Source organism: Populus alba, chromosome 6 (genome assembly GCF_005239225.2).
Source record: "Populus alba chromosome 6, ASM523922v2, whole genome shotgun sequence".
In the NCBI taxonomy this organism is placed as follows: Eukaryota; Viridiplantae; Streptophyta; class Magnoliopsida; order Malpighiales; family Salicaceae; genus Populus; species Populus alba.
In genome coordinates, this window is record NC_133289.1 from 11,399,503 (window position 1) to 11,511,888 (window position 112,386).

Below are 112,386 nucleotides of genomic sequence, written 5' to 3' on the forward strand. Positions count from 1 at the left end.
TTTTCTTTTTCATAAAAAATAACTTTGAATTATGTTAGAAGACGACGACGACGACCCCACCCCTCCTCTTTTCTCTTTCCATGACATGACTTTCTAGATACAAACAAAGAGAGAGAGGTTTTCATTCTATTCTCGAAACAAACCACACGAAGACGGAAAAAAATAATATAATTTTGACTAAAAAAAAGGTTAATATATTTTTAAAAAATATCAAGATAATAATATATTAAATTAATTTTTTAAATTCATAATTTAGGTTTTACGCTAAATAAGATAAATCAAGATAAATTATAAAATTTAATTTTTTAATAAATCTAGGCAGAATTTTGGAATAAATTAAGATTTTGAATAAAATGAAATTTATTTTATTTTGATTTTTGATTTTTTTTATTTGACTAGAGCGAAATGTGCCAGCCAGAGTTGAAGCCGTCAGCAGCCTGCTTATTACTGAAATGAAATAAAAGTAAGTAAATACATCCTCCTTTTTTACTTCCATACCCCTGCATCACACGCTTGCACAAACCTCTCATCTAAACCGTCCATTTTTATTGACTGATTGACCTGACAAAGGAATATTCGATACTCGTGGGACCCGTGATCAGTAGACCGTGATATCCCCTTGAAAACGCTACCGTTTCGTAAGAACATGGCCCAAACAATACCGTTTCCTCCAATCACCAAATATGAAAAAGAGAAGAGCACGGACAGAGGGCGCGCTTGTTGGGCTTCTTCAACTTCTCTCTCCATATCATCAACGTCCATGGCCACTGTGTATCAATCAGTAAAGTCGCTTGAATTATCTTTAGCTAGTGCTTAAACTGTGTAGATAGAGAGTGATAGGTTTGAGAGAGAGAGAGCAATGGAATGGATACCATGTTCTGGTATATCAAAACGGGCTACAAAGAACAAGAAAAACAACAACAACAACAACAACAACAACAATAGGGTGATCGTGAACCAGAAACCACTTGATCAGACCAAAACCTCTCCAGGTTTGTCTTTTAAATCTTATACTTCAGGTTTTTCTTATGATTTTCTGAATATAATAGGATTTGGTTATTTATTTTTTATTGATTATGAATGTTTTTTGCCTTTTCTTATCTGGGTGTCTTCTTAATTGATCAGAGATTTTGTCTCCTTTTCTGAGCAAAGGTAAAGAACGTTCGGTGATTGACTATTCACTCGTTTGTTCGATAATGTTACTTTGTTTTTCATTCTAAAGATTTTACTTTGGTTTTATAGTTGCAAGTATTTCTAGCCAACAAACTAAAACTGAATGATAACTTTCAGACAGCTCGTAATAGCTTAACTTGTTTTAGCAATCACTAATTCATTATCCTTCTTTGTGTTTTCCCATACCTACGAAGTACTATGGTTTCATGGATCCTCGCGTTTTTTTATTCTAAATGGACTTGATTTTATTTTAGATCACAAATTACGAGTTCCATTGTGAGGATGAGTGGGTGCTAAGATTGTTTGCTGTTGCCTTGTGAACAGGGACAGTATTGTTTATAAATTTTTGTTTTCTTTGGATCATTACAAGAATTCATTTGCTTGTTGGTGTTTGCTTCTCTTAATACGTGTTTGCTTTTGAGCTGTTGATGGTTGTGGTTTGGTTTCCTCTATTGGTGGAAACCCTACTTTGACACTTTCCAAATCATTTATTGTCTTCATCCTTTTCTCCCCCGTTTGTGTTTGCAGAGAGATTGAGGAATGATTACCCTTTGCGTGTTAAGGGGGATTCTAAAAATGGAGGGTCTGATAGCACTACAGCACAGACTTTTACATTCCGTGAATTGGCATTTGCAACTAAAAACTTTAGAGCGGAATGTCTTTTAGGTGAGGGAGGTTTTGGAAGAGTGTATAAAGGATATCTGGAAAGCACTAATCAGGTTGGTCAACTTCTTACTTTATGTAGAGAACGAGTCAGATTTCCAAGCAGCGTGTAAGTCTTGCATATTCTAATTCGTGCTGCTAATCTCATGGTTCTCATTATTTCTTCTGAATGCTATTTTTTGGATCACACATGCACAATTCTTATAGAAGCTTAGCGTGTGAGATTTGATCATTAACTTGTTAAAAAAAATGGGGCTTCTATCATGAATATGATGTGTATGGTGAAAGGTGAATCTCTCTTTTATCTTTGGTGCAGGTTGTGGCCATCAAGCAACTTAATCGTAATGGTTTGCAAGGGAACAGGGAGTTCCTAGTTGAAGTGTTGATGTTAAGTCTACTTCACCACCCTAACCTTGTTAATCTGATTGGTTATTGCGCTGATGGAGATCAAAGGCTTTTGGTTTATGAATACATGCCTCTAGGATCTTTAGAGGACCACCTACATGGTATATACATTATGTTCTTTTTTATTAGCATCTACTTTTTAATCTGGCTGTTGGGCTGAATCGAATCTTTTGCAGAAGTTTCACCTGGTAAGAACTGGCTTGATTGGAACACAAGAATGAAAATAGCTGCTGGGGCAGCGAAAGGATTGGAGCACTTGCATGATAAAGCTAGCCCCCCAGTTATATACCGAGATTTAAAATGTTCCAACATTTTGCTTGGTGAAGGTTATCATCCCAAGCTATCAGATTTTGGCTTGGCTAAACTGGGTCCTGTTGGGGATAACACCCATGTATCTACTAGAGTTATGGGCACCTATGGATACTGTGCACCAGAATATGCAATGACTGGGCAACTAACTCTGAAATCAGATGTTTATAGCTTTGGGGTTGTTCTACTGGAAATCATTACAGGGCGGAAGGCAATTGACAATTCAAAAGCTACAGGGGAGCAGAATCTGGTTGCATGGGTACGGGATCCTTAACTTTATCATTTTATTGTTGTTGAAAAATAAGTTTTGAGACCCTGCTTGGTCCTGTTGAGATCTATGATCCCTTATTTTTTCCTGCCATTATCATTTCATCAGTCTGCACAACCAGTCACTGGTTCTGGGAGGTTGGTATAAGGTTTTATAGACAATATTATTCTTTTAAGAGGGTGTTCTATCACTGATTGTGCTGTCAAAAATATGCTGTCAAATGAACTTTGACTTTAGCGTGTCATCGCATGTATAATCTTACACTCTTTTTTCTATGATTTCAATCCGATGTTGATTTGTTTTTCATTGAATTTGTGGTGGATGGCTGGTGAATACAGTGCTTTAAATGTTTTGATACTATTGATGACCCTGATAGAGGCTGAAGGCAATATTAAAATTGCAGTTATCTTGTGCCAGTAATTACCTAGAGGCACTTTGAAAGAAAAATAAACCCGACTCTACCTGCAGTAAACAAATGTTCACTGAAACTACCAACAATTTTAACCACGAAATCCAAAAATTTGATCACATCCTTGGTAATCCATTTACTCCCCCCCTGATAATCTTGTGCACTTATCATTGATGAGAATTGTGTAAAGGTGGTGATTTGCAGCTTGATTATGCATATTTGATCTCTTCTATTACAGGCAAGACCTTTGTTCAAAGACAGAAAAAAATTCTCAGACATAGCTGATCCAATGCTTCAAGGTCAGTATCCTCCAAGGGGCTTGTACCAAGCTCTTGCTGTTGCAGCGATGTGTGTTCAAGAGCAGCCTAATATGCGCCCCGTCATAGCTGATGTTGTCACAGCTTTGACTTACCTTGCTTGTCAAAAACATGATCCTGATGCAGAGACAGGCCAGAGATCCCGCTACCCCCCTGCCTCGCCTCCTCCTAGAGCAAAGAGGGGCGGTAAAATTCTATGGTAGTGGATCTGAGAGAAATCAAACAAGGAAATTAACATTGCTTTATCCTTGTGTGCAAGTAACTGAGATTTAGAGTTCCAAGCAGACTCCTTGCCCGACTTACTGCCAAGAAAAGTCTTGATGGATGCCTAATGGATTGTATTATGAGTTAGTAGTTTCCTTTCGAATCCATGTGGATCACAACCTCACAAAGCTCCAGAGTTCCATTGTCAGCTCATTTCTCATTTTTTCCTTGCTATCAAATTTTGTATCATTCTAGATCAGCATGTTTCCCCACTCCAGTTATTATCAGGAGATACTGGAACCTGGGTTGTTGTGATCCTATAAATACATCTGGCTGTATAGCTCCGCCATGTATTCGACCCGTGCCGAAGACAACAGTTTGAAGCACGATGATATTGCAATAATGGATTGATGTTCTCATGGAAAGTTTTTTTTTTTTTTTAAACACTTGCTTTAATGTCATGGTAAACAGATGATTCTCAAAACATGTCATGCTCATCAATCTTCTTGTAGTTGTAAAAAAATGGAACAATCTGAGATGGCCAAGGGCAACATGGAACCCAGCAACTATTAGCGTTTGTTTCACCTGAAACGTGGTGACATGGTAGCATCACAAACAATAAAACATGTTAATGATCTTAATACATCCGTACAGCATCCTTGCGCCAAAATCTCGGCATTTTTTTTTTCCAGCCCCAAGACCGACCATCACATGTGGCATCTGTCGCGACTGTGGATCTTTTGTCTCGATAAGGTTTAAAAACATGTCAGAGAGCAAAACGGATCCACCAGGACCAGCCAACTCTTGCACATATAAATTCATCATGTAAGGGCAAAGAATTGTCTAATTATTTTGATTTGGCATCGATGCAGATACAAGGCTCCTTTACTCCGACCTATCTGTCCATGCATAATTACAGGCACAAATCAGTGAGTTCTTGAGCAACAGGTGCCATGTTGCCGAGAATGAATGGTGTAAAAGTCGTCCCCTAATTCCATCCTACCCCTCTTCTTGGTTGTTTCTACCTTTCTACAAAGTGCTCGAGTTTTTCCCCTCATTGCTAGATTAACTGGTGCCAGTATCATCATTAGTCGGTTTGTCTTTGTCCTGCCATACAAATTTTATAAATGTTAAGCTGTCAGATTGAAAACAATCACAATGCATTGTAGCTCAAACTCGATGAAGATTGTGTTTCTTTCTTTCTTTCAAAAATCACTCTTGAAAATTGTTTTTTTTTTTAATGATTTTAGATTGTTTTGATAGGCTAATATCAAAAATAAATTTTAAAAAATAAAAAATAAATTATTTTGATACATTTTCAAACAATTTTAAAATACAATCGTTGCACCAATCCCAAACACTAACTAAGTGCTTTATCCATTGGAAAATCTTAGACTGAAAAAGATTAAAAAAAAAAAACCCAGGGGGACAATGAGATTGGCTAGTTACACTCCGCAGTTAATGGTCCAAAATTGCGGAGGATTCTCGTCTTTTGCATATTTCAACATAGAAATTCTAGTAGTGAATGCTTACAAGTAGATTTAACCTCCCTCTCTCTCTCTCCACATGATTAGAGGTTGTTTTTTGAGCATTTACAGTTATGAGAAATCAGGTGTGTACTGTTTATGTGCAAAAACTTACCTTGTTCCGGTCACGCCAGCCGAGGCCAAATAGGCCTATCCTTCTTCTGGGACTTCCCACAGAGGAGCTCACTGACCTATAAATGAGTTAGAAATAAAAAAATTGCAGCTCATGATAAGAACACAAACGAAGGAGCACACGTAATACGCCCCCCCCCCCCCACCCCTGTGTGCCCAAATTGAGCTAGTGGAGGAAGGATTTACTTGCAAGTGAAGAAATCTAGGAGCTAAAAGTACGACTTGATGAATCAATGGATTTCATGGCAATAGGAACGTGCTTATAAAATGCGCTGGAAAATCACAGCATGCAAAACATGACTAGATGCATTACCGCTGCGGTCCACACATGAAAATATTAAGCTTGCCAGAAAACCCGACCCCTGATTCATAGGACCTTTCGAGAATTTTTAGGATGTTTCATTTTTATGCTGTGATTGACAGTTGGCTACATTTGTTAAAAGGACTATCATGAAAACTTATTAGATCTTATCCATGAGGAAGTAAATATTCATAAGAAACACAGATTTCTCGTCTACCTTGGTGAAGATAGTGCCTTAGCTTTGCCAGACTGGTACTGTACGGTAGCCTCTAACATTGATTCAGCCATGACCACTCTCTGTTCCATCTGAGCAAGTGAAGCCACAGCCTTCTCATATTTTTCCTGCGCACATAACTTATTGTGAATCAATATAGCTGTGTAGTTCAAAGACAGAAAGTGACGTATTATGCTGAGTTCTTGGATCTACAACGATGTTGGCAAGGAGAGAAAAATGGAACAATCTCCTGGATAAAAGTTCCAGCCTACCTCATCATATAGTTCTTTTTTTTTCCCCACAGCAATGGGTGACAGTTTAAAAAAACTGGATGAAGGACCAGATAAATATTATGCTAAGTTCTCTGGAGAATGAAATTAATTTCAAGCTTTGATCTATGCTCAAGACTTCCTGATATGAATTTAATCCTTAATTACCAAAATTGTGTTCGGCACAGTAGTTCTATCTTTTTAATCAAACTGAGTTATATCACACAAAGAACATTATCATAGAATAAAACCATGACCCTGACTAAGATCAAGATCCAGGGTGAACAAAAACTGCTTGATGGAAAAAAATGCCTCCCAGGGTCATTAGCTTCTCGATAAGATCTATTTCATTTTGATAGGATAGGAGAAGGCATGCCCCTGTATTCTAGAAATTTAACTTCGAAAATAAAATAGGTACTTTCTCAAAACCCAACAAACAATTCAGTACTCTTTATTTCCATAAATGTAAATCTATGGTCTATTGTAATCTTGTATAACAAGAACCTGAAACACATTTACTGCATATCTTTGTGCAGCTGCATCTTGCTCAGCCCCTATTCGAGCTTCTTCAGTTATCTTCTGTTCTTGCTCTACCCGAATCAGGACCTACAGATAATGCGAATAATATGCATATTATACATAATAATATACATATTATAAATGAGTTCCTAATATTATATAGAATAGGAATCCTTTTTCCATAAACACATGATAGAGTATGTATTTTTACTCACTAAAAAAATTAGAAATCATGGAAAAATATTAGGAAATATTAACCTTAAGCATTGCGGCTTCTTGTTCTTTCTTATTGGCAAGGGCTTGCCTTAGATCAGCTACCTCTTGCTCCAACTGCTCAACCTGCAGAACAAATTTTAGTTTCGCAGCAAGTAGAGTGGCTTGAGGCTAAAAAATGGATAGACTTTGTGACTAGCTCCTGGATTGTGGACATTTATAACGAACTTTTATATCAGGATTCTCATTTATCAGCTTTGCATCAATCAACCAGTCAAGTAAACATGGTGGGAGACTAGAATGGGGTGATAGTAATTATAATTTGAATATACAACAAATTTAAGTCTTATGCATTGGAGCTGCATGAATACAAAAAGTCAATCGACTACAGAGAGGAAAAAATATGACACCAAATTGAGGGTACCAAACCACACCAAGTTGAGAAAATCTATGTAAATGGTTCAATAAAAATTCCAAAAACAACACAAAACACTTACGAGCAGAGGGAGGAAAGTGCTTTGCATGTATACCAGAACATGTATCTATTTTGTCATGTATTCAGAAGCAATAATGGTTGTTTGAATCAACTTTGAATATACCTTTGCACTCAATTGTCGTCGATTATCTTGTTGGACCATCTCCATTAGTGCTGTCTCAAGCTCCTCGGCTCTGGAAAAGAAAAAAAACTCAAGCAGAATATTAGAGGAAGTAAACCATGAATTTTTGACAGAAGATAGGCTCCTACATTGTGCATCTCATTTTTGTAGTGCTTTCTTCATCAAATATGATCCAGAGAAAAAGTAAAAATGCATGCCAAAAGATTGCAGAAATTAGAAGGCACTAACCTGAGTATGGCAGATCTTTTCTCCTCCATCAATCTGCACAACTCAACCTTTAGCCAAACCACCTGCACAAAAGCTGTTAATTGCTGAAATTTAAATGAGAGGGAAGTGAATTGCATGAATTTCCCACACAATCACAAGTAACATTATTAAGCCTCAAATAACTTTTGCAAATATAATTGGAAATTTTAACCAGGAAAATGTTAAATTAGGGAAAGCACAAAAATTGTCAGCTATCACAGGAATAGAAATTCATCAAAATAAAGCAGCACCAAAGGATGGTATTTGTGAATCTTCAAACATGGATCTAGCATCAGGTGGATGACTTTCATAACTCAGGAAAGCAGCACTACAGTGCAAAGAAGGAAGGAAGAGAAAAATTACCTGTTCTTGAAGATCTGGTAAAGAATCTACTTCTGGGTCAACACTTAAGCCACTGAGCAAATCATCCAGATTAGAGGAGTGAGATTCCAATAAGGACTTGTCTCCCTCGCTTACTTTTTTTTCTTCTACTAGAGATCCAGGATCATGCTTAAAACTGTACAACTTAGATGCAAGCCCTTTTGAACCCTTCCAAACTCTTCCCCCTTTTGATCTTTCCTCAACTACTACAAGCACAGCTGGTCTATGCTTTTCTCTCAACTGTAGTAATCTAGCTTCGGTTACTGCCAAATAACCTATGCAAGCAGTCAAAACAAGCTGGCTGCTATCAAATGTTGACCCTGCAAGTGATTGCAATAAAGTGATCGCGTCCCCAGCATCTTTAGTTGTAACTAATGCTGGACCTACAAGAAATTACATGGCTTGGAATCAAGTCATCTTAAATACTCAAAAAAATCACTGATTCACAATTTAAATAAAACATGTCCTCATAGTGTGTCTGTGTGCATTCAACTACCATATAACTCCATTAAAGCAAGAGCTGTTTGAAACAGCATTACACGATTTCCTTCAAAAAGAAGAACATCCCAAACTCGGAGAACTGAAAAAAAAGGAATAGCAAAGATTCAAGTCAATCTGAAACAAGAGAATAAAGAAAAACTAGAGCATGAAACAAAACTCAGTTTAAAATATGCAATGCCATATGAAACCACCCAAGCTCACCACTTTCCCAGGGAAGCATATTGATGAAAATGGAGAGGAACCAGGGTCCAGAGATCCATGCCACCTGCACTCCCAAGTAATCCAGATGATTAACTGCACCAGAAGCATAAAGGAATAAAAGAACCATACATGCTGCTTAATGTAAGAACAGAACCACAATACTTATCAACATAACAGCTTCTGTAGATGGACAAACCCAATTTAGGAAATTTTTCACGTATCAACTCCTCAAAAACAAGTTGGTCCACCTAATGAAACAAAGAATTTTTTTAATCAACATTCAACTACTGAAAAGAACCCCCATTTGAAAAGTGGATCTATCAGAATCGAATGAACATCAAAATATATGCCAAGGCAAAAACAACAACTGTCACTAAGAAAATCTTGATGAATATCACCTGAGATTCTATCATTTCTTCTGTATAGTAGCCATCAAAATAGTCATCAAGAATGCCCACCAAAGTCCTGAGAAGTTCCACCAAAACAAACCAGTTCATAAAACTAACTTGGCTACAGTTAGCTTGTTGTCAATTTGCTTCATGGATGCATGTGCAGATTAATGGAGGAAACATATAAAGTAAAAACAAATGCAAAAACTTTTCAAGTCCATTCCTAATGAAAAAGGGGGGAAATGAAATTTGGGTCCCAAATATAAAGCCAACAATTTCAATTCCATTCCATACTCACAATGCCCCATTCAGATGTTTTATTAAATAATTATCCCTGGTTACTTTAGAGAGCATGTACCTTGTTTAAAGCAATAGATGAAAGAAATGAGCTACTCAAACCTACCAAAAGGCATTTTCTTCAGGCATCAGAAGGAGCAATAAGCCAGCAAAGAAATTCATTGCCTGCAAATGTTTTCATACTAATTAAGGTAAGTAATAAAAGAGATCACACCAGTCTGCATTATATTAAAAGAAGCCTATCACATGAGTTGCATTTAACGGAACAAACTGCAGAAATACAAAGGTAACAGACAACCAAAGTAGCAGATTTTTATGTCATAGTTCTTGCAGGAATGTTTTAATAATATATCAGTTAACAATCCAAATCAAGAAATCAGTTTCCCCCCTTGTTTCTTTGGCTTAAGAAGTGCCCTCAAAAATAGAAACAGCCAAGGTCACCATTAGACAATAATCAATACATAAAGATAGTTCAAGGATTAGGGATATGGTAAAAGGATGGCCAGTTGAAGCAAGTCGAGCCTGTTATGACTGGTGTACAGCCTATTACCTAACCTGATCACTTAAAAAACTCAGGTTTGCCAATAAAGTTAGTTTGGAGCAAATCAGACCCTGATATGTTCAAAAACCTTCAAATTCATCTCTTTTCAGGAAAACAATGACTTCTTCCTTTCATACAACAAGGATAAGCTTTGCATAAAAATCTTTTTTTTTTCAATTATGAGGTCTTGAGCGTCAATTACTTTAAATTATGACACTAGTGTTTAATTACCAGAAACCAAGAAAGTAAAACATAATGAACAGTGAACTGGTTATAAGAAAATGAAACTGCAGAGGAAATGGCGAATGAAAAGAACGAGATTGAGGGCTGGAGAGAGAGAAAGGAGAAACAAAAAGAAATTTAGAAGGGCAATCTAACAAATATCACTAGCATAGCTGTCTCAAAAGTTGGTTAGTGTGATGGAGCTTAGGCTTTGACTTCATTCTGTAGTTATTAGTCAAAAGAAAAATGTCTACACAATTTTGGGCCCAAAAAGAAAAGATTGAGCTAAAAAAAATCAAGGAATTATTTGGATCGTTAGAATTAACAAAGAAGGCTTGGTCAGATCCTAATTACCTGACAATACCCCACTGAAGGGTTATGTCGAGCATATGCAACAAGTACACGCCTCAAGGAATCCCTACCACGCTCATCCAAGGCAGGATGACCTGGGAAAGTTCGTGGTATGTCCTGTAAAGTAAACACAAAAATCATTCTAGGGAGAAAACTTGATTGCAACCCAAAGAAAAAGAATTGGAACCTACAAATTTAAAAGACTGAACCATAAAATCCAAGGTACATGCATCTAATGACCTTCTCAATCTGCTTTTTCCATTTTCTGGGTGCAGCATTTGAGTTATTGTGTTCCTTGCTTTCATCTGTATTAGTTTCTTCAGCAAGAAGCCCCTCATAATATCTCTCCACTCGACGTGTCTTCACACCGACAAAGGCTTGCCACACCTATAATGTCAGAATCATACATGGAAGATGTACTTTTGCACATATAAGGAGTTAAAAAGTCCATTGATAAACTCAACAGTGTCAGATTTACCTCTCCCCTGAGATCCTTTGGAACTCCCCCACGGACGAGGAACTCGAGCTCTTTCCAAGGAAAGAATGATTCAGGGGACTCCTTACTATCCATGTTGGTTTCTTCTGTGGATTTGTCAACATTGTCATCAGAAGTCTCTTTAATGCATAATTCCTTGTCAATTTCCGCCACAGAGGCTCCTCCTGAAGATCCTGTCTTTTTTATAGATGGAAGATGGTCTCCGTTTATGGTATTATGCCTGTATTTCATATCCTTTATGTTCTTAACTCGTGAACTCATCATATTCTCAATAACATGAAGAGATGGTCTCGTCCAAGACCACGATTGAACCTTGTTGGCCTTTGTTTCTTTTAAAAGCTGCCCCTCCTTGTCAGATTCTTTTGAAAGCAGTGTCTCCCTTTCTTGTATTTGTGAAGCTTGCACCTCCTTCTGAGGTTCCTCTGAAAGTTGTACCTCCTTCTCTGGTTCCTCTGAAAGATCGTCCTCCTTCTCAGGTTGCTCCGAATGTTTCACCTCCTTCTCAGGTTGCTCTGAATGTTGCTGGTTCCTCTGAAAGTTCATGATCGTTGCACCTCCTTCTCAGGTTGCTCTGATCGTTGCACCTCCTTCTCTGGTTCCTCTGAAAGTTGCACCTCCTTCTCAGGTTGCTCTGAAAGTTTGACCTCTTTCCCAGGATAACTTTTGGTTGAACCATCAGAATCTGAATTCTTGTCACTTGAATCATCCTCCTCCCGGCCCCTTTCAAAAACAGTCTCTTCTCTCAACTCATCAGCCTCAGCCTGCAATTTCTCTCTACATTCCTCCTCGGAAGAGCTAGAATGATTAGATTTTGCTTGCTGTTCAATGAAGTTGTTCCATTTATATGACCTTTCCTCTTCCTCCTCCTGATACCATAAAAGTACTACTGTATTGGAGTGAAAACACCTTTTAACTCTTTAATTTTACAATTGCTTTCACTGTCCTATACTCAACACTTCACAATACTCGGTGACACAAATTCAGCGAAATAAGAACTGAAGAAACATTTGAACAAGAAACAAGAGGATAACATATATATATTATATCCTCAATTTAGTGATGAGAAACTAATGTTTCTTTACACCAGAAGTTAGAAAGAAATTGCAACTGTCTAATACCATTTGCTTTCCAATCATATCATTTTATCAATTCTCGATACAAGGTCAATGATTCTAAAAATGATCCACGCCAATCACTTACGCTAAACATCTTGATTTGAGAAAATTTCTTAATATGTGTCTGCCATACCTTATAGATATTTGCGTAATCTCTATATCTTTGTATGTGTTGAGGTCTTAAAGCAAATCCATAGCCGTCCCTGTTGACATCATCAGCAACAATTTCTTCATTCTCAAATACCCCCAAATCAGTCATCGAAAATCCCCATTTCGGAGAAAATGAAAGCACTCAATGCAAACAAATTCATTCATTAAAAAAGAAAAGGGACAACATATTGCCAAAAACAAGATCTTTAAACACGAATGTAAGAAACCTTGAATGTAATGGAATTGAACTTGCCTGGATTCAACCTCCAACGCACGCCTACTCAACAAGGACAACAACATCCTTCACACGTATAATTCCAATCCTACTTCCCATAGCTCTCTCTTTTCATTTAAACGTGCCAATATCACAATTTTACACCTCTCATGATAATCTATACATATCACCCTCACAATTTCTTGAAAAACCAACTAGGCATTTCATTCACTATCATTAAAGCATCCGAAATTTTTTTTTTTTTTTATAAAGGGCTCAATCTAGACTGTTATAGGCATGCAACACCGTCAGCTATGAGATTCACGAGAGAGCAAAAAAAATAAAACCAGAACATTTCAAAGAATTTTGAGAGAGATGAGCATCAAATGACACGTGGAAATAAGAGAAGTGTTCGTTGTTGTAATACCTTCTGTGTTGGATGATGTGGAGGAGGTTGAAGCTCTTCTCCATCATCTTCGGGTTTGTTATGATTTGTCGAGATCTAAGGATGTTTCCTTGATTTACTTAGAATCTTGCCTCGTCCTCTCCTGCTGCTATACATGACTTGTTATATCGTGAGCTGCTTGTTTTGAAGCCGCTGTTGGCTCTGTTCCGGCCTGGCCTGGCCGTTACAGAATCGATTGTCACGTGCTGTGTTTGCGTAGGCGGGTAAAAGGACGTGGCCTTTAATCAATAATAAAGATAAACACCATCAACTCAGCTGGGTTGACTTTGACCCCCCTCTGTTTGCACATTCCACGACGTGTCGTTTAGGGCTGTGGGGAGCCCATCACTATCGTCTTCATTTCTGATTCACCTTCCATAAGTGTCCAGGCTCTATTTATGTCTCTCATTTACAGACCTGCTGGGAGGACAGCAACCTTTTCTCTTAATATCGTTGACAGAATACAAAGCTCAATGCTCAAACGACTAGAATTTTGTTGGTGAAATGGATGTTTACTTGGCAAACATTGTGGATATTTCTTTTCAATATTTTGGAGCCAAAATCATGAATCTTGAGTGGAGGAGGCTTATAGCATAGGAGTTTGATTGGTTCAATGTTTTTTTTATCCTTGTAGATTTTAGTCTTTTTTTTTTACAAGTATTTTTATTAATAGTTTTTCAATAAATTTATTTTTAAAATTAAATTGAATGATATTTAAATTTTTTAATTAAATTCAGGTTTATATTTTAATAAATTATAATTTTTTTTAAATTAGACTAGATTTAAGAGGTTCATCTAAACTTGCTTGATTTTTTTTTTAAATTGATATTTTTTCTATTTTTTTATAATTAAATTAATATTAAGTTGTTTGATAATCCGAATAGGTTCAGGTATAGTTTTTTTCATTGTTTTTTATTATTATTTTATTTATTGTTGTTGCTACTCCTTATAGTATTATTTAAATTTGCAATTTAATAACTTGGGACTTGATTTTTTTAATCTATCACTTTTTTTATATTAACAAAAAAATTATTAATGACACTTGAGAGACTAATCTGGTAATAAACAAAAGTGGCATGGGACGTCAATTATATTTCCTTTGTTAGAGATAGGAAAGCATATCATTGCCAATACCCCCACCCATTGCATTGCGTTTTTTTTTTTACTGAATTGTTTTGGAAATGATTAAACTGTATTTTTAAAAAAAAATTATATTATTTTTTAATATTTTAAAATCGTATTAATGTGATAGTATAAAAAATAAAATAAAAATATTATTTTTAATATATTTTCAAATAAAAATACTTTAAAAATTAACTTTTTATGACACTACTAAATACCCCACTTGTAAGTTGTTGCATGCCATTGACAATCTAATTTTTATTTGGTCCAAGAGCACGGCCACAGATTCACCTAGCTAGATATATTTTGCCACCCACCCTTCTAATTTTTCATCCCGTTATGTTTTCCTTTTCTTTTTTCTTTTTGTACTTTAATTTTTTCCAAAACATAAAATTATTATTTATTATTGATTGACATTATTACATGGATATGGCCCAGCAGGGCGGAAGGAGGGGGGCAAGCAGGGGACCCGGGCCCCCCTAAAATATTCTGCCCCTATAATATATATAGAGAGGTAATTAAGTGTGGATGAGAATTTTTTATTCCTATACAAAAATAAGTTTTTCTTATTGTAATAATAAGTGCAATTTTTCAATTTGAATTTTTTAAAATTAATTTACGTACCCTAATATAAATTTGTAAATATAAATTTCATTACTTTTGCACAATAAATTTTGCAGCCGGTCAAAAAACAAAAATATAAATATGAATTAATAAGTAAAAATTTTCAACGAAAAAAATTGAAATAGAGCCATGCAATTAATTTATTTTTCAATTAAACAAAATAAGGTAACTTAAATTTAAAATCTATTTTTATTTTATTTTGAGATGTTTGTTTAATAATTTGATGAGGTTTTTTTTATATATTAAGGTACCATTTTTGCTTTTATTTTTTTCTTAGATCTGCTAATTTTACCAATTCCTTTTGAATTCTTGTTATAGTGTTTTTTTTTAATTTAATTAGATATATTTCATTGGTTTGTTTTGATTATACTTTGATTTTTTTTAAAATGTTTTGTTTTTAGCAGAATCACCAAAATTATAAATTTTTTCTCACGATATATGTGTTTGATTTTAGGTTGAAGCCATGACAAAATAAAAAGAATTGTTTTTTTTTTTTCAAAAAAAAATATTGATAACTCGCGCTTAGTGAACAACTCCAATGTGCATGTTAAAGTTATGATTGAGCAACTCCAATGCGGCCTCAGTTTTTTACAAAGAACCCCGTTGATCAGTGAGAATAGTTCTTTATTATTTTTTGCTTTATTTCAAAGTTTATCAAATATAAATAATGCTTCGTTTTAGCTAATGTTTCTTATAATACTTTATATGTTTATATTGAATAGATTAAAGACGCAACATTAAAGTGATGAATATATTATGAAGATGAAATTAACTTCATTGCTTTGACTCAAATTTGATATTTCTTCAAACTTTTACCTCATACAAAGATCATTATATGTTTATAGTAAAGTTATTTGAATAAAACTAAATTATACAAGGTTTTTTCCAGCTCATGTCAATCAAGTAAAATAAATATTATATTTTATTAATATTAATTAATGGCCCCCGCCTAACAAATAATTCTAGCTCCCCCTTGGATAGCAACGGTTGCTAAGTAGTTCTTGTTTGGAAGCGTAGTTGGTTGTTTTTTTAAGTTTTTTTTTTATTAAAAATAATTAAAATATATATTTTTTAATTTTTTTTAAATCAACGCATCAAAATAATCTAAAAATTAATAAAAATATATTAATTTAAATCAAGAAAAAAAACATTCAAATTTTTTCAAAACTATTTTTTAAAATGTAAAAACAAAAGTTTTATCCATTTTAACAATGCTTTTTTTTTTTTTAATTAGAATTTTTTTTTGTATCATATTAGAAATGGAATTAGCAGTTAGGCATCACAAAAATAACATTTACTATTACTAATTGTTATTAGGCAGTAGAGTATAACAGATTTGAGTCACACTAACTGTAATTTATTTTTTAATTCTTTAATCATCATAGTTTTGAAATTCGGTCCAACTCGAAGCTAGAACAGCTAGATTAAAGAAAAAAATAAAAAAAAAATAAAAAATCGTGTAACCGGGCAAATCTCAGAAAAACTGCGATTGTACTTGTTAATTTTTTTTTTTCACTAAAATAATGTTTTTTTTTGTTTTTTTTTTTAAAAAATTAATCTAGGCTAACTTTAATGACCCGATCAAAACCTGAAATCCAAATCTTAAAACCAGACCAGATCTAAAAACAACGACTATCATGTAATGGGGAAGAGAGTGTGGCTAAATAATAAAGTGGCGTTTAGTAGTTATTGGTGCCCTATGATATAAATAAGTGAATAAAAATATTTTTGGTTTTAAGAGATGAAAATAAAAATAAAAATATAAAAAAATAAATTTTTGTTTTATAAAATAATTTTAAAATGAATTTTAATTTATATATTTTTAAAATAGTAGATATAATGTAACATATCTCTAGAGAATAATATTTATTATCTAACTAAAAAATAAATATCAATTTTTTTTCTACATATATAAGTTTGAATAAACTTTTTCATATTTTATTTTATGTTATCAATCTTAACGCTAACAAATATATAAACACAATTATTTTTATTTTATATCTCACTATCAAACAACAAAATTCTAATCTATTTTATTTTATTTTCTAGTCTGTCTCGGAAGGAAACAAATTGGTACATAATATCTTGAATGAATAAGTTTGGACCAGTAAATAGATAAAATATACCATAAAGATGCAAAATCTTTATACAGGACAGGATAAGGGTAAGAAACGGAGATCATTGTCAGTGCCTGTACGACATCTGCCACTGGCATTGCATTTATTTGGTCCAACTGTTATATTATCAGGCACCATCAGTATAAACGTGCTTGGCATTGTATCTGCGGGGCAAAAGGTCTTCATAATAAATATAATATATATATATATATATATATATATATAATATATATATATATATATATATATAGAGAGAGAGGAGAGAGAGAGAGAAGAGAGGCAACATAAATTGCTATAAACAGAACAATCTTAAAGTATAGCGAGCAACTAGTACCGGCTATGGCCCATTGAAACTCACAAAGCAACAGAAACTTAACAAAATCCATTGAGCCCCAGGCCCCCCATATACTCTATCTAATGTGAACCAAATTAAGCATAAAAATCTGTCTGCTGGAAAAGTCCAGAGAGCTTCAACCATTATTTATCTAGAGCTATCTAGTCTAGTAGACCGTCACATGGAGACCGACCATGAGATGCGCAACCAAAAGTACACAGCATCCTCCTCTCGGAGTGTAGATAAAAGACAACCAATCTTATTCACTATGAAACACCAAGGCCTTATTCATCAACAGTGGCATTTTAAAAATCTAAGCCTGCAGAGCATGATAAAGAGGAGATTTGTTTACTTAACAATCAACTACCATCGAATTTGGAGGGAAAAAAATATTAGATGCTATAAGCATATCAAGATGACTTTGGTGGCTTTAACCAAAGCGCTTCTTGTAAATTCAACCGCTCTTTCGATCAGTTTTTTGTCTGCTTGTAAAGCCTGCAATCTTGTTCACTCCTGCATATGGAATACTGGTTCCAGGACAGGGTGTACTAGAAAATTTAGGCTCCAATGTCAGTTGCTCGACAGAACATGATTGCCTCCATCATAACACTTCGAGAAGTAGACACTATAGAGGATGCCAAAATCAATATAACTATACATGAATCCCAAGTCATGCAAAGATTGAAGATCCAGCAAACTACTAGAAGCAGAGGGTATCTTGAGACCAAAAGAAGAAAGAAGAAGAAAACGGAGGGTTAAGGCAAGGTACAGAACCAGGTACTCCCGGGAGGAACAAAGTCCAAGAACATTAGACATGGATCGAATTAAAAAAAGAAGAAGAAGCAAACACTTGAAGCAAAAGATTCCCAGAGTGGAGTTAAACATATAATATCAAATGGATGGATAAAATAAACTATCTCGGCAAAGAATAACTAAATTTAATGAGTTGGATGGCTGGTAGAAATATATTCAAACATTACCTCAATCCAAGATGCCAGTTTTTTGTCTGCCGGCAGTAATATCGTACTTAAAAACTTACTGGCAAGATGAATATTGAAATCTTTCAACAAATGGGATAATAGGCTATGGTGCCACCTGACAACACATGATTTTTTAAACAAATAAATGACAAATGAACACGCCCGAATAAATGTGGTTAAGGCATGATCAACCATCCCACATCATTTCTGAATTAAAACAAATAAGTTGCAACTGTGATTGTGCTATACATGAACGTTCAATCAAAATAGAATAGGTTTAGGCTCTAGTATTATTAAAATAAAACATACCAAACTGAATTCTTTACCAAGGAAGAATGGCCCATCATCAAATTTATGCAGAGCATTTTCTAAGTGATGCAAAAGCAGGACTGATGCGTTACTAATTAAAGTTAATCCGTTTGGCATACAACCATAGGCTAGAAAGGAGAGGAAATATCTGGATTTTACCAGCTTCCTTCGCCAGGTCCCCTTGAATGCAGTATCACTGTACCGTTGAATGTTATCAGTGTAGGAGAACAACTCTTCAGCAACTCTTTCTTAGCAGGATCCTGCAGAACTTTTCTTTGTCTCTTCACTCTGTCGCTAAGTAGCTTGTCTGCAGGAGAGTTTCATTAAGAGTGCAACAGAATTATCTGCATCTTACTTGGGTCTTCAAAGTTTGCTCTCAGAATATTAATCACAATCAGATTCTACGCGCTAATCTTTATTTGTCCTTAATACAATTCAAGACTTTTCCCGTAATCTTTGCCATGTTCTACACCATCTATGCGCAAGTATGATATAACAGTGGCATAGATAAACAAACTGACCATTATGCACTTGATGTAACTAGGTATCATATTAGTAACTAACACCAGTTATCCATAAATCTCACGTATCCAAAAATGGACAACAAAGTTGCAGGAGTTCCTATCTTCTCCGGTAGGAAATTTTTTTTCATATGCAAGATCACGAAAGAGATTACAATAGGCTAAGTCTCGAATCTAGATATCAGGCCCCCCCTATGCTCTCTCAAGCTTAGAAAAAAAACCGCCCGGTTAATCTCTCCGCAGCCCCCTTTTGGGTTTGTCCCACCAAAACCATTTTAAGTTCCTGACCTAGTGAGTGATAGTATCGGATTAGTATCGTATACGCCCATTTTACAGCAACTTACGAGAAAGCCATATGGTACATGACCCGCCACCAGACTCGCGACAATGACTAAAACAAAGCTATTACAACTCATAACACATGATCACTCTACTATGGTGGTTTTGAAAAAAAAGATGCATGCTAGATTGATACAAAATAAAAAGAAGAGTAAACAATTGTGTATTAATTCTTGTCAATCAATAGGGTACTGAGTGACAGGTGACTGATAAAAAAGAGAGGCACTAATGGAGCAGTAGAATAATTATTAGAATGACTGACCTATATTGGGGTACTAACTCCTCTTGATACTGATAGCAAAGCAGGCTCCTATTGATAGGATAGAGAGGAACTAGCTTAATCTCATTGTTGTTAATCCTGAATCCATCGAAAAATTAAAGTTACAAAAAAATTAAAAAAAAATAAGCATCCTTGATATAACTGAAGATGATGATGATGATGATGATGAAATGCAAAAGAAACCTTGAAGTTCCTGGTGATCCACTCGCCTGGGCAAATGGACAGTAGCATGGATGTATAAACAATCTTAAACACGGCACAACAGCTAATTTAAAGAAAACAAGATCTTAAGATGTACTATCAAATCAAAACAACTCGAAAGGGAAAGAAAGAAATAGAGAAAACAAACTTGGTAGTTCCATCAAAGGTGGAGTTGCTCTGCAAGTAGCATCAATGGTGGGCCAATTTTCTGGTACGCTCTATCAACTTCCCATTTGGAAAACAAAAGAGAAAATTAGAGAACGTCACTGAAACAGTCAAGCAGCAAGTTGAAGAATATAGAGAAGCAGGAGGAGATCTCTACGCAAAGCAGTCGCCAGGAATGGATAGTGCATGTTGTTTCAGGCTCGTTTTTTGGTTGTATAATATGCGTGATCTGGAGGGTAATGATTTGAGGCTTTGCGAGTTGCGCAGGCCTTTATATAGTCGAAAGGAGCAGCATTTGGGACTGAATTGACGTCCAAATTGCGACGATCATATGCTTGCAGTACAAAAAGTTTCGATTTTTAAATACTCAGGAATGTGTTCTATTTTGGGTAGAGTTTGTGGTTTTGATCGAAATAAAAATAAGTTTTATAAAGTCAGTAAGTGTGGGTAGTTAGTAGTTAGTTATAGTTTTGATAAAATTATAATTAAAATTATTGCTATAGTAAAAAATATAACTTATAAATATTGGTATTTTTATGAAATTAGTTTAAAAAACGTGTAATAATTACGTACCAAAAATTACTCAATTAAAACTCATTTTATTAACACGCCGCTGAAAGCATAACATATATTTTAATTTATGTATCAAATCTTATTAATTTTATTTCACCGAATATAAAAGTTAGTGGGAATAATAGTAGTGCTGAAAACCTGCTAGAAAAAATATTTATTTTGTAATTTAAATTTTTTTTAATATATAATAAAAAATTAAAAAATTATTTTAACTATACTATACTTTAAAAAAACAAACAGCAGCTACATTAAAGTGACCTTTGCAAATGACGTAATTACATTTTAACTCTTACAGAATCTTTGTTGGGTGCAGTTTTCGGAGCCCAGGTAGGACGAAGTTTACCTGAATTAATTTTTTCTTCTCAACACATTATTTAGGTTTTGAGATTATTTAAAAAGTAATTCCGTTTTATTTAACGAAGTAAACTAATCCACGGATATAGTCAATGCTGAATATTTTCAATAGGATCGAAGTAATTGTAGATTATTTTTTCTTTTAAAGGTAAGTATCTTTTATAAATAAGAGGAAAAAATAAACCAAACAGATTGGAAAGAATGATTCGCTCATTTCACTAGACAACACTCAAGAAAATTAATTAAATCTCCTTAATTACACTTAGCACAATTTAATATAGTTGGAAGATGAAGATTTAATTTCATATTGGATGATAATAAAAGAACTAATTTAGCAATAAAATAATAGCAAAATAAAATGAAAAAGGCACGTTAACAAATTACCATAAAAATACAATTAACTATCATACTATAAAAGCTTAAAAACTTACTATTCAACTATAAGCTAAATACCTTTTCTTTTAGTACTCGAAATATTTTTGGAATTTTTTTAATTTTTATTTTTTTTTTCAATTTCATCTTCAAGTCATTAATGGGTTAATTGGTATGAAGTGTTATAATTATTGAATTTTTTTTATAGAATTCTCCCTAACTTATGACCAGGGTTCAAGCTTTCAGGCTTAGCCCATGTGCTCGAGTAATTTATCTATTTTTAATTTTTTTTTAATTTTTCATTCCACTTGGGTTGATTAAAAGTCCAACTTTATTATTTTTCTTTTTTCTTTCATTAAAATAGAACAATGCATGAGGAAATCTAGAGTTTGGTAATTTTTCGGATAAATAAAAGTCCACATTGAAGCAACTAATCCATGCATATTGTTTGTACATATTTAGTCCACAATTGCATATTATCATAATAAACTATTATGGTATTACCCTAGATTAAGGAGAATAATTATAATATTATAATCTTACACTTCACATAATAGCTAAGCTATTGTTGAGTATTTTTACATAATATCAGGCCTTAATAAACGAGCAAGAGCACAATATCAAATTCTGACCATCCTCGTTTATTTGATAAAATTATCTTACAAGGTTATGGACCATGGGAAGTTTCAAGTCTCCCAAATGACCTTTCACTTGAAATGGGTGTTAAATAATAATATAAAGTCATATCTTAGAACTTCACCTGACAGCTTAAGTTATTGGTTGAGATGATCTTTACCATACTCATCAGCTAAGAGAGGTTTATAAACAATATACAAGTCTTTGGTTTCACTTCTCTACAAAGATATCCCATAAGATTGATGAGTTGATTTAAGATCTCTTTATCAATATCTTGGACCTAGAAAGATAATCTTTCTCAATAAAGTCAGTTGATTATGATCAAATTTTATATCCGTAGAAATTGTACATGCATCTTTTGATGCATATGGTTCATCAAAAATCATTAAAAAAAAAATCAATATGTAGAACACCTCTAACAAATAACTAGGGGTTTTTCCTCTATTTTTCATGAAAGATGGTTTTTTTACCCGTTTACCAATAAATTAAAAAAACTTTAAACTTATCAAACTAACTCCTATTTATGTATTCCTTCATCATGATTCCAATTCAAATCATGATAACATTCTTCCTTATTCCTAAATATGATTTTTTTAAATTACTTTACTCTACTTCGAGTAAAGATCTGCGCTAATTTGTTTTGTACATACAAGGAAAATGCTTATACCGTGTTCTTTTTGTTATAACTTCCCTTTTTTTTTTTCCAGTTCATTTCACGCCTTCCGTAAAATATTTGATGTATTCATCAAATTAATTTGATTGATTATAATTTAGTAGTTTGAAATTACTCCCTATTTCTAATTTATAAAATAGAAATATAATACAATTTATAATCATGGGTATATATAATTAATTGGGTTTATCTAAGCGAAGTCTGGATACTTCATTTTTTTGTTCCAAACAAGTTAACCATAAATTATCCTAGTGATAATATTAATATGAATACTCCGAAACATATATTTAATTGCACTTATGCCTACTTTCACGCCTAATTTTAAATGATCTACTCATAGTGAAACATGCTTCGAGATATCTTAATCGGGGTAGAGATAGGGAAATCTCATAATAACCCAATATCTTTGACAAGTTGTACTTATATGGTCAATCCAATTTGAATTATCCTCCTTCAAGATTTTGAAAACTAAACTTTTAGAACACCAATAGGCATTAAATGAAATAAAAAATAACAGCACTCTATTTCACTTTGGTGTGAAAGCATAACAAATAAATTATTGTCTTAATAATATTATATTGGATAATGCTTTTGTTTTGTTATTTTCATGTTTTGTTTATTTTCTATTTGTACATATTCAATAAGTTCATAACATAAATAAATAAAAAAACAAAATGAATAAAGGTAATATTCTTATGAATAGGTTTCTCTTGAATGATGAATCTTTCAAAGAACAAGTGCTTTTTGACATAGCCAATTCATTTAGGACTCTATACGATGATTATTTACTCAAAATTTTCCAATTCAAAGATCAACTCCTTGTTTCTATGTTTTCATATCAAGAATTCTTCGCAGAGGAGAGATGTTAAAAAGGCTTCTTACTTTCCAAACAAATCATCCTACATCTATATATAAACTTGGTTTATCAAAGATATACAAGAAAAGCACTTCATATTATTGATTCATCACCAGAGATGGTTTAGACCAAGAGTTCATCATCTAATGGATTTTCTGTTCTAAATACTCTAACCAAGAGTATCAGTATTTATCAATTTTGTTCATATCTAACAGAAGGCTATTGGATAAATGAGAAAGACATTGTTTAAGAAAAGATGACTTTTCTATATGAAATGAAAATTGGATTCATGTGACTAGAGAAAAGGTTGTCATTCCTTACCCTAAAAGATATGTGGCTATGAATTAGGGATTAAGTGGAACATAATTGACTGGGTGGTACATTAGACATCCAATTTCTTCGATTTGAGTTATCTAGAAGAATTCTTATTATACTTTATCAAGAAAATGACAATCAAACATATTTCTTAATTCAATAAAGCCAACATATGTAAATATAATAGGTAAATAAGGTCTCAAATAAGGAGATATATATATATTATATATATATATATATATATATATATAATATATATATATATATATTTACAAAAAAGATCTAATTACGCCTATTCATAATCTTAAATGAAATGTAGTGACGGTGGAATCCATACGTAAATATAGTCTTTATTCAAATACACTTAAATGACTTTTCTTATAATAAGAATGTATATAAGGCCTAGTTTATGGTCCGGTCCGGTATGAAATGAACTTATAATCATGGAATTAACTTAATTATAGATTATAGGTAATATGTTCATAACCCTAGCCTATTCTTATTTTGACTAGAACAAATCTACTAATTCTTTTATTCCAATTAGTAAGAAAAAGATCTTGAACTAAGAAATAGATTCTAGAAACTAAAGAAAAAGTATTTAACCAATCTCAATAACCAAGCTCATTGATATTATTGGTGTAGTAAAGCCTTATAACACATATAATCATACTTCAATTTGATAAAATTGTTTGATCTTAAAGGAATTCGTCTATAGTAGATAGGAAAAAAAAAATGCCCGTAAAGAGTTCTATTGAAACAAGAAATTAGGCGTACTTGTAATCCACACCAGAATAAATGGAGTTTTTTGAAAAGAAAAAAAAAAACCTACTGTGGAGGAAACACCTTCTATGGATAAAAGGATACAGGGGTATAAAAAAAAAAGCAAAAATAGGATATTTCATGTATAATCCTATATAATCTTGAATGTTATTGTTCTGGTGCAATAGACCAAAATAATACAATGCAAGAAAAGTTCTTTAAATTCATGAAGATATAGAAGAACATATAAGTTATCATCCTTGCATATCCACCATTTGAGTCTCTAATAATTACATATCCAAATTACATATGGATAAATATGCAAAGTCATATGTTTATGCTTGTTTGAGTAAATCAATGAGAATGTCCACTATCTTATGCTCAAAAAGCTAGGATTTCGAGAAATAATGCTATTTTTTTTTTTACAAGATATAAAAAGGAATATCAGAATTCAAGTGGATAGAGTTGGAGCAACTATTTTTCTAAGTAACAAAAACAAAAGCAATGACTAGAATGAGAGAGTTTGAAGTCTTTTATAGGGGAATGGCTTATACTGTAAGCATTTCATTAGTTATGCATCAACTTTCTAATAAAATACTTGTGTGCATAAAAAAAACTCAGGTTATAGTGAGGAAAATGCATTAAAAACGACAAGTTTGGTGAACGGTGCCATTGCAATTGATGGTGAACTCGTCTGGGAAATAAACATATTAGTAGCTTATATGTCATGAAAGGCTACAATCTTAAAAGATGCAATACTCATTAGAAAATGTTTGGTATATGAAGATGTTTATACTTTTTTCACATAAAAATATATGAAATCCAAACTCATGTGACAAGTTAAAGCCCGAAAAGGGTTTTCTTAACGAATACTGCATCTAGAAGCCTATTTAATTGCAAAACGTTTAGACAAAATAGAATCGTGTTTAGGATCTTGGGTAGAGACATGCAATATTTTTAATAGGAAAATTAACATCCCTTAATTAGAAAAGAATCATCATATACCCCTGAATATAGATTATTACAAGCCATACTTTGGCAGTAAAAAGTTATTCTACTTTAAAGGAAACTTGTTTAAAACTACCTATAGGAGGTAGGGTCAAGTTTATTGATGTGAGATGGATTCAGAAAGAAAAAAAAAAGGTTGCAGTTATAATCTAGAAACAGTTTGCATATATATTTTATGAAAAACATAGAAATACAAAGTAAGGGACAAAAATCATTGGAAGACATGGAAATAAAGACATCATTTTCAAATTTTACCTAGACACGATGTGTTATTTGTAAGTTAAAGGACTTTTTGATATGGTCTCTCAACCCATAGGAGTACCTTCATGAATTAATGTAATCGACCTGATCTTAAGCCTTGACTCACCTTTAATGGATGAACCTTGCAAATGAACCCTTAGGTTTTCAAGACATTAGAATCTCATCGATATTTGTAATACTCAAGCTGATATTCTTATTTCCTTTTCATCAACCCTTGCTTGTGCAAAAGCTTCCTTTTAAGAGGAATTCTCCCCTATCCATGTATTTTTACATCTCATAACTTCAATAGATCATTTAGCCTTGTTCATGTTTAGCATAAAAGCACTCCGATCAGTAAGTTATTACGTACTTTTTCAAAGGTTGGTACTGCTTCTAGGAAATCCTCCTTACTATCTATGCTTCCTTCCTCTATTTTTTTTTTTTTTTATCATTGAGTCGGTACATTTATGGGCCTTAGTTAGTGATCTGGGTTGTTTCTCTCTTGAAAATGAAGCTTAGCCCTCGTTATCTCATTAGCCGACCTTGGCCCCTGTTATTTTGCAAATTAACACGAGATGACTCGGGTTATTTTTTTATATTTGATTTTTTTTCAATTTAATCCTTTAAAATTGGATTGATTAGGAATTGGGATTGATAGTTTTTTTTTATTTGCTTTTCTATAGATATCACAATCTTATGACTCGGGTCATAAGTTAGCTAGTAACTTCTTTCTTTTTTTTCTCTTTTTTTTTAGTTGAATTTCTTTTAAATGTCATCTTTCAATATTAGTGATTAGGAATTAAATTTCATAATTTATTTTGTTGCATTCTATGAGGTTATCTTGCGGAATCTCATGACTGAGTCATAGGTTTGGTCGGTTAACTCAAGTGGTTTTTGTGTTTTTTTTTTCACCCTTAAGCATTGGGCCTGATTAAGATTAAGTTTCATAATTTAATTTCAATTGTGTTTTCTATTATACAGTATATTCGTGATCTTTACGATTCTGTTTGACAGGTTAACCTGAGTTAACTCAATTTATTTTTTAGTTGAATCTTTGTTTGCAGCTTTATTATTCAACATTAAGTTGTCTGTTTGAGATTTGAGTTTGATTAAAAAAAAAAAATTCTTAATTTTTTTTATAGCGTTTTTATAGTCTCATAACCTTGGTTAGTGGATTTGATATGTTAACTTGAATTGATTTGAATTGATCTAATATGTTGTTCATTTTCAATATTTTTAAAAAAGTTGTTTTATAATTTTTTTTTCATCAAAACAATATTTTTATTGATTGTTTGAGTTGTCTTTATAATCTATCAAAATCGACCAGGTTAGGTCACATTCTTATATAATTATAATTTGTTTTTTGTTAAAAAACACATTAACATAGTTATTTTTACATTAAAAAAAATTCTAGTGTTCACTATGCTCGAATTACGCTTTTAAATGGTGACATGATTTTATAGGAAAGAAATTGGGCAGCAAGTTGAAAAGTATAATGAAGTAAATTGCACGAAAAGAATTAATTATAATATATTTTTTTATTACATATTTGGATGAGTTTGATTAGCGTTCGCAAATGAAAGCATATATTCGGATGTTGACTAAAAAATCGACTCATAAAAGAATTTGAGTTAATATGCTAGTCACTGTTTTAAATTTGATCTGAAAATAAACGTAAAGAAAAATCATAAACAGAATTAATAGAAACCAATTAAATTAGAGAGAGAAAAGCACTTAATTAACGGCACCAATTCCATATAAATAGAAAGGGGAATTGAGGTTTTTAAAAAAAAAAACCTAAAAGAAGTGGTTGGTTTCACTCATTACCTATTTTATAAAACAATTGTAGATTTTAATAGTGTTTTGTGATTTTTTTGGATGCTTTAAGTTTTTTTTTTTATTATCAATATTTTTTTAATTTCATCCTTTATTATTACATTTGATTAGAGATTGAACCTAATAATTTATTTGTATTATTTTTTTATGGGTGGTTATCATAATCTCAAAAAAATTCTCGACATTTAGATGATTTCTTGGTTTTACCAAATTAAACAATAGTTTTTTTATTAAAAATTAGAGGACCAAATTTATGGCAGGGCAACAAACTGCAAGCTTTTTTTTTTTTTACATTGTTCATTTCAACATCTTTTTAAGAAAATATTTTTCTTTTGGAGTTTTGTCAACTTGTTTTTTGGTCCTCTTTAGTTTGACAATTATCATGTTTGGTTTAATATTTTATTTTGTTCACAATTTTTAGTTTCTAGGTTTAAAAGGAGAAAAAGCTAATATAGAAAACAACAAAGAAAAAAGTGGTTGATTGGCTTGATTTTGTGGACAAAATGGCTAAATTTGGATGTCAATGTTTCCTTTAATGAAAAGAAATGCTAATTGAGGTATTTTTAATTCAGCTCCTATATTTCCATAAAAATAGATAAGGATTGAGAATGGTTTTTTTTTTCCTAGCTAATTTTGTGTTTTTGAACTAATTTAATGGTGTTTTAAATTGAAAAAAATAGTCTATTAAGGTTCTAGATGTTGCTTATTAAGTGTTTTTAAGTTAAAATATGGTCAAAAATAGTATTATTGGATCTCCAAAAAAACTCCAGCCTAATTTTCAGCCACTTATCCTACTCAAATTTTGAAGTTTTGTCATAAACATACAATGTGTTGTCTAATTTTTTATAAACATAAATAACAATGGTAGATGCATGTCGTTCACTTTGCATAAAAAAATAATTATATTTAGGCCATGTTCATAAGCCTAGCCTTTCGCTGGCATACTCAACAAATCTTTATGGCCTAGCCACTTTGCTCATTTTCTATGGTTTTTTTTCAATTATATTTTAATTGAAAAATGTTACTATATATATATATATATATATATATATATAAAACGCTTGATGTGTTGTTGCTGTTGTTTGTTATTTCAATTTTTCAATTGTTCTTAAAATAAATATTATATGTTTTTATGGGAATTTTTAATGATTTTTTTTCAATTATTATTTACCTGATATTAAAAAGTAAAAGATTTCTCATGAATATTTAATGAAAATAAAAATTTTAGTTCTTCAAAATTTTTTGATAGATTCTTATATGATTTTATAACATTTATTATTTTTTTCCATTTGAATCTTATGTAATTGAAACATTATTTTATATGTTTTTCTTACTTGCTTTTTGAGATTATAATATGCATTTATTTTAAAACAAATGCATACAATAAAAAAAATCTTTTATTAAAAAATAAATAAATTAGAAGTGTTGACAAGGAAAACCAAATAAATACATTTAACATTGATTAATTATATTGTGTTGGTTTTTTGTGCAAATGCTTCTTTTTATAATCTTTCAATTAAATAAAAAATAAATTATAAAAAGTAATGTTATTAGACTTGGTAATAGCTATGACCTAGGTTTACAAGTTAAGTGGGTTTAACCTAGTTTGACCCGCAAAACATCATTATTCTAATATTTTTTACTTAAAAAAAAATATAAATTTGATATTGCATTTAATATGTTTAAAAGACAAATTAAGTTTTTTTCCGAGTTAACCAAGTTGCAAGTGCACCTAGTAGGTTGGCCAAGCCACACAACTCAACTCCCACTTGATTAATTTTGAAACCGCTCGATCTAGAGGGCAAGGTTGTTTGGTCACCATGTTAACCTGTATGAGTTTTGGTTAATAACATTATCGAAGAGTAAACAATGATGTCTTTAGCTTTTTAGTCAAACCAAGTCTGATGGAGTTGATTGAGTCACATTAAATCAACTTATACATAATTTAATTTTGAAAACCCGAGTCAAGTAAGGAGTTAGGTTTGGAGGGCCCCTGAAGGTTAACCTACCAAGACAAAAACAATTAACTACTGTCAAAGAGTTCCCAAGGCTACGCGTGTATAAATGTATTATTCTTACGTTTTTTAAAACATTTTTTGAAAATTTATTATTTTTTAGTTAAAACTTTATTTATATGATTATGATTATATATTGTTTTTTGAAAAAATAAATATTTTTTAAAAAATGCAAAATAAGAATTTATCGCGTTTAATATAGAATAAAGAAGTTTTAATTAGACAAATACCTTTTTATTTTAAAATTATCTAAAAATATTTTTTATATTTGTTTTGATTACATTTATTTTATAAAACAAATGCAAGGGCAAACCCTATATATATACTATATATACACACACACACTGCCAACCATCTCCCCAACTTACCACCTTTTCAGCTGTTACTGAAAATATCCAAAACAAGTTGAATGTTTTTGACTTTCAAAAAGACATTCGTTTTTCTTGACAAAACTCTCTTCAAAAAAGATTTTTATTCTAACTATAACCTTAAAAACGGACTTGTTTTTCCAAAACTTTCTTCAACAAAGAAGTGAGAATACAAACTCAATTTTTATAATTTATTAAGTTACATAAAATACAGATCCTATATATTTGATTTGTTCGAATTATATTAGCATGGCATCTGAACATCACATTGCATATCATTTTGCGTCCATTAAACATGCATGCTCAATCACATCAAGAAAAAAAAAAAAAAAAAAACCCTGTATGGAACCTCACTAGTGGACTACAGTTGAGTCTGGAACATCCACCTTTGAGAAATATCCATAAATAACCCACAATAACCAGACCTGTAGAGGGCAGTCCCTTTTATAAATTATCCACTGATGACACCCTTTCCAATACCAAAACACATCATTAACCAAAAACAACTTTACAAAAACCAACCTTAATACCTTGGGAAATGACAGCTTACACGATTAGAAAAACAAATACAAAGAACCACTACACTTCGGTCGACATTAAAACCTCAACTGACTTAAAACTAAAAAACTCAGTCTTCAACCTTACAACTTATAAAAACAAGCCAAACACAAATTCAAGAAAAACCAAAACAGAATTTTTCTAAAGCTATCAAAAACACATTTACAACACCTTGACAGTTCATCTTTTAATTGTCTTAGGCACAACACAAACAACAATCCCTTCCACCTCCACAAACTAAGTCAGTACTTTACAAAAGAGCCCTGAGGAGTCTTCTGATTAAGGAACTTCTCCAAGCCAATCTCTACCTAAACAAACTTACCTGGCAAAACTCCCAAAACATCTATTGCCCCAGACATTTTTATAACCACTGAAACCAACTATCCTTACTCAACACAAATATATAATGCCTGCTTCCCTCTATGAGTGGAATATAGATGGAATGTCCGAATACAATATCCTCAAACACCCTCCAACAAAGGAACTATGGCAGCCAAGTGACTATACAAAACCCAAACAGGAACCCTAGACAAAAGCTATTGTTGAACTGCTTATTGCTGGTTTCTCTTAGTCAATTAAAACGGATGGGTGGGAATTACCATCTCACTAAAACTGATCACCTACATATCATAAACTCTTTTTCAAAATATGAAAGACCAAACACCCATCCTTGACCCATCTGGAACACTATCCAAGACGTTGTATCGACCTGTTATTCCTTACAATCTTCCTTACATTTTTGTTGGAGACCCATTCCCATTTGAAAGACAAAAATGCTGAACTTCTTTCCAATCTTAGGTGTAAGAAGCTAAGTGACTTTCAATGGTACAAAAACACTTTCCTTACCCGTGTTATGCTTAGGGAAGATTCAAACCAACTTTTTTGGAAAGAGAAATTCGTTACAGGCTTGCCTATTCTCTTAGGAGAGAATATTAGAAACAAAATCAAAGATACCTTTACAACGGAAAACTTATACCATATGACCAGCTCATATATGGTGAAACTTGTAAGCTTCACCCAAAAAGAAGGTCTTAAAATTTGTCAAGATCTTAAACTTCAAAAGCACCTAAAGTGGGAAATGAAACGTACCAGACAAGAAACTTTGGTAGTTTTGTCACCAGTTTCGACCTTTCCACCAAAAAAACCCTCCTGTAGTGGAAACTGTGCACAACCCAAAAAATATTCGATCTACAAAACTCCTTATAGATGATCAGCCTATAAAAACCGACAACAGTTTTATTCCAAACCAGAACAACCTTACTACAAAAGGCCCTATAAATTTACCAAGCCTCAAAGACCTTTCCAGTCAAAACCCAAAACAAAATTTGACCCCAAAAACATTACATGTTACAAATGTAACTAGAAAGGACATATATCTCGTTTCTGCAAAGTCAATACCAAACTTCATGAGCTACAAATAGATGAAGATACCATTAACCAAATACAAACTCTCTACATTGAAGCTACAGACACTGACCACTCTCCTTCGGACACTTCTGAAGAAAAATTTCAAATTGATGAAATAGCAACTACCATTTCTACTTCAGATACCTCTACAAATTCCAAACAAATCAATGTCTTGACCTAAGACCAAGAATTCATTCTTGAGGCTATCAAAAGACTTTATGATCCTCACCTTCAAAAAATCTATTTGGAAAAATTGTTGAAGGACTTTAACCAACCAGAGCACCTCCATCATCTAACCCTTCAACCGCTATATATTACCCTCTACCGGCCACCAATACTATGACCTTATAAAGATCCTTAACAAAAAGAAATTCAAAACCACAGTTACCATTCCAGAATTACATTATGAGATAAAAACCCTCAAATCTGAATTAACAATCCTCAAACAGCTCAACAAAGAGACTATGCCACACTACAACATCTTCTGTCAAAAATTGAAAGCCAGTCTGATATTGAGTCTAATATAGAAGATCAAACCATTGAATCTCATGCATTACCACATACATTTACAAATATTGAGCATATTCTAGATGATTTCCTAAATGTATTAACACAAATATCTTCCAAAAAGTATTTAATTAGAATTACTCTTATTTTCTTAGAAGATTTAAAACTTGACACCGCTGTCTTATTTGACACAGGTGCAGATTTGAATTGCATCAAATAAGGAGTGGTTCCAAAATGATTTTTACAAAATACCTCTGAAAAACTCTCTGCTGCTAATAATTCAAAATTACATATTACGGAAAAAACTCAAGCCTCTGTTTTCAACTAAGGCATTTCTCTCAAAACATTTTTTGTTGTCACAAAAGATATCAATCATACCATCATTCTTGGCAGTCCATTCATTGACATGATCACACCATATCAAGCACATCATAATTGTATTACTTCCAAAATCAATAGCATCAAACTTGTTTTCCCATTCTTAGAGAAGTCCAAGACTATAAATTTGAATTTAATTAAAGCATGCTCCATACATACTTATCATATCAATACAATTTCATCTACATGATTTACAAAAATAATGTTTCTTTTTGTCGTATAAACAAACAAACTACAAAAACCCTGATTTTACAAAATAAAATAGTTGATTTAAAAAATAAAATTGAACAACAGATTGTTCAGAATTACCTAATGCTTTCTGGAAAAAAAAACAGCACATTGTTGATCTTCCCTATGAAGATACTTTTTCAGAAAAGCTAATACCTACAAAAACAAGACCTATATAAATGAATGTTGATTTAGAATAGCATTGTAGACTTGAAATCCACCATCTCGAGTCTAAAGGTCTTATCCAAAAGTCTCGATCACCATGGTCGTGTGCAGTCTTTTATGTGAATAAAAACTCTGAAATTGAAAGAGGCACACCAAGACTTGTGATCAACTACAAACCTCTAAATTCTGCTCTTATAAATAGATCAGAATATCCAATCCCCAACAAAAAAAGATTGTTACAAAAATTGCACTCTGCATTCATATTTTCTAAGTTTGATATGAAATCGGGATTTTGGCAAATCCAGATTGATCCCAAAGATAGATACAAAATTGCTTTTACAGTTCCTTTTTGGCCACTACGAATGGGAATGTCATGCCCTTTCGGACTAAAAAAATGCTCCATCTGAATTTCAACGCATCATGAATGGCATTTTCAATGCACATTCAAAATTCTGCATTGTTTACATTGACGATGTGCTTATTTTTTCACATTCCATAGATCAACATTTCAAACATCTAAATACTTTCTTTCATACTGCAAAACAAAATGTTTAGTTATTTCTAAAAACAAAAATTTTTCTCCTTCCAAAACTCGTGTCCGTTTTCCTAGGCCCATTATATTTGCCAAGGCACTGTAACACCAATAGAAAGGTCTCTTACCTTACAAACAAATTTCCTGATAAAATCACCGAATAAAAACCCAATTGCAAAGGTTTTTAAGCAGTCTTAATTATGTTCTAGACTACTACCCCAATATTAACCGTCTAGCCAAACCTTTACATGACAGGTTAAAAACAAACCCCATTTCTTGGTCCGACCTCCATACCAACCTAGTCAAACAGATTAAGAAGCAAGTCCAAACCATTCCCCTCCTTCATCTAGCTAACCTGTTAGCTCTTAAGATAGTCAAGATCGATGCCTCTGACCTAGGTTATGGCAGAATTCTCAAACAAATTCAAGATGACAAAGAGCAGATACTCCAATACACATCCGCCCACTAGAATGATTGCCATAAAAATTACTCTATTATAAAAAAGGAGATTCTTTCAATCATTCTTTGTATTACAAAATTTCAAAGTAATTTACTAAATCAAAAATTTCTTTTACGTGTTGACTGAAAATCCGCAAAAGAAGTTCTACAAAAAGATGTCCAAAATCTTGCTTCAAAACAGATTTTTGCTAGATGACAAGCTATTTTAAGCATTTTTTATTTCGATATTGTGTACATTAAAGGAGATTCAAATTCCATTCCTGATTTTCTAACCCGAGAATTCCTTCAAAACAGGTCTTAATGCCTCCGAAAACCAAGGCCAAAGACAAGGGGAAAGCCCCTCAAACCCAGCCTACAAAACTAGAGAGCCCCAAGCTTCTAACAAAAACTCATGTCTTCAGCTATCTTAGCTGTCAAACCAATCAAATCTCTGGTAATGAGGCAGTTATTGAATAAGAAGAAACTACAAAACCCCACAGGTACAAACAGATGCAGTTCAACATTGGGTTGACACTAATATCCAAAATCACTAGAATTACTTTCTGGCATTACAAAAAGTGTTTCAACAGACCTCCGGTGACTCTAATATCTCAAACAGGTAGTATTTTTCAAAACCACTTTCAAAACCTCAAGGAAGCATTTCTACTTCAAAACCCCTTCTTTCTTTACAACAAACCAGTTTTCCAAAAACCAAATCCAAATATATTTTCAAAACTACTTTCCAAAATATTTTAACTATGAAAGAAGGATTTTATCATGAAAACCCTTTCATAGCTGCGTCCAAAATTTTCCCTTCAAATTAGTATTACAAACCTTGGAATTTAGCCAAACCACAATCCTATTATGCCGCAATCCTTGAAATTACTAATTCTATCAAGCTCAAACATTTCAAACTACATTCTGATCACACTGAACCGGCATATTCTATATGTATCATTCACAAAGTCATTCACCCTAAAGACTGGGAACAACCCTTACATCAACCTATTTCCTTCCCTCATGCACTTTCGTACAAACCCCTAGAGCTTCAATACTTCTTATACATACTTGGATTACCAACAGGCATGGTTCAATGCCTTCCTCCTACAAAATCCAAACCATAGCCATTCTTGGTTTTTCTACTTCCATAATGACATAAATACTACAAACCTCCCCCTCTGGTTCCTCCAATGGTGAGACTACTATGGTTGTCATGTTGACTACCTCAAAGACCATCCTCTGTTTGAAAACGGCTACCTTCATTTCAAAAATAATTTTCAACCAGCTCCTTCTGAAAGGAAGTTCCCTTCCCTGCTCATTTTCTGTACAAAAGTTTTTATGTCGTGGGTATGTTCATGGTTCTATGATTATAATCTATAAAACGAACATCCAGTTCTTGTTCGTAAATTCAAAATCAAATGGTGGGATTCTTTTGCAGCTGAATCCAAAAGTTCCAAATTAGCTGTTACGGAATGGTTACAAAAATATTAAATAGCTCCCATTATTGACCATCATCCTTAATCAAAGTTTCTAGTCAGAAAGGCTCAAACGGCAGCTCTTCTTGCCTCTGCTAGAACTGAAAAAGAATACCTATAAATAGTCTAAAGCATTATACAAAGCCAAGACCCGAAAACGGTATTGTCCCAATCCAGCTCATCTGGATCAATATCTCCTGCCATTTCCCTTGGAGATGATAATGAAGATGATTGTTTTGGTATCCTACCACCTATTAAGCGACAGTAAAAAAAAAAAAAAAAAAAGAGTATTTTCCAAGCTTTCTTAGGCTCATATGTTTAGAGCCATATCTTTTTGACTCACCTGTTTTGAGTCCTTTTTTATTTTAAGCCTATTTTTTTTAGGCTTTTTTTTACAAATATTACATGCTACTATAAACAAACAAATCCAGTGTCGGTGCCAAGAAGACAACAGATGAAAGTCTCACAAAAAACATGGGTATTTTCCATTTTGTCATCACCTAATCATAGTAGGCAATACCACATGGGTTCATAGCAATACCACATGGGTTCTGACAGAATCTCTAAGCTTTCCCAACAAGACATTTTGGCCTCTTCCATGTCAACTTGTCTATAAAAGGGGACTCATATATCTTCAGAAGGTAGGCTATCATTTTCCTTGAGAAAATTATATTCTCCTTTGTAACTTATACTTGTAACCTATATCTATTCTCCTCTATACCCAATATCTCTTGTATTAATCTACATTACAAATTTAAGTAAGATTATATTTTCATTATTTACATTTTTGTTATATTTTATGTACGTTAAGTATGCTCTGTGTTTGATCAAGGATTCTGACATTGTTGGTCTTGCCTTGTTCATTCGCATCAGAAATCTGTTTATATTATATATCTCTTTGATCTTTTCATAAAATCAGTATATAGACTGGAAATCTGTGACCCAATCTTTTAAATCATTCTCAGGTATAACAACGTCACGTACTGAATTGTTTATTTTTATAATCTGATTGTTTATTGGTATCAATAGAACAATCATATATATATAATAAACAATCATATTATAAAAATAAATAATTCAGTACGTGGCGTGTATATATAACAAATACAAATAAGAAAAGGAGGAGTTTTTTTTTTTTTGTTAATTTTGATTGAAATGCAGTATAAGAAAATGTTTAGCATGATATTTCAATTGTTATAGGTTTTTATAAAAATGTTAATAATTTGTTTTCAATTATTATATATCTAATATGAAAAAAAAAAATCCCATGAATATTCAATTAAAATAATTTTTTATCTTTAAAATTTCTTTAATGGATTCTTAACATGATTTCATTACATTTATTATTTTTTTTCTTTAATCACATAAAAAATATTAAGACTTGGACAATTTTTTCTGTAAAAGAAATTATATGAATCATGAAAAACAATTTCAAGAAATTAAAGGTCTTGTAATTTTATGTATTGTCATTTCTGTAAAGGTCTAGTTTTATAACTATTTAATAAATAAAAAAGGATTTTAAAAAGCAAGGTCATATAACCCGACCAAGGACATGACCTAAATCATAGAGTATATGGGTTAACTTGATTTCACCTTAGTTAATCTAAAAACAATGTTCTTTTATTATTTATATAAAAAAAAGGCTAAACTGGCATTTTTTTTTCCTTAAAAGTTAAACCTATGTTTTTTCTTATGTTGTTTGATTTGCGATGCACCCACTACCTTAACGATATAATATTGAATCAATTCCCATCCGATCTACTTTAACAGGTCATCATGTAACCCACCATGTCACATTGAGCAACTGACTGGTGACTTCAAGTTCTACTCTATTTAAAACCAATTTTGGTATTGCTTAGTTCTTGTCTCCCATTTAATTTGATATGAAAAAAAAAAAAAAAAAAAAACAATACTGTAAATTTACCATGTTGCCTTTAGCGATGAAACCCAAGAAGAAAATCTCCTCCGTTCCTTTTGCAACACTTCCCCTCCCTTTCCATGACTTTCATCTGTGATAGATCACCTCTCTTAAATTCTGGATTTCAAGCTAGTGGCTTGATGCATGGTGGTGGTTTCATGCAAGTAATGTGGTTTCAAGTCTGTGTAAAAAGTCGAAAGTTGTAATAATTGATGGGTTTTGAAACGGGAAGAAAACGAAATGGCAGCTCCGGAAGCAGAAATCGGTTCTGTTGATGGCGAAAAAGCTGTACCGAAAAATGAGTGGCCCCATGTTATGGACCGGAGAAAAAATGGCAGCCAAGGAGGTCAACAGATTGCCTCAATTGCTTCTGGAGGGAAAAGCAAGGCGATTTGAAATCAATCCACCCATCACCATATCTGGCACACTGGGATTGTATCGAGTTCTTTGATCGTTCTTCCTAAAATATACAGGTCAAGGAATGGTTTCGGTTGCATTTTATGTAAAAGTTGTCTGGAAAATTCTGTAGGTGATAGGGCATTAGGCTACGATGGTTGCTAGGATGCTCGCCCAAGAAACAGGTGGAAATTGAGTTCTGCTCCTGAAAATTTGTATACACGCAGGCTAAGCAGAATAACAAAGCAAATAGAATTTGTTACTTACATGTCGTGTCAGTTCTCTCGACTTCTTTATGCTTGCCTAGGCATTTTCTGGACCATCATGATTAATGTTGTCATTATGTTCTCTCTATTTCTTGGCCCAGTCTCAGCAAAACCAGCTAATCAGTATTTCCAAGAGCAAAATGATGCATGTTGCGGCTAAGGCAAGTCCATGAACGGAGTAGCTAAGAAAACGCTTACTGACAAACAATTCATTTTATTGCAGGTCTTCTTTGCCTCAGGCGAATATGACTCTCTACACTTCCAGTTAAAGTGAGTCAAAGATGGTCATGCAAGGGGCGAGCTCTGAACTCTATGAGAGAGCCTTGAATGAAGCCTGTACTAATGCTTTATAACCTAAAATAGGAGCACTACAAGAAACCTACAAGTTTATGCCGGAGCACGGTAGTAAAAGAATTCGAAGAAAGCCAGTTTTTTTTTTTTAAAAAAAAAAAAAACTTCACCAATTCCACCACCAAGTCAAATGCAAGTCCAAGTCCATAGACCAGCCATCTCCCTCTCTCGTGCGCCGACAAACACATGGACAGGACGGCGAGGGAAAGAACTATCCTTGAAAACAGCTAAAAGAGGCATCAAATCCATTGGCCTATCTACCAAGAGGTCCAAGACTCGTAAATTAGAAAGTAATCAAAGCAAAGCACCTTCAAAATTTTTAGTCTGGCAACATCCATCTGCGCCCTTTGCTGAAGGTTCATCAGTCCGCAACATTCACCTTCTCCGCAGCTAGATTTGGTAAAATCGCCACAGCCTCTCCATCAATAACGAGAAGCTTATCGTTCTTGAAGCACTTTGTCGAGAATTTTACTCTGGTCATTTAACAACCAGAAACCGAGTCAAGCGCTGCTATCATTACATCAGGACAAAAACAGAAAGCGTAATGTCGCTTACATGTATCTACTCTTGTTTTCTCTTATATTAGTAGCTTGTACCTCTCCAACAACTGCATCTCCAATATATACAGGGCTTTTATAATGTAGGCTTTGAGAAACATATACGGCTCCAGGCTACAAAAGTTTGGCAATCTCAACATCAACTGTCAATTGAAGAATGAAAAGCCAATAACTTGAATCTTAAAAAAGAGGGCAGGAGTCATGTCTTACAAAGTGGAATGCAATAATCCGAGGAAATAGAGCAGCAACCAGCATTCCATGGACAAGCCGATCCTCAAATCCAGCATTCCGCGCAAATTCAGAATCGAAATGCAATGGATTGGAATCATAACTCGCCTTTGAATATTCAGTAACGTCCTCGTTTGTGAATATCCTCGTTTGTCTTAAAGTATCTCCGGTTTTCAGAACCTGCCGTGGAGGCGGGGCTGTCCCTGAAAAGTTTCTCGTACAAGGGACTGAACTCGAAACCAAACTTCTGATAAGCATCCTGTTTCTACTGAGCATTTTAGCAAACACTTGGAGTACGTAACAGCAATTGCTTTATTATTAGTAAAAAGGGAAACGGGTTCGATGAAAAGAACTTGCTAATCAGCAACAAGCATTTTAACAAACATTTGAAGTGCATTCAATCAAGCATAAGAGTAATTCTAAGGTTGGGTGAATTTCAATTTGTGGTGGTTCTTCAACACGTTTTGTTGACGGGTTCTAGTAGCCCTGTATGGCTTGTGGTTCCAATGCAAGTGCCATTTTATTCAGCTGTTGTGGAGTTGAGTCGGAAAGACATACCTCATAGTTAAAAACTAGTCACGTGCCGGCGCTCCACGCAAAAAAAAAAATGCAATCATCGGCAACTTGTTTTCATCTATGAAAAAAAATCTTATTGCGTGACAAAAAAAATACTGCTTTAACGCTAACCACAATATCGATATAATGATACATATGTTCTGTGGGAGGAGCTTTTAAATTTTTTTTATCTGATAATATAACAATAAAATTGATTTTTTATAAAGAAAATAATAATTTCAACTCTATTTAAAAATATAATTTTCTTACATAATTTCTGCCTTTTTTATCCATATATTATTTAAAAAAAACATTTTTAAAATAAAGTATTTTTATCCATAGTTTCTTTTTTCAAAACCTTCTTTATGACTCATGTTATATTTTCTTTAGTTTATTAAAATAAAGTAAAAAAATCAAAGAAAAATATTTGTGATAACTATAATGACTCGAGCTTCATTTTCATAGAATATCCCCACCATAAATTAAAAAAAAAATCTGCATTTCAAAGATATTTGTGATAACTATAATGATTTCTTTTTCTATGATTTTTTTTCTTCTCTCTCAAAACCCAGAGACTATAAAACATGGTGACAATAAGTTTAAGGGAAAAAACAAATGAATCTAAAACTAAGGGTATCAAATCTAAAAAAGTGAAGAAATGGATTTGAACCTAGTAGTTCTATCAAAGAGAGGAGATGGGTTTGAAGTAGAATCAGGGATGGTAGAAGAACCTCTTCAGCATTTTTGTAGAGAGAACTTTATTGTTCGAACGAAATAAGATTTATAACCCCGAGAATAATTTGAGAAGTTTTTGAATTAAGCTTACTCGGTTGCCTGAGCTTAACTCGAAAGACGGAGAGTTCCGAAGCTTGCTTCTTCTGAGGAAAGGAAATACAGAAGGGAGTATGGTTGCTGCATATATGTAAGCATGGCTAAATCCTTTCTCCATGCACTAATCAACCTCGAGTTCTGGTATTTTGTGTCTTGTTTCCCGAGAGAGAGAATCTTGGACGATGCCTGGGAACACGTGGAGAAGGGTTTTTTTCTCACCAAAACTCCTCTTTTTTTTCTTTTTTTTTTTCTTATTTGGAGGTCTATCATGCTATAGCGACGCGGTGGTCAGTGGTTCATTTTTCAGTATCACCATTATTGATTTTTTTTTATTTTTTTTTTCAATCAATCCAACAGCCACCCCGCCGTAGACAACATTTTCTCAGAAGCCCATATCAAAGCTAACAATATTCTCAAACAGATCCCTCCCTAAGTCTAGCCTGGCATTCACGCCATCTTTGATGAGTTAATCTCAGGGAAATTCGAACTTCGTTTAATCTGGAGAGCTTGCGTGTGCCTGGACCCAAGAGCATGTATAAACAAGGCATTCATATCTAAACAACGGGAACAACTTCTAGTGCATATCTAAGCCAGCAGCCTGCACGGTTCATAAACCTGTAGCTAGTGTCAAGGCACAAGCACAACGAATATTTTGATCAATCATTTCCTCTCCAAAGAACCCTGTATTTTGATTAGTTCGCCTTTGTTACTTGTCTGAAAGTGTCCCTGATTTTAAAAGCAGCATCATTAATTGCACAGGTAAGCGGGAAGAAACGAGAGTGGGGTGTCCATGTCAATGATACCCTAATGGAAGCAGGCAACTTGCTCCTTTATACCTTGTAACTGTTGTTGTTATGACCTTTTAGTGTGCATTTAGTAATACAATGCAGGTGTTTTTCACTTCTAAATATATCAAATTGATGCTTTTTAGGTGTTTTTTTGTTTTGTTTTGACATCTTCATATCAAAACCATCTAAAATCACTTTAAAAACCATCATTTTGATGCTTTTACTGTCTAGACACTCTTTCAAAAGCAATAAAGCCGTATTACTAAACAGGACCTTAAATGCACTTAAAATCATGTTATATGGCAGGCATTCCCAAAAGCAAGAGAATACAGTTACTTCCAGTGGCGTGAGATCTTGATCAATGTCAAAGGGCATAACCTACGCATGCAGGTAATATGAAGAGGGGTGGTAAAAGCATTCTCAACCAGGGTTTTCATACTTAACCGAGGTCCGCTATCTCTTTATAGCCAAGGGAGCTCGTGTATTAAAAGTTCAAGAAACAAATTTTCAAGAGAGAGAAAACTGGATCAGGAGCATATGAGTATTACACATGATAAAAGGTATGATCCAGTTAATAGGTGTGCTTGATAATAGTGTTTATACAAGGTTTGAAGATCATGATTTCTTACTCGGTTGTTTATTCATTTGCTTTTCCTTCAATGATCCTCCATTGTGCCACATTATATGTTGCCTGCAAATATACAGGAATAGCATCATAAATTTGGACTTGTAAGTATTAAGATGTTATTCTGTCTAGGATATTCAGCTAACTAACATTCTTGAAATTGTAGAAAAGCCACATAATGCAGAAAGAGCCAACAAATTCAAGTCATTAGATAGGAAAAAACTTAGTTATAAAATGTTGAAAGAGTAAAACAACTTCTATATTAGGCAAGGAGAATTGCCCTTCATACAAGAGTTGCACATATAATCTAAGAGATTTTAAAAATAATCCATTAGGACATATGATGAGACTTCCCCGTAACAAACTCCCATTTGGAGCAGTTTCTTACTGAGGCTCATACATCTTGTATTAATCTTACTGTTTTTAAAGTGAACAAGACAGGAAAAAAGAAATGAAACAATTTTACCACTTCTGTTGTAGCAAAGAATATTTGGATCCATATCTTCAATTGCTTCTTTAACTAGTCAGACTTCTTCATTAGACTCAATAGGACGCCTGCACCAAGACTTGTTGCCACAAATCCAAGGGACGCCTCGGTTGATATGTGAAAACCTGCATTAAAAAAATGAAATCTTGAGCTTGTGTGAAATGAAAATTTATTAGAAAGTAGAACCAGTAAAGGGCTAGAAGATCCCACCCATAAAATCCAGAATCATTTTGCATCCAATGAAACCTAGAACAATAGCTATCGATGGCTGAGGAACACAAACGCAAGACAAAAAAAAAAGATCCTGTAAGTATAGAATATAGATTCATACTTGTCAACATAGAGTGACTGCAATAACTGGACAAAGTGACAGCAAGTTAGTTTATGAACTGCACAACGGAGGTATACTCCTCTCATTCCTTGGATGTTTCACAGATTAACCTTGCCTAAACCAGAACATGAATTTTATCCAAGGCTTGATGTGTCTGCATGTAAGAAATCCTTATGGGTATTGAGTGGATAGATGATGCAATTGTATAGAGAATTGCAAGTGACTTGCGGTTGATAGAATTCAATTACAGAGAAGGTCCTCTCATGTGCTTTCCTATCTTACCCTGATCTCTCATTTGAGCAAATACATTTTGCCATCTAGGAAATTTTGATATTTAAGGTTGTTTCTCCTTGACAGAACATCAAAACATAGAAGTTCATTGTATTTATTCCGAACTACACCATCCCTAGCATGAACAGCTTTCATCTAATAGAAATATTTAATGTGGCAACCTAGATTGTCTATTAATGGTTCTAGCATGGAACAAACCACAAACTATAAAATGAAGGAAATGAGCTAAAACAAACACAACTAAGAACCCATGAAAACTGGTGCATCATGACTGTCTTGCACAAAATTAAAGTGTAGTACATGGCAGAAGCCAATGATTCATGTAAACAATAAAAACAATTTACCTGTAAATACTCCAAATCTGCCATACCCTCAGAAATTAGTGTGTAAAGAGACCTCAGACCTACATTAGACAGGAATGTGGCCAATCAGCCTCTAATGGAGTCATCTCTTATTTGACTTCAGAAGTATTCCATAATCAGTACAGATACATCTGTGGTTCAATTATAAGGTAACTCAATTGTAGAAGAACAAAGATACAAGGCAATAGCAGTTTAAAAATTGAAGATGCAAAACCAAACCATATGTTGAAATATATTGTATCAGAGGCAAACAGGATGTGCAGTACTGGTAGCCTAAAAACCTAGGATTTTTTTTGGTTTTGCCAAGTACTAAGTGGAGTGGCAATGGACACACATAGAGAGAGATTTTCTTCTTTCTTTCATCCCTTTCTCTTTTCTTTTCTTTTCTGTTGTTCTTTTCTTGTGTGTGTGTGTGTGTGTGTTTGGACCAAGAAAAGGAAAAATAGAGAAACACATCCAACTTCTAAATGCTATGATTTTATCCATTTATCAAACACAGTGGATTTCAGATATGGAATTAACAATTGTAAGCCTAACTTAAAACAAAATAGAATTACCTAAAATGGCAAAGAGATTAGAAGAAAAAACTATGAAAGGATCCCGTGTAACACCAAAAACAGCTGGTATGGAGTCAACCTAAAGAACATGAACAATGTGTGAACATTCTATAGACAACATCAATCAGCAAATCCATTCATATTTATATACATGGTAAATATGTGTGGATATATACAGTTATTTTCCTGTGTGTGTGCAGGTGTCACAGAGATGAAGAAAAAGAGAACCTACAGCAAATGCTATATCACTGAGCTCAATAACTGCTACTGTCAGAAGTAAGGGTGTAGCCTGCCCAAAATGGTTGATGCCTGTTAGAAATAAAGTACTTAGTATAATTTAGGATGTATAAAAGCCTCTATGCTAAGTTTATGATGTGATATTATTTTTCATGCACTAGCGTAACTAGTTGGACCATTTCCATGTCATGAATGACTTACTTTCCACAAACCATCCTCACGTGTTATGAATTTGTTCCCATCATAATTAGCTGCAACATTAAGGACAAAAAAAATATCAAAAATATTGTAACTATAAATCAGTTCAAAGTTTGTGACTCAATACATTTTGACCCTTAAGTTTTTGTTTGTTTGTTTATGGAAGGCTAACACAATATGTCAACATAACGAAATTACATAAGCAATATACTTTTATGAAGTAGAGAGAAAGCAAGAGAGGTTTTTTTCTTTTTTCTTTTTTCTTTTTTGGAGGGGGGGGTCCCTAATTATTTTGACCCTTCGACTTTTAATGAAGTTAAAGTTTGTTGAGTCTTGGTTCTTTTGATTCCAATCAAAAAAAAAAAACCAATTCAAAATGATACTGAATGACATTTGTCATTCTTGTATCTTATTATCAAGGACCTCTAGCCACTTTCATCCACATTAGACTAATTGGTCTATTTCGAGCCACAGTGGGGCTTCCTGGAAATCTGAAGTTCTGGATCTAGGTTTCCTCATATTTTGAGGTTTAATTTGCTTAATGGAAGTCTCTAATAATTTCAAGGATCAAAAACAAACTTTAAAGAAAGTAAATGCCGCACAAAAGGACATTACAAGTGACAGGGATAAATCTCTGGCACGTCTTCACTATAAAGTTGTCTGATAGGTCGCTGTCATCCTCTTCAGTGGCAAATAGCTACAGTTACACAAGGAAAGCAATAAGTCTACATTAATTTAAGCAATGGGAATGAACACAAAAGGCCACATGCTGTAGGTGAAATAAACAGTCACAAAATGACAGATTCAACAACCAAAAATTGAAATATGCAATAATGGAGGTGGTTTCCAGGCTCAAGAAGAGACCTGATATCTGGCCCACAGTGAAATCCCAACAAAACCAGCTAAAGAGCTAGTATATTTCTTGTCTTTATAGCCCATTTTGAAAAGTAATTAAGGAAATGGAAGGCATAGATCACCAACAGTTTCTATGTCCTCGTAGAAAAGATATGTCACCTTGAAAGATGAGTAAAGGAGTATTGTAGCCAGGAATAGGTTGACTGCCTCAAACCTCTAAAATATCAAAACAGAAAAATCAGAAAAAAGAGCTCATAGACGGAGAAAATGCAAAAACTTGCCTCTCAACTAGGGATTTACCTGGAGAGTAGCTGTTCCAAGAAGTATCAATGACAAACGGAAGATGATTGCGCCAGCAATTCCATATGAAAGCACCCGATTCTATATTTCCAACACATCAAATTTCCATTATCACAGTTGGCATGGAATGTATTGAGGTGTATGGATAAAAATATTCATGAATGATAGATTGGGAGTCCAAGACTGCATTCTGTATGATCATAATGTTCATGTTGTAAATAGAAAGCCATTGCATTACCTGATACATAAGTGGCACTTTAAAATACTTGAAAATCAGAACAAAGACAAATAGATTGTCCACCGACAAGCTTTGCTCCAAAATATACCTGAAATGATCCATGATATTCATTATGGTGGATATCACTCAAGCTTAATGGTACAGACTGGCAAATGCAAGACAAGATATCAGACAAAGAAGTCAAAGAAAATAGCTATTTTGGACAACACTTAGCAGAAACAATTGTAGAAATTAAAGTTTAAAATGCAAAATATATGCAGTGAAAAAATGCTTATTAAAGAAACGGCCCTGAACTAGCTAGTTTCACCAACCGCATCTTTCCAGGAGCTTCATACTATATTCCTATCAATTCTCCATTGCCATAGATACAGATTAATAATGAGGGTTCCATGAAAGCCAAAATACAGACCAAGGCTAAGGCTAAGCAACTGAGCATAATATTTTTCACTACACAATACCTACTACATACATAGATCCTTTCCAGGACAATAATAGCACCTGTTTCGTACTCTCACAATCTCATTTTCCTTCATTCTTACATTTTAGCACTTTTTTAATTCTTGTAGGTCCTAAATCTTAACATGATGAATAATATAAAAAGAAAATCCAAAATAAACAAATGACGTGTCGAATCAACAGGGAAAAGGGGGGGTTCACAGGGTAAAATTATGGTACCCGGCAAAAAACTCAGACGCCTTGCCAACACCATCTTTCAAACCAATACCAAAGCCAAATGCCACAGCAGTGCACACCTGCAAGAACCATTGAATACATTTATTCGAAGCTAGACAATGACGGAACCAACAGATTCAGGATGCACAAAATCACTTACACATAAAGCAACAGTTTTAATCGATGTCTTATAATTTCCTTTAACTTTCTCCTCTGCTTTATCCACAGAAGGGGGAGCACTAGAGGTAATAAATTTGTCAACATCATCACGTGTCTGAGAACTCGTCTTCACAGCTTCTGCAGATTTAAAGAGGAAAAAAAAGAAAGTAAATGATACGCACAATTTCTATGAACAAAGCTGTAATCCCTTAAAAAAGTGTTACAAAAACCTGAAGGGGATAGATCATCCTCCTGTTCGGTGCCTCTTGCACATGAAATTAGAGAATTCTGGCCACGGCGTTTGCTAATAACTGCAATTCAACATTTGAACAACGATTAAGAACTGATTTCATGCAAATGTAAAGAGAGGGAGGGAGGGAGGGGACCTGAATTGAAAGAAGGGAAATGAGGATGAGAGAATTGGACACTAGAAATGTAATTAGCTGGCGAAACCTTGAGGGAGAGTGGAATGATGCTATTATTGTGGATTACTGAAGTTAATCTCATTGTGTTTTTCTTTTAGGGATTTGTAGTTTAGATGAAGAATTTGGAGTTGAAATTGCAAAAAAGAAAAAAGGGAATGGAGCGATGAGAATGAGAGAGAGAGAGAGATGGTTTGGTTTATTTATCAGTCTCTTGTGCGATCCAGCAGCACTACAAGTTCCAGCTCCTGTGTTCTAGGTCTGCGTAACAGGCAGATAGATAGAATAGAAGTTACCTGGCCAGCGATTTACCGTGAGTTAGTTTAAAAAAAAAATACACAAATAAAATACTATCAAAGCGTTTTAAAACAGGAAGAAAAATTCTGATTATAAATTTAAAATGTGAAAAGGGAGGCTTTTATGCACAATAAATCTTAATGTTATTAGGATTTTTTTTTAATTAAATATCTAGTCAAGAATACAAGAGATAGACACAAAAAAAGAGTCATTAGATTTATATATATATATATATATATATATATATATATATAAACAATAATTAAAATAAACTAAAATAATTTGACCCCTCTTTCTCTTGTTAATATATATTATCTATAAAAAGAAAAAAACATTGTGCTACCCTATATCATTCATTTATTAAAAAAATCACCACAAACATAAAAAGAAAATTTAACATTTTAAAATAAGAATAAAAAGGATATATCTAATTAATTTTATTTTTATCTCATTAAATCATACTGGTCGAACTAAATGTTCTTAACTTGGCTTCATGACTAGCATTGTTTTTAAATTATGTAGGAATTGAGCTAGTGTGACTTGTTTAATTTGATAGGCCCAACCATGACCTGATCAACCTCGTTAAAACCAGGTTCAATTAAAACAAATTATAAATGTTATTATTTTAATTTTTTGAATAAGAGTTAACATTGTGATACTTTGGGTGGACTTGAATCTTAAGATTTGACTCAATTGATTCGGTTAAAGTTCGCATGAAAACATCTTAGAAATACTCTATAGACCTTTAAAAAATTAATTTGTGCTCTTAAACTTGGAAAACATCAGTCGCAAAACACAAATCAACCTAATTCTAAAAAATATTTTAGGACTGGATCTCCCATTTAAACAAGATTAAGGTAAAAAAAAAAATACCAATGAAACTTTTATTATCAAAAGAAACATGTTGACACTAAGAATAATCTTTTTCATGATTAAGATATTGGCCAACTAATAACTTTTTTTTCTTTTTCACTATTTTTTAATGATTTTTCTATCTCAAATCATGAACTAAGATAAAAATAAAATAGAGTTTTGGATCAAAATGTTTGATCCCAAACTAAATGGATCAAAAAGGATTTTTGATAAAAACCACTAAGTATATATATATATATATATATATATATATATATATATATATATATATATATATATATATAAACTAGAGAGAAAGGTATTTTATAACAGGGTTGCCTTTTTTTTTATCCATTTTTATTTTTAATTTTCTAACTTTTAATCTCATGCAAATAATAAAAGTAAATAGATTTTTGCAAAATTAAAAATCAATGTCTTGTCAAGACTATAGTCGCATAGAGAATGGGGAGGAACACTAATCCTTTTTCTATCCATTTTTAATTTTAATTTTTTTAACTTTCACTCTCATGCAAACAATAAAAGTAAATAGATTTTTGCAAAATTAAAAATCAATGTCTTGTCGAGACTACTATAGTAACGTGGAGGGTGGGGAGGAACAATTTTTGAACGTCGATTCTCAATAAAAATAATGTTAAATGATTAATTAAAATAAAATTAAAGGAAAAACAAAATATTACAGTGAATAGTTCATTATAGGGATAACTACATGGAATTCAACCATTTTTTTTTGTTCATTGTAATTAAAATAAAATTGATGTTTGTTTTTGGGTTTTAAAAATATTTTTGATAAAATTTTAAATTTTTAAATTTTTTTCTTTGTTTTAAATTAATATATATATATATTTTTTTATTATTTTAGATCATTTTGATGCGCTGATATAAAAATTAATTTTTAAAAAATAAAAAATATTATTTTGATGCATTTTCAAATGAAAAACACTTTGAAAAATAACCGCAACCACATTCCCAATCAACCAAGCAGATAAATTTCATTTCTACTAACATTCATCCATATCCCACCCTATCCCTATTTTTTAATTGTTTTTAATAATACCCTTTTAGTTATTGAAATCCTCCAACTTTCCCACCAAATATAGCTATTTTTAAAATTTGTTTTGGGTAAATTTCACTTTTTCTCTTTTAGTTTCATAAATGAATTTTGTTCTTTAGGCTTTCTTTAAGTTTATAAGTTTTTTTCTTTGATTTCACAAAATGTATAACCATTTAACATTTGATTTTTTTCTTAGTTTCATAAATGTTAATGTAACATATGTTTGACAATTTTTTTCTTTTAATTTTATATTGGATAAAATTTTAACTGAAAGAGTTGTAAGAATATAAACTTTAATTTTTTGTAATCTTTACTTTTTAAATTAAATGAATAAAGCTGGTAAAAAATTATGTTTTTCGTCACCTCATGATCATGTGCTCTGGGGATTGAGTCGCGTGTAGGTATGTGATTTGAAAGAGGAGAGTTGGATGGAGTTGGATGGGTCTAGGACAGAAGTCACTCACTTATTTGTTAATATGTTGACTGTTGAATTTTGGGTCCTATTTTCATATGGCTAAGAATTTCTTTTAAAGAAAACGGAATATGGCTATGAAAAGGCTAAATTACATCCACTCGTTATCTTCTTCATATTTATATTTAAATACATTCATTGCTTATAATATCACGAGTCATCACTATTATTAATTATTAAAAGAAACTGAAAAGAATAGTGAAATTACTATAGCAAAAAAACTTTGTAGCCCAAAATTCATACGTATTGATTTGGGATTGAACCTTATGATTTGTCTTTATTATCTTCGCATTGGATTCTCAAGATGTCCGGAAAAGAAATCCAGCACTTTGCTGATGCTCAATTTAAGAAAAACAAAATCTATTTCATTGACTTGAGAAATTTAAAACTTTATGGATGAATTCGAAACTTGATAATTCAAAGACTAATTTGAACCAAAAAAAATAAAATTGTTTGCAAGGAATTTAAGTTTAGTAATTTGTTTTATTTGCCTTGTATGCGGTAATCTTGGTTTTAAGACATGGATATTAGGATGGTTCCCTTGGGTTGAGTTGGATTTATCTTTTTGTCAATCTTATTCTTTAACATTAAATTAATTGCAAATTAAAATTCATCTTTTCATTTTATTTTCTTTTAATATGATTATCCTAATATTATGACCTGGTTAGAGGGCTTGAAGAGTTAAGTTAAGTTGTCTCATAATTTCTTTCAACATGATTTATGTGGGGTTATTTTATTCTCATGACCTTTATCGCAGCTCATGCGGTTTATTCAAGTTAACTCAAGATATTTTTTCATCCTTTTGTTAGATTAAATTTTTTTCAATTTCATCTTCCAATATTAGGTTGAGAAATTGAGTTTCTGATTTTTTTTATTATTATTTTCTATAAGATTATCACAATCTAATGACCTTGATCAAGGATCGTGCTAGTTAACCAAAGTTGGTATGGTCAATCAAGTTTATTATCGTCTCAATATGTTTTTTTTTAAAAGATATCGTCTAGTATGTACAGTCTCAATATTTAAAACATGAATTGTCTAATATATATCAGATTTAGAATTCATAAATATTTTTGTTTGCTCAAAAACACGTTAGCAATGCATTTACTCTTTTTTATGTTTAGAGAAAAGAATAATTCTATTAGTGGTGTATCGCAAACCACGAATCTAGTTATGAACAAAAACCAAAAAGATTAGTGAAAATCACTATGCATAAAAAAATAATTCATTAAGAATTGGAATAATGATTTTATTTTTATTTTTATTGTTTTTATCCTTTAACAATTTTTTATTTGACCATTGAGACTTCTTTTTTGCCTTTTTCATTACGTTGTCATGGCATTGGGCTTGACAATTTATTTTGATCTGATTTCTACAAGGTTATCATGGTGCATAAAAAAAAGTCAGGACTTTGGGTTAGTGTTTGATTTTACATGAAAAAAAAATACAATTCTATTACCTATAAAAAAAATAAAAATTTGGGATCAAAATTGACACCGAGGTAAAATAACAAAGGCTTTTCCCTTTTTTTTTCATTGTTCATCCATTGCCTTTTAAAAGAAATTTGAACGTGGGATTTTTTTTTATTTCATTTTTGGTTCGTTTAGTTTGGAAATTGTACATGTTAGTCCAAAACTTTATTCTATCCACATTTCAATCTCCAAGTTTGAAAGAGAAGAGAGAAAGAGAGAGTCATTAATAAAAGGTAAATGGGAGAGAAAGAGATTGGTTGTCTAGATTTCATGAGAATAAAAAAAAAGTTAAATTTTGATGTCAATATATCTCTTATAATGAGAAAAGTGTTGTTGAGATATTTTTGAATTTTTATATTCTTAAAAATAGTATATCAAAGCTGAAAAGGTTTTTTTTGGTTTATTTTTTTGTTTTTTAATCGACTTGGAAACGTGTTCAGGTGAGAAGTTGGTTTATTGAGGTTTTAAGGGTGGTTATTAAATAAAAATAGGCTTGAATTTTTTTTTAATGTTTAAAAAACTCTAGCCTGATTTTCTACTACCTCATGGATACCTAGGCTAGAATCTAGGCTAACAAATGGTGATTTGTTTGCTTTATTTTTAAAAAATAATAAAGGGTGAATAATATGCTTCACCCTTGAAAAAAAAAATAATTTAAGGCTACACACGCGAGATTTAAGATTTATGTGTTTAGATTGCTAACTTGCATGCTCTTACATATACAAAATATCGAGGAATAATCAAATTTTGAATTAAAAATCAATTATATGAAATTGAATTTTAAACTATAGTTAAAAAAAACTAAAAAAAAAAATAAAGATCAAAATAACAACAACAAAAAAAGCCTAGTGTTCAAATAGAGCAAAAAACTTCAATTTGGTTCCTAAACTTTTAATTTAAATATTAATTTCCTCTCTTAAGTTTTAGGATTTTATGTTTTAATTTTTGTTTTTTACATTTTAATCCTTAAATAACAAGAAAGATGAGAGAAAGTTGTTGAAAAACAAGACAAGAAAAAAAGAGGTGGGTCAGATACATTTTTTTATAAAATTAGTGTAAATGAATTCGACTTATTTAGAGAAGTTTCATGATAAATAACTATTTTTGTTTTATAGAAAAATAATTTTTTTAAAAAAATAAAGAAAAAATAAAAAATAATTTATTTTTCAAGAAAATAATTTACAAGAAAATAAATATTTTATAGATAAATAAATTTTGCAAAACAAAAACGCCTCTAGTAAATATAAATAAAATGATTTAATTTTAATAAATTTCAGTATGTATGGTCCATTTTTTTAATTATTTTTAATCAATGTTGGTATTGAAGATTTTTTTTATTGTTATCTTATTTTTTTTATAGATAATATATTTTCATTTATTTTCTCTTACTGTATTTACATATTTTTTCATAAAAAAAATATTTTGACCTTTATATATATATATATATATATAATAATTCGACACTTTAGTTATTCGTGAATATCAAATCAGGCGTATACTTTTCAATAAATTAGATGCCATGTGTCAAACGATGAATAGCAAGAGCATTTAAACGAAGGAAGGATGGCTTTGAAGAATTTGTCCAAAGAAATATAAGTTGGATCCCCGCACTCGTTCTTCTGCACACCTGCTTGCTTTTCCCTCGGATTACACACTACATCGAGCCAAGCAACAAACACCTCCAAATCCACCCAGAGTCTCTTGCTCCAGCTTTCAACGCGTTATCTCCCACCTCTAACTCTCTCAATGGCAACCGAAACAGAGAATCCTTCAACAGCCGCCGTCGCCGCCATCACCGTTGAAGATAACCCTAGCAAAACCCTAGACACGGCAGTCCCTGCTTCTACCAAGCCAGATCGAGTCGAAGATTCTACCAACACTGCATCATCTACCGTTGACTCAGCTACAGAAGGGCCTATGCAGGGCGCCGATAATTCAAAGAGCGCTGCCCTGGCCACCGACACTGACAAGAAGATCCGCCGTGCTGAGCGGTTTGGAATTACTGTTCAGCTTTCCGAGAAAGAGAAGCGCAATTCTCGTGCTGAAAGGTATAAACATATATTTCTTTTCATGTTTTAGATTCTTTCTTTTTTATTTGCTATTTTAAACTTCGCAATTAGGGTTTTGAGTTTCTCTCTTTCTTTATTTTGGGAGGGGGGGTTAAATTAGGAAAAGAAACGCTTATTTTGCCTGGGATTAAAGGACCTTGATTCAAATTTATCTAATAAGAATGTACATAATGCTTGATTATTTTGGCCCAAAGATTAGGCTTTTACCTGGGCCATTCTAGGATGTTCAGAATTTGGTGTTCGTGATGCTGCTTCTTATGTGTTGGTTTTTTTAGGAGATGCCTGAGTCTTTTGTAGAAGGTTTATATTTTTTTTTCTGTGCAAACTTATGCCTTTTTTCTCATCAAGGAATATGTCTCTGGCATATGGAGATTTTTGTGGGGAAGTGGGGGTTGTCGCTAGTGTTCTTTTGGGAGCTTAACTATTTATAATTGAAACTGGATAATAGAAAGTTAATAAAGCTAGGTATGGAGGACTTCATTTCTAGATTTGCATGCATGTGCTGCTGTGCAGGCACTTGTATAAAGCTTGAATCTGTGAACAAGCTTTGATTAGGCGTGTGTGCTTGTGCTTATGCATGCATGCAAGTGGGTCTGTGCATGGGAGGGTGTTGTGTTGATGACTGCAGGTGTCCGTCCATGTGGTTGTGTTTTTTGTGAGTTCTATGTTCCAATGGTGTTTTGCAAGTGGAAACGTCTGTGCAGAACTTGATTTCCCTTTTCAATTGACTGAAATTGTCATATGTGAACCTTTCTCTGGCATGTGGAGATGCTTTATCGGGGATGGGGTTTGTCTCCAGTGTGCTTTTGGTAGCTCAACTGGTGATTTTGTGAAGTAGAGTGTAACAATTTTTTTATGTATTGATGTTTGGGAAGCTTAAACTGTAATTCTGCTTCTATAGTGGTTGCAAAATTGATCTTTAGTCATGCATTTGGTTTGATCTATTATTCTATTTATAATACAAAGTGAATAGCTGGAGTCCTTAAAGCAGGCATGGGGAAGTCATTTGCATGCATTTGACACTGTGCTGGCCCTGGTGTCTAGCTTTAGTCTGTGAAGGAACTTTCACTTTGGTGTGCTGTGCTTATCTGCAAGTGAAAATGGGTCTATGTGTGGGAAAGTGCTGTCTGGATCGATTGAGTTTGTATGTGCCAATGGCATTTTGTCCATGGAGATGTCTGCAAAGAACTTGATTCCCCTTTTCTATTCACTAACTGAAATTGTCGCATGTGAACCTATCATGTTGTAGGTTTGGCACTGGATCGCAGGGGCCAGAGTCAGAGTCAGACTCAGTGAAGAAATCAGAGGAGCTGAAGAGGAAGGCTAGAGCAGAGAGGTCTTATTCCATGTCCCACCCTGGGCTTAAATAGCTTTAGTTTAATTGATCCAGCCTTGTTTTTCAGTTTACTGTTCTTGCAGTTTTGTTCTAAAACTTTTTATTTGTTTCTCCAGGTTTGGGATTCCTGTGCCACCCACAACTACTGCTGAGGAGACGAAGAAGAAAGCTCGTCATGAAAGAGTTGCACCGGCTCCAAAAATAGATGCACTTGAAGAAAACAAAAGGAAGGCAAGGGCTCTCAGGTCTGTTTAACTGGAAACTTCTCCGAGTTGTTAAGAATTTACAATGCTTGTGATTCATTAGAATCATGACTAACATGCTACTCTATGCTTCCAGGTTTTCACAAAGTTCATCTGGTTCCCTACCAATGAATGGCAAGGGGGATCTTGAGCCAGTAAGACCTTTCATGGATAACTTTTCCATTTCATTGATTGTCATTTATATTTATGTTAGTTCTCCTTACTGAACTTTCTTTTGTTTCTTCCTCAATTAGAAGGCAGCTATTGCAGGCAAGGCTGGTGGAGGGTCTTGAAAAGAGATTTCCTTTGATAATTTTTAGGTATGATTTGAGATTTCATTTTCTAATTTTCAGGTATTAATTTTTTTGAGGGAATAATTGTTTAGTATTTATTGAAATATGCTTTACATAGGAAGCTCCCTTATTTGACATATTGACTTGATTTGGCATTTAATCTATTGATCAGTTTTTCAGTGTTGTTTATATAAGTTTCAATCGAGCTACTTCATTCAATCTTGGTTTTTGTTTTGTTGTTTTGTCAGGTTTAGTGTTATAACATGAGAGATTCTCTTAGTGGCTTCTATTCTCATTTTAATTTTCCAACAAAAGAACTCCCAGATGCAGCACTCTTCATTCTTGGATAATTATCTACAGGGCATTTTACAGGATTTTGGCACCTCTCATTTCAGACTACCTATTGATGTCATTTACCCGGGGCGTAGAGGAATCAACAGGGACTTTGAGTGTTCACTTTTCTCAAAATCTTCTAAAAATATCAGAAGTTCTGAATTTTGAATCTAGGAAAATTTTTAATATTTTAAGCCTATTTAAAGAAAGTATCAAGTGATCTTTTTTCTGCTGGACTACATTACCGTGATAAGGATGAGTTGCTAGTGTCTTGTATATTCATGAAGCTGCTTATGCATGATCTAGTATTACATGAGTATTGGAGTAGATACTGTGTGTTGCATCATATCATTCATGACATTGAGATTTCAAACATGTTTCTTACTTCACTGTGTGTTGCATCGTATCATTCATGACATCGAGATTTCAAACATGTTTCTTTCTTCACCAAGAATTGGGGATGATTCTTATGACTTAATAAGTGATCCAGAGAATGGGCAATTATGAATAAAATTATGGAGTCTTATTTTGGTTGATGCAAGCATTTATCCATGGACCATGGTCATTCATCTGTCTTTTGCTATTTAGAGGTCACTCGTCAGTCTTTTGCTATTTAGTGGTCACTGAAGCCTATAACCTAAGCAAACAAGCTTTTAGGTAAGTCGCTTTTTTGAATTAGAACATTGGGGAAAGACTGCATTCTTTTTGTTTTGTATGCATGTAAAGCACGCATATGTTTTCAATCCTTTAGAGAGTTCAGTGAACTAGAATCAGTTTTTATCCTTTCCTTTTTTTAAAAAAAATTTGTTTTGTTTTCGTTTGTGTTTCATGCCATGACTGTGCATTAGAACATGTTTCCATAAACCATGGATGGATTGGCTAAGTTCATCCCAAATTCCTGTGTTCACACAATACTATCAGGTTACTGATGTGTAAGATCTGGATATAGATGCATGTGCTACTTAATGCAACGGAGTTTCATGAGGTGTAAGGCTACCAAAGGAAATGTTGTCTAGTTAGTTATTCAGAATTTCTGATATTCTTTCTGGTATTTTGAGATCAGTGAACACACTTTGAAGGTGTTATTGATTTTTTTTTTTTTGGCCTCATACTGAATTGCTCTGCAAGGTAGACAACTGGGAATGGAAGATATCTTGATAATTGGGCTGCTGATTTAGGTGTCTCCATTACAAATTGCGAAAAAACAGCATCTGAAGTTCTTGTAATTGATATTTAGGGATGGAAAGACCAGGATGATTGGGAGAATTTGTAGAATTTCTTTTAATTCTTTTGTTTCCTTTTCCAAATTCGCAACTTTATGTATGTGTTTGGTTTTGATTTCCTTTTCTGGTGTTGGTGTGAATTTTATTTTCAGAGTCTAGTAGTTCGCCGTGACATCTCTTGCCCAAGTGATGTGGGCACCTAGTTTGATGTGTTGTGACTTTTGTTGATTTTTCAAAGTTTATTGATCGACAGAGGTGGGAAAATGTAGGTTTATATGGGGAAATTATAGCATGAGTCATTTTTCTAGCTTGTATCCAGCGTCCAGCAAATTTGCTGGAGAGTTCTTTTGAAGCAAGGCCACGGATTTCTTCCCTTTTCCTAAGCCTTGGTTCAAACGTCTCAGGAAGAAGATAATAGTCACCAGAAACGGATTGTGACAAATGTAGAAGTAGAGTACTGCTTGAATTTTTTCAAATGGAATTTAAATCTTAAAAAATAAACAAAAGAAAATTAAAAGGTGTTTTTTCTCGATTTCTTACAGTAATTCTAAATAAAAAAAAATACCCTTCTAGCTTTGGTTCTGTATCATGATACAAAGGTATATATAGTGATACGAACTATTTTTGGATTTTATTGAGTGGAGTAGAAAGAATTTTTATATTAACAAAGAGAAATATATTTTTATAACAAAAAGAAATGATTTCTGAATTAAGAAATAAAATAGTTAAGGTTGTTATTTCAATTCAATTCCACAATAATTTTAAATAATATAATTGAATTTAATTATATGATTTAATATTTTATTTCAAATATAATAACAACAATAAATTGAGATCAAATTACACGTAATTTCACATATGATTTGACTCGGAATCATCATGATATAATTATGCATGATTCTCCTTTCACGTGAGATGGTGGCAGTGTGTAGAAGTAGAGCAAGGGTTTCGCTTGTTTCCCTGTGAATCCGACTATGCTCAAACGATGTTCGATGCTGCAGGCCATCATGGAGCCTGAATTAACAACAGGCCATCAGTATGTAGAAGTAGAGCAAGGGTTTGGCTTGTGGAAAGGTTCAGGCAGTCTAAGCTTTGACTGTAGAGGCTCTTGGTTGAGCTCTGACATTCTAAGATGGGCATCTCCTATGGACCTTGAAACCTGCAAAGGTAAATGTCAATATTTCGAAAATGGTTGCCTTAACCATTTCAGTTTGTTAAGTTCTGATGAACCGAAGTAACATAACACCTCAATGTTCATGGAAAAAAAGTCGTTTTCCTAATGAGTGCAGCGCTATGGAAAGTAGAGCAAATTATGAAAATTTCTTTCCACTTCAACAGGTGTTTTCCAGAATACACTGAAACCTCATGCCTTGAGCAGTACTTGAAGTACATTCTAGCACAAAGCTCAATTGACTGTTAAGATGATTTTGCTCATACAGTTTTCCTTGTGTGTGAGAGCATTACAGCAAAGTTGCCGGAGCATAATCTCTAACATAAATTAACAGCTAGGTTTATGGGGATGAAAATGCAAGAAAATCACCTGTATGATGCCCTTCACGCGCCAAACTTTGTAATTGTGCATGACAATCTGTGAACCAGTGGGGTGCAAAGGCCGGAGTTTATCTCTCACAGATTCTATGTCCTCCGTAGTGAAGCAGCTTCCCTGGTTCCTCTATCTGCTCCTCCTAAAACCGCTCGGGAGTCTCCAGCATTTGCAATATATAACAGTCCATTGCATATGACTCCCACCAAACAACATGATCCCACAGATGCATATGGGGCTTACTGAGCCACTGCTTTTTCACAAGTGAAAGAAAATCCTCTTCTGTAGCTGCCACAGCCTTCTTGATAACAGTTTCCGATACATCTTGTTGCTCGGAGACAATTTCTGCGTCACAAATAAGCGGAAAATTATTAAAACTAAGGATCTGCCTGTCCATTTGAAAGATAGCTAGATCGCGCAGGAACCAAGGCATCTATTACTAATCATTACTTTGGGCCAACTGGGAAGTTAAATATAGATCCACTAGAGAATCAGTCGATTTGAACTTGACCAACTTGCAATCTATCTTCATTGAGACACAATCCTACTTGGTGACACTACTTATATACGTATGGGATTTTTACTGTATATTTGTCATTGTGTCAATTTTTTTCCAGTTTGATTCTCAAACTTTATTTTTAGGCAATCAAGTCCCTATTTAAGGAGCAATTAATTTTAAATTTTTATGAAAAGATGGGATTAGAAGATGAAGAATTGAAATGAAAAACACAACAAATATAAGTGACGTAGCAAAAGTTTCAAAAACATTTATTTTGATCCTCTAACTTAAACAATCACGCAAATTATACAATTATGGTCACTCAAAATTGTTCTAATTTCATTTTGGTACAAATATTTATTTTTGTTATTCTTTGATCCCTGATTGAGAGAGGAGAGAGAGGGGTCGTTGGATTTCGACAATAGAGAGAGAATATTGTCGTTGACATCGATTTAGGCCACCAAAATAAAAGAGTTTTGTGTCAAATTGTTCCATTTGATGCGGGGAGTTCATATTAGATGTTTTTATATCTTAAAAGTTCGTGAAAAAATATATCTGAGTTCGGGTTGATTTTTGGTTTCAGGTCAAGTTCAGTTTTTGAGGTGGTTTTTAGGGTTTTTTGAGGCTATGAATAGATTTGTTATGGTTTCTAAGGAATTTTATAGGTTTTTAGGGTAAAAAAATAGGTTGCAAAATAGGATTTTAGGTCAAAAGAACATGGACCTTGATTTTCCAGCTACCACAGTGTTCAAAATCTGTGCAAAATAGGCGACACATTGTCTATTATGGCATGGTTGCCAAACCAAAGGCGCTTGAGTTTGACGTGATTGCCTAACCCACTACTTTGGGTCTGGCGTGGTTGCCATGAAAATATAACTTTAAAAAATGCAATTGAAAAGAAATAAAGTGACGTCGGTTAAAAAATTAAAAACAAAAAAAATAAACAAACCTAATCTCTTTTATTTTGTTTGGAGGGTTTCTTTTAAATAATATTGATTTTTTTTGTTATGCATTTAAATTTAAAAAGGTTTTTCTTGTTCATCTATTGTTTTGTTTTTATCTTTTATATAGATAAACTATGTTTTTTAAAATAAAAAATATTTATTTTCAGATGATATTTTTAATATGTATAATCTTACATGTTATTTCATTTTTTCTCTTTATTTTATTCAATCAATTTAATGTTTTATTTTTCAAGATTAAATATGTTGATCTACATTTGTTTCTCGGTTTTTCAAGTTTTGTTTTTAGGTGCCATTAATGATTTTGTATTTATTTATTAGTGCATATAACTCTTAGTTTATTTAATTACATGTGTGCATAAACTTTTTTGATTTGTTATATTTTTGAACTACAAAAATGCATTGAAAAAACCTGCATATATAATTTTTTATGAAAAGTAAAAATATTTGACTTGTAGCAGAGCGCGGTCACCTAGTTATTCACTAAATTTTGAGTTATGAACTTTATTTTTACATAATTTTCACGGTGTTGTATAGTCTTAAAATCAATGTTGATCAAATATGTTGCCATGTTGTTATCTGAATTTTGTTTTTTGGAAAAAATAGATGATGCTGAAATTTGTTTTAAGCATTTTATTTATTTTAAATTGATCTTCATTCATGATATATTTTATTTTGGTTTATTTTGGATTAATTGATTTGAACTTGCTTTTTATATGGTTTTTTATTATCTTGATTTTTTTTAAAACCAAAGTCATATTATTATTGGTTGTCGAGTTTGTCGGGTTATATGATAATGCAAAAAACATTCCTTCAATCTTTATATTTTTTTGTGTTTTAAAAAGATTGGTCCGACCCACGATATAATACAGGTCAAATGACTAGTATAATTTAAAAAGTGTGGTAGAATTGTTGTTTACAATGTTCACACATAGACATATCAATATAGATTGCTATAGTGAATTTTTTATTTGTTTTTTTGTCCCTTAACTTTTTTTTTTCAATTATACTCTTATAGGCCCAAGTTTATTTCTAATTAATGCAATTTATAGAGGAAGGGCAAGAATCAAAGTAAAAAATGTTGCAAAGAAAGGTGGCCTTTTTCAAACTTAGGATGAAAAGTTCACATTGGTCCTTAAACTTTTAAATTATAAACTTGCAGTCCCTCCCAACTTGAAAAAATCAATTTTGACCTCAAACTTTATTTTCCCTTAATTTTTGATCTCTAATTTGAGAGAGGAGAAAGAAAGTTGCTGTATTTTGATAATAGAGAAAAAGTCTCAATTCATGTCAATTCCAACCATTAAATTTTGCTTTGCAATATACATCTAAATTTATATTTTTATAAAGCACAAATTCTAGTTGATTTCACAAATAAATCAAATTCAATGGAAGAATTTATGGGTGAGTAAAAAAATTGAAAAACCAATTAAATTGAGAAAAATAAAAAAAAATAACCAAAAAAACCAAATTGTGAAAAAAAAACCGATTAAAATTTTAAAAAAACCGAATCGGTTTTATAAGCTTGATACCGAAAAAACCGAACCAAACCCAAATGAAAAAAACCGAGGCAAACCAAAAAAACCATTTTTTATTCTAAAATAACCGAACTGAACCAAAACCAGTTGGTTTGAACCGGTTTCGATTTTTTTTGAAAAAAAAACAGTTTAATCAATTTTTGATAAAAACCGAACCAAACTGAAAATGATCATCCTCAAAAGAATCAGATTATTTTTTAATATTTTGTAGAAATATTTTAAATAGAAATCGTACTAAACCATGTATTTTAATAAAATCATAGGTAGAGATTTGTATGTACACTCTTTCTCCACGATTACAAAAAGTTTCTTCTCTGAAAACTTGAATAGCAACAGTAACATTACATTCATTTTTGCGTAACCTTGCCTGCAGAGTGGTGGGCTAGGTGAGGAGACTCCCTGTGCTAAGAAATAAAAAACAAGTAAATAACATTTCCCTCGCCTTCTTTTCTTCAAGTTGCTGTATTAGGCTTACTTGTAATTTTTTCTTGTTCTATTGTTTTAAAATCGTAGATTAGTTGCGGATACAGGCTTTTAGCTTCTCTTAAATTAGCTTTATATATATATATATATATATAGCTAACCAGGTGCAGGGACTTGGGTCAAATAAAGACTTCTTTTCACGGCTAAATTTGAGGTTTTCCTTCAATTATATTATGTTACAACATAAATTGGGAGTGAATGATAGGATTCAAGAAGCGCACACACATCAATAGATACTACCCAATTCTCATTCTATACTTCTTTTTTAGCACAGGGAGTGTGTAACAGGATTCAAGAAGCGCACACATATCAAGAAAAACATCAGTTACAACATCTTTTTATCTCTTCTAAATTCATTAGGATCTATACGAAAAAAATCACTGAGTTGTACAACATCATAAGCATCTCCATGTCTGGTTGGTTTTGGAAACTTGTAATGAGACATCATTTTTCTGTGATCCATAATCTACTAGTTTTGCAATCTCAACAATTACACTAATTTTTATTGAAATAAACCATCCAGTTTCATAACATCATAGGCATATCATGATCGGTTTAACCTTTCAATTATAAGTCAACATCTGTACAGGGAAATGGAACCAGAGATGTACCGAAGTAACCGAACAGTCTCGGTCACTCAACCTTCTCCATCACCTTGATGCCATACGCTTGTAAGATGTCCAGTGCTGCAAGACCACCAAACATATCATCATATTCAAAAACATATTTCAATGTCTTATCTTCTCAGCAGCACCATATCTGGAGAGGAGTGGATTTTCATTTACCTGGTACATATACTTCAGGTTCAAAAGGTCTTAAGACACCTCTTGTATTGATCTTGTTCTCTAGCAAGAGCTGTGGAAATTGAAATCAACATCTTGGTTAGAGCATTTCCTGAAAACTGATGAAAATAAAAATAACAGTACGGGAGAATGGAAGCAAACAAATACCAGAGCTCCAATGGCCACTGGAATACCAACAGTGAGAGCCATGGCAGTGGTTGTTTTCCCATTCACGGTCCTTCCAAATTCTAGTAGTGTGCCCTTATGGTTCTCTGTAGCTTGGTTGTCAGGGAATTCTACCTCCATTTCATGATGCAAAAGCACCATATCCTGACCATAAATTTGACAAGTGGGAATCATTAGTTTCTGCCAAGAACAAGGAATCATTGTAAAAAAAAAAAAAAAAAAAACTGAATGATATGACACTAAATATATTATTTTACTGCAAGGTGCATACCTGTTCTGTGCTGGAATAGGCCAACCTTTCTTCCATGCGGTAACAGGTAACATCAAATGCAGTTTGGCAGGAGACAGGAATTTCTGTCTGCTCATGAAGTCCTAAATATCTAGTCCACATGGTAGAACAATCTTAGCTACTTGATATGAGCATGTCACAGCATGCAAAGCAGTTGATAATAAAGAAAAGCAGAATGTGATAGCTTACATAATGGTTTTGGCCGTCCTTACTGCAGTTCCTTGCTCTTTGCAATGCCCAAGTGCAACAATTCTCTCACTAATGTGCTTCTCTCCTAGCAGAACTCCATCCGGAATTTCACTAACAATGTTTAGCAGTTCACAAAGGAATCTTTTGAATGAGGGTCTCTGTCCATGTCTTAAAACTGGATGAGATTCAGTATTAAATAGACCAATACTTGCAAGTGTCCCCATTATTTCGCCAAACCCTACACAAATAATCAGAAAATAAGTTCTAGACGGACATAAAAAGTTCCTTGCCCCCCTTTTTTTGAGGAAACAAAGCATTTCAGAGAACAGGAAGCCAGGACAGTGAGCTGAACTAGGAGAAGAAAACCACATCCATTTTCAGCTATGACAAAAAAAGTATGTTGGATTTAGTTCCTCGGTTATAAAGTCCTAGTGCTCAATCTACTGAAAAATAATTTTTGCAATTGTATTTTCTTAGAGATCAGCTTAAATAATACATATTTGAAGCATCCAAAGACATGTTATACCTTCATAGCGGAGCGTTCCACGAAAGATGGTGGATGCTTCATCTTCTATGCCATACAGTTTTCCATAAACTAAAGAATTGCGATTTGGAAGACATTCTAATGCAAAAGCTGGAAAATTCGGTATCCTAAATCTGAATGCTGAATCATAAAGTTTCTCACCTGCAAGTACATACAATAAAGTGAAAAACAAATCAGAAAAGAAAAAACCTTGAGAGATTAAACATTGATTCTTTTGTGTGATCATATAGCCTTCTAAAATTGTTAGTAGCCAGCCATAACATTTATGTATGAAATAAAATAAAATTATGAATATGTGATTGTCATGTAAATAAATTACATGCATTTTGGTGATATAGATCAAGTATGATTTTTTCTTGCAGACATGAGAAATATTCCATTTCTGGTCTATAATAAGAAACAAAAAAGATACATATCCTACTACTTGGATTTATAAATTTTCCTTATTCCAAACCACTTACCATCAACATGCACAATTTCACCATGATATTTATATATGGCCGGATTGCGCCCAGATCGGATGGCTCCTGCAGGACTCCAGCTGAACAACTAAAAAGGTCAGTAACTGCCATAACCCATTTTAAGTTAGAATTACTGCAAAAGAAATCCAGGGAAATGTCAAACAACCTTCAAAATTATTTTCGATAAGAGAACATTTAATGAATCTTCCTTCTTAATTTGCAGTCAGAAACTTTTACAATAAGCACAATTTATGCAGTGTGATAATGAACCAACAGTGCAGAGAAATAAGGAAATCAAATATACAAGAGATGAGGAGATAAAGGTGGCTTAACGGATAAGAATACCAGTAGTTCCCCCAGAGTCACTGGAGAACATTTGTCAAAGTAAAGGGAAGAACAGCTGAACAAATTCTGGATCGTCTCTAGGGTATAAAATGATCAGGAATACAACTGGTCATTCATATTTAGAGGCACTTATTCAGTGAGCAATCCAATACTTAGCTGTAACAGAAAACAATGTTACTAGAGTGGGAAAGGAAACAAGAAAGAAGATGGTAATTTAAGAGTTGCTGAAATTGCCTTCTCAAAGATATCTGGTTAAAAGAACCTTCAGGCCACATAACGAGCTTTACCTATTTCTCTCATTCTCCCCTGCCTTCTGTTAATATATTAGACTTAGTTGCTTATTATTAAGCACTTAACATGAGTATCTACTTGTTTACAGGCCAAATCACAAGAAAATAGAGAATCCTGGTTCTCTAAGCCAATGCAGTAGTGATCCAGCAAAGTCATGAAGGTACCGAAGAATATCCAAACAAATTGGAATATCAACAAAAACTTATAAAATCGCACTTAAGACATTCTAACCCTATAGTTTAACAAGTAAATCATTGTCTATTATCTAACGAAAGGGCAAGCATACTTCAAAGGGAATCAATACAACAGCATTACAGCTCTTATTTAAAAAGAACAGGTCGTTTTAGTCCAACAGTACCCATGAGATTGTAAAACTCATTGATCAGTGTTGATTTGTAATAGAGCAGTTAATTTTCCTGATCTCCCTGATTAATTCACAATGATATGGAAACTCAATCATACTGTCCAATTGCATGGTGATGTGCCAGTCCACTTAATTTCCAATTCCCAGCAAAAACATGAGAAGGAAAAGCACCAGAAACGGTAACTTTCAAGGAAGCCGGGCCACATAGCTAGGTTTTTATAGTGTAAGCTGTTTCAGGAAATACCTGAATTTATATGCTAATGGGTTATTTGCAGCTGCTGGGGATGGGAGTCCTCCACAATAAGAAGTGAAAGACTTTATTCTCCCTTTCCGAACACGTACATTGTTGATCATCTTCATTGCCATCATATGATCTGAAAACAATGTGTAATTACAGATCAAAACAAAAGCAGGTAACAGGAAATCATGTGTACATTTTGGTTTTCAAAAATCTACAGAGTTGTTATTTTTAGATATTAATAACCATAGATAAGAACAAATGAAAGCTTAAAGGAAAAAAATGGCTTCAGTTTGATGAAAAAATAATTAAAACTTGTATGAGAAATCTGAATGCAAGACTATAAATTTTCATGGCTGAAGTTGGAAATGGTTCAAGTCATTAAGTTCCATGAAATGATAGTAAAATATGATGAAAAAATATGGACAGAATGATGCTCCAAAATTTCAGGAAGGTCCTTTTGAAGTCAGCAAATGCATCTATACTGGATACCTCCTGATTATGACTCTACATGAAATTAATAATTTTATCATGCCAAGGATATTGTAGACTGGTAATAAGTATCTTAAGCCTTTGGATCTCAAAACATAAAACTTCGATGTTTGGTCTTATAGCAAAATCTAGAATGAAAACTGACCTATGTACTTGCATATATATGACACCATGTGTTTATGTATTTTTAAAGGAAGTTGTTCCTTTGTGAATGCACTATTCTAGGTGTGGATGGCCTAGCTAAGAACTGAACAGAGGGACTTAGTCCCCCTCACCCCCCCCCCCCCAACAAAAAAAGAAAAAGAAAAAAGAAAAACACACCATGGAAGCATACATTAACAGTGTAATACATAATTTTGTTTATAATGGAAATTACCAATTCCTGGATCCAAACCCATCTCGCCAAGAATAGTAACATCAGCAGCTTTTGCCTCTTCATGTAGAAATGACATAGAATCATCAACGTAGCTTGCTGTGACAAGATGCTTTTTAAGCTGAATCAAGAGACAAGTCATGTCCTTAGAAGAAAGAAATAATGTAAAGCATATGCAATATTTCTAACATATCCAATAAGTGACATTGAACTTCAAGAACTTGTGGAGGCAACAAAAACAACTTGTATGATGAACCTCATTTTAGTATCAGGCTTAATTTTCCATCAAAATCAAAGTGAACGGACTACAATGCATAATGAATATCAATATAGAGTAAAATACCTTGATGCATGCATTAGCTATGATTATGTGGCAACTAGGGGGGAGTAAGCTGATAACAACCTCAACCTGCACAAGGGCAAGAAAAACATTGGCAGTATATAAAACCATGATCCAGCACTTATCTTATCTTATCTTGGGAAAAAAAACGTGTTATGGTGAAGTTGAAGTAGATTTTCTAGATGTCATAATGCAGTGATTTGTACCATATTACAGCCAGTTAACCACCTCTGCCTTATTCTCCAGATGGTAAAGTATTATTCATTATAGGTGCATGCTATTTTTTCTTAGGTTGTGAAGCCAACACTCCTCTAAGTGTCATTAAATTGATAATGATAGAATTTATCATCACAAAATTGTTTTTCAAGAACTAGTGCAGCCAATTTCTGATGAATATATGTATCATATTGCATAGAAAGAAGACTTTACCTGTGAAATATACTTGCAAAGACTTTCATCATCCTTCACATCAAGCTGAACTGCCGATGCATTAGGAATTCCATCTATAATCTGCACCAGACAAATTAATATTACGTCAGAACTTTCAAATGAAAAGAATAGCAAGCACACCAAGTTAAAGCTTTTAAATGCAAAAGAATAATAAGCACTCCAATTTATATCTGAATAAGTACAGCATTGATATGGATGCACAGATATAACCATCATTGTTATGGTTACTACTAATTCACATCCTTGAGATTTAAAATTTTGTCATTATAACATAAGTTGAAACCTTGATGTTCTCACCAGAAATTGATAAGGTAAAGTTTAGAGGTTTTTTTCTGAATTATACCTCTTCTGCATCCTTAAGATAAAGAGAAGCAACTTAGAGGTTTTTTTCTGAATTATACCTCTTCTGCATCCTTAAGATAAAGAGAAGCAACGACAACTTCGACTACATTCTGCCCTTCAAAATCAGTATTCAGACATGCCTTGTACCATTCATGAGATGAAGTGTTTTCAATTGATGTTAAAAGCTCAACAGCTGGTCGACAGACGCGGCCTGCACCAATAATTAGAACAGCGGCCTTCCTTTTTGTATCATTTCCCTTATTCATGTCATTCTGCTGGACTTTACCAACCTTCAAGGAAATTCTATTTCCTTCTTTATTTATAGTTCCATTACTTTCATCTGGATTGGCAAGAGAAGTTAAAGAATCAATAATTTGATTCAGAACTGCCCTATCATGTGCACCAACCTGTCCAAAGCAATAGGAAAACCTGTCATGAGGTTTAAGAAATCCCATATTGGCAATATGCAATGTTTTTGGCTTATGGTTATTAAGTTCAATAAAGTTTCCACTTCAATCTTAAATTATATGAGCATATAAAAATAATCGCTAATTTTCTGAGCATATCAACAGGCAGCATCTGTCAAAATTATTCCTGACAAATAAACACAGCTTTGGCAGAGGTATTTGCACGATCACAGCTGATTTGTTTCGTGTAAGAAATCAAATATAATTCAAAGATAACTTAGAGATAAAATAAAAAAGAACTGAAAAACAAACGCCAACAACTTAAATTTTATGAAAACATGGGAAGAAATTTCTCTTGTATAAACAGGATCAAACTGAAATAAGGTCTACTTACTTCGAGATCAGAGTATGACATAGCAGTAGCACTTTGACCCACTTGACACTTAACCAGGTGGAAGGAGCCACCAGCAGCTTCGATGATATCTAATGCCTCATTTATTAGGAATTGATCGAATAAGTGTCCACTCAGAGATACCTGTCAATTATAATCATAAGAGCAGCCAATCATGCGTGAGATGCCGTAAGGAATCCTTGGATTAAAATGAGTGGCCAATATAATTTCGTGTGGCTTTAATTGAAACGAGTCTGTCGCAATCAATAATCTTTATCTTTCCAGCTACTTCAGCTAATCTCTTTATTGAGCTGGCATATGAGGCATCACATCACCAGGAGTAAGAAAATAGAAAACCTTGCTTAAGATGGTCTCTATTGGACTTTTGAATAAGTATATTTTACAAGGATAAAAAAAAGCTATTAGAATAGAATACAAGGAAAGTCCAAGTCCAGCGTCAGTCCCATGATTTGATTACTCACTATTTTGTGCTAATCTATTTCTTGTTGCTTTTCTCTTGGGAAATAGCATTACTCAAGTTTCCCTATTTTTCCAGCACCCTTGGGAACAATGTTTAGAAGTGAGTTCTTTAGTTCCACGAGTTTTGAAAGAAAGTTGGTAAACGGGTGTGATCAGATTTTGATTACTATAATAATTGCATTTTTGTGCTTCCATCATTTAATATGATGAAAACATTTGCTCCATATTTGCTGTTGGAGCTAGGTTTTAAACGATGTAACGTTAACTTGAATCTTTGGCTTCTCTACTTTGTTTTCTCCAAGAAATTTGTACTCATTCTCATTTGCCAGCATAAATTATGAAAACAAATAGCATGATCTACAAATTATATTTAATCTGGAATACAAACGTGCAAGCAAAACTGAATAACTTACCAAAATACTGAACTTATACTTGCTAGACTTTAAATTTGTATGACTTTCTGCTATATCTCTGCACATCATGAAAAAGCGTTCATGTTATTACTAACAGAAGACAGCATATACATTCTGAATGGATGCAATAGCTTTCACAGATCTCTTGGATCATTTGAATGCATTACAAATTCCAATGACTTGACACTATAGCCAAAGGTTTGCAGAAACCTTGTTGCTGGTCAATTTTACTTCATTGCCAGGTAAAAGCAGAACTAGTCCTCTAAAACTTAATATTACCCCCACCTCCTTCCCTTCTTCAACTATATAAGTTTCAAAGGACGAAGGTGGTTTTCAAACTGTGAGGTTTGATCTGTTAATCTATGTGGTGACATCCAAAACTGGTAGGCAGTAATTCACTGCACAAATAAATAATGTCAAAGAGAAGGAAAGAAAAAAATATTATGAAATGGAATAAAAAAGCTTACTCTGAATCAGACTTTCGCATGCGTGGAATGTATTCAAACAAGGGGGTAAGTGCTCCTCCATGGGCTATGCAAGCTTTCCTTAGATGTGAAGGTAGCTTAGTAATGTCAGATGTTGAAGCCAAACTGCCAATAAACTGGGATAGTATGTCTCCGAAATGTTGGGAAGCCTTTCCATGATTTAATGGTTTGGTACATGTTACCATGAACATTGATTAGATAATGCATGAGTAACCTAGACCTATTGCTCAGAGAAAGAACAATTACAAGCTTAAAGGTTAAGGATCGGAACAACAAACCTCTTTTGCAAACTGTGTAGGAAGAATGTCAACGGATGAAAATATCATACCATCACCCTCCATGTCGTGGTGATACGAATCATTTAATGGATCATATCTGACAACCATGGTAACCAATCAGCACAGGAACAGTATGATAGCAATTGAAGGTTACTGTTGGCCAGGATGCATGTTAGAGCCTCAGCTGGTGAAGGTGTGAAGCAAACTACAAATACTAGAAAACCAAAATCCAAGCACTCTAAGTGGAATCAGCAGAGACAAGCCACACTGTTTCTCTTTAGGGAGACAGTTGAAAGAACAGTTTCATTTTGAGTTTCTGTTAATCATTTGTGACAATTTCCTTCTTAGGTTCCATCATCCTTTGGGGTTGCACATCTTCCAAGAGCAATTTTTAAGGGGTGTAAAAGTTGGTTTTTAAAGATGTTCGGTGTATTCATAAATTGAAGGGTTAAATGTTATTAGAAAGAGAGAAAATAATTAAATGAATTAATTTATGCACCATCTCATAATTTCCTCCAAATGGGATGTTAGATTGATGTTATTTAAGATCTTAGTTAAAGCTACGCAAGCAAACAACCGTAGTAAAACACCTAAACAACTCCCTGCACGATCATCACCATCTCCACTTTCAGTCAAACTAAACAAGGAAAAAATCAATGAAGCATGGGACAAGAAAATAGTTGGCATAAAATGTATTTCATGAAATACAAGAAGCTAAATACGTAATACCTCACGTATGGTGAGTCAATTGATGTGGTCTGGTTGATGAACTCTAATGAGCCCTCAATATCACATGTTATGTCAGCGATTCCAATAAGCGGACAACCTCTCCTCGTTAGATCTTGAAGCTGCTGGGTACTCAACAACCGAGGAAATCTTTTTTCCCAGTACATGCAATTGACTGCAGTACAGTAAAGTTAAACAGTTACTAATAGCACACAATGATTCTATAACTAAAAGGAGAGAGACACATTAATATACTAGAAGTTTGGCCATTTAATTAGAAACTTTTTATCTATTCATCTACCAAGAAAAAAGGATTTCTATAACTAAAAGGACAGAGAAACACATTTTGACCCGAATTTGGGTAGTTTATAAGCATAAATCAGGAGCTTGAGCTCAAAAATTATTTTTGAGATAATCTAATGAGGCTTGACAATTTGGAGGTCAACAAGGAAACTCCATCAGCAAGAGCTCGCTTGTAATAGCAGAAACTTTACTTTGTGAACTCAGTAATGACAGTATCTTACGGAAAAATAAATATTATACCAATAACAGATGCATATGGGGCTATTTTTTCATGGAAAATGGGCTTGTAGTGCTCTGGATGTGCATAGTAGTCTGTCTGCACCGAAAACAAAACATCCATGGTCAGAATAGTTCAAATTTAACACATACAATCCCAATGAATTCAAAGAAACCAAGTGTTCACTCTTAATTGAAGATCAATGACTTCCAAGGCTTTAAAGAATTACTAAGCACATTTGCATCTCAAAAGTTAGGAATCTAATAACTGATTAGCACTAGGTTATTAAGCAAACTATAAGTGAAAATTGATTGTCCTTGGTATGCTAAGAGTTAATCGAGCAGCTAAAATCTATTGAGGCTGACAGTATGGCAGTTCACACAAAGATGAGATATCAACTCTATAAACGATACACCACAAGACCTAGTAGAAATGTATCATGCACTTTGGCAAGGGAAAAGATAGTTTGATCAGGTATGACAGACAGCGAAACCAGAAACAGAAATACTGGAGAATCTTACTTTATCAAATGTTTTTGAAGAATCTAGGTGTTCAACCATGTCTTGACAAGTGACCACACAACCATATACTTGGAAAACTCTCTTTGAAGCCTTTTCAGGTGGAATGAGATCCCTGCCCTAAGCAAAAACAAGAAGTTGCCTTAGGTGAGCGCCAAAGAAATGTTGCTGAGCAAATTAGCAAAAGAGACAGTGAGAAAATTGAAATGATGAAGAACAGGAGTACATAGTATCATTTTTAAAGTATAGTGGCAATAAATTAGAGCGAAATGATAACTGAAGACCCCTATAGAACTTTCTGTGGTTTCTGGTCAGATTTTTCTATTCATCTTCACCTGTTCTTTAAAAAAGGTAATCAGGTGGTTTCTTCTGCCAAGAAGTTGCTCAAAACTTACTTGTGCAAATAGCTCTGGAAGTCTGCTTGGATCAACAAAAGTGTGTGGAAGAAGCTTAAATATCTCTTGTGCGCCATGAGAAACTATTAGGAAAAGGAAAAGACAAGAGAGACATACTGCATGAGAAATATAAGCCTTTAAAAGTTTGCAGCAGAAATCATTATGTTTGCGTGTATGTGGAGCAATTTAAATGTATAAACATGAAAATCAAATTCCACTGCAACTAGTAATTGAATTAACAGCAGCACTTAAGAAACATGTAAAATACTTCAAAACAGAATGATATATCATCAAATGATCTAAGAGTGCAGAGACTGAACTTAATACCATGATCCACATCTTTGATAGCAACAATATTGAATTTATCAGCTAAGGACATCATGGATGTTTGGAAAATAGAATATAAAGTAGCTCTTTACCATACCATTTCCATTTCCAGATCCGGTGAATATGAATACCAAAGGACAGATTCCTGATGGCAATCCAAAAGTAGCGATCTCTTCTCCAACAGAAATAACAGCAGCTTTGGCAGCAGCCAAGGATGAATACATGTAAGCTTCACCCAATGAGAGGAACGGTGTTGAATATCCAAGACTTAGATAACCTGAAGAAAAATTTTAGTAATAAAAACAAAAGGGTTACAATCATCTCCAGCTGGAATATTCCAAACATAGTAGACCAGGATCATCATTTCAGCATCACTAAATGAAATAAGGCCCTACAAACATAAACATCTCCTCGTACTGGAAGTTAAAAAGAACAACAAGTGTGCAGAAGTAATTGTGATTGTATGCAAACAACCTCTACAAAAACGAGACATAAAAGTGCATAACAACAGTCATCAAATCAACAGTGTAAGATCAGTAAAAAGGATTCCAGAAGTGGAGCATACGCTTTCCTAATCCACCCAAGAAATCAATGAACCCGGCTCTGCCAGCAAATTTCCCGAATGCAAGTAACCTTTTACCATGGTCCCCGACAATAAGTTCATAGTCATACAATGACACCCTCTGAGCTAGTACCTACACGACAAAGATAAATCAGCTAGAGCAAAATTATCACCATCAATTTATCACAGCCAACAAGGACATGAACACAGAGAAATACCTTATCCAACAAAGGCATGTTTTCTTTCTGAGCCTTGTGAGTATGAGAGAAGAAGGCATAAGCTCTATCATGAAGAATCATATCCAGCTGCGCCAAAACCAAAAAAACCCAATCAAACTTCCTAACATAGTTACCCTTCAAAACCAGAGAACATACGATCTCATCACCTTGGGCTGCTTGATTCCCACGATGAGACCACATTCGGACAAATCATCCGATATCTCACAGCCAACATCCTCATACATCGCATCATGATGAATACGCTTCGTCGACGGCTGCACAATTATCCGAGCCACCCCAGTTTTATCCTTCCCACTGTGCAAAAGTCGAGCACAATGAGAGGGGGTTAAAGGCGCCCTTCTTTCCCACTTGTTCACTGACTCCGAGAGGATTCCAACAACTCCATTACCAAGCATGGTGTACGTACCTTCTTCCCTGTTCTTCCTGAATAAAGCAATCATACAATGAGCATTATAATTTAAGATAACCTTGTTGCAAGATGACGAAACAAACTGTTCCTTAATATGCTTGATTTTGAAACTATTTATGCCATTCCAAACAAGATAACTTTCAAAATAAAATTAAAAAATATTAAAGTAGAACAAAACCAGTTTCACTTGCTAACGCAATCAAACAAATTATTTAAAAACATAGCCTCCAATTATCGTCTCGATAAAAAACAGAATCGATCAATAAATAAACATATGACGACGGCTATGCTTGAAAGTGAAAGAATGATTATCTAGATTTTTTTATTTCTTCCTAACAGTTGGAACAAATAATGCATGCATGGATTACATCAACAAATATAGATTTTGAACAATTTTCTTATATATATATATAGTAGTCATGGCACTATTCGAGGTGGATCACAGTACTTTATTGATCAAAAACCCCACAGTGATCCCCAGCAGCTTTACACTTAAACCTGAAAATATAACCAGAGAATAAATATAAAAAATTAATCGTAGTGCCGATTCATAAAAAGAAAAGAGAAGAGATGAGAGAAGGCCACCTTTTAATCACAAAAGTCTTAGTCCCTCCTCTGTCCTCTTGTTTATCTATTTTCTGTCAGAGAAAGAGAGAGAATCTCTGATTCTGATTCCGGGCGTTAAAAGTGAGTGCGGATGCAAGTGCTAGAACAGTTCATTCTATGTGATATCACATCATCGTATTACAGTTAAAATACTATTTAAAAAAAATATATATATATTTTTAATATTATTATATAAAAATATAAAAAAATAAATTTTAACCACAGTGCCTAATAAAAAGGTGTTTAAAAATATTGTAGTAATTATTTTTTTAAAAAAAAACTTTAATTTTTTTTTAATATTATTATATAAAAATTAAATTTTCAAAAATTAAATTTTAACCAACAATGCCTAATAAAAATGTTTTTTAAAAATATTATAGCGTTTATTTTTATAAAATATTTTTTGATTAAAAATATGTTAAATTAATTTTTTTTATTTTTTAAAAATTATTTTAACATTAACACAAAAAAATATTTAAAAATATAAAAAACTAATTTAAAATAAAAAAATAAAAAAAATTCAAAATATTTTAAAAATATTTTTAAATATAAAAACAAACTGCCTCTGGCAACTTTTTCTTATTGTTTTTTTTTTTTTTTGTTGCGGATTTTGAACTAGAGTACAAAAATTTGAGTAACAAACACTTTCGTACTGCAATTTCAGAGGAACATGCGTTACGGAGTTTCAGTTTATTTGTTTGTTTTTTCTTGGGAAAGGACTTGTGTGTGACTAGACGATTATTCATGTGATATGGATATGGCTGACGTAATTAGCCAGCAAGTGGAGGGTCCACGCATTTCCCACAATGTTGTGCCACGTCTGTTCCCATAATGTTGTGCCACGTTTGTTCCATTAGTGAGTTATCTAACCACACCCACCCAGACTGCTTTGTTGTTGGCAACTGGGACAAGTTAGAAGAGGAACACCGTGGCGTCACGTGTTTTCCTTGTGAGAATCCCAGACTACTTCCCTTCCTATTTTTTAAGATAAAATTAATAAAATTATATATGACATATTACCACCTTTGCTAATGTTCGATTTTTTAAAGGTAATATTTATAATTATTTTATGAAAAACTATATATAAACCTAATAAGTATATTTAAAAAAAAAAGCTTTGGCTCATGAATATTCAATGAGAATAATTTTTTATATATATTTTTTTATAATTTTTCATATTAATTGTTGTTTTATTTTCTCATATAGTCAGGATATAATTAAAATATATTTTTTTGTTTGCTGAAAATTTCTATATAGTTCATGATAAATTCTTATTTGAAAAATCACTATTCTGATAAAAAGACATGCTTTAGTCAAAATAAGAAAAATAAATGAATAATAAAAAAGAGATTTTTGACTAAAGAAACATTTTTTCTCCTACTAAATTTAAACCATTTATATTTGTAAGATTATCTATTTTAATTGCTTTAAGTTTTCATTTAAATAACCATGCTATTCATAAGAAAAAAAATTTCATTGAAATTAAAAATTACATTAACAAGAAAAAAAGAATTTTATCTAAAAGGCATATTTTTTATTTCAAAATTTTAATCATTTGAATTTTTAAAATATTTATTTTAAAAACTATAAAATTAAATGAAAGTAGATTTTCAAAGTGCACGGAAAAAAAACAAGTGGCATCCTATAAAGTTTAGAAAAACAACTAGGTTTTTCTTCCCCCGTTATGTTACAAGTCAGATATATATATAAAAAATTAATCGTAAATAAAAGTTGTTCAGCTCATAATAAATTATTTGATATTATTATTAAATATGACTCAACAAGTTAATCTTGAATTTTACCAACTAGATTCCTTATTTAATTTTAGTTTAAAATTAACTAGTGTTAAAGTTTCTATAATGTAATCCATATAATTTGATGAGTTTAAAGGTAACTTAGAAAACTAGTAAAAAGCATAATTTGTGTAATAGCCCGACCCAACCTATTATATATTGTTCATTTTGAGTTTTATTGTCCTCACGATTTTGTTCTTGATGACGAAAGCTCATTTTCTGAGCTTAATGTCCCCAAACTCGTACAACAGGTTATTAACCAATACTACTTATATAGTCTTAACCCTGAACACTTATTTTTGATGTGAGATATCATAATTTGACTTAATAATGTGATAACAAATACAAAATTTTGTAAAATTGTATACTAATTAAATATCATGATATTTGTGTTAAACTACGATAATGATATAAACGAGAACGAAGAATAATAAAGTTGGTTACATGTCAAAATCTTTAAAACCTAAAAACATTATAAGAGGAAAAAAAACTAAATGACTATAATAATCTAATATAAAGAAATAAACTAGAAAAAATATCCTCTTTAAATAGAAAAAAAAACTTTAAAAGCATCATAATAAAAAATAGATAAAATAAAAACAAGAAAATATATATTCTTCTAAAAAAATATATGCATTAAATAACAAATAATCTCATAAAATAAATTATGATAATTAATTTAAAATCAATAAAACATTAACATATAAAATTAAAAATAAAAATCTAAAAAAAACTCTATTGAGAAAAGAAAAAAATTGAAAAATAATTTTTATTTTCTTAAAAAGGCTACCTCCTTAATTGTTGATAAGCGGGGAAAATACGATAGGTAAAGGTAATACGCAAATCTCTCTTCGAGAAATGAGGTGGAAGGATTTCAAAGTTCAATTTCTAAAGTAGCCCAAAGCAAGTCCCGAGGAAGACTGAAGCCCCCTCCGTGAGTTTATATTCGGCCATGAATCGGCCCATTGAGCCCCTCCTCGGCCTCTGTTCAGTTGTGGAAAATAAATAAATTAAGCTTAAAAACATGGCAGGTTCTGGTTTTCCCCAGAAAGTACTTACTCTCTCTGGCTCTGTTATCACCTTCCCCGCCTGTCAAATGCTTCATTGATTTCCCTTCTGCCCAAATTATCAAAATGGCTGACCAGTCGCAAGCACACTCCCGAGTCCCAGACGACACTGTTTACTACGCTATCTTCCCGGACTCCTCTTCCCTCTCTAATCCCTCCGCTTCCTCTCAATCCCTCCACCTCTACCTCCAAATCCTTGACTTCATTTCTCCTTACACCTCCTCTTACATCTGGCAACACGAACCCTTCTCTCTTTCCCTCTCCTCCTCTTCTTCTCCCCCTCTCCCTCACCTCCACGGCAAGCTCCGATTTGGCGACAACATTGAAGATGAGTGGTTCACTGTTTTCCTTCTCTTCCAAATCTCTCACCACTTCCCTTCTCTCTCCATTCGAGTCTGGGACAACGACGGTGAATTTCTCCTCATTGAAGCTGCCTTTCATCTCCCTCGCTGGATTAACCCCGAAACCAGTGATAACCGTGTGTTTATTCGCCGCGGTGACATCCATATTGTTCCGAAAAGCCGGTTACCCAACCCGAAGTTGATCGATTCCTTGAAGTTCTTGATAGACTGCGAGGGTGAGTCACGTGCGGCGGAGTCTGTTCAGACTGCGGTGAAGGGTCGGATTTCTGATTATCCAGAAAGAGCGAGGCGAAATATGCATCAAGCTAGGGTTAGGGTTCCGGTATCGGTGGCACAGGTCTTAAAGCAGGAGCCGTGCTTGATTTCTTTGGCGGTGGAGGGGTTTTATGATAGGGATATTGATACAATGAAGTATGCGGCAAAAATGGAGAAATTTCTTAGTAAAGGGAACGAGGAGGAGTTGGTTTGTGCGGTGATAAAACTTTCTAGAGCTATGTATGCTCAGTTAATGCAGCAGAAGTTTCAGGCACCCAAGTGCTATCGTATGCCAAATCGAGGAGATGACCTGGGTGCGTTTCTGGAGGCGGAGTTAGGTATGAAGATTGCTTGTGGGCTCGAGATGATGTATCAACAGAGGAGGAGGGAAGGAGAGGAGGGTAAAGGGAGCACGTGGTTGAAGTACAAGGAGAGTTTGGAGAGGAGTGGGTATTTTGAAGGATTTTTGCCAGGTTCGAAGGATTACAAGAGGTTGATGGAGAATGCTGAGGGGTATTACCGAAATAGTACCTTGTTTTCGAGGACCAGGTATTTGTTTTTCTTGATAATGCAAGAGTTTCTAGTGCATGGTTTGTTTATATGATGGTGGTCAAACTCTAAATAAATTGCTGAATTGGTTATCCCCTAGCAGAGGAAATATGATTGGCCAGCAAAGCTGGAAGATTCATGAATTATTAGACATCAGGTTCCATCTTGTAGTTTTGTAGGAAAATTGATTATCTGTTGCAGTTTGTAGAAATGCCATGCATCCAGCATCACATCTCTTTTTATAATTGTTTTCAGATTTTCAAATATGAGATGTGGATGCCACAATATCAATATTTTAATGGCTGTTGGAAGCCTTTTTCCTTAGAGTTATGCAAAATAAACCCGATTACTATTTGATGTTACACAAATGCAGTGTTGTTTTCTTTGGTTTTTGTTGTTTAGTCATTTCTAATGATGAAATGCTATTGCAGTCAAATGATGAGTGCTCCAGTGAGACGGATTGATGAGATTCTTGCTTTACCACACTCAGCTGATGATTTTAGGTGCCAGGAGGTTCCACCTTCTGATGATGATTCTTGGCTGTATAGTGGAGAAGATGAGTTGAATGCTGCTCTACAAGAGAGACAAAACGAGATGGATCTCTACAATGCCAAACATAAAAAGAAACAGATGCCAAAAGAGTCACAAGATGCTGGTCCTTCATCCAGTAGTAATTTTGATGATTTTGATCTTGGTGAAATGGCAAAAGCCATGCAAGCATTCGTGGATAAAGCTTCAAGTTACAAGGGAGCGGAGGTTCCAGAAAACAGGTTTGTACATAAACCCTAGGGTTTCAGAATTGCAGAAATCTTGTGCCTAAATTCTAGTTTAATTGTATAATTCTAAAAGATCAATGCTCAAATGTATCTCCCTCATGAAAATTGTGTTTTTTGGTTGACATTTTTATTAACTTTGATTTTTAAAATTGTATTGGCTAGACAGTGTTGTACCTTGGTGACTTTAGTATTAGGAATTCCTGAACTCCAATCTGCCCTAGCTTGGGCTGAACTTAACTTCCTGATTTCAATTCATTTTGTATAAACATAGTTTGTCAGGTCTTAACTTGCTTTCCCCTTTTCAGTTTTTTTAATCTTTCATTTCTTCTTCCTTCTTCTTTTTTGGAAGGGTGGTGGGGTTAGATAGAACTTATTTTTAACCATTAACTCCAGGATAATGCACCATAACTTGTATGTTGAGGTAGTATACCTGATAGAAAATTTATTCTTGGCTGCCCCTGGTTTTTATGTTTATAAGATCTGTATTCATGAGGGTCAAGTGCCATTTTTCCTTGATCTGTTTTAAGTTTTCTAGCCACTGGCTTTTCTTGTTTGTTAGTATCAGATTTTTTGTCATTCCTTGTTCAGATTTAAAATGATTTGATGTGAAGTTATTACATATATTATATGTTGTTAACCTTTTGATTTAAAGCCTTGCATGGACATGTTTAAGATGCTGCATACCCATTCATTCAATGAAGTAAAGGAATAATGTTTATTTTCAGTTGCTAGTTATGTGATTAGAATACCATTGTTGATCTCTGGTTGGAGCTATGATAGTCTTTTCTGAATCATGTTGCTTATGTACTCTAGGGAACAAGAGGCATCAACACCCCTTGGTTAGACTAGAGATTTATTCCCTTCTCCCTTCTTATATTTTAGCCTAAATTGCCTGTTTCTGATCCATGCTGCACTGTTCTTTAGATTGGATCAGCAATTAAGCACAACATTCATGTATTTTGCTGCTTTTATTTGAAGGAATATGAAAGAGGTGGACCTTGATGTGGAGTGTTTTCTAAATGACATGGAATCAGTAATGAAGCGCTATGGCCCTAAAGATGGTGCTACTGATGTTGATTCTGAAGAAGTATCCTCATCTGACATGGATTTTGGTAGGTTTATTCTTTAGTTTGTTATGTTGCACAAATGTCTTTTTTCTCACATGTGCTGCTTGTGGGAATCATATACTTTCTTCCTTTTATGTTAGCTGGTCGAGTCTCACCTCATTTTAATCTAGAAGCAGCAACACAAATCTAATTAGCTTTTCCTATCCTTCAGGAGCTCTCTGTCTAGAGGGTAGTGATGTTGGTTGGAAAATTTTATGTGGTCCTTTGATTTCTAAATCTTAAGGCTAGACTTATTGCACAATAATATACAACAAAGCTACAACTAAAATATGATGTCTGACGGCATAAGATAACTGTCAGTTTGCTGTTTTTGCTAGAATTTACATGCTTTTTTAAGAGCCTTTTCTGTTAGCAGCCAATTGTTTTTTATTTTTTGGGTGGGATGGAGTTTGGTTGGGGTGCGTGGCTGTGCTGGGAGCTTAGTAAGCTTTCAAATTGTTATAAATCACAGGGCTTAATCATGCACATGGATACCTATTGTCTGGATGTTCTGGGTTTTTCCGCTCTTTGTTGTGTTAGCACATAAAGCCAACTCATCTTTGCTAGAGAATATTTAGTTAACTTGCATGAGCTCCAAAGTATATTTGGTGAATTTAGATCAAGTTGAAAATTTATACTGAAGTAAAGTGCATGTTGTGATTTTTCATTTGGGAGATCCACTAAGGTGAAAAACAAACTCTTATTTAGGTCCTGTTTGTTTGCTGGAAAGTAGTTTTCTTTTAAAATGTAAATTTCGGGAAAGTGAATTATTTTCCGATGTTTGGTAGTGTAATAGAAAATAAGTTGGAAAACACTTTCCAGTGTTTGGTTATGTCATGGAAAATAAGTTAGAAAATAAATTATTAATGTTTTATTTTTTTCAAGTTTATTAAAACAATGAGGAACAAATCTTACAAATTAAAAAGTTGAATGAGAATGAAATTGAAAAAAAATATAATTTCATAAATTATCTCAAATAAAATAAATAATAATCAAAATAATAGAGATCAAATCTAACAAATAAAAAAATTAAAAGATGAAGAAATTAAAATAATAATTATTATCATTTCATAAATTATTTCAAATAAAATAAGTAACAATTAAAAGAATGAGGACCAAATTTGATAGATAAAATATTTCAATTAAAAAATGATAAGGGAAAAGCAAATAACAATTATAAAAATAAAACCAAAGTTAATATAAAAATCAAATTCTAAGGGATGAAATTGGAAAAAAAAATTCAAAGCAAAATATATATATAGCAATCAAAAGTTTGAGGATCAAATTTAATATAATCAGTAAATAATATGATATTTCTAAATTTTTCACAATTTCCAGAAAGTGTTTTCCGCCCAAAATAAAAGGAAAACACTTTTCTGGAAAAACGCCTAAATTTTTTTTGATTATTGGAAAGTGTTTTCCGTTGATTAATTTTTCTAATGATAAACAAACACAGAAAAAGTTTAGAAATTGGTTTCCTAAAAATCATTTTCTGTGAAACAAATGAGGCCTTAGATGTTCTTGTACTCGCCATCATGTTTTCATATGGTTATGTCATCCAAATTTAGATGCTACATGGATTTCAGAGGCTGACTTTCTTGCATTGGATCTCGAGCTTCGGGATTCTTATCCCTAGACAAACTTTCCATCCTCAAGTTCTTTTTAACTTGGGCAGAATGATGCGGGTCCACATAATAGATTTTGTAGGGCTATTTATTTTAGAAAGAAACTAGATTAGTGGCCCTTGCAATGCTGTGGGCCAGGTCAAAATTTTTTTAACCCAAAAATAATAATTTAGGAAATGATTATGTTTTTTAAAAAAAGTAAAAGAAGTTCAATAACCGGATTAAATCTTAATTAATTTAATAATACGATAAAAAAATGAGGTAACAACAACAAAAAAAGGAGCCAAAAAAGATGGTGAATGAAATTGAACTCTTAAGACAAATTTCAAAGCCGCCTATTTCACTTCTTTTTTTTATTCCTTTTAGTCCTCTGTTTTTCAATTTAACTCCCTAAAAAATAATATATATAATTGAGTGCTAATTTGGATTTCAGAAGAGCAAAAAAAAAAAAAAAAAAAACACTGCTTCATTTCACAATAATTGTTATAGTGAACAATAATCACGCCACTATAAAAGAAAGAGCACTTTTAGTATATGTTAATATAGTGTTTGATTATAGTTTTTTAGTCTCTCTCTCTTGGTCCCTTGAAGATTGAGTGTGCTCCCATGATTTGGCGATCTTGTTGTGATTCTACATCTTGTTCATGCATGCAGCATATCAGCTCTTTTTTGAGACAAAGCATTAGCACATGAATGGAAGGCTCTTTTCCATGTTTCTTTTGGTTCTTAATTTATTACTTGCAACTATTTTTCTCAGATGAAGATGAGTCTGAAGATGATGATATTATGGAAGCTTCTGAGGATAATGTGGATGGGGAGGACGCTTTCATTAACACTTATTCTGATGCTCTGAATGAGGAACTGAAGAACACCACCCTTAAGAAAAGTTTTGTTCGTAAAGACGACCAATTGTCCAAGAAAAACGAGGTAGCTTTCTCATATTTTGCTTGTGTGGAGTCTGCTGAAATTTGCATTAGGCAGCCATATTTTGTTCCTATTCAGTTAAATGCCTTGTAATGTGCATGAGAAGATACTTGTCTTTCTAGAGGGGTGTTATTTATTTATTTATTTTGCATGTGTTCTTTTTAGTGGGTTCTTAGAGGAGGTTCAAATGCTCGGTTTATTCTTGCTCTGCTCCATGTAGTGTCTAGTTAATGAAGTTTAAGCAAAATGTTCAGACAATATGCACATTTAAAAGTAGGAGTTTACAATATCTGTACTTTTTTTTTTTTTTTTTCCTAGAGTGCCCTGTTGCGTCAAGTATTTAGATCAAATTATGAGATATATGAATTTATTCACGTGCAGGGGACATCAAATACCATGGAGGGCATGGATGAAGAATTTACTCCCGTGGATGTTGATGTTAACCTGGTGAAGAGCCTGCTTGATTCCTATTCATCTCAACAAGGACAACCTGGCCCCACTTCCAATTTGCTGGGGCTCATGGGTCTACAGCTCCCTCAAGATACCACTAAGGGCAAATGAAGCCATTACATCTTCTCCCCTCATCTCATATTTCTCGTGCAATGGTGTTCATGATTTTGCGAGGTAACCCATCTGCACTACTTGGTGTCAACTGGACTTTTAGATGCAGAATTTCCTCATGTAACTTATATACTCTGAACCATCTAATATAATGTTTGAAGTGTTAGCTATCCAATTTCTGGTTTGATCAGTTTGTATTTAGCCTGACTACGTTTGAAACTTCCGAATTGGATTATGGATGAGGTGGTGGATGCGATTTTAGGACAGGAATTGAATTTACACGAAACAGACCTGAAAACCAGCGAAATTGCCTAGAGTGGGGTGCGGTGAGGTCTGCCTGCGGGAGCACATTTATTGTTGAAAAGGCTTGCCTTATACTAGTCTCTCTTCCAGATGGTCTTATCTCACGTCTAATGGTGAAGAGGTTGATAAGTAATTCACCTGCCATTTGTCATTATATAATGAGCTGGAGGAGTTCTGAAGGCAAGATGACGAAAGATACCACCAACTCATCACTGAGCGAATGGGTTTGCACCCTATGGCTCACAAATCATAATGATGTTTTTGAGGGAGAAATTGCGCGATTAGTATATCATTTTTTTTTAAAAATTAAGGAATTGATATAAAAGCAAGTTTGATCATATTGTACTAGCACAACATGGTTAAAAAAGTGTAACATTGTTAAATTATGCTATTTCCGGCTTAATCATGGTTAATTGAAATGATTAAAATCTGATTTTAAAAATAAAAGGTCATAAAATCAAAACTAGGGGCTGTGGTTCATTTTTATTGATTCGTGTAATGATTTCTGTAGATGTACTGATTATTATAGAGAAAATGATTTTTAGAAATTTTTATAAAAATTTGAATGTATTTCAATAATCAGAGAAAAAATTATGGTTTTTTGAATTATTATTTTAGTCTAACTTGAACAGACCTCTTCTTGAGTCTAAACTGTTTGCTGGTCCATAAATGTATTTATTATGTCATTCACGTAATCTATTTGGAGTAAATTTTTATTTAGTTATAGAAGACTCATACTTGATTGTATAGAATTACTTACTACTGTATGAACACTAACTTTTTAAGATTTTTATTGGAATTTATTTTTAAGTTTACAAGCTTGACAAAAGACTAATTTTTACAACTAGATCTAATTAATCAATCGATTGAAATTGAAGATTGGAGTTTGATCATGTCGTGTTTTAGAAGTGCAACATTTATTAAATATCATTGTTTTTGAAGCTTAACAACTATATTTTTACGCTAAAAAATAACAATATTTAATAAGTATAAGCAACATGATAAAACTGTGATATGTTTTTTTAAAAAATCCATTTTCGTGACGATTTTCCTTGAATTCTGACCCAGCAGATACGGTCATACTATTTCCCCTAATGTAAAAGGACCAATTCTATTACTGATGAAATAAGCTCAAAGGGATAACCCGAGAAAGATTTTCTCGGACACAATGGCGAGGATAGCTGACAAAAACGGAGTCTTGGTTTGACTTGATGAGAAAAATCTCTCTCGAGTCAGGCTCTAGCAAAATCTGTATACAAGTTTAAGGCCCAAATGGTTGTCTCTGGGTTGTAATGCAGTGTTCTAAGCTGAACCAATTTGTTTAATGAATTTCAATATACTATCGAAATGTTGGGTGCTGATTTATTTCATCATGCCAGACATTTAACGAAATCGAAATTACAAATTGCAGAGCATGAGGGTAGGTATGTGCAGCTTACAAAACTGGAAAAATTGATAATTAATATTTTAAACCGTTATCGCTATCACAATCCCAAAATTTTAATCTCTCGAGAGTATATAAGAATACCGGAGCAGGTGCTAACACTGCCAGGATGGTGAACTCTTGCAACTGAGGTAAAACCTTTCACTGCTAGAAATTTCATCGGCGGGGCTAGTGGGTTACCTTGCGCACTGGTTTTCCTTTCTCTCTTGATCTTTAAATTCAAAGCTCAATATATCTATTTAATCATCTTATCTTGTGCTCGCTGCACTTAAATCAAGTTCTTAGTTTTCTGTAGTTGTAAACGTATTGATGAATAATGAAGGAACAGAGCTGCCAATAAATAGAATAATATAGAACCTCATCTAACAGCCTATTGGGTTGAGAATCCTTTGACTTGGTATCAGAGCCTTGATGACCCAGTGGTCATCTCACCATCCTCATTTATTTGAATAAAAATTAAGCACAAAGTAATGTCCTGTGCAAGTTTTAAGCCCAAAGAGCTTTCACTTGAGGGGGTGTTAGAGGATTGAGATGGTTCTTTGACAGAAAACTTTCCAAAATTTGAAGGGCATGAGCATAATGGGATCGCTTTGGAGCTCACACTATTGCAGTACAGGCAAGCTATATGATATAGAATTTTCAACAACTGAAGATATTATAATGTACGACGAAATCTAAAGAAACCAAACAAAATAAAGTGAGATTATGTCTATGTTCAACCGATTAAATGAATAAAATTTATTTTAAAAAATAAAATTAACAAAGAATAATGAGCAAAAAAAACTTGAGATAACTAAATTGAATAAAAACAGGACAAAATAAAAGTCATAGAAACAGGACAAAATAAAAGTCATAGAAAGCAGAAGAAAAAAAAACAAAGCTTAATATTTAATTAAATAAATGTTAAATGGTGAAATTAAAAAAATATTAACTTAAAAAATAATAAAAAACCAAATGTAATTTTAGGTGAACCTCATAAAAATGGGTTAATTTTCAAAATTTACAACCCGTGAAATCCTAGACACATGTTTAATTCAAAAAGGTCAAATCCAAACCACTTATATGTTGAAGGCTAAAATATGATAAAATAAATACCAATCTAGAAAATATTGCAAAGCAAAAAAAAAAAAAAAAAAACAATAAAAAAATGAAAATAAGATTTAATAGAAAAAAAAATTGACAGAGGTGGAGTCCTAAAAAAATATATGCAATTTTAAAAATTATCTTAGATTTCAAAAATTACAATTAAAAAAATGAGAATGAAATTTGACAAAGCAAAAAATTTAATGAGAATTAAATTAAAACAAAAATTTAATTTTATAAATTATTTCAAATAAAAAAATAATAACATTAAGAACAAGGATTAAAAAAATAATAATTTTAGGAGCTAATTTGAAAAACCAAGGCTCAAACACCAAAAAAAAAAAAAAAAAAAAAAAGAGAAAAAAGAAAGAAAAAAAATAATCACCAACATCAAATGGGAATTCTTTTCGGTGCACATGCCACATGTTCATGAAAGAGATACCAATATTAAGAGAACACCACCTTGAAATGACCTTTTGGATCAATAGAATTAGCCGCATATGCTATATGAAGATGGTCGTATAAATATATTTTTTTAATTCTTTCATTTTTAAAAGAGCAAATTGCTTCTAGCCCATAACCAAAAAAAAAAAAAAAAAAAATCAGTAGCGCAATCTCTAAAATACCATCTAACTCTAGGCTTAAAAATATAAACTCTAAGGGAAGTAGTTCTTTTTATTCTTATATAACTGAAAAGACGAAAGAAGCTCCCATTTTCAGTCCAATGTTTTACCTATTATAAGGGTAAATTGAGACAGCTTAATAATTTCTTTCTTTTAAGGGCATCAATATAATTTTATTGTGCAAATAAAAAATTGTTCTGATCAATTTTAAAATGTCAAAATAGCTCATAATCTCACCCTTAACTATTAGCCTATATATATATAATGGCAAGATAATGAATTCAATATTATTGTTTATAGTGCAATATATAATTATATATAAGAGAAAATCACCGTATAATGTCTTACTCTCTTGTCTGTTAAGAGAAATGGATTCTCTCGGTTGTAATAAAAAGGAGAATATTTACCTTAGGGATTTTTTTTTTTTTTAATGTCAGAAAGAGAAAGAGAGTAGATAGTTTGCTAATTAAACTCAACGCTTTCGCCATTATCTTTTATTAATTTGCTAACATCTATAATTTTATTCTATTGTCCCCCATCTAACATGTATCCAAATCCATCAAATACCACATATGAAGACTCCATAATCTCAAGCTTGATCAAAATTATTGCCTAGTTAAAAATTAGTGACAAAAAGAAAATTTATTTTAAGCAAATAATTTTAAAATCTTCAATCACTTGTAAACTCAAATTTAAGACAAGAAAGATTTAAAGTTAGAATTAAAAATTAAAATTTTAAAAAACTATTGGCGCGACGGAAAAGTTGGTATTTCAATTCTTGAAAAATACTAAAACATCCTCATAATCTTTTTAATTACATAAAATATCCTAAGTAAAACTACCAAAATACCCCCTAAGTCAAATCTTTTTTTTTTTTTTTTGAGGCTACAAGAGTTATTTTACTGTACATGAAAATTGAGAAAACCTAAAATACCATTATCCAACAACCCATTCTTTTTTTAATCTTGAAGACAAGAAAATATTTTTATCAATACAAATATTGTGAAAAGTAAAAAAACCTCTTAATCAATTATTCTAAATTTTATTAACTTTTGGAGTAAAATAATAGTTTTATTGTGTTAAAAAAGTGAAAAAAACAAATACATCCCCAAAGAATTTTCTAGTAATCACTAAACCAACTGAACTAGATGAAAAGATTCAAACATCTCTAAATCAAAAGCTTAAATTTAGAATTTTTTAATTTTTTTAATGAAATATTATAAGATATTCGTAAGAAAAAGAAAAAAAAAAGGAAGAAGAAGCTTTCCGTCCGGCCCAATATTTGGGTGGAGCCGATTGGAATAAATCCAATAACTCATCCCATAAGAGGCCAGGAAATGGGAGGTACCGAGGGATTTCCTCCGAGCGTTCAGTCCATTTTACAAATGGAACCTAAGCTTTGAGAGTTAAGATCGCAATCTCTCATGTCTTCTCTTATTTAGACAAGACATATCGTATCCCTTGGTGGGGTTGGTAAGTTCGACTTCGGACATAGATGTTTTCATCAACAATGTTGACCAATCGAATAAAGTATTAAATACATTTGTTTAAAAATCACTCCTACACATTATTGGCATGCACGTGGTTAAGACTTTTATGCCTGTTAATTGAAATTATTGTCAATAAATCATATCACACAATCATCTTCCATAAAAACTCTAGCTATTAAGTAAAATTATAATAATAATTTTATATTATTTTCTAATATTTCTCATCAAATAAAAATTATTTAAACTAAAATTTACATTAATAAAACTTTAATGCTATTTTTTTTTTTATTCATGTGAGGTGTTCGGTTCAGTTTGTGCGCACTCCAACTAATCCTTACGGGCCCTAAAGTTAACGACTAAATAAACCTCTAGTGGCCATCAATATTAACAACAACAAGGTTTGAACCTGAGATCACAGGAAAAACAAACCACTTAATTCCAAATTCTTATTACTAGGAAATTTATTAAATAATTTTTATTATTAACATAGGTGTCTAGACCAATTTGTGCACATTTTTAACTAATTTAACGTATTTTAAAATTAACAATTATATAAATTTTTAATAACTTTAAAATTTATAAAATTTAAACTATAATAAATCTACACTCTAATCACATCAAAGTTTAAAACGTGTTAGGTATCGAATATAATTTTGTTTGCAAAGAAATATAAGGAGATCAAGGGCTTGGAAATGTGGAGCTAAAGCATTCTTCTGACAAATCACAATAAAGAGAGATCAGAGATTTGGTACAAACCATGTCAGGAGACAGAGGCGGCCAAAAGTCGGTTGCAGGTAGGTCCAAGATGAGAGCCTTCTACTTTCTTTCAACTTCTTCATGTTTTTCCAATGTTTTGAAACACATTTAACATCAAAAGAGAGATTGATTGATGCATGCCCTTCAAGTTATTCCAAAAGAGAAAGAAATCGTGTCAAGATAAACTTCTCCATTGGTTGAAAATATTAATGGCTTTTCTTCTTCTTTTTGAAGTATTTCGATTTTTCACCGTAAAAAAAAAAAGGAAAAAAAAAGAGAGAAATTGATTGATTGTACATATTTTTAAATAAGAATTATATTTTAAATTTCAAATTATAATATATTTATTTATCACTTTTTTTTTTTTTAGTTTGGAACGCATTGAGAATATATGTTAAATAGAATAAGATTTTTTTTTTTCACATACACTCTTAAAATAAAATAAATTTTGCGATATATTTTTAATACAATATTTCATATTGAAATACATTTTTAATATTGTTTTAAAATTATAAATCAGTCTAAAATATATTTTTTAAGCAAATAAATCTATAAAAAAAAGAATTAATACTGAAAATCAAGGACAGTTGATCATTTGAGAAGAGATTATTAAAATTCATTCACCGAAAAAAGAATTAACAATTTAATAGTTAATGAATTTCATATTTCCTCATGTTAAAAGATAAGTTTCGAAACTCAATTAATATAATTTTAAATTAATTTTATTCGGCTCTAAATCAATATTTCAATACGATAAGAAAATACAGTTTTTACCGTGAAAAAAATAATTTTTATTTTTTAAAATAACAAGCATGAACTCCCATTATTCATATTCATAATAAGAGGATTGAATCTCACAAAAGATAATATTGCTCACCGAACCACCCACACATGGTCCACATCATGGTGTGTTCAATTCCCGAGTGAAATGATCAAATATAGTAAAAGGTATTAGCCGATTGTGGAGCACAAGCATGTGAGGTTGTTCTTCTATAATGAAGAAACACAGAAAAGAAGAGATCATATATAACTATAGCTAAGCTAAGCTAGGGCAAGGTCCCCTCGTAATCAAGAGCCTTTGCATCTTATTGTACCGTCCTCATGAAAACATTAAGAAAAAGAAATAAAGTTAGAAAATGAAAACATAATATATTAATTAATTATATTATGTTGAGAATAAAGCATGCTAGTTCAAAGGATAAGATGACAGGAGCAAAGCACATGCAACGTATAGGAGACGGCATGCATGCCCACATTAGCACACTAGTGAAGTGGGTCTCAAGAGGCTTATGATCATTCATATATTAATCAGAAATTACAATTAATTGACGGAGAAAATAGCTGATAATTATATAATATATATAGAAGGCTTGATAAGGATTTTTTTGGCTGTATATATATGAATTTGAGGCGTGGAAAAGCTAAAGACCGCGTCGAGTGCTTTCTCCTTTGCTAGCTGTAAAAAAACGCGTTTTCGCTTTCCTCTTCTTTAATGCCATCTCTCCCATGCATCTTTTCCAATTGTCTAAAGAGATCCCTCTATGCTCCTTTTCCTTTCTTTCTATATATTACTACAGGAAAGATATCTCTTTTGATAGCCACATTTATGTCCCTCTGTTGGTATATTCTTGTAGTATTATTGGCCACATTGTCTACAGTACTGTTACTATGCATTTCCATTCTATGTACATTCTTGTTTCTTCAGTAAGAGAGCAGCTTCAGCCTCGTGTGTGTGTGTTCAATTTAGCCGAGCCATGCTTGCTATGGTAATCAGATAGATGTGATTAAAGTCTTCATTGCTAAAGCTAATAACTAACAAAATAGCAATGATCATCCAAGGCCGGCCTTGATCGATGATCATTGTCATTTCGTTAGGCCTTTGGATGATCATTGCTATTGTTAGATATTAGTTTTAGCAAGGAAGACTTTAATCACATCTATATCATTATAATTACAAAAAAAATCATTAGGATAGTAAATTCACTATATTACCAGACACAATATATCATGGACGAGAATAATGTAATTATATTTTCGCTCTTCTTCAAAAAAACTATTAGGCTAGTTATTAGGAGCAACATTATCATTTAACAAGGACCTCTCTGTTACTATCATAATGATTGAGGATAACAGGGTTTTTTGTATTTTCAAAGCACTGTGTAATGACTAAAATATCTTTGGAATCAAAATTACAATACAATAAAATAAAATTGATTGGGATAGTGAATTTGCTATACACCTAGACAAAATGAATTGTGGATGAGAACAAAGTAATTATATTTTTGTCATTCTACAAAAAAAACCATTAGGCTACCTATTGGGTGCAATACTATCATTTCATAAGAACCAATTTGTCATTATCATAATGATTGGAAACATCGAGGTCTTTTCGCATTTTAAAGCAAAATGTAATTTCTAAAATACCTTTAAAATCAAAATTACAAAAAAGAAAAAGAAAATTGAATAGGGTAGTGAATTCACTGCACATCTAGACAAAATAAATTGTAGATGAGAACAACGTAATTATATTTTTTTTATTCTACAAAAAACCATTAGGCTACCTATTAGGGGCAATACTATCATTTCACAAGAACCAATTGCTCATTATCATAATAATTGGGGACAATGAGTTCTTTTTGCATTTTCAAAGCACAATGTAATTTTTAAAATACCTTTAAAATTAAAATTACAAAAAAATAAAATTGAATGGGGTAGTGAATTCACTATAAACCGAGACAAAATGAATTATGGATGAGAGTAATTATATTTTTGTCATTCTTCAAAAACAATTAGGCTTTTAATAGAAGATCCTTTATATTCTATTACAAATTCACTGCCATTTAACCTAAGATTTTTTCTTTTTCTTTTTCCAAAAAAACTTGCAAATTCAACAACTTATCTACTTATGTTTCAATCAATGTGTATGAATAAGAAAGAAGTGTATTTCATCTTTGTCTAATTATTGATAGGCTAATAAGCTTGAATATGAGAAATTAGTTATGATTATGTTTTGTCCTTGTTTTTTTTTAGGTTGATTTCAGAGCTTCACTCATTATGCTAAATTTATGCTACTATATTATTTAACCTTTAAAGCCAAGTTATTGATTTTATTAATCGGTTTGTTATTGTTGTATATGTTGTATTATGAGGGGTGGGTTTTATCTTTTAGATTATCATGTGACAATGATAATAATTAGGTGATAATAGGTTATGTGCATTCTAGTTACAATTTTATGTATTTAGTGATCTGCGAAGTAAAAGCAAAATTACGCTTTCTTCTTGTATTTGTATTTGGTTTTGGTTTTTCTAGTTCCACAAAATGTGTGATAAAAATCCTTTTTCAATCTTTATGTTCGAATTAACAACATTTCCTGAATTTATCCTCTTAAAGGTGCCATGAAATTGATGCCCAATTAGTTGCTGGTAAAACATTATTCAAGATCATTATAAGGTTAAGACTGCCAAATTGATGAAGATCATAGAAAGCTAGATGGGTATGCATGAAAAAAATAAAATAAAAGAATATGAGTTACATAAAAAGAATAAGGAAAATCAAATGGAATTATAGTGTACACAAAATGTTTGATAAAAGTAAAAAATAAAATTAGCAACCTAGTACTTACTGGATTGTCATTTTTTATTTGGTGGTATTTTTATTATTCTGTAGTAAGGATATTTTAGTCAATAAATAAAATGTAATGACAATCTTGCAAATAGTTTAAATTTTTTTGTTGATTTTTTTTGCCATTATATAAAGTGTTATGAATTTATAAAGTTCAAGATGTAAACTATATTTTTTCAAAGAATAGTGGCAAAGTGAAAAAATAACTAAATTACAGGATGATCAAAGTAATCTTTTCAAATCTTAAATGTGATGAAAAACTAATGATAAGACTAGGTTATAATCAAATATGAAAACATAGGGATTTAATATTAGTTTTTTTTTTTTTAAAGAAAACTATTAATAATTATTTAATTATTTTATATTAGTATCAATATTTTTGTAATGGTGTTTCTAATGTTAGTGCTTAAAAGATATAAAATATGGTCTATAATGTATGTAAACATTCAAAAATTTGATGAATATATATGAAAACAACATCCTAACAAAAACTCAATTGAACTAGGCTGATTAATGTGTCAAAGAATGAAAGTTTGTAACACTAATAAGTTTTTTCCAACTTAATTTTCAGCACAACTAAACACTAGAAATTAATTTCTAACTCATTTTTCTAAGACACAGTCAAACACCAGAAAATAAACTATTTCTTTAATATCCATTTTCATGGAATTTTTAGTAAACAAGAAAGTCTTAAAAAGACTGAATGCGACATTAGTTTTAATCGTTTGAAAAGGTGGTAAATGCAATAAAAAAGCTAGCCCACCAGGTAGACACGCCTTCCTTTTTTAGAAATATTATTTTCGCACAAGAATTTAGCTTACATGATTACAAAGAATTATACTAAATGCCTAATTTGTTTAGATTCAAAATCTTATATTGTACATGTATGATGATGAGATTTATGGAAAACACTATAAGATCAAGGTATTTTCAAGGCTAATGGATAGACTGGAAAATTAAGAGTACTCGACTTGGACTTTATGAAGACTTGGAAAACAAGTCCCTTCCTAGGCTTAGGAGATTGATTATCTGATATTTAAGTTAGTATTATGATAGAGTAAAAACGTTTTTAAGGTTGTGTTATATTTATTTACAAAGAAGTTATAAGATATGATCAAAAGTTGAAAAAAAAAAGTGATTTGAGAGATTACAATAATTTATTTAATGGCTAATAGAGATTTATATAGACATGAACAACACCAAATTGCATGGATGTAGAGGTAGATATGAGAAAAACATTGAGGTACTTATATTAGAGGCTAACATTTAAGATAACAACCTCTAATGATTAATGGTTCATTGTTGGGTGAAAAAAATGATATCATGAAGGTCATTGCCTAGGTATAGGCTTGATACAGTGCTATTTTATGGGCTTTATTATGACAGAAGGATGTGTGAGCATTTAATGCATATGTTTTTTTATCTTTATAGATAATAGTGAACATTCTAGTTTAACTATACAAGCTTAACTAAGAGCAATGTACCTATAATGTAATAGTTGGATTTAAGGGTATAGGCTCCATCACTAACGATTGCATTTATACCTAGATAAGGTGGGTTATTTTTATACCTAGGTAAGGTTGTTCCTTGTACTAAGAGTAAATAATGTATTTATAATCAAGCAAAGTTGCTCCTTATACTTAGGGTATAGAATTTGTTATTCAAAAACCACATACAAAGCCATTTTATACCAAGGTGTATAATATAATATCTTCTCGTACTAGTTGTTCCTTTTACCTGAGTAAAGAATGTCTACATACTAAAAATAAGTTATGTCTTGCACCTAGGAAGAAGACTATCTTATGTAAACAACATATGAAGAGCCATCTTATATTTAGGTTACAAAATGCCTTTGTACTTGGATTATACAGTTATAGGGATAAAGTTTCATGTAGATTAATTATATAAAGAGCAACTAGTCAAGAAAGCTTCATAGATATCAATCATATAAATAATATTTTATAGAAAATAACTCATTGAGAAATTTTCATAAAGATCAATTGTATGAAGAATGTTACATGGACAATACTTAATGAAGAACATGTTATGAAAAACATTTTATGGAGAACTATATACGGAGAAAATTTTAAACATAACAAGCTTTATTCTAGTGGTTGTTCTTGTTGACCTGAGAAATATCTAGAGACTTACCATATTTGGAGGACATTTATAGTTTTGAAAACAAGGGTTAGACTTTCTTACCACACCTTTAAGAGATTTTTTTCCTATGAGAATGTGTAGGTTATGGAATATATGAATTAAGGTAATTATAATAATTAGCTCTAATAAACCTTCTACCTTCAATATTTCTTCATTGAATATATTCAAATAAGCCTTAGTGCCTTCGTTCTCTCTTTGAGTGATGGTGAACAATTATGTGAAGCTTTTCTTGGTTAAGATGTTTATGCTAAAGTGATTTATGAGCTTTAACAAAAGATACTTAATGCCAATAATGGATCAAGGGTTTAAATAAGGTTCCACATCTAGACTAAACCTCATAAAGTTATAAAGGGAGTATTTTACATAATGTATGAATCCTATATAATCAACTTTAAGTTGCTAAACATGTTTTATATGTGTTCTTTTAGATCTATGAACCTATTTTTATTGTTTAAATTCATTTAGGTGAAAATCAAATCTCTCAAAAGATAAGTGCCCAATACATTTATTTTTTTTCCAATAGAAAGGCCCTTACCTAGTAAAGATTGTACACTTTTGCATTCGAGGCCTCTATCATTATAGACTTAACATCTCTTCATGTTCTCTTCCTATTTGAACTACCCAAAAAAGTCCCTAATAGAGAATGATAGTGATGATAGTGGCTATTATCACAATCATGGTTATATGTTGTAATATTCTTGGACTTTTATTTTTTCTATCATGTCTCAAGTATCAACTTGTAGAATAATATTTTTGATGATAAGAATGACTTTTTTAAAGATTGTGCGAGCGAAGCGATTCTTTTTTACTCTATTGCATGCCAATTTAGCCTATTTCCTCTTCAAACTAGAATTGTTTACACATATTAAGGATTGTAGGTGGTGGTTATAATGGATAAATTATTTAATATTGAAGAGACATGACCTTTCATTAATGTTCTATGGAATGATAGAATATATGACCTTTTGATATCCTGGAGTTTTTAGGTTGTCAATCATAAAAATAATTAAAAAATATATGAAAAGAAAAGAGATTGAATTGATTTTTGTTTAATACTTTCCATAGACAATGCACAATGAGATTTATAGAAAACTTTACAAGATCAAAGTCTTTAAAATGATGATGGATGGATTAAAAGATTGAGACTACTGGACTTGAGATTCATAAATACCTGCAAAACAAGTCTCTTGTTAGGTTTATGGTACCTTTTAATGCTTAAGTTAACATTATGATGGAGGAAAAAAGACCTTAAAGAATATGTTGTGTGTGATTACAAAAATTATGTAAGAAGTGATCAAAGGTTGAAAAAGAAGAGAAAGTAATATAAGAGATTGTAATCATTTACATTATGGCTCATATACTTTTATATATCTATGATCCATACCAACTTGCATGAAAAGAAAGCCAAGAGGGAAAAACATTATAACATCTATTTTAGAGGCTATCATTGAGATAAAAACCCTTCAAGACTAATAGTTTATTATTAAATGGAAAAGATAACATCACAAGGGCTATACTCGGATATAGATGTTGCCATATCACCATTCTATAGGCTCCATTATGGTAGGAAGACGTGTGAATATTCAATGAATATATTTTTTGTCACCATAGTTGGTGTTTAGTAGACTAGGTTTAACTATAAGGTAGTTCACTCAAGGTATACAATCTAGATTCAAAGGTATAAACTGAAAGTATTTAAAATTAATATTAAAAAGTATTTTAACAATTTTAAATAAATATAAAAAGTTATCTCTTTAATCAGAAGAACTTTCCCTTGGTAATTATTTTTTTTTACTTTTTTATTTATCAAAAATATTATTTTTTAAATAAAAACTTATCATAATTTTTAATGAAAGTTTTGATAAAAAAATAATGAATTGATGATTTTAACATGAATGTATTAAAAAAATATAAGAATAATAAAATTGAGAAAAATTATATTAAAAAATAAATATTTCATTCACATTTAGAAAATTATACATGTTAAGTTCAAATATAATTATTCAAAAAAAAAAATTGTTAATACTACCATAAAAAAACACTAATATTATTTGAAAATAAGAGCATAATTTGATGATTATTTAAACATAACTTAAATAAATTCATTTAAAAAGAATCTAATTAAAAAATGCGAAAAGAGAAAAAAAAATATTGAAATAAAAAATTGAAGGGGGCAAATTGTGCATGAGCTGGAAGAATGAGTTTACGCGTTCGAACTATTTAAAACCCAGGTTTTTGAACATAGAAGTATATACCTTCGATTAAAAGGAGAATTGCTTGTTGTATGCCTTTATTATTTATTTTTAAATAGGTGAACGATGCATCACCTATAAAGCCACATAACACATCATTCATTTGAAATCTTAATTTTTTGACCAACATTTTAAACCATAAAAGCCCAAATTCTAATAATTGTTTTCACAAAAAAAAAAAAAAACTTGAGTATATCATCTCATGAGTTTCCATAACCTCTTTGTTAACAACAACACACATTTTAATCAACTAAAAAACTAAAAAATCAAATCAAATATTTAATTCTGATCTATTTTTTTTAGCATCATTAAAAGTGAAAATTACCTCCATTAAGTTCGTCTCTCGAAGTTGACTCTATAAACACTAAAATTAAAGTTGTTAGTGGTTGTAATCCAGCCACCCAAGAGCTTTCTCTATCAAATTTTCTGATTTTTTTTTCTCCCATCTCTCAAGATTTAGAGATTATAATATAAACAAATTTTTGGGATCCAAATGAAAACTCTCAAAAGAAAAGGGATCAATATATAAGAAAAATAAACATTAAGGGATCAAAGCATAGCCTTACATACCTCTTGAAAAATACCCATGGGATAAGACTACTATATTCTATGAACAACAAGTTTAGTCTTTACTCTTTTAATTTTATGTTTTACAATGACTAAAAACCCTTGCATGTAAATTTGATATGTCATTTAATCTTGTAACGATCTCCGAAACCCCCAAACATATCATAGCATGCAATACGAAGAGAATACAAAATTTGAGAGCAACAAAAACAAAATTTGCAAGAATTAAAATGAATTTCATTATTAATTTGATGACTTGGTGTAATGTAATTGTTTTGGTATTTATGGATTCGGCCATTTGACTCTGAAAAAAATAAAAATAAAAAGTGTGACCGCCGACACATTGATGATATATATTAAAAAAAGAATAGTTACGAGAGAGAGGACCCCATCTCAGCCCTCTAGCACATTTTGACCCATGCCATCACCTTGTCTTAAATTCCCTTACCTGCCCTCTAACACCCATCTGATCTTTGCCTTAAATATTCACTCACACCTGTCTTCACTTCTACATTACAAATCCATGTCCTGAACACCCCTCCTCCTCTCTCTCTCTCTGTCTCTTTCTTCTTGTTTATGACTTCGATTACATTCATTCCACGATGACTTTTTCACACCCCGCTAGAATGTCTAAAATCTCAACTCTTTCACTCTTCCTTTTGCTGCTTTCATTTTTCCTCCCTGTATGCACGGCACATGCAAGTTCCATCACTGATGATCTCCTGAGTAACTGCTTGAAGGTACCTGTAAATCAATTTGTGGGATCTTTGATGACCATTCTTGATATAATCCGAGATGTCACCTCTATAATCTCAAATTTCGGCAATGTTTTTGGTGACAATCGCCTTACCAATGCCATAACTGATTGTCTTGACTTGCTCGACTTCTCTGCTGATGAGTTGAGCTGGTCCATGTCTGCTTCCCAGAATCCTAATGGTAAAGAACAGCATCCTCTTCTTTGCATTCAGTCTTGAGTTTGTTTGTTTATTTTTGTATTACATAATGCTAAGAGAGTAGTGGGGTTCCAATTGGTATCCACCAAATCTCTCTTTCGCCATGGAAGATAGAGGGGACCTCATCTTTACTATGTAAAATTCTTCATCCTCTTCTTTAATTTGGTTCAGTTCTCATTTTCATTATATTTGCAGGTAAACACAACAGCACCGGCGATTTGAGTTCTGATTTAAGGACATGGTTAAGTGCTGCACTTGTTAACCAGGACACATGCATAGAAGGATTTGATGGTACAAGCAACATTCTTAAAGGTCTGGTGTCAGGTAGCCTTAACCAAATCACTTCATCAGTCCAAGAACTTCTCAAGAATGTGAAGCCACATACCAACTCCAAGTCCAGTGGAGGTGGCTTCAGTGGTAGCAAAAGTGGCAATAATGACCAATTTCCTTCATGGGTTAAGCATGAAGACCGCAAATTGTTAGTCTTAAATGGGGTCACTCCTAATGTAATTGTAGCAGCAGATGGGACTGGGAATTTCACTAACATAATGGATGCAGTAGCAGCTGCACCTGATTATAGCATGCATCGACACATCATTTACATTAAGAAAGGTGTGTACAATGAATATGTGGACATCAAGAAGAAGAAATGGAATCTGATGATGGTCGGAGAGGGTATGAATGCTACAGTCATTACCGGTAACCGGAACTATATCGATGGTTGGACAACTTTTCGCTCTGCAACCTTCGGTAAGCTGGAACTATCAATTTTAGTGGTTTGCTTATTTGCCTATGGATAAGATGGATTTGATGTGGATTTTATCTGCGTTCGATAATAATAATAATACTACTATAAAAAATGATATTCTCAAACCTGAGATGTGAGATGATCTGCATGTTATTTTCCTCATAGTAGACAGTGTTGTGATTGTTTGGATCTTCTATTTGAAGTATTTCAATAATTATGCCTTGAAGTGACACTGACATGGCATAAATATGACTAATTTATATAGAAATTTGACTCTGTGAACTCGATTCATCCATATAGAAATTTGAAGTATTTCCATATATTTTATTTTAATAGTAACATGTCATGGCCTGCTGGCCTTGATAATTACTACTCATTGAACATGATTGCATAAGTGCACCATCTATACCTGATCGTTATGTCAATTAAGAATCTGATTTGCATATGATGCAGTACTTTTGTTTTTCAAAATTTTCTGAAGTATGATCAGTAGCTAATCTTACGACAACGACACTACTTTTTTCTTGTCTGCAGCGGTCAGCGGCAGAGGATTCATAGCTCGAGACATCACTTTTGAGAACACCGCAGGACCTTCAAAACACCAAGCAGTTGCTCTCCGATCAGATTCAGACCTATCAGTCTTCTTCCGGTGTGAAATTAAGAGCTACCAGGATTCACTCTATACACATACAATGCGTCAATTCTACCGGGAATGCCGCGTCAGTGGGACGGTGGATTTCATTTTCGGTGATGCAACTGCAGTGTTCCAAAACTGCCAGATTCTGGCCAGAAAAGGCCTACCGGACCAAAAGAACACGGTAACAGCTCATGGTCGGAAGGACCCAAGTCAACCAACAGGCTACTCTTTCCAATTTTGCAACATCTCAGCAGATATTGATCTCTTGCCTTATGTCAACTCCTCCTACACCTACCTTGGTAGACCCTGGAAAAATTTCTCAAGAACCATAATTATGCAGTCCTACATGAGCAATGCTATAAGGCCAGAAGGATGGCTCGAGTGGAACGGCAACGTGTATTTGGATACTTTGTACTACGGCGAATACATCAACTATGGCCCAGGAGCTGGTGTAGGTAGCAGGGTTAAGTGGCCTGGATTTCATATGTTGAACGATTCCACGCAGGCTTATAATTACACAGTGGCCCAATTCATTGAAGGCAACTTGTGGTTGCCATCAACAGGAGTGAGATACACAGCAGGATTGGAAGTTTAGAATATGTAATCATGATTTTCGATTTGTTTAATATGTTTTAGTTGAAGCTGTTCCAAGGATTGCAGACTAGTTTGGCTTTTGGAAAAATAAGTATACCATAACCCAAATTTGACCCCTCTTTTATTTTTATCAAAACTCTCCTAAAAATTAAAAAAACAAATCACAAAAATACCTTTTCATACAAATTCATTATTTTCCCAAATTTTAGTCATTTTAGGAGTTTTTCATAATTTTTACTTTCTTTTTCTTTTTTCTACATATTTTTAGCGGGTATTGAAAAAGAAAAAAGAAAAATCAAGTTAAAAAAATATATGAGAAAAAATTCAACAAGAAAAAAACCAGTGAGAAAATTTGAAAAAAAAAAAAGAGAGAAAATTGAGAAATAGAAAAAATATATAAATAATACAACAAACAGCATGCAAGTTGGATATCTTATCCCCCCGTTTTATTTTTATTTTATTCAAATTTCTTGGATGATTTAACTCTGCTTAAAAATTATTCCAATCATTTAGCCAAACACAAAAACTCACTTCAAGATAATCATGAACAAAATACCAATTTATCAAAATACTTAAAGCAAGAGATAATGATAAACATACTCTTTAACCCATCTAGGCACCACTTAATAGGTATATATATATAAACAACTCCTTGTTAAAAGATAAAAAAGAAAAAAGAAACCACTTTCTCTCCCCTTGTTTTATGAAGCTGGGTTAAAAGGGTTTAAAAGTTTTGAACAATAAGATGACTAATAGATCTTGTAGTCAGCCTAACATATATATATATATATATATATATATATATATATATATATATGGTGGTGCTACCCTAATCATTCAAAAGAATTTGTTGACATCTAATGGTGATTCAAGTAAAGATTGGAATTTTACTAGAATCTTTCTTTCCACATGCATCATAAAAAATAAGGTATTTAATTTAATAATTGACAGTGGTAGTTGTGAGGATGTGGTGTTTATAAAGACATTAAAGAAACTCTATCTAAAATCTAAAAGCCACCCAAGCCTTATAAGCGAACTTAGCTAAATAAAGACACTTAGGTAGTTATTGATACACAATTTTTTGTTTTTTTTTTTTCATGTTATAAATTTATTTTGATAATACTTGGTATGACATGGTTTTGGTGGATGTGCGCCGTATTTTGTTGGATAGGTCATGATAGTTTGATAAGAGTGTTGTGCACAATGAAAAAAAAAATGCACACCATCTATATAAAAGAGAAACATATAGTATAGTTAACTATAAAGAAAGAAGTCGTCACTAAAATTGGTAAGGGAAAGAACTTGTTGCCCTTGTTGTGGTTCATGAAAGAGATAAAGAGTCCTAAACAAGTATAAGATGTGCTAGTAGAATTTGTGGACTTGATGCTAAAAGAGTTACCTTGAGGATTACCTTCTATGAGGGACACCCATCATTAAACTAATTTGATGTTGAGTTCCATCCTTCCAATGTAGCTTGCCTGAGAGATGTCTAGTAAGATGCAAGAGATTGCCTCGTTTTATTTCTCTCTCTTGGTGTTTGGAAAAACTTTATGGAACAACCACATTGGATTATGATTTATAATATTTATTAAACTTAAGATAAGAAATAATAAAATGGGAATTATTAAATTAAATATTAATTACCTATTAAACAATTATAGTCTTAGGATTCTAAAATGAACAAGAGCATCAAACTTGGTTATGCAATCATGGTATTGGAATCTCTAAAAAGTATAGAGCAAGAACTCTTTGTAGCCTCTTTTGACCTTGAAATCAGGAACCTCTCTTTTGTTATTAGCCAAGAATACATCTAACTCTATTTTGAATTGGAATAACCTATAAGATTGTTATTTTAGTGAACTTTTTTAACTATCTGGTCAACTCCTAACAATTATAAATTATATTAAAATCACATTCGCAAAGGAAAAATCCTAATTCTAGGAAATAACAAAAAACATACAATATTTGAAAAGCCTAAATTAATTGCATATTAATAGTTTTATCTCTCGCACTATGCCACAAGTAAAATTCCAAGTCAATTTTGAGCGTAATAAAAGAATGTGTTAACATTCTGGATACATTTTAAAATATCATGATTTTTTTTTTCAAAAACACAAATATATTGCTTACACACATATTCAGTTTATGTTACAGATAGGATATTAAACAAATTTTTAACATGAAAAAAAAATTATGTTTGTATATGTTTTTATGTATCATAAAATTTTTTAATTGAAAAAAAAAAAGATATAGTTATGTTTTATAAAATAAATTAAAAAACTATATGAACAAATAAATCTAAAAAGAGCTGTTAACATTAATTAAATATTAAAACATGAAGCTAATCTTCATATTTGAAATAAAAGATAGGTACAAATACAAATGTTTTACAACAATAGTTCTTTTTATTTTAAACGTTTTGATTCATTTTATCTTAATGACTAGATATTGTTGATAGTAACAAATGGTTTATGTTTTTATAAAAACTTCATACAAATAAAATTAATTCATATAAAGTATAAGCAATATTTGTTTTGGATACAAACCAAACTAATCTCTTTAAAGTATTATGTAACTAAAAAACTTATAAAAATATCAATATTTAAATAAAAAACAATTAATGGAAAGGAAAATAAAAACTAAAAAAGAGGTTAGGTGATCATTGGTCAGGGCTACACGCTTGCCTTAATAAAAGACCTAAGCGTATTTAGGCTTGGAAGACTAGATATGCATCCGGTTTTTTTTTTTTTCCTTACATTAGTAGTAGATGATTTGTCGCTTGTTCCTACGCACACAACACATATATAAATATGGGCAATAAGGCACCTGCAATGGTAGGCGACTTGACAATGATTGATTTTTTTCTTAGAAAATTAGGGTTCATGTTTTTGGACCCTGAAAACCTAATTTTTTTTTTTACCTAAAAATATCTCCAAAACACTATATAAACCTAAAAAAACACATAGCAACAACAAAACCCCCCAAAATCACTATAAGAAAACAAAATAAACTAAATGGAAGCTAATCTACTTTTCCCACCATGTTTAGAGAGAAAAACCACTTTCATTGAATTTCTCTTGAGAAGATGAATTTATTAACATAAAAATCCTCTTTTTAGCTAGTCAAAATATTGTCAACCAAAAGTTTTCTCTCACTTTCATAATTTTTCATGGAGTTTCTCTCTTGTATCTAAAGCTTAAAGGCTGAAAAATGAACATATAAATTTTTAGATTAAAATGAGAAATTCTAAAAACTTTGAGATTGCGATCAATTTTGTTTTTATTTTACAGTGTGATGTTCTATTTTTTAATTTTATTTTTCTACCGTAATTTAAATTTTTATCTTATAAATTTGGCTGCAAAATAATTAAATAAAAACATTGAGGGAAATATATATAAAAAAAGGGGAAAAAAGAAGAAGCTTTAATGTTAAGATGAACAATGAAGCCACCTCAAAAACCCCAATTCTTTCAGTTTTATTTATCATTATAATTATAATTGTAATACAATGACCACCAATTTTTTGGTTATGATTCCGTTCTAGTTGTCTTCTTATATATCAGTGTTGGGATCAAGAGTATAACACATGACTTTAGAATAAAAAAATCTCTCAAAGTCTTTCTCTTATGTGATTTGAATTGCTGTCGAAATTCTCACCACAGAGAGATATCCCTTGGTAGTTGACAAACAAGGATATAATTACGAAAAATACAAGTAGCTAGAGGAAAGTCAACCACTCAGGCAACCACACACAATAATAATAATACTAGTTACATGACCCGCGCGATGCTGCGGGTCATTTTTTGCATAAAAAATATATAAAAAAAACTAAGATCTAAATGCATTAAGTTTTTTTACAAAATTATATTTAAGAGTCTTAGGTTTGATTGCAATGCGTAACCCAAACGTAATATTTATAATAACATTAAACTTGAAAGATCCAAGTTTAAGTGAGTCTGACTGTAATACCAAACCCAATAGTCTTGGATATGAGTCTATCTACAAAGTTGTGTCATAAAAGTGTAATACTTAAATAGATTAATTAAAAAGAAAAAAACAAAGAAAAAAAACCAACATGAATAAAAAAAATCTGAATTAACTGGGTTAACCCATTAAACCTGAGATTCGTGTCATGAAAGTCTGATAACTAAATAAATAAATAAAAAAATTAATATCAACAAACTACATAAAACAAAAAGTTAATTAAAAAAAAGAAGGCACCAACCTTTTCACCTTGGACAATACTGTGCAATCCACAGTGAAAGACATAAAAAGAAAAAATAAAAAGCAAAAAATAATAATTAAAGACATCAGTCTTTTCATCGTGGACTACATACAATATTAAAAGATGAAATTGAAAGAACAAAACTAATGAGGAAAAAGAAAAACAATCTGAATCAACTAGGTTAACCCGTCAAACTTGAGATCCGTGTCATGAAAGTATAATAATTAAACACAAAAAATTTAATATTAAAAAACTAAATTAAAAGAATAATTTACAAAACAAAAAAAAAGATAAAAAAAAAAAAAAAACAAAACAAAGGCATACGCCACGAGTGTTTTTTTTTTCTTGCATAAAAAATATCAAAAAATGTTAAGATCTAAGAGTGTTATGTCTTTCTGAAAAGATATACCCAAGAGCCTTTGGTCTAGCTGCAACGCTTGACCCAAAAGTAATATTTATAATAATATTAAACTTATATGACTCAAGTTTAAGTGAGTCTGGTTGTAATACCAAACCCAAAAGCCTTGAATGTTGGTCTGGTTGCAAGGTCGTGTCATAAAAGTGTGATAATTAAATAGATTAATTAAAAAGAAAAAAACACCATGAAGAAAAAGAAAAAAAAATATGAATTAACTGGGTTAACCTTTCAAATCAGGATAACCCGTCAAACCTTAGATTCGCGTCATGAAAGTTTAATAACTAAATAAAAAAAAATTGACGGTTTAACCCATAATTAACTGGGTTAACCTGTAAAGCTTGAAATACGTGTCATGAAAGTCTGATAATTAAATAGAAAGAAATTTAACATTAACAAACTAAACTAAATGAAAAAAATTAATTAAAAAGAAAAAAAGCAAAAAAAAATAAAATATCTAGTCAACTCGTCAAGCCAAGTTAACCCGTCAAACTCGGGATCAATTAACAAACTAAATTAAAAAAAAAATAAAAGGAAAAAAAACTATTAAAGAAGCAAAAAAAAACCCATAAAGGCATAAAAAAAAAAAAAAATACAGAAAAAAAAATGAAAATGAAAAATAATATATATTATAATATAATAATAATAATAATTATTATTATATATAAGTATAATTAAAAGGCGTGGGGAAGCTACAATGCTTTCCCACGCCTTTTAGAGTTCTTTAATATTAAAATGATTTTATTATCTTATCGCGCAAATTTCTACTTTCAAAATTAAAAAAATTTTACTCTAAAAACATATAAGAAAATATTTACTTTTTTTCTGTATAACAATGAAAAAATTATTAATATTAAATGGACTCATTAAAAAAACAGAAAAAACTTTTTTTTTATTCGTATCTATATTTTAAAATAAAGTCTTTAAAATAGAATAATCTGTTAATATTAGTATAATTATCTTAAAATTTAGTTGAATATATTCTTATTCACACATGCACCTTATATATTTATGTTATATATAGATGGTTTTATTTAAACTTTATTCCTACATGGTATTTTATTAGATCTTAAACTCTTGATTTTTTGAAACAAATTTCTCAGACTTAATTTTTAGCATTTTTTATATAAATTTTATGAATATACATACAACACATATGCTAAAAATACTAATACATATAAAAGAGGAATTCAATAAAATTTTTATTTTTTCACAAATCTTTAGCACTGGATGCTCCAAGGATAATAAAATATAAGCTTCCACATATTTTGTTTTTTTTTTATAAGTGTTGATTTATATTAATTTAATTATTTTTTATTTTTTAATAGATTTAATATATATATATATATATATTATATTTAAATAATCATTAATGATTTTATCAATGAATTAAGTTTAATGATATATCTCTGAGAATTAAAATATAATTATTGTAAAATAGAATTATTTAATCATCAATAAAATTATATATAGTGTTTATGTATTTGATATGTCAAATTCCTCAAGAGAAATATCAACTCAGTGAAGCAAGAAATTTTTTCCAATAAGTTTTTTCTGTTAATAAAATCTATCAATAATTATATTATTGACCGATTAATTGATAGACCATAAAATTACTAATCATAATTTTTTTAATAGCATGTTTTTGTTTATAAATCTGTTATTAAATACATACATATAGACTATAAATATAAATATATAAAAAAATATTTTATCCATAAATCTAAAAATTTTGTTTAATAGTCTGAACTAAAATAAAATTTATGCTTTTGATGAACTTCAGGAAACACAAAGCGGTTACTTTATATTTACTTGTATAGAAATGAAAAGGCTGATTACAAATTCGTATAGTACTCTTCTCCCAAGCTTTTAAAAAATAATAATAATCTAAAATGGATTAATTTTGGTGGGTCCTTGTATCATGTATTTTATATATTACATATAAAAAATGAATATACTAGGGTCATAAGTTTTAATGTATTTTTTTTTTGCTAAGTTAAAAAGAAAAAAAAAACTAAGCAAATGATTTATATAAAGAAAACACCTTAGTAAAAGGTTTTATTTTTATATATAATTTATATAGAAATCATTTTAATTACTTCCTTCAGCTATGCAAAAAATAGATTTAGTATGTCTGTTCGTGCCGTTGTAAGTTCTCTTTTTTCTTTTCGTTTCAATATTTATAATAAGTAAGATTAGAATTGATAATTTTTTTGTTTGATTTTTTTAAAAAATAATTAAATTGAATTAAAAAAAACCAAAACCAAAATAGATTCAAACCAACTGGTTTTGGTTTGATTTTTAAGACAAAAACTAATTTTAAACTGGTTTTTCCCGGTTTTGGCTATATTTTTTTTCCTAGTTTTTTTAGGGTTTTAGGTTTGGTTCGGTTTTAGACTTATAAAAACGAAAACAAAACTGGTTTATTTTTTTAAAATTCTAATCAATTTAATCAGATTTTTTTATCACAGTTTAATTTTTTCAATTAATTTTTTTTTTTAATTTTATTGATTTTTCAATTTTTTTCTAATCCAGCAATAAGATGCCAGCATCTGGTTTAACAAGTAAAGCAAGTTGAATAATAAAAGGCCGATTAAAAAATGAAAGAAACACTAGTCGGAAAAGACATAATGATCACGAATCTTACCATGTTGAATAAATCTGGAAGCTGAATGGCCAAAAAAAAATAAAAAAATAAAAACACCGTCAAAACATTATCCCGTGATTTATCACAAGACAAGCATGGTCCAAGATTTGAAGCAAGTGTCTAGATGCAAGGGAGCTAGCCCCATTCAACCTCTGTAACAATCATCATAATAATGAAGCCATACAACTCCACTGCTTGCCGTCACACAATTTCATGAAATCTTGAAATTTTTTTTTTTTTTCTAAAAATTATTATTTTTTAATTTTTTTTAAAATCAATTTTAACATATGAAGCTGAGACCGTGAAGGGAGGTTGCCCCGGAGCCATAGAGCAGCGTCCACTGAGCCTTCAAAATAATGCCTGTGCCTGTGAAATCAGCGAGGAGAACTTCTAGTATTTTTTATTTAAAAAAATATATTAATAATATTTTTTTTAAATTTTTAAAAATTAATTTTGAAATCAACATATTAAAATGATTTTTGAAAACATATTAAATTAAAAAAAAAATTAAATATTTTCTTAAAAAACATATTTAAAAAACACTCTCCAAACAGTTTTTGAAAGGCAAGAGGGTCGGAGCAAGTACGAAACTTTAAGAAATGCTGAAAGTGCCCTCAGCGCTGGGGAAATGAGGGTGCATGGACATGGAGGCTGACAAAAATAACGTGGCAGTAAGGAGTTGTGGGTTTGAACCTAACTAGCTATAGATGCAGAAGTACAGCAGTAGGCATGACCCCTATTTCCACCTAGCTGCAAATGCACACAAATGTGTTTTTGGAGTCATTCGAGGCTGGTCATAATTCCAATTATTACAGCTTTAGAATTCTCTATTTCATTCATTCAGAGCTCCTAACTTTGCTAGCCTTGAAAATTAATCTTGCTTCCTATTTGATTATTAATTTTAAAATCTTAAAAATTACATCAAAATATATGTAAATTTACTGGGATATTTAGAGTTTAAAAATTTTTAAAAAACATACAAACTAGGACAGAGAGGACAGCTGATTGAAGAGGGAAAAATGCAAAAAGAGAAACATCAATTCAACATGGTCGGTGTGTAAATGCAGCCCCTCCCCCTCTCTATCCATATTGGGAAATAAGTCAGACTTCAAGAGTACTTTATACACTATTATATAAGACAGTCTAATTCCACGAAACTAATTAATCAGGAAAAAAGCCATTAATTTGTAATTAACAAATAATAAAAAGAAAAAAGTGCGTACGTGACCCTTGTGTTTCCAAGACATTATTTAAGAACATTAGAAAAGAGAGATTACATAATTGAGTTTTGTTTCCTTCCTCTATATTTAGTGTTTCAAATTTTGTTATGCATCGGGCAGTTACCCTACGATACTTTTTACATACTTACTGAGTTTGCAAGATATTCAATGACCGTGAAAATTAGTCATGGATGAGCACAAACAGACTGAACACTCATATAAAAAATAATTATTATAGCCAAGAAATTATATTAGTATTTGTTGAAATAAAATTGGATAGAGAGATTATTATCGCAAGAATTTTCCTATTTATTGGAATGAAAGTAAGTTGGATGATATCAATAAAACTGTTATAGGTTTTTAAAAATTTCATCAAGTTTAAAATATTTGTCAGGTTTACTTAATTTTTTTTTGTCTAGGCTAATTTTGTTTTTTTATTTCATTATTTCATTATGAGTGTTTATTTAATTGGGAAATAAAGTTTTTTTTTACCTTTTTTTTTTAAAATCATTGTTGGTTTTGAAAATGACTTGGTTATCTCAGGTTTTTATGTTTATTGTTCTTGTGTTGTGTTATTTTACTAAATTCTTTAAAATTTTTGTATTTTCTCCTAATCCTTTCCTTTATATTGATATTATTTTTTTAAAAACAATTTATATAGTTAGAATTTATTTTCTATTTCATCCTCCTTTAATTTTGTATTTTATTTCAAATTAGTTCTTATTTTTTTATTGTTATTTATTTTATTTGAGATATATTTTTTTATTTAATTGAGAATTAAGCTTCTTGATTTAGTTGGGTCTAAGATTTTTACATGTTATAAGTTTTTAAGGATTCAACTACAGTTTTAGGATGGGTTTACTTGGATTTGTTCAATTTTTTCCCCTTTTATAAGTTAATGTTTTTTTTTTTTCTTTTTTAGTTTTTTTTAGTTTTTTATTAATTTTAATAGGGTTTTGTCTCGAATGAGAATTCATGACCAGGAGTCACCGATTAATAAAAGTTAACGCAATTGACTTTAATTTTTTTTTTGGTATTTTTAAATTTATTTATTTTAATATTTTTATCATTCTATATTTAATAAATTAAAAAATTAATCTTCATGCTTTGGTTCTTTTTCCTTTAAAGTAGTTAATCATCATATATTTGTGAGTTAATCTAGTTTAACTTAGTTTATTTTTTCTTACGTTATTTTTTATTTTTTCAGTTTTGACTTTCAAGTTTTTTATATCGGGCTCATGTCCTGTTTTATTTTTAATTTTTTAAAATATTTTTTGGTGTTATATATTTCTTATTTATATTATTTAAATTATGAATTGATCCGGATTCAGTCTCAATTATTTTTTTTTTGTCTTCCAAAACATTTTACTGGCCCGCAGAAGTGCGGGCCATCAATCTAAGCTCTTGCAAAAAGCATCCTTGCCTCTGCAACATTAAAACAAAGAGAAGCCTCTCCTCTTGCTTCAACTATCATGGCTTTCTCCATTCTAAAGCTTCTCCTCCTCCTCCTCATTTCTTCTGTCTTCTTCACTTCTACATGGGCTCTCAACACATCTTCTACAACTTCTCTAGACGCCCGTCTCTCTACAATAAGAACTCTTTGCAATAGCAGACATATCCAGATGCGCTGCTTTACTCGTTAAAACTTTCCATTCAAATAAACATCAGTCCAAACATCATCAACTTGCTCCTCCAAACCCTCCAAACTGCGATATCTGAGGCCGGAAAACTAACCAATCTATTCTCAAATGCTGGTGGTTCAAACATCATTGAAAGACAAAGAGGAACAATCCAAGATTGCTTAGAACTACATCAAATCACGGTCTCATCTTTACAAAAAGAATCAGTTTTCACGAGTCCGCGCAGGTGATTCTCGTAAACTAGTTGATGCAAGGGCCTATCTTAGTGCAGCACTCACCAACAAGAACACTTGCTTAGAAGGCCTAGATTCTGCTTCTGGTCCTTTGAAGCCTGCTTTATTGAATAGCTTGACTAGTACATATCAGCATGTTAGCAACTCTCTTTCAATGCTTCCTAAGTCAAAACACAGCAAGCAGGGTTATAAAAACCGTCGCCTTTTAGGATTTCCAGAATGGATGTCAAAGAAAGATCGCCGGATTCTGGGCAAAAGTGATGAAGATGAATATGACCTAGTGAAGAGCTTTATAGTAGCTGCTGATGGCAACTGGAGGAGGTATTTTTTAGTACCATCACTGATGCCATAAACTTTGCTCCAAATATAGTTATGATAGAATAATTATTCGAGTTAGAGAGGAGTTATATGCGAGAGAATGTGGAAATTCCAATCTTCAAAACCAACATTGTTTTGCTTGGAGATGGAACTGACGTCACTTTCATTACTGGTAAACAGAAGTGTAGTTGAATGGTTGGACTTACTTTCAGATCTGCAACCTTGTACGTTTCACAATCTTTAACAAGTTTTTTATTCCTTCCCATTTATGTTCTACAGTGAAGATTTATGTTAAACAGAAAAAAGTGAGGGATTTCCTTCTGGTCAATTATGCTTCAAAGAATTTACTCGGCCCTATTTTTATGTACCCATGTTCTTTGTAGGCATTTACTGTTTGGTTGAACTTGATTAATTCAAGAAACGTTAATCACAGTTTGAATCGAGCCAATTATTATATTGTTCACCTTGATTACAGTAATAAGATACTTTGTGACTATTAAATTGCAGCGGTATCTGGTGATGGTTTTCTGGCCATGGACATAACCATTGACAACAAGCTGGACCAAGAGAAGCACCAAGGCAGTTGCCTCGAGTAAGTGCAAGACCTAGTAGCAACTCTACAGGTGCTCCATTAATGGCTACAGGATAACATTATATTGTGCACTCATTTCGAATTTTTATCGAGAGTGTGACATCTCCGGGACCATAGATTACCTATTCGGCAATGCTGCGGTCGTCTTCCAGGCATGTAATATTATATCCAGAAAGCCACTGCCTAACCAATTCACGGTCATTACTGCCCAGTCTAAAGAAACCCCGGATGAGTATACAGGAATCTCGATACAAAATTGTTCAATTTTGGCTACAGAAGATTTGTACTCCAACTCAAGCACTGTTAGGAGCTACCTCGGGAG

General features: G+C 32.2%; 9 protein-coding genes across 20 annotated transcripts in view; 5 read left to right on the plus strand and 4 right to left on the minus strand.

Annotated features, from left to right (window-relative positions):
* The first annotated feature begins 660 nt into the window (after positions 1-660).
* On the plus strand, positions 661-4,167 carry LOC118048532 (probable serine/threonine-protein kinase PBL7). 2 transcript variants are annotated; one of them, XM_035058269.2, is made up of 5 exons: positions 661-992; positions 1,702-1,892; positions 2,153-2,342; positions 2,418-2,809; positions 3,466-4,167. In XM_035058269.2, the coding sequence occupies exons 1-5, from the start codon at positions 860-862 to the stop codon at positions 3,745-3,747; spliced, it is 1,188 nt and encodes a 395-aa protein (XP_034914160.1). In that variant the 5' UTR covers positions 661-859; the 3' UTR covers positions 3,748-4,167. The 2 variants fall into 2 exon arrangements, with proteins under 2 accessions (XP_034914160.1, XP_034914161.1); XM_035058270.2 differs by lacking the exon at positions 661-992 and having other exon boundaries at positions 1,753-1,945.
* Positions 4,168-4,286: 119 nt separating this feature from the next.
* LOC118048531 (uncharacterized) lies at positions 4,287-13,701 on the minus strand. The gene is given in 19 exon segments (XM_035058268.2): positions 4,287-4,855; positions 5,390-5,465; positions 5,925-6,049; positions 6,695-6,796; positions 6,968-7,048; positions 7,522-7,591; positions 7,768-7,829; positions 8,149-8,549; positions 8,663-8,746; positions 8,869-8,961; positions 9,065-9,116; positions 9,267-9,333; positions 9,661-9,719; positions 10,672-10,785; positions 10,909-11,055; positions 11,147-11,712; positions 11,715-12,030; positions 12,413-12,482; positions 13,071-13,701. Coding segments are annotated over 19 exon segments (2,574 nt in total). The 5' UTR covers positions 13,118-13,701; the 3' UTR covers positions 4,287-4,813.
* A 23,963-nt stretch (positions 13,702-37,664) lies between these two features.
* Positions 37,665-40,298, minus strand: LOC118048530 (3-hydroxyacyl-[acyl-carrier-protein] dehydratase, mitochondrial). Of its 4 annotated transcripts, none has more exons than XR_012170180.1 (4): positions 39,472-40,041; positions 39,260-39,375; positions 39,013-39,177; positions 37,665-38,292 (listed from the first exon to the last, which is right to left on the minus strand). XR_012170180.1 is itself a non-coding variant. In XM_035058266.2 (4 exons), the coding sequence occupies exons 1-4, from the start codon at positions 40,050-40,052 to the stop codon at positions 39,066-39,068; spliced, it is 516 nt and encodes a 171-aa protein (XP_034914157.1). In that variant the 5' UTR covers positions 40,053-40,298; the 3' UTR covers positions 38,672-39,065. The 4 variants fall into 4 exon arrangements, 3 of the variants coding, with proteins under 3 accessions (XP_034914157.1, XP_034914158.1, XP_034914155.1); XM_035058266.2 differs by lacking the exon at positions 37,665-38,292 and adding an exon at positions 40,048-40,298 and having other exon boundaries at positions 38,672-39,177; positions 39,472-39,754; XM_035058267.2 differs by lacking the exon at positions 37,665-38,292 and adding an exon at positions 40,048-40,294 and having other exon boundaries at positions 38,672-39,177; positions 39,472-39,748.
* Positions 40,299-42,093: 1,795 nt separating this feature from the next.
* LOC118048529 (thylakoid membrane protein TERC, chloroplastic) lies at positions 42,094-47,670 on the minus strand. Of its 2 annotated transcripts, none has more exons than XM_073410055.1 (15): positions 47,362-47,670; positions 47,206-47,286; positions 46,977-47,113; positions 46,820-46,896; positions 46,145-46,232; positions 45,907-45,987; positions 45,766-45,822; positions 45,367-45,448; positions 44,755-44,804; positions 44,549-44,605; positions 44,317-44,395; positions 43,742-43,800; positions 42,986-43,043; positions 42,758-42,900; positions 42,094-42,354 (listed from the first exon to the last, which is right to left on the minus strand). In XM_073410055.1, exons 1-14 carry the CDS (start codon positions 47,480-47,482, stop codon positions 42,809-42,811), a joined length of 1,119 nt encoding a protein of 372 aa, XP_073266156.1. In that variant the 5' UTR covers positions 47,483-47,670; the 3' UTR covers positions 42,094-42,354; positions 42,758-42,808. The 2 variants fall into 2 exon arrangements, with proteins under 2 accessions (XP_073266156.1, XP_034914154.1); XM_035058263.2 differs by having other exon boundaries at positions 42,755-42,900; positions 47,362-47,668.
* Positions 47,671-53,123: 5,453 nt separating this feature from the next.
* LOC118048528 (uncharacterized) lies at positions 53,124-57,178 on the plus strand. 2 transcript variants are annotated; one of them, XM_073410018.1, is made up of 6 exons: positions 53,124-53,610; positions 54,881-54,967; positions 55,084-55,212; positions 55,307-55,364; positions 55,464-55,529; positions 55,863-57,178. In XM_073410018.1, exons 1-5 carry the CDS (start codon positions 53,309-53,311, stop codon positions 55,500-55,502), a joined length of 615 nt encoding a protein of 204 aa, XP_073266119.1. In that variant the 5' UTR covers positions 53,124-53,308; the 3' UTR covers positions 55,503-55,529; positions 55,863-57,178. The 2 variants fall into 2 exon arrangements, with proteins under 2 accessions (XP_073266119.1, XP_034914152.1); XM_035058261.2 differs by having other exon boundaries at positions 53,125-53,610; positions 55,751-57,178.
* Positions 57,179-62,408: 5,230 nt separating this feature from the next.
* LOC118048527 (alpha-aminoadipic semialdehyde synthase) lies at positions 62,409-74,650 on the minus strand. Of its 6 annotated transcripts, XM_035058255.2 has the most exons (26): positions 74,505-74,650; positions 74,368-74,417; positions 73,657-73,933; positions 73,490-73,576; positions 73,275-73,404; positions 72,807-72,986; positions 72,383-72,498; positions 71,991-72,107; positions 71,493-71,568; positions 70,953-71,124; positions 70,224-70,320; positions 69,928-70,094; positions 69,461-69,518; positions 68,571-68,711; positions 67,829-68,176; positions 67,407-67,487; positions 66,981-67,046; positions 66,641-66,758; positions 65,779-65,908; positions 64,535-64,614; positions 64,056-64,214; positions 63,530-63,767; positions 63,323-63,431; positions 63,034-63,231; positions 62,869-62,938; positions 62,409-62,769 (listed from the first exon to the last, which is right to left on the minus strand). In XM_035058255.2, the coding sequence occupies exons 3-26, from the start codon at positions 73,903-73,905 to the stop codon at positions 62,717-62,719; spliced, it is 3,240 nt and encodes a 1,079-aa protein (XP_034914146.1). In that variant the 5' UTR covers positions 73,906-73,933; positions 74,368-74,417; positions 74,505-74,650; the 3' UTR covers positions 62,409-62,716. The 6 variants fall into 6 exon arrangements, with proteins under 6 accessions (XP_034914146.1, XP_034914143.1, XP_034914142.1 ...); XM_035058252.2 differs by lacking the exons at positions 74,368-74,417; positions 74,505-74,650 and having other exon boundaries at positions 72,383-72,465; positions 73,657-74,002; XM_035058251.2 differs by lacking the exons at positions 74,368-74,417; positions 74,505-74,650 and having other exon boundaries at positions 73,657-74,002.
* A 2,685-nt stretch (positions 74,651-77,335) lies between these two features.
* On the plus strand, positions 77,336-83,744 carry LOC118048526 (protein ecdysoneless homolog). The gene is made up of 5 exons (XM_035058250.2): positions 77,336-78,551; positions 78,983-79,321; positions 80,306-80,439; positions 82,816-82,985; positions 83,364-83,744. The coding sequence occupies exons 1-5, from the start codon at positions 77,452-77,454 to the stop codon at positions 83,541-83,543; spliced, it is 1,923 nt and encodes a 640-aa protein (XP_034914141.1). The 5' UTR covers positions 77,336-77,451; the 3' UTR covers positions 83,544-83,744.
* Positions 83,745-98,329: 14,585 nt separating this feature from the next.
* LOC118048525 (pectinesterase/pectinesterase inhibitor PPE8B) lies at positions 98,330-100,890 on the plus strand. The gene is made up of 3 exons (XM_035058249.2): positions 98,330-98,779; positions 98,992-99,546; positions 100,079-100,890. Exons 1-3 carry the CDS (start codon positions 98,446-98,448, stop codon positions 100,774-100,776), a joined length of 1,587 nt encoding a protein of 528 aa, XP_034914140.1. The 5' UTR covers positions 98,330-98,445; the 3' UTR covers positions 100,777-100,890.
* Positions 100,891-110,694: 9,804 nt separating this feature from the next.
* Positions 110,695-112,386, plus strand: part of LOC118048524 (probable pectinesterase/pectinesterase inhibitor 12) — a 2,144-nt gene continuing 452 nt past the window's right edge. The window contains 6 exon segments of the mRNA XM_035058248.2: positions 110,695-110,889; positions 110,892-111,115; positions 111,117-111,473; positions 111,476-111,700; positions 111,955-112,086; positions 112,088-112,386. The exon segment at positions 112,088-112,386 is cut by the window's right edge and continues 151 nt beyond it. Coding sequence (XP_034914139.2) covers positions 110,754-110,889; positions 110,892-111,115; positions 111,117-111,473; positions 111,476-111,700; positions 111,955-112,086; positions 112,088-112,386 — 1,373 coding nt within the window. The 5' untranslated portion in view covers positions 110,695-110,753.

Coding starts and splice junctions, on each gene's coding strand:
- LOC118048532 (XM_035058269.2), top strand. CDS start 860: ATGGAATGGATACCATGTTCTGGTATATCAAAACGGGCTACAAAGAAC. Junction 2,343..2,417: donor TTTAGAGGACCACCTACATG/GTATATACATTA, acceptor AATCTTTTGCAG/AAGTTTCACCTGGTAAGAAC. Junction 2,810..3,465: donor AGCAGAATCTGGTTGCATGG/GTACGGGATCCT, acceptor CTTCTATTACAG/GCAAGACCTTTGTTCAAAGA.
- LOC118048530 (XM_035058264.2), bottom strand. CDS start 39,765: ATGCTCAGTAGAAACAGGATGCTTATCAGAAGTTTGGTTTCGAGTTCA. Junction 39,376..39,471: donor GGATTATTGCATTCCACTTT/GTAAGACATGAC, acceptor AAACTTTTGTAG/CCTGGAGCCGTATATGTTTC. Junction 39,178..39,259: donor GAAAACAAGAGTAGATACAT/GTAAGCGACATT, acceptor TTAAATGACCAG/AGTAAAATTCTCGACAAAGT.
- LOC118048529 (XM_073410055.1), bottom strand. CDS start 47,482: ATGAGATTAACTTCAGTAATCCACAATAATAGCATCATTCCACTCTCC. Junction 45,988..46,144: donor AAGTGCCACTTATGTATCAG/GTAATGCAATGG, acceptor TTGGAAATATAG/AATCGGGTGCTTTCATATGG. Junction 43,044..43,741: donor CAGATTTGGAGTATTTACAG/GTAAATTGTTTT, acceptor TGTGTTCCTCAG/CCATCGATAGCTATTGTTCT.
- LOC118048528 (XM_073410018.1), top strand. CDS start 53,309: ATGGCAACCGAAACAGAGAATCCTTCAACAGCCGCCGTCGCCGCCATC. Junction 53,611..54,880: donor CGCAATTCTCGTGCTGAAAG/GTATAAACATAT, acceptor ATCATGTTGTAG/GTTTGGCACTGGATCGCAGG. Junction 54,968..55,083: donor AGGAAGGCTAGAGCAGAGAG/GTCTTATTCCAT, acceptor TTGTTTCTCCAG/GTTTGGGATTCCTGTGCCAC.
- LOC118048527 (XM_035058251.2), bottom strand. CDS start 73,950: ATGATTGCTTTATTCAGGAAGAACAGGGAAGAAGGTACGTACACCATG. Junction 73,405..73,489: donor ACATGCCTTTGTTGGATAAG/GTATTTCTCTGT, acceptor TTTGTCGTGTAG/GTACTAGCTCAGAGGGTGTC. Junction 63,768..64,055: donor TGGAACGCTCCGCTATGAAG/GTATAACATGTC, acceptor TTATTTGTGTAG/GGTTTGGCGAAATAATGGGG.
- LOC118048526 (XM_035058250.2), top strand. CDS start 77,452: ATGGCTGACCAGTCGCAAGCACACTCCCGAGTCCCAGACGACACTGTT. Junction 79,322..80,305: donor GCGGAGGTTCCAGAAAACAG/GTTTGTACATAA, acceptor TTTTATTTGAAG/GAATATGAAAGAGGTGGACC. Junction 82,986..83,363: donor AATTGTCCAAGAAAAACGAG/GTAGCTTTCTCA, acceptor ATTCACGTGCAG/GGGACATCAAATACCATGGA.
- LOC118048525 (XM_035058249.2), top strand. CDS start 98,446: ATGACTTTTTCACACCCCGCTAGAATGTCTAAAATCTCAACTCTTTCA. Junction 98,780..98,991: donor TGCTTCCCAGAATCCTAATG/GTAAAGAACAGC, acceptor TTATATTTGCAG/GTAAACACAACAGCACCGGC. Junction 99,547..100,078: donor TTTTCGCTCTGCAACCTTCG/GTAAGCTGGAAC, acceptor TCTTGTCTGCAG/CGGTCAGCGGCAGAGGATTC.